The sequence below is a fragment of the Lotus japonicus genome, chromosome 1 (genome assembly GCF_012489685.1).
Source record: "Lotus japonicus ecotype B-129 chromosome 1, LjGifu_v1.2".
NCBI lineage: Eukaryota > Viridiplantae > Streptophyta > Magnoliopsida > Fabales > Fabaceae > Lotus > Lotus japonicus.
The window spans coordinates 82369065-82480028 of NC_080041.1; the positions used below are offsets into that span (position 1 = coordinate 82369065).

Sequence of the window (110964 nt, forward strand, 5' to 3'; positions counted from 1 at the left end):
TACCTACCAAAGATTGATGGATAGGGTTTTTGCTGGGCAGGTGGGAAGAAACATGGAGGTTTACGTTGATGACATGATTGTTAAATCAGTACGAGGTTTAGACCATCATCAAGATCTGGAGGAAGCATTTGGCGAAATAAGGAAGCACAGTATGCGCCTCAATCCGGAGAAATGCTCTTTTGGTGTTCAGGGGGGCAAGTTTTTGGGATTCATGATCACATCCAGAGGAATCGAGATAAACCCAGAAAAATGCAAGGCGATTCAACAGATGAAAAGCCCTTCCAATGTGAAAGAGGTCCAACGTTTGACGGGGCGAATAGCAGCTTTATCTCGGTTTCTTCCCAAGTCTGGTGACAGATCTTTTCCTTTTTTCAAGTGTCTTCGCAAGAATGTCGCATTCGAGTGGACGGCGGAGTGTGAGGAAGCTTTCGTTCGCCTCAAGGAACTCCTATCGTCACCGCCGATCTTGTCGAAACCAATACAGGGACACCCGCTGCATTTGTATTTTGCTGTGAGCGATAGTGCTCTGAGTTCTGTGATGTTGCAGGAGATAGATGGCGAGCATCGAATTGTTTATTTTGTTAGTCACACACTCCAGGGCGCGGAGGTCAGATATCAGAAAATTGAGAAGGCGGCGCTGGCGGTCCTCGTCACCGCCCGGCGGTTGAGACCTTATTTTCAGAGTTTTCCCGTGAAGGTGCGGACGGATTTGCCCTTGAGGCAAGTATTACAAAAATCGGATTTATCGGGTAGATTGGTCGCCTGGTCGGTTGAATTGTCAGAGTATGGTTTGCAATACGATAAGCGGGGCACGGTTGGTGCGCAGTCACTAGCTGACTTTGTGGTCGAGTTGACTCCAGATCGGTTTGAAAGAGTGGACACTCAGTGGACTCTCTTCGTGGATGGATCCTCCAATAGTAGTGGCAGCGGCACGGGAGTAACGTTAGAAGGGCCGGGGGAACTAGTGTTGGAGCAATCCCTGAAATTCGAGTTCAAAGCAACGAACAACCAAGCAGAATATGAAGCTCTCATCGCCGGATTGAAGTTGGCGCGGGAAGTGAAGATCAGGAGTTTGTTGATAAGAACGGACTCACAATTGGTGGAGAATCAAGTGAAGGGAACTTTCCAGGTCAAAGATCCTAATATGATCAAGTACCTTGAGCGGGTACGGTATTTGATGACACTCTTTCAAGAGGTCGTGGTGGAGTACGTTCCTCGGGCAGAAAATCAGCGGCGGACGCGCTAGCCAAACTGGCAAGCACGCGGAAGCCCGGCAATAACAAAAGTGTGATTCAGGAAACGCTGGCGTACCCAAGCATCGAAGGCGAGCTCATGGCCCGCGTGAACAGAGGGAGAACATGGATGGATCCCATAATATCTATCTTGGCGGGGGACCCGGCAGAAGTGGAGCAATGCACGAAGGAGCAGCAGCGGGAGGCGAGTCACTATACTCTCATTGACGGACACTTGTATCGCCGTGGTTTCTCGACGCCATTGTTGAAATGTGTATCGCCAGAGAAGTACGAAGCGATAATGTCTGAAGTACATGAAGGAGTGTGCGCGAGCCACATCGGGGGAAGGTCTTTGGCTTGCAAAGTGTTGAGGGCGGGTTTTTACTGGCCCACCCTCAGGAAAGATTGTATGGACTTCGTGAAGCAGTGCAAGGAGTGTCAAGTGTTCGCGGATTTGTCTAAGGCACCGCCAAAAGAGTTGGTAACGATGAGCGCCCCGTGGCCTTTCGCCATGTGGGGTGTGGACTTAGTTGGACCTTTCCCGACCGCCAGGGCACAAATGAAGTTTATATTGGTGGCGGTGGACTACTTCACTAAGTGGATTGAGGCTGAACCCTTGGCCAAGATTACTTCTGCAAAGATAGTCAATTTCTACTGGAAGCGTATTGTTTGCAGGTTCGGGATCCCAAGGGCGATCGTATCTGACAATGGGACCCAGTTTTCAAGCAGTCAAACAAGGGAGTTCTGCAAGGAAATGGGCATACAGATGAGGTTCGCCTCTGTTGAGCATCCGCAGACGAACGGGCAGGTGGAATCTGCAAACAGGGAAATCCTACGAGGACTAAGACGACGGCTCGCGGAGGCTAAGGGAGCTTGGTTGGATGAACTTCCGGCGGTGCTGTGGTCGTACAACACCACCGAGCAATCTACTACAAGGGAAACCCCCTTTAGAATGACCTACGGGGTATATGCCATGTTGCCGGTGGAGATTGACAACTTTACATGGCGGACTCGACCAGGTTTTGAAGAGGAAAATCAGGCCAACATGGCGGTGGAGCTGGACCTTTTGTCGGAAACGCGCGACGAGGCGCACATTCGGGAAACAGCGATGAAGCAGCGCGTGGCGGCAAAGTTCAACAGCAGGGTTCGCGTCCGAGATATGCAGGTTGGCGACCTGGTCCTCAAGTGGCGATCGGGAGCCCCGGGGAACAAGCTTACTCCCAACTGGGAAGGGCCCTACCGCATTATTAAAGTTCTTGGTAATGGGGCCTATCACTTAGAAGAGCTTGATGGGAGGCGGTTACCTCGATCGTTCAATGGTTTGAGCTTGCGCTACTTTTATAGTTGATCGCAGGCGAGAAAGTGAACAAGGCGGAATCGCCGGAGCCAGATATCTTTAAGATTTTCCGAAGTGTTCTCAAATTCTCCAATGTACTGCAACGACAAATCAATAAAATAAAACGAAAATTCACGAAATTTGTGTCCAAAAAATTCCAGGGATTCCCTGACGATCGGAATTGCCGATCGACATAAAGAATTACGGCGATCACTAAGTGGGACAAGCTTGATCCCCAAAGGGGCTTGCTGGAACCCTGAAGGTTGTGGCGATTCCACAAATGGCCTTTGACGCCTGGGAATCACCCTCCGGAAAGTCTGACGTGATCGCCGGTCCCGTAAACGATGTGCTGGGTAAGTCTCGCCAGAATACGACGAGCGCCGTTAACTAGGCAAAAGTCTTGGGACCCCCAAATGGCCATTGGGATCCAAGCATTGTAAGCCCCGAGCGGGCAAAGCCCCGAGCGAAGTCCTCGAGAATGGAGGCCGTTTCTTCCTATTAGGGAAAAAACGTCTAAAGTCTTGGTGGTGGAATACCAAGCAACAAGTCCTAGTTAAAATTAAGGCACGAAATCGTTAGGCGTAATTCAATCATATGACGCGTGAAAAATAGCGCAAGATATAAGGTCGGCGAATGAATAGAAGGGAAGGCGAGTAGTGTGCGGCGAAAGCATTCCAATATGACTTACAAAATATCCGACGGCGATATAAAAAGCTATGGCGAAGGGTTGCTTAAACATAGACGAATGGCGGAAAAGTACACTACAAGGTGACAGTAAAAGATAAAAGTAATGTTAAAAATTACATTATTCATTGTTTTCTTTCTCCTGTTCTTCTTCTTCCTCTTCTTCTTCAGTCGCTGTCCAGAGGTTTTGGTCAATCAGGGGAGGATCGTCGGGACCAACCAGTCCTGCGGCGGTTATCTCTTTCATTACTCCCATGGCGCTAAAGTCAAAGTTCGGGTACAAATGTTGGGCCTGATCTTTGGCGAGGTAGAAACCGCGCTCGCGGTTGTCAAGGGCGATGTCAGCGGCTTGTTCCCTCGCCTCAATGGCTTTGGCCTTCTCCGTCGCCAGCTCGTCCTCTAGACTTTTGATCTTTGCTAGTTGGGAAGCAATCTCAGCATCTTTCGTGGCGAGGGCCTCGGCATGAGTTTCGGTCGCTTTCTTGATCTCCTCGGACGTAGCCTGCATCACCGCCTCCATGTCAGATTTCGCCAAGGCCACGGACTCCGCAGACTTTTTCTCTTGCTCCGCCAACGCCTTTTTCACTAACTCCAGCTCAGCGCACAGTATGGCAAGCTCTGACTCCTTAGCAATCAGCGCCTCGCCTCGGGCGATCAAGTCCTTCTCAGCTTGCTCTTTTTCCTTCTTGCAAGCTTGAAGGCTTGCATCAAGCTCATCTGCTTCTTCCTTCATCAGCGCCAGCTGATCCTCCAGCTCGCCGATTTTAATTCCCGCCGTGCCAATCATCTTGTCGGCATAGACTTTGTCTTTTCCTGCCTGCGTCGCCAGTTTGTCGAAACGCTTTTCCCAAGCAGCGGCGGCTTCTTGATGCTTAGCACTTTCGGCCTTCAACCGCTCAGCTTCAACGTTGGCGGCATTGAACTTCTCAAACGTGTGAGCAAAGATGCACCCAACGCGTAGGAGGCAAGCAAGAGTCTCCTCCTTGGTGACATTCAGGCCCCGACTCAAAACTTCTTTTTCTATAACGTCACGGTTGAGACCAGCAAGTAAGAATTCTGAGGGTTCAATGGCGTTGGGGAGCATATTATAATAGCTTGAAGAACCGACCTCAGGAGCAGGGGCTTGTTCAATTTGAGCTGCTTCAGAGGTAGTGGCAGCGCCAGGACAGGATTTTTCCCCTTGATGAGGCGGGGAAGGCATGGAGCCCGCATCATGTGTTGAGGGCGGGCTAGGAGGCGCATCTTGGCGAGGGGGAGACTTTGGGGTTTCATTTTCTTTTTCCTTATCTCCAATAGGAGTGTCGGAAGACGCAGCAGCTTTTGTGGCGTTAACGCCGGCGGAGGCGGCTGTGGCGCCAATAGAGGACTCAGCGGCAACAGCAGCGATCGCACCGGCGGAGGCAGGAGAAGAAGCTGGTACGGCGGTTGGCTCGGTAGCTGCGGCGACAGAGGCTTCAGCGACATTTTTGCCTTTAGGCGCAGCAGCAGTGGTGGGCTGAGCGCCAGGGTTGGATGTGCCGGCGTCGGAGGAGGCTTTGGTCAATCTTCTCCTCTTGGGAGCTTTGGTGCTCTCGGCTTGGTTCTCAGCACCGCCCCGTTTTTTCGCGTCGCCCTCAGTGTTGAATTTTGGGGAAAAGCGAGCCATTCTCCTCTCGCGGGCCTTCAGGAGCTCGGCGTTCGTGAAATTCATATCTTCTGTAACAATAAAAAAAAAAACGATCAGTGATAACATAGGAGTCGAGAAAGGAAATGTCAATAATAAAAGTGAGCTATGGGCAACCTAAGTATTTGGGAGTTCTTGAGAGGTCAGCGCCCTCAAGGACTGTGGTGCAGTCAAAGATGGGAAGTGGGGCAAGAAGATTAAGAAAGGCTTTATCGTTGGCGGACAAGGAATCCTCTGAAGGATCGGTGATCCCGTTGGGCTTCTCTGTCCAGTAAAGAGGAAAGAGGGCGGTCCCGTCTCTGAGGGTGAATGCCTCTGGGTAGGCGGGATGAACCGCCACACGGAAGTACTTTCGTGCGAAGGAGGACTTCGCGTTACTTTTGTGGGGATGCAAACACTTCCGGCCGGCTCGGGCCTTCAAGGAAATCCATCCTTTGTTTTTGATGGACTTGGGGTCGACGTCGTAAAGGTAGAAGAAACTGGTGGGGGATGGGGCGATGCCGACAGCGGCGCTTAGGATTTCAAAACATCGAATGAAGGCCCATGCGTTAGGATGGAGTTGACAGGGAGCCGCGTTGATGTCGCGGAGGACGGTTTGGACAAAGGGCGAGAAAGGAAGCCTGATTCCAAGCTCGCTAAACATGTATTCGTACGCAAAGAAAAAATGGGATCTCTTTACGTCGCCGTCTGGCTTGTGAAGCCAGGGGCGATCCCCGGGACTGCAAACCCAGATCCTGAGTTTGGCGTTAAACTCATCGTCATTGGACAAGCCACCCAGGGAGTTCACGAATTGCACAATGGGATCGCTATCTTGGAAGATGGAAGGTTGATCTATAGCCTCGTGTTTGGGGGCTACTTGGACTGGAAGGGGCAGAGTGGCGTAGGTTTTTAGTCGGTGAGCTGGGATCTCCGGAACCTCTAAACGGAGGCCGCCGGCAGCGGTGGAGTCAGGGTCGCTTTCGGAGGAGGAAGAAGAGTGATTAGGGGAGGTAGGGTTTGAAGCCATTTTTAGAAGATAGTGAAGTGAAAGAAAAGAAAAGATCAGTATGTGTGCGATGTAAAGATAAGGACAGTGGGACTCACCGGAGTAGGATGTGAAGAGTGGGTAGCGGAAAGGGTGATAAGCGACGGCTCCGGAGCGGAAGTGGGCAGAAGGAGTTTGGTAAGCGATTAGGGAAGTGAAGAGGGGTCTCGGAAAGGGATGACAGTGGGGAAGAAGGGTTTTTATAGGAGAAGGGGAGAAGCTGGAAGGGTGACGCGTGTTGGACGCGTGTGGAAGGTTGGAAGTCATGATGGTTTTGGGGAGGTGGGTCGCGTGCAAAGGGGAGTTACTGCGCACGATGGGACGGTTATGAAAGGTGAAGTGACGGTTCCGGAGAAAGAGGGAAATTGATGTAACCAACACATCACGTGGGGCAGCCACGTGAGGCAGATAGAAATTTGAAAGGGTTTTAAAATAAGGGAAAGCGCGAAAAGCCTCGCCACTATAAGGATCAAACGCCATCGCCTGACGATTGACACCAACAACGAAGTTCAGTCGCTCGCCGGGATCACCGCCAGTCAATGATTGAATGATCGGCACATGACCCATGCCTGCCACCTTTCCCGCCGGCGAGCGATCATACACCTGCTCCAACTTATCACCAATACAAAGTAGTCGTTCTCGCCGCTTGCGGACTTGTGGACTTGCCAGCTTGGTTTGCTCGTCCAGTCAGTGGACTGGGTAACTGAAAATGCTAGTTTCCTTTTGCTCACGCCATGTTGGCGATATAGTTAACTTCTCTTTTCTCAAGCCATGTTGGCAGTGTAGATTCCGGTGTACAATAAGACATGTAACAGCATTTAAAAGACACCCTTAGCTCTCGTACCTCGAGCTCGGTGTCTTGTGGACTAGTGGACTGGGCGAGCCCCTAGAGGGGCAACGCCCAGCATGTATCCCGCCCTGAGGCGGGGCCCTGGCCTTCAGATGGGCCTTGATCTCGGAGGCCCAATTGGCCCAATAGGTAGTACCCAAGCTCTATAAATAGGAGGTAGTTATCAATTGTAAGGGACTTTTGGCTCATTTGATGAAATAACACTTGAAATTCAGCACTCTCTCCTACTCTCATTCTCTCTTGGCACAATCCCTCTACCTCTAGGTACTATGCCTCTCTTCAATGTTCATTCCCAGAACACAATTCATCCAAAAAATATATTATATTTTTTTTATCTCACGTGGCCTGATAATATCATTAAGAGTTGATGTTTATAATAAAATAAACAATCTTTGAAAGATAGAATACCAGAAACATGAAAATCACGTTGGGTCATAATAACCTTATAATTGGATGTTTATAATAAAATAAACAAGAAGAAAAAAATTGATACAGATTGGTGGGAAACATTAATAATTATATAAATAGAAAATTGAAAAGGAGCTACCAAATAAAACGTAAAAATTTTTTGAAACCAAACAAAACGTCATATTGTTAAATTAGATTTGTTAAATTATTATATTAGATTAAATTAGAGCATATAATGTACCTAAAATTTATTTCCATAACAAATCTTGAAACCGATTTTTTAAAGGTAATTTTAAATCTAAGAAACTTTTTCATAAAATATTAAAATTACCCTAATTATATAATATTTATGTAGATTAAATAAAAAACTAAAAATTCAATAAAAATATCATAAAAATTAATTAATAAAAACTAACAAATCACAATAAAAACTTATAAAATCCTTAATTAAATAAAAATCTGAAAATTCAATAAAAATAACATAAAATTTAATTTAATTAATACTCTAAAAATGAACTTTTTCTACACCTAAAATTTATTTCCATAACACATCTTGAAACCGATTTTTCAAAGGTAATTTTAAATCTGAGAAACTTTTTCATAAAATATTAAAATTTTAAAAGATTTGTCTTAATTATCTAAGATTTACGTAGATTAAATAAAAAACTAAAAATTCAATAAAAATACTATAAAAAATAATTAATAAAAACTACCAAATCACAATAAAAAATCATAAAATCCTTAATTAAATAAAAATCCAAAAATTCAATAAAAATAACATAAAATTTAATTTAATTAATACTCTAAAAATAAACTTTTTCTACACCTAAAATTTATTTCCATAACACATCTTGAAACTGATTTTTCAAAGGTAATTTTAAATCTATGAAATTTTTTCATAAAATATTAAAATTTTAAAAGATTTGTCTTAATTATCTAAGATTTACCTAGATTACTCATTACTAATACTGCATCAGCCATCTCCTCCCCTATATGTCTCTACTGTGAACCGGTTGTCATGGAGGAAAAATGAGGAAAATTACTCAAGTATGCAACTTGCTTCATGTGGTGTTGATAATTGTATAAGTTGATAATTGTGTAAGTGTTTGACATAAATGTTGTTGAGTAATTAGATTATTTTCCTCATCCTCTTTTGATATATTTGTTAGAATGATTTTCATCATCCAAGTCTATTTTGTTCTCTAAATCTGATTCTTATATGCTCTTTTGTTTTCTCTTTTGTAGGTCTCAAGTCGCCCAAGGTTCTCCATGCTTCTATGATGAATTATGGTTATACTATTTGAACGTGATAGCACAAATTATGGTTCTTTTTTTTTGTTAATTTTATGTTTCTATTAAATGTTGAGTCAATAATTTATGTATTGAAATTTTCATTTGATCAATATTTCAAGCCCTAATAGAGCTTATACTATTTGAATGTCCGATTCAACAACTAAGCTAAATCGTACCCATGACGAGTAGTATTTGATGGATTTTTGAAGAGGGTTGACTTTTGAAGCTGGAGATATTGTTTTAATCATGTGAGTCTCTTTTCTGTGAATCTACTTTATTTAATTTTATGTGAAATTTAAATTTTTATTTGATTTATGTACTCTATGTTTCTCACTTGAGTTGCATGTTATTGAGATTTTTGGATTTGATGAGGGATAAGAAAACTTCCTCATCTATAAGTGATTTTGTAGTTTATTTTCTTATTAGGTTTGAATTACTTCAGTGAATTTTTCATCATGTATATTTTTTTTGAGTTGGACCCCAATTAATTGGATTCATCTTACATCTTGAGATCAGGTATTTTTAGTCATGTCCATGATACTATTGTTGCAACTGCCCTAATCTGTACTTCCCATGAACTATTCTCGCAACAATATTCTATTCTGAGAGCTTCAATTACAGTTTGTGAGTATGTAGGCAAGGTAAGTCTTTATACTTATGATTTAAAGCAAATGTTTTGATTCTTTATTTGTATGTAAAGATACCAATTTTCCATGCCAACCTGAAAATATTTGAGGATGAATTATCATTGTTAGTAATGATGTAATATCAGTTTCAGATTATGCACTACATGTTACCCCGGTTCCCTACAAATGTTACTTGGTGGATCTGTCGCAACTTGACTTTCTTCACATTTCTGATTGAATGGTGATTTGTCTCTCTCCTGATTGCAGAGCATTGATTTCTTATCTCTTTTCTATAGAAAAAAAAATGGACATTCGTTGTGACATTGTGTGACAAGTGTTCGTTATGATGGTGTTACATTTGGTCACCCAGTTTTTTTGAATCTGCTAATGAACTTTGCTAATGATGGTGATAGCCACACACTTGAGCCTTGAAGTATCGATTTTTGAGTTGAATGAAGATTTTCATGTGGCTGATGCATCTCCAAACAAAGTAAGTCCCCCTATGCTCTAACTGCTGCTAAGAGAATATTTGAATCTGTCCCAAGAAGCACAGTTGGAAGTTGCAGTCCAAAAGTTTTGAAGTTTGTGAAAATTTTCATTTATATTGTTAGCGATCTATCAAAAAAAAATTAACTTCAACTATCATTGATAGTAATCTACCACATTAACTTGGTTGACATAGCTTTAATCGATCTAAAAACCAACTAACCACAAGTAGGATCTCATTATGATAGGTACCTTTAAATTTTCATGGCAATTATGAAAGTTTTTCCTTAGGCAGAATTAGCTGTCCTCGAAAACATACCAATTCAACTGGAAATATCAAAATAGTGCATCATTTCAAAAAACTTTTTAACTTATTTCTATATCAGCATGTTAGAATCTCCATGCTTACCATTATTGGTTCTGTTGTATACAGGTTGTTGTGAATGAGATACATGGCAAAGAAATGTTATGAGGTTTCCTTCACACAAGATGCTCTCAAAAATTTTTAAAATTGTAGGAACAATACTAGCAATGTATACATGCTTCCATTAGATTCCTTTGTACCAATAATCCAATAGTCGGTGCTTCCATTTTGAATTTTGTTTGAGAATGAATTTAGTTAATTTTAAATATATGCTTATATTAGGTGCTTACTAGACAGAGATTGCCAATATAAGATGAAGCATAAATTTAGAAGGTTATAAGAACCAACATAGTTTCTAGAAAGATAAATATTTCTTAATAATTTTTTAAATGGAATTTAAATTCATAAATCAATATAAACTCTATAGTCCACATTCATTTTTGTTCAAATTACTCGGTAAAAAAAATACCCATGGGGAGTTATAGTTTTATTCAATTGCATGAATCATTTGTCGTAGTTAGTTGTTGTGGAAAAAAATTATTGGATGTATTCGATCTGAGTGTGAATATTTGATTCAAGCTTTGATTGAGATTTAAGGTTTTGTTTTATAACAACTTTTGAGAAATGGTTTATTTGAGGCCATGCCCTGTGAAAAGTGATATTTCAGTTTTTTCAAATATCAAACTCTAGGTTTGCTTTTGGGTGATATTTAAGCTCAACTAACCACCTTATTTCAAACTCTAGGAGGTATGGCTCAATCTTTGAAGCATTGGGGAAAATTGGTCAGGCCAATAAGAATTTGGTGGATTCTTCACCAAAGAGGAAACTTTGCCATTTTTCAACATTGACCAATGAAGTTGCTTTTATTTTAAAGGGTCTTGAAGGTCCCCTCCTTGAGCCACCAAGAGAGGCTCTTGACAATTCAAACAAGAACTTGAAGATCAAATACATATGTACTATAAATTTATGACCTAAATTTATTAGTGCTAACATATTAGAGTTACGAGATGTTACGGGGAGGAACATTTTACATGAAAAATGAAAATTTGTACGAGTTAAAAAAAATATAATTTCATTTTCCTATAACTTAAGTGTAATTTTAATAATTTAAACAATAATTATATATTTATGTATAGTTACATATCTAAACCACAAAAACAACACCCTATATGTCAAGTATACATCTTCGCAAACAAAATTCTGTTATACCTCACATATGCAAAACTTAAAGATTTTGGCATATTAACTCCTGTGTTTTTCAAAATTTTTATATTAGTTAATTCAATGTAGCTTACAAAACACTAGAATTGAGTGTCTAAATTTATGCTCTTTAAATATCTGCATCTTTATTATGATTGTTCTTACATTCTTAGTATCTTAAAATTATTATAGTTTAAAATATTGATCGATGTATCAAACACAATAGACAAATTTCCCGTGCAACGCGCGGGTAAAAAACACTAGTATCTTAAAATAATAGAAATGTGTGTTTTTAGTTAAAAATAGTGATTGGAAACAAACGCAGTATTTTTCTAAATAATATGTTTTTTTAATTTTTTTCAAATAATGATTTTTTTTTAAATTCAAATAAGGGTAAATTTTTCATCATTTTCTACGGAATCAAAGTGTACTTTTCCAAGAGCCTTATATTTTGTTCAATTTAAAAAATATGAAAAACATAAGACATAGCTCACATATCATGTGTGCTAGTGTTTTCTACTCGTGCGTTGCATGACGATTTAATTTATTGTATAGATACATCAGTAGAAATATATTTTTACCTGATTTAGACTCTCATAATCAGTAGAACAGATGTGGAACAAAAATTATGTTTCAAACATGTAGATTAATAGACCACAATAAAAATATTAAATTGATGAGGATGTATAGACCTTGTAGTGTCAACATTTGAATAGTAAAACTAACCAAGTTTTTAAGGAATGCATTACAAAGAAATTCAAATAAAATAAACATAACAATAACAACAACATGAACGCTTATTAGAACTTGTAGTCCATGATTAATGATAAAAACTTCAAAATCGAGCTTGTAGTCTAGCTATCTATATATATATGTAAAGCACACTCGTGTTTTTGCATGCAATTAATGTATTAAACCATAAATGCTCACATAACTTTATATCAAATACATTAAAAAATACAAAATTTAATAAACTAAAAACTGAAAAAATTTGTATTATAAAAACCTATTCAACTACTTATATTAATAACAACATTCATAGAGTTAAAATTGACTTGAGCTTTGCATTTGACAAATTTAAAAAATTAAAATAAAAAACAAAATAATATTTATTAATAAATAATTTAGATAAAATACGTTTAAAATAAAAAAAAATTCTATCAAAATATATCTATCTATATTGTACTTGGTGCTCTTATTTCCCAAAGTAATTATTTATATATATATATATATTTGATTTTTCCAAAAAAAAAAATATCTATCTATCTATATATATTAGTAAAGCTCACTTGAGTTAAGTATTAAGTACAAATACACATGAGAACCTACATACATTAGTAAAAAAAACTGGTGTTTTAATGAGATAGCTTAGTGAGTGAATGGACGGGTAGTGGAAACTTGTGCACTAATGATTTCAGTTTTAAACTTAATAAATATCAAATGTATAAGCAAAAGAGTAACATCCATGCCAAAAGTGTAACAAACCACAAAGTTATATCTGCAAATGGTTTTAGCACAGTACCTTAAATTAAAATCAAATTTAATGTTAATTTTAAACTAATATCAATTTAGTCCAAGAAAAAAAAACTATTAACAATAAAGCATACTTCCGCCAAAATTAATCTTGATATGCAATGGTCTTAGTTTGCTGTCCAATTTTCTGCAGGTATATGTGTCTATTTTTCATAAACTCACAAACTCTTAGAATTCCTTAACATAGTAACTCCGAAGAAAAACTAACATTAAATTAAAAATAGTGGCATGATGGCAAAACCAGTGTCAAAAACTGAATAAAATTGTTAATGTCAGGAGACTATTCAACTATCTACATTAAATAAATAAATAATGAAATGTATTATATTGAACCATGCATCTATTATATCTCTATATAAAAGAACCAGTGAAATCACTCACAAACTCAAATTATTCATATTTCTTAGACTTCAGCTGCTGGTGAGAAAAAAATGACAATTGTCTCTAACTACTTCAACAAGTATGTCATTTTTAATTATTTTAGTTAATTTCAAAATTGCTTTTTTAAATTACTCATTCTTATTTCTTTATTGCAGGAGAAAGATCATCAACAACAACAAGAAACACACATTACTTAGTGATATATCCCCGTTGCACATGATTGGAAAATAAAACTGTGAGTTTCACATATATGGTAATTTACCAAACAATTCTTCTCATTAATCATACAAATATATCATCATTTATATATTTATATGACACAAATCAGTAACAAAGTGTGAGCCACATAAATTTATATACTGCACTAGAAAGATAAGTGTAAAATGTAGTACTCACTATATTCTTGATAAGAAATAGGAATCTTTCACTCCTCAATATTGTCATATTATGGGAAAAAAATAGCAACTTAATCATTCAAAGGGAACAAATGACGTCCATCCTGCAGTTAGATGGAATCTATTTTTATGTTCGTGAAAGTGATTTTAAAAGAACTTCTATGCCACCAGCAATGGTAAACAACCACATCAATCTTGATAAAAAAAAATTAGCATAACTGATAACATCACTGCAATGACTAAATCAATATTAGAAAAAAAAATAGTAGACTACCACGTTCATTTCAATACTAATCTAATTAAGTAATTAAATTTCTTTTATATAAAAAAACTACTCTCATTTCAATCTCAATAGAAATCTACCTATTTTTTCTTCCGATGAAGCAAAAAAAAAAAAAATCTACCCGTTTGATCATTTTCCCCTTATTAGAGAAAGAAAGTGTGAGAATATCATAACTCAATTATATTTAATTATACATATATTCTAAATCTTCTTCTAAATAATAGCTTTCTTACCTTTCTGCAAATTTAAAATATTACAATTAAAAAATACAAATTAAAAACGAACCCGTGCAACGCACGAGTTTAATTTCTAGTGTAAACATATTTGAGCAACAGGACCTACAAAGGAAAAAATATATATAAGAGTAATAATTAGTAACCAATACAAAGATAAATTTGATATAATTTGAAAATGATAAGCAAACCTTATAGCAACGCCAATAACCCTTCGAATTAGATGATCAATAAACTGCTTGACATCTATTTATACTGTCAACAATTAAAAGAAAAATATATCAGTTTTCCTATTGAAAACATTTAAATAAAAAATATTTGTAAGAAATATCAGCACTTACATTTCAAATATTATCGAAGACTTATTGATACACAACGTTGCGAGTAGTGTTAGAAACAACTCCTTCGTCATCTCTGATGAACATCTTCAGCCCTTTTCTAGATTTAACTCTTGAAAGTGCAACATATAATTGTCCGTGAGTAAAGACATGTCTTGGCTAATACAGTCCAACATAAGATAAAGATTGGCTTTGGCTTTTATTTATAGTCATTGCAAGAGGATGTATCTTATGAGAAAGGTGATGTTATGTGAGAATATGAGAATAAATCACAACCGTTAGATCTAATCATGAACGATTCAGATTAAAACATGAAGTCATGTGACTTTGTTTAAAAAGAAAAGTCACATGACATTTTTAAGTGGTCATGTGACCACTAAGTTATTTTAATCTTAACTATCCATGATTAGATCTAACAGTCACGATTTATTCTCATGTAAGAACTTCTTTCTCACAAGATACATCCCCGTCATTGCAAAACATAAAGTAACAGCGGAATTGTCTGCGCTTGAATTTGAATGGAATGTCAGAATCAGATGGAGTTAAGCTCATCCTAGGAATAAAGATCATTTCCCCCATCTTGCAAAACATTTTTTCTCTCGCGTTTTTACCACGTGCAAAATCATCCTTAAAATTTGTTTGAACATTCCCTGATATGCATAAAAAAATACTTTTTCAGTGATTAAGAAAAATGTTTTACAATCTGACTTAATATTTTGCACCAATTAAAATTATTTAGTACTCACTTTAAATTTGGAAGTCAAATCCTGATTTTAATTTTTTATAATTTTTAAAAAAGGAAATGCTTTAACTAAAATTGAATGTAAACTCCTTAATAAATTGGATGTTTTTATAAATTATATTGATTTTTTAAAAAAGTAAAAAAAAACCAATTAATTATATTGAATGGCGGATTCACAACTGATTGATTTATGGTTGATTGAAGATAATCGCGTAATTGATTTAAAAACATAATTAACGCTTAGTGAATGTTACGACTTTTTCTTCCATAAATCTGGAACAACTACACTCACCATTATTTATGAAGTTCGAAAATTTTCAATTAATTTAAGCCATAATTTATATTATTGTTCAATAATATAGATTTGAATGTAGTTCACCATGCTTGTAGTTCATCCATGGGTAGTCTTTAATCTTATGCATGGTGAAGGAAGATTTTTGAAGAACAGAGAAAGTAAGAAATATGTCAGAGGAAAAGAAATTTAGACTGTATGAGGGGAAAAAATGATAAATAAATAAGTTTAAATACAACTTATAATGTACGAAATTTATGTTGTTCCAACTTATTTTGAATACAAAATAAAAATCTTCACAATTATTATTTAGATTTTATTCGAATATTAAACATATTTTTACCATTAAAACGTGGATTTCCTCCCAAAAATAGGATTGGAAAAAAATGAGATAAAGATTGATTTAAGCCCATAAGAGTATGTTTTTTAGAATTTTTTTTCTCGAAATCTTATGGGCTTAAATCAATCCTTTCTATTTAAAAATTCTATTGAATAAAGATTGATTTAAGCCCATAAGATTTCCTCTCCTTCTATAATTTTTTTTTCTCGAAAACCTAATTAATTATGCAGATCTTGCATAATTTATATTTAAATAAATAAAAAATGAAATATTAATTAGGTTGATTGATTTAAGACCATAATAGATGAAACCATTTGATTACTTAACCTTGCAATTATTTTTAAACTGCTTGAATTTTCCTTAGTTGTAATTCTTTAAAACAATACTTTTTTTTTCGATAAATACGAATTAGGTTTTAAAATTTGAGTCAAAACCTAATTAATTATGCATATCTTGCATAATTTATCTTTAAATAAATAAAAGAAAACGACAGATTAAATATGGTTGGTTGATTTAAACCCATAATATATAGGTGGAACCATTTGATTACTTAAACTTGTAATTTTTTTAAAAACTATTTGAATATTCCATATCTAATATTCATTAAAAAATATTTTTTCCATAAATAAGAATTAGGTTTTAAATTTCGAGTCAAAACCTAATTAACTGTTTAGATCTTGCATAATTTAACTTTAAATAAAGAAAAAAGGAATATTAATTATGATTGATTGATTTAAGCCCATAATAGATGAAACCATTTGATTACTTAAAATTGGAAAATTTTTAAAAACTATTTGAATATTCATGATCTGATATTCATTAAGAAAATACTTTTTTTTACATAAATACGAATTAGGTTTTAAATTTTGAGTCAAAACAGAATTAATTGTTTAGATTGATTTCGAAATCTTGTTTTTTTCCTTCATTAAAAAAAACCAAATTCTTGTTTGCACTTTTAATTAGCTGACACAATAAAATTTATAAATACCTTTAAAATGCTTTATCTTGGCACATTGTCCAACAACGACAACATTTGTTGCATCACCAGATGCAAGATGATCAACGACTTCAGCAACATATTTTCCAAAAAAAGCACATTCAACCCGAACCGTGGTAGCCAAATTTGGAAAATATAAATTTAATTACACATAAAACTAGGGAAATTTTTTGAATAAGTAAAGAACATTAAGTTTACCCATCTTGGTCAAGTTCAATAGTTATCATTTTCAGCTTTGCACCATCTTTCTCAAACTCTTGTTCACCACTTGCTCCAGTTAGAATTACAATGACATCTGCTCAAAAAACAACACACATTTAAGGAAAATTAAGAACTATATTTTAAAAATCCAAAGGCTGCAAAAGAGAATATACGTATAAGGAAAGACGTATTAGGGTCCTTAAAGATTATCTCACAAAGTGGCACGAAATAAAGGCTTAAGTTGATAGCCTTATTAGGAACCAATCGTACAAAAGTATGTATATCAAAGTTGATCTTGAATGGATGAGAGGTTGGGCAGAAATCACGACCGTTTTCACCAACACCAAAGAATGAAATCTGATATACGCGTCCTTCACTTAGCAAAGACATGAATCGCTAAATAAGAGTCTTCCGAATTGAAGCGTGAATCTTACAACCCTGAAATTAAATAAGTTGAGAAGATCAGAGATTGTCCAACAATAAAAACACGAAATTCAAAGTTGGTGATTAGGAAAAAAATTGTCATACCTTGTCATCCATGAGAACCATGTCCATCGAAAAGCGCAGCTTCGAACCATATAAGCTCGGACTTATCCATAAATGATTCACTTTTGCAACAATAATCCAGTTCACCTTGGAGGCATCGATTGTTGCGAGATCGTCGATTTTGCCAGCCATCAGAACATAGGTTATTTCAAAGTTATTAGAGGCTGGGTAATGGAATGAATGATGGAGGTGAAGAATAATATAAGAGATTTTATATAGATGAATCACAATTAAGGTTAATGACTTTTGCAGGTGGAAAAAGGAAGGACATTAACGCTGCAAAAAGAAAATTCAAAATTTGAATTTACAGGTTGTCAAAAATTAATATATTTGAATTTGAATATGATTGGAGCGAAAAAACGGTTTGAATAACATAAAAAAAATATATCCGTATAACAAAAGTGCATAAGAATGCTAATGAATTAATGCAATATACGTATAAGAAAATGGAATATTAAAATCCGTATAATAAAAGCCAAAATCCATTTTTAGCATTAAATGATAGTTTAAAAAAAATACAAAAAAGAATAATATTTTGAATGATTATTCGATAAGTAATTTGTGATGGGTGAAGACTTTTGATTCAACATTAATGAACGGTTTAAAAAATCATTAAACAACAATTGATGAGTTATTTCAAGATTATTCGAATGCTTGACAATGATGGGACACAAAACTAAAATCAAGGAGAAATTAATCTGACCATAAATTAGTTAAAATGAATTAGAGCTTGACACTTGTCAGCTAAAGACGGGGGTGGGTGAGAGCGAACCTGGAAGTGCCAACTCATCTTAGTGGGTCTCACAGAGTTCTTCTTTTCTAAAGTATATAGATAGACGTTCTCTTCCTTTCTCAAATGTCTACAAACGTATAAAAGAGTATTGACATGTTTTTTTTTTTTTTGTCAATGTTGACATGCGTTCTGAATAGTGTATTGGGTACAAGTGCAACCCAAATAAATTGAAAGCATTGTATTGGTTTTAAATGATTATATGGGCCGGATTTCTCAAGACTAATATTCTACTATTATTGGGGCTATTAAAGTTTTATAATTGTCGAATGGGCCTAATATGGCATCATCACATGTCCTACATCTCTAACATCTTATGTCCTAAGAAATGACCAAATTTTTTAATTTCATACGTGACATATCCCTTCTACCTTTGAAGTTTGAACAACCTCTCCATCACCATACCTTTTCTATTTCTCACCATCCTTCAGTCTCTCTTTATCCTCTTCTTTTCTGTGTTTCAGCATTTCACACTTAATAAATGTGAAACTTTTCATTTTATGACTGTTGTTGTTTGTATTTCACACTTTTCGCAATTAAACATGTTATATTGCTCTAATCCGTATTGTGTTTTGATGTTATACTACTCTAATCCCCACGAACTGCTCACCAATGGAGATATCACTGTGACTTAGATGCAACTGGGTGGGAGATCTCATACATGGAGTGTATTACTCAATATCAAAAAGATTTAGAAGACCAAAATCGCACTAAAAAACCACAAATTGTAGATCTGACTAAAGATTAATGCTTAATTTAGTTAATTGTCCATGTATTGAAAATTAATGCTTATTTAGTTAATTATTTATGTACTGAGGATTAATGCTTATTTGGTTAATTGTACATGTATTGAGAATTATTGACTAATTGGTTAATGTTTGTTTGTTTTGTATCTGTGTGACAACAGTGGTAGAATTCACACTCTTTAGCGTGAAAATGAAGTCTGTTTAACACTCTTAAATGTGAAAATTTAGTCTATTTCATACTCTTGAGTGCAAAATAGACAAAAGAATAAAACGACTTTAAAACTAAAAATTATAATTCACAATAGCTGGTGGACTCGCTCTTGAGTGTGAAAATGAAGTCCGTTTCACACTCTTAAGTGCGAAATTACCAAAAGATTAAAATAAAGGTTGGGTGCGGATCACAAAGGAAGGACAAAGAGAGGAGAAGGTTGGGTGTAGAGGAAGAATATGGGAAGATTGGGTGCAGATGAGTTTGGGAGTCAAGAGAAATGATTTGTGATGAGTTCGTGGTGCAATGAGAGAGTGCATGTGTGAATGTGAGTGTTGGGATGTGGTTAGGTTTTTTTTCTTAAACAGGGGTATTAAGAAATTACGGAAAAATATGGATCAATTGGTGGTGGCATTAAAACTAATCCCAAAACATAAGACATTGCATCCTTAGCCAACAACTCTTGTTGAAGTAGTTAAATCATTTGAGATTGACAAAATTTGTAACATATTGAATCTATTTGGTTGCCCATTTTTCTGCTTTTACTTTAAAAGAAAACAGAAAATACATGTTGGTTGATATTTAAAAAAAAAAAATTAAAATATGTCCAAAACAAAATATAAGTGCCGAAAGTGAAAATGAGATGTCACTATCCTCACCACTGCAATGACCACCACTGTCACTAAGCTACCACCACCTACCCTACCACTGCCACCAACTAGTGAGATGAAAAGTGATGATGATGAAGGTTGGTAGTATTGGTGGAGGTGGTGGTGGTGATGGTGGTAACAGCGACAGTAGTGGTGGGGTGAAGACGGCGGTGGCAATGTCAACGCAGGTGAAGGAGGTGGAGGTGGAGGTGGCAGCGACAAGGAGGCAGTGAATATGGTGGCTGCGGCGACAAAGACGGTGAGGTGGTGGTAGCGGCGAAAGAGTCGACGAGGTAGTGATAGTACGATGGGAGTGATTGCGATGATAACGACGATCGAAGTGGCGGCGGCGACAACAAAACTATTTTTAGAAAATAAAAATAAAAATAAAAATAGAAAATGTTGTTTAAAAACAAACAGACCCTTACTTTTCTATAGCTAAAGAAAAGTGATTTATTAGTTCAACAAAGATATTATCATTCTAATATTTCTCATGATCATATTTTTTTTAAGTTTAATTTATCCAAGTTTTATTAAGATTTGCTTGAAAGTGAAAAGCAGTTTAGTCAATACATGTATATTTTGAGAGAAAAATTGTGAAAAATTAAATGTTGATATAGAATAAGATACCTGATTCGTGTACCATAAAACAATATTAACACATAATTTTTTTTTCTCTATCTCAATTAGTATCGCGTTACATCATATGTCATATTTATTTATTTTCTCTCTTCTCTTCATATATTTTGGTGTGTATCCTGGAATAAGCTCCGCCATGAACATGGCGAGTTCAAGCGGTTTGCGCTTCCGTCCATGATGGTGGAAGGCGGTGACTGGCTTTGCACACGGTGGAGAGCTCCGCCTCTGAACTCAATCAGAATAAACTCCGACGATAGCTTCCGCAAGGAGGAGAAAATTATGGGTGGTGGGGGGCTTCTCCGTGATCACACCGGTGCTTGGCATGGGGGATTCATTTGGCGCGGTCTCGGTGGCGACGCATTTACGGCGGAGGCGACGACGTTGAGGGAAGGTCTCTTGCTCACTTGGAATAAAGGCTATCGAAATGTGGTGTGAGGTAGACTACTCCAGCCTAGTGTATGTGTTGAAGAGTCCTAGTGCTTGGCGTTTCCATGGGCAGGCCTTGCTGCTCCAAGGTATTCGGGACCTCATTGATTGGGATTGGATTGCCAGACTGACTTGGGTGCACCGAGATGGTAATGTGGCAGCTGATTGGTTAGTAAAGAAAGCGTCCTCAACAACTAGTGGAGCAACCGCCGCCGGAGTTAGAAGTTTTACTACTGCAAGACTCTTTAGCTCTGTCTTAGTTTTTGTCTCTTGTTTTGTTAGTTTTCCGAAGCAACAAAAATAAAAGTTTACCAATTTGTTGATAAGATAAATATAGAACATGAAAGAAATTGAAAAATCTTTTCTTTAAAGTATGTTGCTGATTGAAAAGAAAATCAATATTTTATTATGAATCATTGAAAAACCCCAGGCTACAACAAGAATATATTTAGTTCGATGCAGGACAATCAAGGCAGAAGTTAATCTTACAGTTCCAGTAGCTGGGAACATGAAGAATTGAAGTTGAATTGCAGGCAAGGAATACAGAACACACTAATGAGTTGTGAAGAGGGTGAGGTGATTCGTTTTCAAAAAGCTTGAGCTTATAATAACAATAACTATATAATGTATGCCAACGATGTGGTACATTTATTTACCAATTCTAGTGAGCTCTAACAAAGAAGATACTCAATTCTGGTCCTTGAGCACCATCTGGATTAATCATATACAAAGCTTCTGAATCCTTTGAACCAATCACCCTCTCAAACCTTGCTCTCATATAGGTCATTTCCCCATCTGAATTACTTTCCTTATTATCACTAGGAAGCACCCCTGCTCCCATTGAAACCCCTCTCAAATGTTGCATAACATGAAGCTCATCATCACTCATCTGCTTCCTCCTTATAGAATACCCAACTTTCCTCCCATTGCAATACACTGCCCACACAAACTCCTCCATCACCTTCTTCTTATTGCTCTTCGTCTCGCTCTCGAGTGCGATCCTCACTATATCAGAGGCCATTTCCTTGTTCAGAGCGCTTGTCAGCATTGGAAGCTCTATGAGGAAAATTGGCATTTGCCGAGTATCTTCTTGTATAGCTAAACTCACTCTCCCTTTGCGGAAGCCGAAGATTGTTCCTGTCGTGGCGCTGTCTTTGAGCATTGGCTTGCGTGGTCTTCCTAACAAAGCAACCATTTTGCAGCCTGAGGTTAGCATGGGAAAAAGCTTGAACATTTTTAAGAGTCCTCCTGTGGAGAATTTGCTTCGTTTTCCCCCTGTTGTTGTTGCTGCTGCTGTTGTTGTGTGGCGGAGTAGTGATGCTATTGCAGGGTTTTCCATTGGGTAGCAGGGACTAGAATGCACAGATGGCATTATTATGGCATGTTAATGTGTTTGTGAAACACAATTTCTATGAAAACAGAGGGGTATGTAATGGTTGTAGATGGGTGAAGCTAGGCTATAAAGGATGGTTACTAAGATGTAAAAGAGGTTTAGGATTTAGGTAGGTGGTTGGTCACTTGATAGGGGCAGAGTAGTCTTGGATTAATCTTTATAGGAGTGTTTGTTGGGTAGTCGGGCGAACAAAAAATCTACATATATGGGCCATCACGGAAGATCACCGAAAAATTTATGGAAAATCTTTATAAAAGTGTCTCTTTGAGTGTCTAAAGAGCCCAAAACAAAAGAATTTACATCAATGAGTTTACACAAAAGACTTTTAAGAGATTTCTACACAACATTTCTGCTCAATAACTATAAACTAAAAGTCATATATGTTATATTTTATTATCTCAGGTATTATTAATTAATGTGAAACTTCAACTCACACTTAACAAGTGTGTTAGTTAGAGATTCTTTCAAGTTGCTTTGCTTGAGTGAAGGAAAAACTGAGATTAAAGCATGATGTGACAAAGTTTGTGAGGGGATTGAATGTGATAAGATAAGTGCCGAATGGACCACATGTTGTGGGGTTATGTTATGGGTGAAGAAGAAAAAAATTTCAGAAAAAAAAGTAAGAGCAAAGGATTGTGGTAATGTTGCAATGGCATGTGCCTCTCTGATCATTACTTAGAGTTTCAACTTCAATTGCTTTATGCTTTTTCCAAACCCCATCACTAATTATTGAGATGAACCGCATCCTTCCCCTAAAATTTCTACATGAAAAAACTTTGCTTTTAATTTGCTTGTGAGTGACTCTCTCTTTCTCTTTATTTAGTTGCTCCTCCTTTTTAATGTGTCAGACCATAAGTCATATTCAGCAAAGCTGTGTTAGGCACTAGAAATTATCAAGAGGCTGGCCCTCTTGTACGAACAAGCTATAGCTTTTTTCCATTTTACTTTCATTATCTCAATCTACATAGCTTTTTGAAGCTTCTCATTAAATTGTACAAAAACAGCTAAGGTTTATGAAATTATGATGATAATTCATTGCAAAGTGAATAATCTTTTCGTTATAACTTAAACTCACTATGTACCTTCAAGAAAAATCAGTTGAAAAGGATAAAACATTATTGATAACTAGTATAAGAAGAGTTAAAATGGCGCATGCTCAGTAATAGTGTCCAAAGATAAACAAATTTGGGGTTAGTGTCCCATATTGTGGGGACCTTAATGGAAAAAGAAGAAAAAACGTCTGCATCAGGAGGGTACCATGAAAGGTTGACAAGTATGCATTGGAAATAAAGTTCCTTTTACACGTAGTGCTGTATAGTAGTTTGTGAGTGATTTAGGCACTCCTAATATTTTCTGCCTGTCATGTGCTTCGGTTTGTTTGATTGATTGCATCATTATGATCTAGTTTTTCTAATAAAGTAGATGCAAAAGGGAGCTATAATTGCAGCTTAATTGAGTTCACACATCCTAATCAAGTGGTGGTTACTGTGCAAATTAAGTTCTGGTTTGTGTCCTGGTTTGTTTGAGTGGATATGAATCTCAAATCTGGCCAAGAAATGAAGTAACTGTAATTGTCTCTAGTTATTGGAGCCAGCCATGCCAGCGCTAAAGGTTAGTCATTTTTTTGGTTTAGTGGACCTGAAACATAACAAAGTACAAACACAATAGCGACCGCTTACTCGGCATAACGGTAAGATTGTTCTCACATTCGAGTTGTGCAGTTAAATTGTGTATATTAGATTCATGAACTAGTCCCTTTCTGAATTTCACGCATGGTAGAAGTTTCATAACAATAAAAAAATTGCCCATCACCATTTTTAATCTTCATAGAGTCAAATTTGTTCAAGTCATATCGGATTAACTCTTCCAGTAAAAATGTTTCTAATTTACAGGACTTAAACCCAGCATTTTATTTAAAGAAAATCACGAATGGTTTGGAGCAAACAATTCAAGGTTTATTGCAATTTTCTTTCCAAGTGAAAAATCAAGTTAGGCTAAAATTTGACATTATAATGGCAGCAGTTTGGAATCATTGAATTAGCCCAAAATAAATTATTCTCAAATCAGAGTCACATTGTAATTATTGGGGTGGTGATGGGATTGATGACAGTGAACTACTTTTTTTTAGTTTGATTATGAGACAGATTGAATTGGTTCTTGTTCATTGGAGAAGATAGACAATTAGACATAATACAAACATTTTCCCGGAAAATACTCGTTCTGGAGATAGCGAGAAGCCTTAGTGGATAATACTGAATGTCCGATTTGACAATCACAGCTTGCCACCAAAACAATGACAAACATGGGTGATGTCTAATATGGAGCACCTTAAAAAGGGTTATATGCTATGTTAATGAGCAGTTGAGGATATTTTTTTTTTTTGAAATCAAGCAGTTGAGGATATTATTGTAACTTTAAATGAATTAAAAGTTTTGAAATTTGTAAATAAGTCCCTCGATTTAAAGTAATGGCAAGTTCTCTAACGTGGGCAATGGATTTTTGGGTTCTACCGCAACCTTGGCACCTCCAATGTCTTTTGGGCATAGCTTTGGGCTATCTTTACTGTTTTGGCTATAGCTTGGAGTCGAGGCCTCCGTAGGCTTGTCGTCGAGAGTGATTCTAGTGTTGCGGTCCACCTAGTTAATCTTGGTTGTGACCCTTACCACCCTTATAGGGGGCTTGTCAATCAGATTCGTGCCTGGAAGGAGAAGGAGTGGGAGTTCCATTGCGTCCATGTGCGCCATGAAGCCAACCAAGTTGCTGATGCCTTAGCTAATATGGCTCATGTGTTACCCCTTGGAAATCATGTGCTGGAAAGTCCTCCTCCTAGTGTTTCCTCCTTGCTCCTGGCTGATGCTGTAGGGATCTCTTTCCCTAGAACTACTAGGGTGTATTTTTCTTGCTTTCGGGCTCTAAGCCCTCCTTGTAACAAAAAAAAACACTACTAATGATTATGATGTTTACTTTTTATCATGTAAAGTGAGTTCATTCACTTTAAAAGAGTCAATCTTGTTTCTCTCAACCCTTAACCACATTTCGCTGACAGACTTTGATAGCTAAAGAGCCTGCATTGAATAAACTAGTAGGCAAGTTTAAATAGATTTTGCCACATACATCCTAGTTGCCCTGTTGAACAAAAAATAGTTTTAGAATATACCAAACACGCATTAAATTTATCAATATTTGAATAAAAAATATCCCTGATTACTCTACCTTAAGCTTTTAGAAGGGGAAGACTCAAGTATTTACTAATATTACTTGCCCTGCTAATACCTTAAATGACAAAAAAACTCATACTACCTACAATATATGATCAACATTCCTGGAACAAAACATCTTTATATTCTCTAAGTTAACTTTCATCCCAGACACATTGCATAAATCCTTCAAGGTGTCTGAAACCAACCTCAACTGGTTCTTCTTGAAAAAATAAAAGTACTTCGTCAATAAATAAGAGATGAGACATGTCAATATCTTCCTTCATAATTCAAATTGGAGACTAATCAGTCTCAAATTCTTATGACATACTTTTATTCACTTCAGGAATAAGAACAATAAACATCTTTAATAACGCATAATCTGCTCGACCATTCCGAAAATCTATTGACACAATAAGATGAAGGTTCATGCCCTCAGTATTGCTTATAGAAGAACAATAAGCATAACTTTGGAATAATAACTCTAATTTAATATATAATGTTGAATTAATCCTATTAAATTCATTTTAGAATATTAATAAAAAATAAATAAATTTGTAACCATAACTCTCGTCTTGCCAATATCATATCAATATCAATATGAATTCTTTTTAAAACAAATTGGCTAATGCTATTTTTTATGTTTTTTTTTTTGTCAATGTTCATACTTATTTAAATAAACAGACCCATTTGGTGTCGGTCTTAGATATTTGGGCTGTACTGATCGAAGAGACAACTTGAAATAAGGCCTATTACGATATTACCTTGGGAAATGGAAGGTCATAAAATAGGCAAAATAAAATTGGGTCAAGAAAATAGTAAATTTCTTTCACTTAGTTTGGTCCAAAATCCTAGCCCGTTAAGATAACCATTGCATTGCAGGCTTGACTTAGGCTGTTGTTTGATGAAAACCAAAAACACCCGAAGAGGAAATTTGTCTAAGATTATTTATTTATTTATTTATCTGTCATCTATATTTTTTCCCTCACCCTCTCTATTTCTTCTATCTAAGGGTGTTCATGAGTGGAGTTGGTTTGAATTTTAGAGTAAAATAAATTTTGAACAGACTAAATCTAATTGGTTTGGTTTAGCTTTTTTTCAAAAAAAAAATCAGCAAATCCGAATCAAATTGAACCGATTAGAATCGAGTTAGTTTAGTTGGATAATCGGGATTGTAAATAAAATATACATCATTATTTTAAATATGTTATCACCATGTAATGTTAAAAAAATTATGTAATGAGACGAGAAAATAATTTTGCTCACACTCTTGCTAGCAATTAGTTTTTGTTCAAACATGTGGTGGGATAATTTTTCACTGGCTCTTGGCTCTTGATTATACTCTTTTTTTTTTTGTTAAAGATGTATGGAATAAAGCTTAATTAAAGGTAGCTAAATGACTCTTACAACATGTAATACTAAATCTCTAAGACTCCTATAATAATGCATATGTACATAAGGAAATAAAAATTAGACGTACACACTCAAACTGACATAACCAACTAAAAAAATATGATGCAAAATCCTAAAAGCCATATAATAACCCCCTAAAACTCAAAAAAAAAACCGTAGAGCTAATTGATTTTGGGCAAAGAGAACAAAACTGTAACATATTAATTATTATAATAGGTAATGATTAAATAATAAAAAAGGTGGACACAGGAGCTTGGAAACATGTGGCTTTGTCTTGTGGTGGCCCCCAAATTTCTTACTTGTTCTTTGCTGACGACCTGCTCCTTTTTGGTGAAGCTTCCGTGGACCAGATTGGAGTGATTAGAACTTGTTTGGAGCGGTTCTGTGGTGCCTCTGACCAAAAGGTCCGTTTGGAAAAGTCTCGCATGTTGGTTTCATGTAATATCCATCATAGCATGACCTTAAGATTGAGTGATGAAGCACATATTTCCCTTTCTTTTGATTTGGGGAAGTACTTGGGTGTGCCTCTCATTCATCGTCGCTTTAATAAGGACACATATGATTTCCTTCTTCCGAATTCCCAACAACGCCTTACATCTTGGAAGGTTGCATCTTTAAGCCTTGTTGGTCGGGTTACCTTGACTCAGTCGGTGGTGGCATATCTTCCTACTTATTGCATGCGACGATGCTCCTTCCAAAGTATGTTTGCAATCGGTTGGAGAAAGATCAGAGGCGTCTTCTTTGGGTAGCGGATGCAGGAGAAAGAAGTTACAACCATGTTTCTTGGGACCGAGTCTGCTCTCCGACGTCGTTGGGAGGTATTAGCTTGAAGCGCGTCCATGAATTCAATCAGACACTTTTCATGAAGCTCAGTTGCGCCATAAGTGCGGGTGTGGGGGAGACATTATGATTGTTGTTGCTCGTCGTGCTTCTGAATCATCGATATGGAATGGGGTTCGGACCACTTGGGAGGCTTTTTCTCGTGGCATTCGTTGGCAGATTGGGGATGGAAGGTCAGTGCACTTTTGGACATATCGATGGCTTGCTTCTTGCTCGTCCTTGGAGGAGGTGGTTGTTCAACCTATTCCGTAAGCGCTGATCAGTAGCATGGTGGCTGATTTTTTTTTTTCGGAGAGATTTATCAGTAGCTTCTGGCTTGTCCTTGGAGAAGGTGGTTGCTCGGCTATCTGCAGCTCCAGACGTTCCGGTTTGGGGGAGGACAATGAGTGGCTCTTGTTGGTAAATCTGCAAGTGTACGAATCCACCCGGTTTTAAATATCGAACCACAGGGATTGTGAGTGAATAAATTCAGCTTAAGCCTTGAGTTTGAAGTTTTTTTTATTGAGATAAACATATGTCGAAGTAGTATTAAGGAAAAATGAAAATAAAAAGAAAATTCAGAAAAGAAAATGTTTTGGGTTCTTGCTCAACTAGTCAATTCAAGCACATCATTCTATGCACATGTTCTCATGAATCTCTCCTTGATGTTATAGCCTAAGCAACTACCTATCGATGCCTCGCATAGCTAATTCTTTCAAATCAAATGATAAGCTCAATTCCTTGTGTACAAACATTTTTTTGAAGCATAAAGATTACAAAGTTCAGGCCAACAAACTTCAACCCTTCCTTTATTCCTAGTAGCCAAGATAGAAGGGGTAATCCCAAATTGGTTCCCTAATCTATAACAAACTTCCGTTCTGACTATAGAAAATCATAAAGCAAGCATGCAAACAAGCTTAGATTGAAATTCAGAAAATGGGATTCAAGGAAAGAAGAAGAACATGTGGGAAAGAACTTAAGATTATAACTTAAAAATGAATAGTATTACAAGAAAACCAAAGCAATAGAAGAGATTAGCCAAGCATGGTGGCTACGAACCTGGATTACAAGCTTGGAAGCCCTCTCACACTCTCCTAAAAGCTCATCTCCCTCTGAACTTATGTAAAAATGGAATGAATTTGAAACAAAACAACTAAACACCTATTTATAGGCAAAATGGGCGAGTTTTTGCTGTGTCGGGAGCTCTGGCGCCAATTGAGCACGCTCATGCGCCAATTCACTTCCAGCAAACATAAACTTTGACAATCAGGAGCGCCTGAGCGCTCTTGTTCGCTCAAAAACCCTTTAAACTTCATTTTAACTCCACTTTAATGCCTCCTTCAAGTCTCCAAGCCTCTAGACCTTCCATCTTCAGCTGTTACAACCGGAAACTTGATGAAAAAGCTAGAGGAAAACATATAGAAACTCAAAGGTTATTTTGCACAAAGGCTCCAAAACAAGTGGAAATTACCTAAGACTCCTAAACTCAAAGAAAATGCAACTAAAACCCTAAAAAACTATGAAATTACTAAACCAATGAAAATGCACAAATAAAAGTAAAAATGCATGAGAATGCATGAAACACTACATGAGACTCAACAAAAAGACTCAAAAGAAGCATGGAAAAACCCTAAAAACTAGGACACAAACCCGATCATCAGGCTCGTTTACCATTAATTTAGCGTTTGATTTACTGACAGAGGGCACTTTTTCAGCGACCTCAGATCTTATGTGGCGGTTGATTTGGCGGTGGAAAGGAGCACCTCGTGTGCGTTTGTTCATCTGGAAGGTTCTCAATGGTGGCCTGATGGTGAACGAGAAGCGGTTTAATAATCATCTAGCATAGGATGATTTATGTTCCCTTTGTGGTACCATGAGAGAGACGCCCATGCATGCCTTGCGTGATTGTTCGTATGTGCAGAATGTGTAGACCTTACTATTACCCGTTGGAATGAGTGGCTTCTCTGGAATATGCGAGGGGGACCAGCTTCGCGTGACAAGAATCCGTGGACCCAGCGGTTTGCGATTAACATATGGTGCATCTGGCGCATGAGAAATGACATGATCTTCAACCAAGCACAGTGGGATATTGATCATATACATTGGTGGGTCAATACTAGTCTCCATGATATTTCTATCACGAATCAGGATGACGGTATAGGTCCGCGAAAGTTGTAGCAGTCTCAAATGGTTGTTTCCTGCGGTTGGATGGGCAAAATATAATGTTGATGGCTCAGTTTAGGGTACCGGTGAGGTGGCGTGTGGTGGTGTGTTGCGGGACAGTTCAAGCCACTGGTTACAGGGATTTTGAAGAAGGTTGGGTAGCTCAAATCGACTATTGGCCGAGCTTTGGGACATTTGTATTGCATTGGAAGTAGTTGGGAAGAAGCCTTGCTCTAATGTAGTAATTGAGAGCGATTTCATTGAGGCTATTGCGGTTCTTACGTCTTCTGATACCTTGATCAACCCATATTTGGAGATGGTTGGAGCTATACGACATGCGATCTCACCTCAAGTTGAGGTTTGTTTCCAACATGTCCTTAGGGAAGCTCTTTATTTAGCGGATAATTTAGCAAAATCTGGACATGTTTTTGGGTTTGGTTGTTACAGTTTCCTTTAACGGAGTGTCGTCACCTTTTGTATCAGGATGCCCATGAGCCTTAGCTGCCCTTCACGCTCCTATTATTTAGCGTTGTTTCGCTTCTAGGGCCATGCCCCTCCATGTTAAAAAAAAGATATAGTTAGTAATTGAAATATTCAAAACAACCGTTGCATTAAAATAATGTTACAAATGATTGATTATCAGTTTTTTATTTTTAAAATGAATTCCTCACTTTGAAAGGTTAAATATTAAAAATGAATATTTAGTAGATATTTTTTTTTGGTACATTGAAAAGATAAATTACATTATTTGAGGATTAATTTCTAGATAGTTTCTATCATGTGGTTGAAAAGTTATTTTTTATGATAGAAATAAAATAATGTGTGTGTATCATAAATTATTATCTGTCTTTTATTTTTAAAAATGAATATACACTTTAAAAGGTTAAATCCTAAAGAGGAATATTTTGTACATATATAATACATGTAATATATATTTTACAAATAATTTGATTTAGAAAAAAACAGTTTTTCCAAGAAATGAAGTTGGTTAACACCTATACATGATTTGATAGCAATCTTCCAAACATGAAATATAAACAAATTGCTTACGAAAAAAAACTATAAACAAATTGAACTTCTCATAATAGGGGTGAGTTTTGGGTTAAATCACTCATTGTCTAGTTGTTCTAGTTATATTGTGACATGTGTCACTTTATTATCCACATCAGTTTTCATTTGTTATTTTCGAAATATATATTTTATTAATTAATTTAATTCTAGAACAACCCCTGCTAATTTAGTTAATAGCTTAGTACTCCTCTATTTTTAAAACAATTACAATAAACCCTCAGTCCTGTTTCACGTTATTCCCTTCAATTTCAAAAGGAAAAAAAACGCTCCCCCTTCGCCGGTGGCAACCTCGACCTAGATCAACATGGTGCGGTGGTGGAAGCTTCTTCAACCAGCATGGCAAAAGTCGTTTGCCTCTTCTCCAATTCTTTCTGCAAAACGCTCTCCCCTTTTGGTTCGTTTTTCTTCAATTCAGTTGTTTACACAGTTTACATGTTCAATTTTTCTATACTGAGTGGTTGATTGTGTTCATGAAATTTTAAGACTATTATCTAGGTCTGGTTTCTTTTCTTCAAATGTGGTGTTGCATTTCTTCATTTCTACCAACTTGTTTTTATCATCCCCTTAGGCTGTTCAATGAAATGCCTCATTGAAGTGTCTTTGTTCAATTTGCCTAATTCACAATTTAATTGAAAATTATATTATCTCAGAGCCTAGATTAATCACATTTTCTTATCCATAGTTATTTTATGGCATGATATAATATGTACCTGACAAATAATCACATTCTTTGATATGTGATCATGTCCAATTTGTACATTATTCCCCCAACATGCTTTGTGTTTTTTCTGTCATCACATGTGAAATATCATTAGCTGGGCATCTGCGCTTATATAAAATAGTGTCCCATACATATAGGAGAGAAACCATTAATTTGACTGCTTTCTATTCCCATCAACTCATGTGATCATGTCTCTCAAATAATGATTTTCTTTTATGTATTAGAAATAATGTATGAGTAAAAAGTTAATTGCTCTATAGGCTTTCAATTTTGGTCCAATGAAATTACTCCAAAACTCAAAGTCGATATTTTTTGAAACAGATTTTGAATAATGATAAATAAGGCCTTTAGCAACAACTAATCTCAAAGGCACTAAGCAAGATCAAGACTTTTTGAATCAAAAAACAAAGTCCGGGTAAAAATGGATTTTTGAGCTCAGATTTCAGATCTACGGCGACTCGGTGAAAATCCGAGCGCAAAGATCATGAATATATTGTGTTGTGTTAGTATAGTAGGTATTTTCAGCTAGTCAAAATTCAAAAGAGATGAAAGTAATTCTCCAAAAAGGTGGTGAGCTGGAGTTGAATAAAAATGGAGCAAAGTTATATTATCTAAGAAAAATTGTAACAGTAGTTTCAGTTTGTAAAAATTTATAAAATATGAAAGTAATACTCCAAAAACATGGTGAGCAGGAGTTGAACTCGGTACCTCCAAGGGAATGCAAAACCAGCATAACCACTAAGACACGGCCAAGAATATTTAATTTGTACAACATTGTTACTATATATCCACTTTATACAAAATTATTTACGTATTATTGATTTATAAGATTTTTCAAAAATTTTGAGGGAGCCATGGCTCCTCCCTGTCATCACCTAGTTCCGCCTCTAACTAATGCAACCGTCACTATAAAATTAACCTACTGCTTGGTACCCTAATAAAAATAGAACATAACAGACACTTTTCTAGGTTTAGAATTTACCTACGAAACCTGGAAAGATGTATCTAGCTTAAGGACTATTCCTCACCTCGAGCACCAGATTCTTATCTCATCATTTTCAGGCAGCTTATGCTCGCAAATGACAGGAGGAGGAGGAGGAGGAGGAGGAGGCATTTCAGCAGCCTGTGAAAAGTGAATTATTGAATCAGTTTTACAAAAAATAAAATAAAAGGAAGGGATAAAGAGAGGAGACCTATTATAATCTCCAAGCACATGTCCAATTCCCTCCACAGCTGTTCGATTGTTACCTCACCCTCCTTCACCTTCACCTCGTCTCCCACAACCCTTTCCATCAGCTCCAATTTTTCATTTGAGTATTGTTCAGCCATGATAATACATAGACTGAGACAAACACCTAACTTACTAAAACGATCAAAATTATTAATGCTACAACTACATAGTATTCCCAGAATTAGTAATGGTCCTATGGTCCTGCTTATTATTGTTACAACTACCTAATATTCCCAGAACTAGTAATGGTCCTCTATGGTCCTAAAATTAATAATTGGACATGTGCTTGGTAAGTTTCTCCGTGCATCACTCCTGCATCGCACGAGTTCAATCCTTGGAAAATACAATTGTAGAAGCTTAATGGTTTGTTTGGTTTGAAGGAAGGGAAAGTACAAGGTTGAAGCTTAATGATTGCAGCTGATGGGTGAGTTCCTCCTCTCTCAATCAGATGAAGATGAACAAAATTAGTGTTGATGGGTGAGTCCCCTCCTCTCTCAATCGAATGAAGATGAGTCCATGGGTTCAAGATGTGGGGAAGAGTAAGAGGTTGGAGATGAATCTGCTGCAATCCTCAACGTAATACACAATGATGGTAAAAACTCATGTTAACCACAACTAACTTTTGAAGAATTGCTAAAAAGTCCTTCCCAACAATATTTTCCAAAATATTCTTGAATTTATGTAAAAATACTGAAAATCAATGAAAAAAAGAAAATCAATTAAAATAGTGGCCACATGTCCACCTGCTATTGGACCACCCTCTTGGAGGCACCACACCCATATTTTCCCACTGGCACCACAAAATTCACCTTTCAACTCTCTAATGTGGGAGTCATTTCAACAGATAAAAAATTAAAAATAGAGAGCAGTGAGTGTTTATACCTGGGCATAACCCCTCAAGCTGTGATTTTATGTGTCAATAACTTTGAGGCCACAGATGGAGTTGATGTTGGGTGAGTCACCTTGCTGGCCCCTGAAGGTCGGTGTATCTCGCAGCAGCACCGAGCCATCACACCCTTGCACAAAGTAGTCATGGAAGTGAAGGCGGAGCAAGGACGCTCCCAGGCATGGCTCTTCTAGGACAAAAACCCTTACTGCCGCCGAGATGATATGGAGAGCCGATGGGCAGCTCATACTATAGAAATCGGGGCAGAGCATAGGCCATGATGCTGAAGGTGAGTCGGTGATGGCGGGTGGATAATCTGACCTAACTATTGGTGTTGGTGGAGAGGTTGAGTTTGCTACTATTGCAGCAGTACATATCAAACACAGAGTGAGAGGAATGGTAATCATGGTGCACATATTGAAAAGAGAGGTTTAGAGAACAAGAGAAGGATCGGGGCACAAGGGGAAGAAGAATCAGAAATTATGAATGGAGTGAATCAGTGAAGAATATGCATGTCTATTTAGTGAGTTTAATTTGTATGTACGCAATACATGGTGCATCAGAGATAAATTCATTTTAATAAATTGTAGAATAGTTTCTCTTTGCACCATACATGCATCGCACGGGTTCAATCCTTGGGAAAAAAACATTGTGAATTTGTACCACATTGTGAGAGATGTAGATGTTGTTTTTTCCGTAACCAGTATTGTCGATGGTAGAAGTTATCTTTCTAGTGGGTGGGAAGTTATCTTTCTAGTAGTCTAGCGGACAGGAATGATAACCATTGCGTAAGCGAATGAAACGTGGCATGAAAGCTCCTAAATTCACTCTCATAACAGAATCACTATGGTATTAACACGTGGCAAAATGGTTCTTGGAGTGATTTTGCTTTATATAATATAGATAGATTTTAATATAAACAGACACAAATGTAACTTCTTTATAACAACTTGGGGCTTCGATCAAATATCAAACTTTGGATCCTACTAATTGCACAATTTGGGGCTTCATTATGACAATTTATTTATTTATTTCATTGGATCCTACTACACTTATTCACTCAAATTAATTATGCTGCACACATGTCTAATCTGACCTTGTGTCCCCGTCAGTGGACCAAGATCCCCATCATCACCATTGCAGCAGCAAAATCGGTCAAGAACGCACAGGGGTCAGCTGCATACTCCAAAACTTTGGCGCTTTTGCGGCCACCAGCAAAAAGCTCCTGGTCAGAATGGAACAAGTTCTTCTTGAGCACCAGGTTTTGGTAGTACGCTTTGTCGAAGGCATATGGAGTGGTGGTCTCTATGTGCGACAGGTTGTCGTCACCACCCACCCTCGAACATCTGGCATGCAATGAGTGTGCATACGAGGGGTCAATGTTGCCATCGCTATAGAGTCTTCCCCGAAAAACCTTGCTTCTCGCAAGGCCGATGGTGTGAGCTCCTGATAGAGCCACCATCTCATCCACAGTGAAGTTCTTCTTTTGGAAAGAAGCAATGAAGCTGGTGAAGTTCAGAGTCGGAATAGGTAAGTCTGTCCGCGCAGCACTCATACTGGCCGTGGTGGAGTCTCTTCTTCCCAACCGTACCGTCCAGGATAACCCTCCGAGAGCCACCACAAAGCCCCTTGCCGCGGTAGCAAGGATGTCGGCACTGTAGGGCCAAAGAAAGACCAACAGAGAAGATGGTTTTAAAATTGGGGGATAAAACTCCACATTGGGCTAAATTGTAGATAAATTCGTTTTAATAAATTGTAGAATAGTTTCTTCGTGCATCACACATGCGCCATACGTGCATCGCACGGGTTCAATCCTTGGAAAATATAACTGTGGAAGCTTAATGATTTGTTTGGTTTGAAGGAAGGGAAAAGAGAAGGTTGAAGGGGGAAAGAAAACCTGGAAATCGAGATGTTTTCCCTCCTTTGGTTGCTTCATAAACGCGTACTCCAAAACTCTGGCGTTTGTGCGACCACTAGCAAAAAACTCTCGGTTAGAGTGGATCAACCCCTTGTTGAGCACTAAAATTTGGTAGTAGGCGTTGTCGAAGGCATAAGAAATGGTGGTGTCTATGTGAGGCAAGTTATGGTCACTACTCACCCTCGAACATCTACCTTGCAAGGGGTCGATGTTTCCGTCGCTGTAGATGCTTCCCCGGAAAAGCTTGCATTTTGCAAGGCCTATGGTCTGAGCTCCTGATAAAGCCACAATCTCATCAAGAGTGAAATTCTTTACCTCGAAAGTTGAAATGAGGCCAGTGAGATTCATGAAGGGAGACGACAAGTCAGTGCGACCACCGGAAAAGCTGGTCGTGGTTTAATCTCTCCTCCCCAACCGCACCGTCCAAGAAAGCACACCGAGAGCCACCACGGAGACCCTTGCCGAAGTGGCAAGGATATCCACGCAAGAGACGATAACATAAAGAAAATGTTAGTTTGAGTGTGAGTGGGCCGGCGAGCCCAAAAAGATTACTGTGAGAGTGTGGGATTGGGAATAATGGAGATTATGGGCCAAGGTCCATCTGGTCGATTTGACCCTCAACAAAAACAGCAACAGTTATAAACCATTGTGCTGCTCTCAACCTCCCTGATGTGGTAGTTATTTCATAAAATAAAAAACTAAAATAGAGAGCAGTGAATGTTAAATAGTAATTAATACCTGAGCATAACTCCTCTCTTTGTGATTTATGCTTTCAATCACGTCAAGTCCACGTATGGAGTTGAGGTTGGGTGGGGCACTTTGCTCGCCCTTGAAGGTGGATGTGTCTCTCAACAGCACCGACGCATCGTACCCTTGCACGAAGCAATCGTGCTAGCGAAAGCGGAGCAAGGATGCCATACGTGGCTCTTCTAGAACAACAAGCCTTTTTGCTTCCTGGATGATTTTAAGAGCTCATGGACATGTCGAACGTAGAACTCAGGGCTGAGTGGAGAAGAAGGCCATGATGCTGGAGGATGTAACGCCCCAATTTCTAAATCGGGGATCACATTAGAAACCCAAAAAATATGGGGACTAACTCGGGTTTTGTTTTTCCAAACGTTGATATTTCGAAAGCAAAAGCCCATCATCACCCAAGCAATGGCCCGAGAAGTTCCCAGGTAAGCTAGCCGAGCACAATGCCTCATTAAAGCCCTTCTTGCCTTAGACATAACAACCCAAACTTTTACTCGAACTCAAATGGTAAGCAGAACCATAAGACCATTACTAATTCTGGGAATTATGGGAATACTAGGTAGTTATAGCATTAATAAGCAGGACCATAGGACCATTACTAATTCGGGGAATACTATGTAGTTGTAGCATTAATAATTTTGACCTTTTTAGTAAGTTAGGTGTTTGTCTCAGTATATATGGCTGAACAATATTCAAATGAAAAATTGGAGCTGATGGAAAGGGTTGAGGGAGATGAGGTGAAGGTGAATGAGGGTGAGGTAACAATCGAACAACTGTGGAAGGAATTGGACATGTGCTTGGAGATTATAGTAGGTTTCCTCTCTTTATCCCTTCCTTTTATTTTATTTTTTGTAAAATTGATTCAATAATTCACTTTTCATAGGCTGCTAAAATGCCTCCTCCTCCTCCTGTCATTTGCGAGCATAAGCTGTTTGAAAATGATGAGATAAGAATCTGGTGCTCGAGGTGCGAAACAGTCCTTACCGAAGCTAGATACATCTTTCCAGGTTTCGTAGGTAATTCTATACCTAGAAAAGTGTCTATTATGTTCTATTTTTAATAGGGTGCCAAGCAGTGGGTTAATTTTATAGTGAAGGTTGCATTGGTCAGAGGCGGAACTAGGTGATGATAGGGAGGAGCCATGGCTCCCTCAATTTCTTTTAAAAATCTTATAAATCAATAATACGTAAATAATCTTGTATAAAGTGCATACGTTATATAGTAACAATGTTGTACAGATTAAGTATTCTTGGCCATGTCTTAGTGGTTATGCTGGTTTTGCATTTCCTTGGAGGCAGGGGCGGAGCTAGTGGGGTGGCGCACCGGTGCCGCCGCGCCCCTCATCTTTTCGATTTTCATTAGGGTACTATGTATATTTTTCTTATGGCACCAGTCAAGAAATTAATATATTATCAAGTAATTTAAGTCAGTTAGCACATTGTGGCACAGCGGTGTGCACCCAAGAAACATCTTTGCAGAGTTGCAGGTTCCGGTTTCGAAACTTGCCTACTACAGTACTACATATACTTTTCATTTTTGGACAAAAAATGCTATAAAAATGAAAAATTTCCTCAGTTTAGGATTCGAACCCGGTACAACTAGAACATCTTCATATTTACATACCACTAAGCCAATCGGAAGTATTTACTATATTCGACGATTTAATTTATTTATAACATAAAACCAATCATAAAAAAAAGATACACATTTTATTCTCCCTTTCGGTTGGTTAGTATTTTTTTTGTTACAGTAGAAAAGTAAGTTAGTATCTATTATAGTCAAATTAATTATATATTTCTTCTTCTTATAAAAAATATCAATTATATTAATTAATTTACACATGTAGAGTTGTTTGGATTATTATTCAATAAAATTATGTTTGATATAATGAAATTTGATGAAATGAAGGATAAAAGATTGAATATATGTCTAGAAATTATACAAAAAAGTTATTTCAAAAAGTGAATATTGTTTAGATAAAAAAATTAATTTTTTATTTAATCTTTTTGGCCACCCCGATACCAAAATTCTGGCTACGCCCCTGCTTGGAGGTACCAAGTTCAACTCCTGCTCACCACATTTTTGGAGTCACAATATAACTGAAACAACTAGACAATGACTCAATGAGTGATTTAACCCCGCATAATATCATCACATAATCATACACTCATTTCAGTCATTTGGCCCCATATCCATATGCAAGCTAATTGCTTCCTCAATAGGCACATGTTATTGTCTGTCCATGTAACTCAAATGTTTGTATGTACTATATACTACAAATCATAATTAAATAATTTTGAAAAAAAAAAATAATTATCTGTTAAATGAAAATGCTGTGCATAAAAAAATCCTGCCAATAGTACCAACTTTTATAAACAAAAAATAAAAGTTATATTATAATATCAAGTTTTCAACAAATGAAGACAAGTTACTTCACCATGTAAAAAGATTAAAAAAGAAAAAGAAAAAAAGAATTGTATTTGATGTTGGAAGTTGAATCTATCATCTATCTTGTGATTGATCCTAGTCCAGCCAATCTTCCCAAAATCCCCTGTTTGTATGGCAAGAATGTTCTCTTCTTCAAATCCTCTGTTTCTGCTCTTTTTCTAGCATAGTGCAATTCATGTGCAGAAACAGGTTCCTTTCTTCTCAACCTCGGAGTTTCAGATCCTCTGAAACTCGTTGAAGTAGAAGAAGAAGCTTTCACTTCTTCACCTTTCTTGTAGAAGAGATGGAACTTCCTCAGTGGGTCTGTGCTTGAACCTCTCCCTTCAGAGGCGCTTCGGAACAACAAGAAATCTCTCAACCTCCATTTTCTGCCGGAAGAACCTTTGGAAGTGGAAGAAAGTGAAGAAGAAGAAGCTGCGGTGGCCGGAGCAGAATTCAAATCGGACTTTTCCTCCTTGGTTCTCTGCCTCTGTTGATGTTCTTCCTCCCATGTGTAGTGAGATACTCTGTATGGAGAGAGCGACCTGGTCACTCTGCGACCGGATTTTGAAGCAGAGGAAGAAGTTTCTGAACCCGCCGGAGTTCGATCCCTCCCTCTTCTCTCTCCTCCTCCACCGTCGCTCTCCGCCACCTCTTTCTTCCTCCTCGGTGAAAAGGCTTCTATAACCGCCTTCTTCCCTTTGGCAATCGGAGAAGATCTCCTCGGAGAGAGAAGCGGTGTTCTAGAAGATTCATGCAGAGGCTTGATTTTGCCACCGTGGAAAAGCTCCTCAGCTGAACGTGACGGTGTCTCCGACCCCCCACCAACAGAAAACGCAAACCCATCATCGCCACCGTCACAATCACCATCAAGATTGGATCCTGTAAAGTAATCAAACTGGCTGTAGAAGCTTGATGGGCTTGTAGGGGCACTGAGGTAGAAATCTTCACCAAAACGCTTGGGTGAAGAAGGGGCACTGAGATATGGCATGAAATTGAAATGGTCCCTGGTGGGGCTTCCACTGGGACTAGCTGCTGATGCTACCATCACCTCCATGTTCCTCTGTAAAATTGGATATGAATGAGTGATTCAATTTCAAGAGGTATTTGAAGTGTGGTTGGTGTGGATTATATATAGAGGTAAGGGTAAAGACAAGGAATTGAATAGAAATGTAAGAAAGAAAGAGCAAGGAAGGTGGGTGGAGATTAGAGAAGAGAGAATGAGATGATGAGAAAAGAGGAGTGGAGATTGTTTTGTTGACCAATGACACAATACAAGACAAGACACAACCACTATGGGCCCTTCCCCTCAAGCCGCCTTTTAATACCAAAATTTTGATATTGTAGGCCACTTTTTGATTGAGGATTTTTCACATTTGGAATTGGATGTACTGCTGTTCATGGATAGACAGTCAATAAAGTCTTTTTTTAACTTTAAGTAAAAAAAAATATTGGAAAAGAAAAATATCTTTGACCAAAGAAAAGGAAAAATATCTGAAGTATAAATGAAAAACAATAGCTTTCTATTTTTTATATTTATTAAAATCAGGGCTACAATATTATCAAATCATTAATTGAAAATAAAATAAAATATTTCACTGCACATTCTGTTCATGTACTCAAGTAAATAATTAATTAATTAAATAAGATTTTACTTTTGTCTTTTTGGTCATATATATTAATAGGTGAGTGATTTTGTAAATATTTATAAATAGGAATAAATACAATTTCTAACATTATTCTACATTATGTAAATGAGGGAATTCATTTTTCTTGATGAATAATGCTTAAGAGTACAAACAATTTCAGAAAGGAAAAATATCGAACTATTAAATGAATTTTTTTGTTTTTAAAAGCTTTCTATTTTTATATTATTAATAATTTAATATAGCTTAGCAAATTATTCATTAAAAGAGTGAGATTTTCACTGCAGATTATTCATGTATTCAAAAAGAAATTAATTAAAAAAGATTTTGCTTTTGTCTTTTTTGTTCATATATTAATAGATGGGATTTTATAAATATTTAAAACTAGAATAAATATAAATTTGCCATTATATACTTTATCATGTGAATAAGGAAATTCGTTTTTCCTTGATGAAACAATATTTAAGGAATAAAATATGAATTTATTTATTGAAAATATAACATTTACATGTTTGAATGGATATTTTCTATTTTGTATTTTTACCTTTAGATATTGGTTTATATTTATCTTGAAAATAATACACATAGCTTCTAGGCTTTGGCTAAGTTCACGTAGCAACGTGTGGATTGAAAATTTGAAATGGACGGCTTATCCCATGAAAGTATGAAACAATAACAAATTTGTCAGCATCTTCTAGATGAGTTTGATGTTAATTTGTTTAATGTATGTATACACGTGTGTGTATGTGAAAAATGGCATTTATCACCCTATCTGCGTGTCTTACTTACCTAATAAATTTTAACTCTTCAATTAAATCATGGAACCATAGTAGATACACATCAATTTCGGTGGCGGTACCGCGAGTCCGCGAGGGTGTGTGTGATTGGATTCTAGAAGAGAATGACCCTTTCTTGCAAATATTAAATATCAATATGTAATTCAAAAACATGCAAAGAAGTCCAAGTTTGCATTTGTTTAAGGAGAATATCGAATCTGGACGTCGATGAAATTGTTCTGAAAGTCTTAATCATAAATTAATTAGTGTTAACATTGTTTTTTAGTTTGAACAAATGAGGTAGCATTAGACATTAGTGGTGTTCACGATACCTCGTTCATCGGTCCAGAGCATGCATATCATTGACTTCATGATACCAGCTTAGTTTTAATTCGTTCATGAATCAATTAAATTATGATTAGTAATGTTTAGAATTATTTTTCAGAAAACTATTAGCAACTGATTAAGATTTCAAATCAAGTTTAGAATAAATTAAGAAAGTGAGATCAAGTGGGAATATATATGAATGAAACCTACAAATTAATCAGACACCCATTGCGGCAGCAAAGTCGCGAGGGAGACTTTGTTTTATCATCATTTTCAATTTTTTCATGATCATAAAGTAAAGCTGTCTATATTTTTGAAAGTGTTACGCCCCATGCAAATCCCATGCTTCACTTTTTGGTGCAAAGAAAGTCAAGGGAAAAGAAAAAAGGCTTTTCTTTTTTACTGGTTGGTACAACAATATTATTAAGTGTATTATATTATAAACGTTTTATTGAGTGAATCAGAGTATTAAAAATTAATGGATCAATGATCAATAACTGAGTCATTGTTTCAACCAGAAATATGTTAAATTATTATTCAAATTAAATAATATGTTAATCTCTAATATGCACCACTACTACTTTTAGAGTGGTGCAACTTTACACCACTTATTTTGACTTGTTTATTGTTATAAAGATTAACACATCTATTTTTTTAAAAAAATATTATTAAATTTTTTTATATGTTACAATAAATTAAATTAAGTAGTGTAAAATTGTGTCACTCTAAAAATTGTGCACATTAGGGTCACCCAAAATTTATATCGAATATTTTTGTGTTAAGAAAAAAAAAAAAACCTAAGGTGCATTTGATCAAAATCACGCTATGACTGCATAAATTTTACTTATTTTGATATATTTTAATTATATATAACTAAATAATATTCTTAATTATTATTTTTTGAAAGAATAATATTCTTAACTATAAAATGGTACAGTCTTGATTATCATTTTTTCAAGGCTTAATTGCAATTTTGGTCCCCACATTTACCAGATCCACGATTTTGGTCCCCTACTAAATTTAATTACATGGATGGTCCCCCACGTTAACTCATGTGTGCAACGTTGGTCCTCCGTCCAATTTCCGTTAAAAATTGAACGGTGACTGGAAAAAAAACCCAGAAATTAACCATGTTCATCTCCTCCTCTCATGAACTTCATCATCTTCTTCATGACGTCTGAAAAAATCTCAGAAATCATCAATCCTCAAACAAAGTCAATCCCAAAATCAATCTCTTCAACGCTCACCCAAAATCAATCTTTTCACACAAACAATCCTAGGACCAAACATATGCAAGCACAAGTACAATTGGATTAAGAATGAAAAGCCAGAAGACAAACAAACGAGCGAGGATGCGACCTTAGTTTTGAATTCAATTAGGACTTGGGACTACAGCAATAATAACATTTCACTCAGAACATAGGAATTTCAATGTTACAGTTAACAAAAAATGAACCACAAAGAATGGACATGCCCAAGGGAGAAAATAAAAAACTGATAGAAAAGAATTACAAAAATTAAAAGATGCATTTAGTTTCAATGTTCAGGAAAATCTGACAAGTGACTATTGCGTTGAGTTCTCTGATTCTCTCTCCACTCTTCATCTCCTCCAGATGCCCACCATCTCCACCACCACCCCCACCACTCTCTACTCAAACCCCTTTCCTTTTCTTCTTCCACCGCACCTCCCACTACAAACACAACACAACTTCTTCCTCCTCCTTCATCTTCTTCTTTCCCACTTCCCCAATTTCTGAAACCCTAAATCTTCAACATGAACGAAATCTGAAATCAAATCAATCCTTATCAGATCGGTTGAGGCAAAACAGCGATGTGTTTGGTTGGTTGAGATTTGGCTTTGAAGTGGGAGACTGAGAGAGAACGAGGGAGAGCAAGAGAGAGCGGCAACCTACTTTCAGCCGTTGAGAGCGAGAGAGAATCTATGAGTGTCGCCGCTCCTCGCCGTGACAACCTCTTCCTAATCGCACAACCGCTCCTTGCTGTCACAGCCTTAGCCACGCGACCAATCGCGCCGCCACTGCTTGTCTTTGTTCACTCTCTCTCGATCTCACACTGTGTGTCTCTTACACAATCTCTATTTCATTCTTCTCTCTCGATCTCACATTCTGTGTTTCTCTTTTCTCTCTATCTCTCTTGGAAAAGGTGCTCTTTTATGGTAGTTTCGTGTGAAAGATTGATTTTGGGTGAGCGTTGAAGAGATTGATTTTGTGATTGACTTTGTTTGAGAATTGATGATTTCTGGGATTTTTTCAGAATTCATGAAGAAGATGATGAAGTTCATGAGAGGAGGAGATGAACATGGTTAATTTCTGGGTTTTTTCCCAGTCACCGTTCAATTTTTAACGGAAATTGGACAGAGGACCAACGTTGCACACATGAGTTAACGTGGGGGACCATCCATGTAATTAAATTTAGTGGGGGACTAAAATCATGAATCTAGTAAATGTGGGGGACTATAGTTGCAATTAAGCCTTTTTTCAATTTAGTGGATCAAATTAACTTTGTTAATGAAAAAGAGAAAATGATATACGTTTACATTTATAAACTGTTTTTTTTTTGGACACATTTATAAACTCACTTTTCAGCTTCTCTCTTTGCAAATGAGCTAACTCTCTTGCCCTAGCTGATCCCTCTCCACTTGTTTAAGTGAGACAAAGTGGACTTACATGTTTGGGTCTTTCTCCACATACACTACGCCAGAAATTGCATTTTACAGCGCTTATTTTTTCAATTTTACAACGCTTATGAAGCGCTGTAGAACGTACCGCTGTAGTACTGTCAAGCGCTTTTTTAGAAAGCGTTGTAGAACAATTTTTCAATTTTACAACGCCTATATAGGAAGGCAGCCTAAAACCCCAACAAAACTCCCCCTCACAACTCTGTGGAGAGGTCGCCAAACCGGCGATCTTACAGCAAGTTTCAAACTTGTCTCGATAATGTCTTTGTCATCATATCAGCACCATTATCATATGTATGAATCTTAGCCAATTCAAACAACCCAACATTCAAAGCATCACATATCCAATGATACCTCACATCAATGTGTTTGGACCTAGAATGAAAAGTTGGATTCTTACCAAGATGAATAGCACTTTGACAATCACAAAATAACAGGTATTTGTCCTGCACAAAACCAAGCTTCTGCAAGAATTTCTTCAACCAAATCAATTCCTTGCATGCTTTTGTAATGGCGATGAACTCTGCCGTAGTAGTGGACAATGCAACACACCTCTGCAATCTGGATTGCCATGCCACAGCTCCCCCTGCAAACTTAATCAAGTAGCCCGAAGTGGACTTTCTGGAATCAATGTCTCCAGCCATATCAGAATCAGTATCGCCCACAAGGGTAGACTTATCACCTCCAAAACAAAGTCTCAAACTACTAGTACCATAAAGATACCTCAAAATCCATTTCACAGTATTCCAATGCTCTCTACCTGGATTAGACAGAAATTTACTGACTGTACCAACAACATGCGCTATATCTGGTCTTGTGCACACCATTGCATACATCAAACTACCCACAACAGATGCATAAGGAACCCGTTGCATATCTGATTTTTCAGCTTCATTTGAAGAACTTTGTTTAGCACTCAATTTAAAATGAAGAGCAAGAGGAGTGCGTACCGCCCTAGCCCTTTGCATATGGAACCTCTGTAGCACCCTTTTAACATAGTGTTCCTGTGACAACCAAAGTTTCTTCTCTTTTCTATCACGCATGATTCTTATACCAAGAATTTACTTAGCAGCTCCCATGTCTTTCATGGCAAATGACTCGCCCAATTGCTTCTTTAACCTGTCAATCATGGAAATATTTTTCCCAACAATAAGCATGTCATCAACATACAATAACAGGATAATGAAATCATCATCAACAAACTTTTTAATAAAGACACAGTGATCAGAAGTAGTCTTCTTGTAGCCTTACTCACACATAACAGACTCAAACTTTTTGTACCACTGACCCGGAGCCTGCTTCAAGCCATATCCGCTCTTCCTCAACTTACAAACATAGTCTTCCTTGCCTTCAACAAGAAAATCCTCAGGTTGCTTCATGTGAATCTCTTCCTCCAAATAACCATGAAGGAAAGCAGTTTTTACATCCATTTGCTCTACCTCCAAATCAAGAGTAGCAGTCAAACTCAACACGGTTCTAATGGATGACATCTTCACCACAGGAGAAAAAATCTCATTGAAATCAATTGTCTCTGTCTGAAACCTCTCACCACCAATCTCGCTTTATACCTCGGAGATGTAGAATTACTCTCTTGCTTTACCCTGTAAATTCACCTGTTTTCCAAAGTCTTCTTGCCTCTTGGAAATTTCACCAAATCAAAAGTGTGATTATCATGCAAAGACTTCATTTCATCTTGCATAGCATCCAACCTCTTCTTCTTTTCATCACTCTCAATGGCCTCTTGAAAACACTCAGGTTCACCATGATCTGTCAAGGTAACATAGTCAACAGAAGAATACATGGTATGTGGTTTCCTCTGCCTATTAGACCTCCAAAGTTGAACTTGAGGTGGTTCAGGAACATCACCAAAATTCTCATCTTGTGACATCTCATGTTCCTCTTCAACATCATCAACAGGAACATCTAAATCATCTCCAAGCTGCTGATCACCAACATCATCATGTTGCTCATCATTCTGAACATTATTCTCAGCAGTACCCAAATCATGAACAAGTGTCCGAATTGGATCAACATCAGACATGCTATTATCTCCATCGGGTGTAGTCTTCTCCATCTTATCAATGTCTTCAATGGTTTGGTCTCCCATGAACTTCACATCATGACTTATAACTGCCTTCTTCTCAACAAGATCATACAGCTTGTAGCCAAATTCATCTTGACCATAACCGATAAAGATACACTGCCTTGTCTTTGCATCCAACTTGGATCTTTCATCCTTTGGAACATGTATGCTTTGGAACCAAAGACACGCAAATGATCATACCTGACACTCTTGCCAAACCAGATTTTGTCTGGCACATCTGCACTCAAAGCAACTGCAGGACTGAGATTAATAACATGCACTGCCGTGTATAATGCTTCACCCTTGAAATGCTTAGGCAACTTTGCTTCAGAAAGCATACACCTAACTCCCTCAATCAAAGTCATGTTCATCCTCTCCGCTAAACCATTCAGCTAAGGAGTTTTAGGAGGAGTCTTTTCATGTCGGATACCCTGCTGCTTGCGATAAATATCAAATGGTCCACAATACTCACCACCATTGTCAGTACGAATGCATTTCAGCTTCTTGCCTGACTGTCTCTCAACCATAACATGGAAAACTTTGATTTTTTCCAGAACTTAGACGTTTGTCTTCAAAGTATAGACCCAAAGCTTCCTGGAACAATCATCAATAAAAGTAACAAAGTAAAGTGCACCACTAAATGACTTTACCTTCAAAGGTCCACAAACATCATAATGCACCAATTCAAGCAACTCAGACTTCCTTGAGGGAGGATGCTTCTTGAAGGATACTCTTGTCTGCTTACCAGCCATGCAATGAGAACATTTCTCCAACTCTGCACTCTTAAAACCTGGAAACACATCATTTTTAGCTAAACAATTCAGCCCTTTTTCACTAATATGACTAAGCGTGCGGTGCCACAAAGAAGCCTCCATATCCATGACGTTCACACTGTCTCTAGCAACCAATGCTTTAGGTACAATTTATTAATTTTCTCCCCTCTGCCATAACCAAGTTACCTCTGGTGAGTTTCCATTTTCCAGAACCAAAGTGATTATCATAACCATCCTTATCAAGCATATGCACATATATCAAATTAAAGCGAACATCTGGAGCATGATTGACTCCTCTAAGCAACAAATGCACTCCCATGTCGGTCTGCAAACACACATCACCAATACCAACTACCTTAGACATACCATCATTGCCCATCTTCAACACTCCAAAATCACCAGAAGTGTAAGATGTGAAGAAATCCTTCCTTGGTGTAACATGTTGTGTAGCACCACTATCAATTATCTACATGCTCTCATCTGATACAAGATTGACTAAATCATGGGCACGGAAAATAATTAGATCATCACAAGTAGCAGTAGTAACACGGTCGTCATCATCATCATGATCCTTCTCTCTCTGCTTGCCCTTGTTGTCTTTGCTCTCCCGTTTCCATATAAAACAGTTCTGCCCCATTTTGTGACAACAATTGCACTCCACATTCTTGTATATGGACTTGGACTTACTTCTGTTGTTCTCTACTCGCACTTCTGCTTTTCTCTCTATTCCCTTCCGGTTCCTTTTTCTGGCTTCTCCCCCTGTTCTGAGTAACAAGTACCTCGGAATGAGATGAAGTACCGTGTACTTCCTTCTCATTTCCTCATTAAGAATGATGCCTTTTACATTTTCAAAAGAGACAATACCATCTGGGTATGAATTAGTAATTGAAACCCGAAAAGTTTCCCAAGAATCTGGTAGAGTATTCAGTAGCCATAGTCCCAACACTTCATCATCAAACTTGATGCTCATACCTGACAATTGATCTCGGAGCCCCTGAAAATCATTCAAGTTGTCTGAAATAGAAGTCCCCTCCTTGTACCTCAAATTCATCAAAGAATTCAACAAATACAATTTATTATTCCCTGATTTAGAAGCATACAAAAATTCAATCTTCTGCCAGAAGGATCTTGCATGTTCCTCACTAGCAATGTGATTGTAAACATTATCTTCTACAAACTGCCGAATGAAACCACAAACTTGCTGATGTTAAAAACTTCATTCCTCATCAGACATGTCTTCTGGCTTCTTAGTATAAAACACAGGACGATGTAACTTCTCCACAAATAACATATCCTTCATCTTGCCCTTCAACAAGTGATAATTAGTTCCATTCAAACAGATCATCCTATTTGTATTGGCCTCCATCATTCAAGCAAGTCAAACAACCCCTTAACCAAAGAGCTTTGATGCCACTCTGATGGGAAATTCAATACAAATAACAACACCAACTCTATTCAGCTAACTTAAAAGAATAAATCCTTAAACCATAGAACCAAGTGGAACTCCATAGAACCAAGTGAATTACTCAGAAATCAAGTTAACCGTAGAACACGGTGGATTGCACAGCGGATAATCAATTTCCCCAACTTGTTGAATACATGAGGAGCAATAACAAATAATGCAACAACTAAAAATCACAATCAAAGAGACACCAAAATTTTTAACGTGGAAAATCCTTCTCAATGTGAGAAGTAAGCAACCACGGGACCAAACTAGTAATCAAGCTCCGCTATGATCAAATAAGGTTACAAGAGAGTCTCAAATAGTAGCACAAATCGTGCTCAACAATCAGCCAAAATAATAAGGCAACAAGCATGAAATTGAGAACAAAGTAGAACAGAAAACCTGCAAAACACTGCTACTGTCCGAGCCAGATATCTCCCTCTACAGACAACTTCTCACTGATCCAATTATCCATATTGAAGACCCAGGAGTCACAAACCTGCTGTCCAAATTTCGGGGCGATCCGACAGTGAACGAAGGCGCTACAGAAGATCTACAGAGACTGCTCTGAGTATGTGTGAAAATAGTTTCTCTTCTTTCTCTTTCACTTTTCAGCTTCTCTCTCTTTTGCAAATGAGCTAACTCTCTTGCCCTAGCTGACCTCTCTCCACTTGTATAAGTGAGATAAAGTGAGCTACATATTTGGGCCTTTCTCCACATAGGAAGGGAGCCCAAAACCCCAACAACACCTTCATACTCGTTCGACCGTTTGCCGACACACACACACACACACAGAGAGAGAGAGAGAGAGAGTTTAAAGAAATAGTTTTTAGTTTTAATATATTGTACGAATTTATGTAAAATGAAAAATAATGGAATGTGAGGCAGGCCTCTCCGAGCCTATTTAATACTAAGTGAGTTGTGTGGGTCAGAATTGAAAAAACTTATAGTTAAAGCGGACATAAAAGTGTAGGTTGATATCGCTTGAAGTGATAAGCTAATTTGACACCTCTATTAAATATGCAAGTAATATTTTTCATAACCCTTTTTTTATTGAATAAAAACATGACAATAAAATTCATATAAGCTATTGAAACCTGCATTATTTTCACTTAATAAAAAATTGTTGACTTTTTTTTAAAAGAAAGCAATAAAAAATATATTATTGATAATGCTCCTCAGTTTTTATTCCTGGTCAAGCTCCTCTCCCTAATTACTTTTTTATCTATCATCACCCTACTTACTAATTTCTTTGGTCAAAATTTACTATATTTTTGGGTCAAAATTTACTATTACTTGATGCAAAATTGAAAAATGTTGTAGGACAACAATATGCTTTGACATAATTTCTATTGGATCCAAAATATTTGTTGGCCCACATTCAAGAACCCATATGACAAAATTGGCAGTACCGCACTCGCTTCAGCCTTTCTTGTTTCTTGGGCAATAGCCGAACTGTGATTTGGGTAACAGCCGAACTGTGAATCATGAGCCATAGCTAAGTGTGGGTTATGACTTATGAGTACATGATGAAAGCACCAATTAATAGAGTGCAATTCTCTATTAAAGAAGAATCTTAAAATCTATTCCAAGAGACTAAGCTAAAAATAAAGAAGAAAGTCATTTGATCAATTTCTGGTAGTCTTTCATAAACAAAAATTACAATTTATAGTTTTATACTGACTTTTTTTTTTTTGGTCTCATAGTTTTATACTGACTAAATGATGCAACCCTAAAAGGAATGAGGGTCATACATGTGGCACAATCATATTTCATAGAACTCTCAATTAGATGGACACCTAAGAAAACTTGATAACAGGCTGGAACAATAACTATAATCAATAAAGCTACTAAAACAAAAGAACATAATATATGTGGCCCAACATTCAGAGCCCAATAGAAATAAAGCAATATATGCTTTGGAGTTGGACGAAATTGGCCTGCTACCAGAGAAATAAAGAAAAAAATGTGCAGGTGACGTATTGTTTAGATACATGGAAATCAAAATTGAAGAAAAAAAACAGACATCTATATTCTTTGGATGTATGATATATGTGTGAGTATGACCTAAGTTGTATACATAATGTAGCCTCAAACCAATGAAACCATATAGAGGAAAAAGAAAAAAAGAACAGAAGAATACTTATGTACATACCAAGTATCTGAAGCTAAATTCATATGGCATAATTCGTACAAATTGTGAGAGAGGCTCGCTTTTTTCTTTTCTGAAGGAACTCAATGGCTTCTTTCCCTAATTCACTTGGTAATTGGAGGCATATCAAGTCCATCAATGATTCCAAGTCTTTTGGCCACTTCCAGTTCGTTCTCAACTCTCACCTGAATTTGGCAAATTAGCAATTGTTCATGAATCATCAACTAGACAATGCAAATCATGAAATTTTTATTGAACTGATTGTGTGCATTAAAAAATGATACTTTACAATCAACCTTGGAAATGAATTTGTAATCATCAGAACTTGCCGGATTAGTATCCTCTCATATGAAAACTTCACATGACAATGTAAAAACTCTGAATATTTATGAAGAAGATAGACACAAAATTTCACATGTCATCAACTTACGGAAGGAGAGGACCAAGTACCACAAGATGCCATAAGGATCACAAAACTCGGTTCCTCCAATGCAGTTTTCAGATTTTAGATCCTTCAAGGGTTGTATGTCATTGGCACTTGGCAGTACTCATTCTCAAGAGGATACTTGATAAACACTCCATAATATTTTCAGAGATTACATTTGGGCTTTTGTCTCCTGTTGGTGTTTCGATTCGCCTTAGTTCTTGCTGCAAAGGGGGGAACATCTCATTCATTGACTTCAAAAATTTCTTCCCTTTCTGATCTATCACTTGTATTGCACAACTAGAAACTGTTTTTACACTTGACACACCTGCTTTTTTGGAAGATTCCAATGTTTCTTCAGTGGTTTATTGTCCATGGGGAGCTTCTTAATTGGAACTTCTGTTGTTTGGCCTTTATACATGGATTGCTTGCTCCTCTTTGTAGAAATAGTATAAGGTTGATTCTCTTTTTGTTCTTTAGCCTCTGGAAGATAAACAACATGCACATGCTATCAGGGAGTACACTCTTATCATAAAAAGGGTAGTTTGGTGCATTAAAGCCCCGCTACGCGTTGGGCTGGGAAAGTGTTTGACCATATAGTCTATTGTACACAACCTACCTGAGTTACGTAAGTTGTATCCTCCTATTACATTTTTTTTTTCTGACATATTAAATAGAGCAAAAATTAATTTTTTTTTCACACTTTCAAGATACCAAATGCATCAACTTTTCATTTAATACTTGCTCCATTTAGTATGCAGGAGGATTTTTAGGAGTATACATCATTGCTCTACATTTACATAGAAGCAACTTTTTACCGTTACGCCAAGGCTCCCCTTCTAATACACTCTTATCATATAATGAAAATCTGCATGCTTCATGTCTAGTTTCTCACCAGGAAGTGTTGTTGAACGTGAAGGCCTAGTTGTAGATGTTGCAGCACCACCCAATATTTGGGAAATGGACTTCAATTTACTCAGTTTTGGACTATCTTTGGAGTTTGCAATTTTCGCAGATGCTGAATGCTGGAGTTTCATCTTAGAGGCTGAAATGTAGACAGGTTCATGGTACAAGTTCTGCTTGAACTGTAGGACCTGCTCTTCAAGCCTAACAATTTCTTCTTCCAGCACTGCCACTTCAGCTACAAGTCCTAGTGTCTACAATTTTTAAGATAAAAATCAATAAGAAAATAGTCAAAAGTTTCTGGAATATTGATAACCTCCTCCATAAGACCCTTGAAATTAAAATTTTGTTCAAATGATTTCCCTTGCCTTTCTAAGCATATTACAATCAATAAATGTTTATGGCGATAGACCCTTAATCATAAGCTGATTTGAGAAATTTATCGAAAATAAACTCAAAATAGGTTATAGGTAAATAAAACCCGTTACTCATAAATAATGGAAATGAGCTCAAAACACCTTATATCTCAGAATCGGGTTAAACATAACTCTACTTCTGAACATTGTAGGTAGGTCATAAACTATTTATATATACTCTCTCAAACACTTACATAAACATTTATGCTATAAGCTTAAATAAGCTCTTCCAAACGTGACATAAACAATGAAATATGAAGAGATATATACTAACATGAGGAGGGAGATAGGGAGGAAGACGAGGCAGAGATCCCAAAGGCCTATTGAAAGCTCTCTCTAATGCCCTGTGAATGTTCTCCTCATCCCTAAGCTTCTTCTTCAACCTTTCAACCTGAAAGTTGGAAACTTCATTTCAATTTCCACTTAGAATTAATCAAGAAACTGAAACCCAGAAAAGAAAACAAAGGCCATTACATCTTGTTGCAAAGCAATTTTTCTGTCTTTGCTAGATGTCCTTCCACCTTTAGCTGCAATATTCCTTGTGCCTTCTCGCAAGCTTGCCCGCATCTCTACCTTTTCATTCAAGGCTAAAGAGATTAGAATCAAGTCAACAAGATATTCTAAGCCACAATCTAATAGTTTGAAATTCACCATCAAAATCAAAAGTTTGAATGGTTGAGATTTAGAGTACCCAAGCCAATTAACTATGAATAATTAGTATGGACAAAAAGAAAAAGTTGCTTCTTCAAATCGTTATCTTATTTAAAGAAATGCCGACTTTTGAATTTCGAGAATTTCAGGGAGATCTTTGGTCATTGAAACTGAAGCCATAGTTTGTGATGAGAATTGAGTACTGTTATGCTATCATAATCATAAATTAAGCAATTTAATAATAATCTTTAACTTCGTTTACTGTACCAACCGTTTTTCAAAAATGTACTAAATGACATAAATAAATGTAATGAACCCTTTAACTTCATTGCAAGTTTAATTACCTTTTCATGTGTCATTGGAGGTTTCCTAGGCTGGTTCCTTGTCCTGACGCTTGTGTTCATCTTTTCTACTCCTTCTAAACCAGCTGCAACTGCATCATCCACCGCTGAAAACCCAGTTGTAAGTTTTTGTAATAACTTGGAAGAAAATTAAAAAAATTCAGTGAAACCATGTTCAATGATGCAGGAAGGAACTCGAAACTTGACAAGAAATGAAGCATCATGATATAGAAAAGATGTCATACACTCAAGTTAAAGGTCTTAGAAATCCATAAGCAGAAGCCTTAAAAGGGAAAAAAAATATTTATATGCTCAACACAAGAACACAATGAGAGTGGGGGGTGAGTCCAGTTTGAAAAGAGTATTTAAAGAAAAGAATGACCAACATCACAAACTCTCTCTGTTCAATCCATAAAGTAAAACTTCATCTTGCTTAAATTGAAAAAACAAATGCTATTTGTTCCGGGAATGGACATTCAAGAGAGGTATAGTACCCAGAGGTAGAGGGATTGTGCTAAGAGAGAATCAGAATGAGAGAGAGTGTGCTGAATTTCGAGTGTTATTTCATCCATTGAGCCAAAAGTCCCCTACACTTGATAACTACCTCCTATTTATAGAGCTTGGGTACTACCTATTGGGCCAATTGGGCCTCCGAGGTCAAGGCCCATCTGAAGGCCAGGGCCCCGCCTCAGGGCGGGATACATGCTGGGCGTTGCCCCTCTAGGGGCTCGCCCAGTCCACTAGTCCACAAGACACCGAGCTCGAGGTACGAGAGCTAAGGGTGTCTTTTAAATGCTTTTACATATGTCTTACAGTACACCAGAATCTGCACTGCCAACATGGCTTGAGGAAAGAGAAGTAAACTATATCGCCAACATGGCGTGAGCAAAAGGAAACTTGCATTTTCAGTTACCCAGTCCACTGACTTGACGAGCAACCCGAGCTGGCAAGTCCACTAGTCCACAAGCGGCGAGAACGATTACTTCGTATTGGCGATAAGTTGGAGCAGGTGTATGATCGTTCGCCGGCGGAAAAGGTGGCAGGCATGGGTCATGTGCTGATCATTCAATCACCGACTGGCGGTAACCCCGGCGAGCGACTGAACTTTGTTGTTGGTGTCACCTGCCAGGCGATGGTGTTTGATCTTTATAATGGCGAGGCTTTTCGCGCTTTCCCACAAACAATAACACTATTAATAGAATGTGGCCCCGTTAATATATAGTAAGATCAAACTATTTAATAGATTTGATGATGGGTGCTAGCCCTCCCTTATAACAAAAAAAAAATGATTTGATAATGAAAAATATTGTAAGAAAATAATATAGTTTGTTGTAGCCCACAATTTTTCTTTAAAAAACAGAGTAGGGAAAAGGGAAGTATGGCTAGTTTTGGCAACATGAATGTCTCCAACCTGGAACGTAACGCAACAAGCACACCAATGATAGAGAAAGGGGGGCTTTAATTTACTATCGTATCCAATCTACAAGTATTTTTATGTAGAGTACTCTTTCATGGCCTGAAAGATTACGGCAGCAAATTTAATGGCTTAAAATACAATTATAGCACCAAACACATAAATTAACTGACATGAAGTTATTCTAGCTTAAGCAGAAAAAGTTCTTCCGCTTTTGAAGGCTATACCTGACTTGAACATGATTGCCTTAATGAAAATATGTGATGTGAACCAAAAACTTCTCATACTTTAATGATTTTGCATAAAGATTGTACCATTTTCATACATCACTCTTCATGAATACACTCCTATAAGAAGAATTAACAGAGGTTGAAGGTTGGAAATTGGAATCAAACAGGTTTGACGTAATGATTAACTTACTTCGTCTCATAACTATGAGGTTGGAGATTTGATCATTGCTTAGAAAGTGAATATTGTGATCAGTTGTTTACCACTTAATACGAACACGGGCAACTAAAGAGTTAATCATTACTGTCGGCAATGCATTCCCTAATTAAAAAATAGAATCAATTAGCAAAAAAAAAAAAAATCAAAACGGCATAGGCGCTATGTCATCATGAACCAACGTGCGCTTTCCGTTTGAATTCCTTTAAATTTTACTTTGGTGATTAATTCCGATGCAACGCAACGCTCCTTCCCCGTTGTTGTTTACCCTTTTTACTACTTTTTTGTCCTAATATTATTCACTTGTTCGGTTCCTAAATTAAAATAAAAGTTAACTTTTTGATGGGGGTTGGTTGTTTTTGCCAGTGAATTATGCAGTGATGCGTTAAATAATGTGGAGGAAAAATGTTACTTACACACCTCAAAAAGAGGTGGAAGAGGTGGAATGAAGAGAGAGATAGGAAGAAAAGAAAAAGTAAAAAGAGAAAGTATGAGATGTGATAGATGATAAGAGGAGAGAGGTAAAAATAAAAATAGGTGGAAATGAAATGTTTAAAAGATGGGGTGTGTATATATCATTGTTCGTTAAATAAATGAGATTAAGGGGCTTTTGTTAACCAAAAGCTGCCAAAGTTCACAATTCACATGCTTTGCTACCTAAACTACAAGACCAAAATTATACATCTTCAAGGCTAGGAGAACTAGAAGTGAAATTAAATAATTTAGTTTTTGACCCCACATCCTGGACATTTTACTAATTAAGTCTGGCTCTTGGCAACTCTTTGTGTATGTGTTTTTGTGAATATCCTTTTGGATAGGTATTATTCTTTCCATTTATTCCTTAAACAAAATGAGAAGTGTTGAGTATTTTTATACGTATGAATGTATTTGAAGGATATTATTTTATTTATCATTGTGAGTTCTATATATATATAGCAATTACATAACAGAAAAATAACAAACCTACTCATAAACTGATCTGATCCCTAAAATCAAGTAACTAATATTATCTTAATCTTATTCTAATTTGAAAATAAATCTAAACAATATCTTAAAACAAAATTTAAATCCTAACTAATTATCTCCTCTTAATTTCAGCTATTATAGGCATATTCTCAACAAATCTCCTCTTGACTTTAATAGAGGGAAACTCTTGATTTTGTCTTCAATCTGCTGTAGAAGATGAATCATGAGTTGTTATCCTCTTTATATTTTTGACTTCATGAAATATTTTCATACAATTTTCCTTTGAACAATCTTGAGGCATATTCTCTACCAAAACAACATATAACTTATGATCTCTGATTTCATTAAAATAGAGTGCATTGAGTCGCTTAACATTTCTCCCATCATCACTAACTACAAGTAGTGAAGACTCCTTCAGTGCAGCAACAATAAATGAATAATCTTGAGTGAGGTTCTTCATTCTTCTAAAAGAAGCAATTATTCATATAGGAACAAAACCTTCTTTGTTTTTCTTGACGAAACTTAGCAAGTATTCATCAGTGGGCAAATTTTCATCACTGAAATAATATTCCACCTGCTTAATGATCTTGTGTTTGAGTTCCTCATCATGATGGTAATGCTTGTGATCATTGTCTGAAACCATGACATGAATTTCTGGTTTTGCAATATCATCCGAGCCAACATCAGAATTTGAACCACTAACATGTTTGAGGGTAGAAGCCTTGGTGGTGGAATCGTCGGCTTCCATTGACAAGAGAGGAAGATCATTCGCTGCCAAATTTAGAGCAAAACATTTGGCTTTCATCTTCACCTTGAACATGTCCCTATCTTTTGCATCTTTTATCACACACATGTTATTTTCAAATATGATTTTGAAACCTTTCTCTACAAGTTGTGCAACACTGAGCAAATTTTGATCAATATCAGGGAAATATAAAACATTTGAGATATATTTCAAACCTGACAAGCTTTCAATCACAACAGTTCATTTTCCCTTGACTGGAATGAAATCACCATTCCCAATTTTTACTTTGGAAACAATGGATTTGTCAAGCTCTTTGAATAACTTCTTGTCATTGGTCATGTGGTTTGTACAACCACTATCTATCAACCATGAATTGCTTGAGATATTGCTTGCAGCAAAGCACGTTGTGACGAGAAGTAGTTCATCATCTTCTTGTTCCTCCATGGTCACCTTAGCCTCCTCTGGTTCAGAGTTGCAAACTCGTTCTACATGTCTCATATTGCCACACTTTCTGCACTTAATGTCTGGCCTCCAAAAACATCTTGTTTGAGGATGGTTAGTCTTTTTGCAATGAGGACAAGAAGGAAAATTCTCACCTTGCTGCTTTTTCTCACTTCTTGAATTTTGTGCTTTCATATGATACATACCTTGTACCTCCACCTCATCTTGTCTCATGGTTCTCCTCTGCTCCTGTGCTTGTAAAGCATTAATTAATTCTCCCAAGGTAATGGTTGACAGGTCTTTTGACTCCTCTGATATCTTTGACTCATATTTTTCAGGAATAGTGACAAGAATTTTCTGCACTATTCTTTCATCAGAAAAGTCTCTATCAAGAAGTCTCACTTTATTTGCTATGCTTAACAATCTGTCAGCATAGCCTTGATGGTTTGCCAAGGTTGAGAACTTGCATGCCTTTAGTTCTTTCAGAACCTTGATATTCTGCTTTGAGATATTCCCAAATTTCTTTGGCGGATTTCAGATTCGTTATTCGTGTGAATATGATCTTGGACACGGAAGAAAATATACAATTTTTTTGCCTTAGCCTTTTTTGTCTTCTTCTATGCCACTTGTTGGGTATTTTTATCCGTATGAATGTATTTGAAGGAGATTATTTTATTTATCATTGTGAGCTCTATATATATAGAGCAATTACATAACAGAAAAATAACAAACCTACTCATAAACTGATCTGATTCCTAAAATCAAGTAACTAATATTATCTTAATCTTATTCTAATTTGAAAATAAATCTAAACAATATCTTAAAACAAAATTTAAATACTAACTAATTATCTCCTCTTAATTTCACCTATTATAGGCATATTCTCAAGAAAGAATATTAAACCAGATAATAAAAGCAGGCTGAAGAGAGGAAGAATATATGTACTAGACTACTAGTACAACATTGTCAATTTGTCACAACTCACAAGTCGTTGCCATTTAAATATGAAATGATTATTTGACGTATACACAACTACTAAACAAAAAATTATATGAATCGAGTTAGTTCATTTTAAGGAGGGAAAAAAGACATCTTAACTGCTAACTTTGTATAAGAAAATTACTAGTAATAAAAAATTAAGTTATCCTCTACTATTTAACAAGACCTAATTACCCGTATTTTATTTGCAACATTTCACTATCATTCCCAGGGAATTTATCATTATTGCATTGACGTCCCAAAGATTTCTCATTATTACACCCTAACACCTTTTGTTGTTCTAAATGATATATGAAAGATGGAAAGTCAATGCATTTTACAAAATAAAGGGGAGATTAGTGCAATAATATCAAACTTGTGTGTGTAATTTCCCCAAAAATAATTTTCTGATCATGCATATACATACCAAATTATAGATATATAACATGGGATGTATCTTAGGAGAATGATCAGTTTATATGAGAACATATGAATAAATCACGTCCGTTAGATCTAATAATCAACGGTTAAAATTAAAACATTAAGTCATGTGACTCTTTAAAAAAGGCACATGCCATTTTTAAGTGATCATGTGATGTGACAATCACATGACCATTACTTTCTTTTAATCTTGCCCGTTGATGGTTAGATCCCACGATCGTAATTTATGCATATGTTCTCATATAAATAATGATCATTTTTATTAGATACATCCCTATATTAACATATAATTATCGATGATAAAATTATTAGTTAAAATACCAATACTTTATTTTGTAGACTAAATTGCTAATTTACAAGAGCTAAATTTAATTTTCCAAGTGTAAAAACAAAACAACTAAGTTCTACTTAAACAGTTTAAAATTAATGCAGTTTTATGGTGGATCATGTTAAAAATTGATTCATCAAGAATCATATTTTTACAACTAATATTTAGTACATGGTATTTGCGAATTATTAAAAAAAACTGACATATCATTTACAATATGCTAGTTTTTTAGTACAATTTGTAGAGAAACCCTATTAATGTATAAACAATGTTTTGTTCTTCTTGATCCACAATAGAAAAAACCTTAAAATTAACATTACTGTTCTCTGGCATAGAAGAATTCAGAAATGTAGTGGTAAAGAGATGACATAAACAGACGAAATCACAGACGAAACGGCAAATAGATGATGATGGGTAAGTAGAAGAAATGAACAGATGAAGCTACTTAAAAAGCTTGTGTTGAATTTATAACATGATGGAAGAGGATCCACGCCCTCATATTGTCCCCACTCACAACCAAGTGATTGTGACTCCAAATCACCAGCTGATGACGCTGAACATAACATATATACCACTACTTTATTGTTACTTAACAACAATAATGCAGTCATGCAGATAATTAATCTTTGCAGAAGGAGTATATATCATATATCCTTCTATCAACACCTTGAAAGCAACCTTGTCTTGTTGATAGTGAAATTTTAACTTTTCAGTAGTCATATACAACTTTCCAATCGATTTTTTTGGGTACAGAATCGACTAGATTCAAAGAAAGCCAACTGCATATATTGGCCAAAATATTGTCGAACCTTTGAGTAATATACTTGTCAATATTTTTAACAAATATCATATAGTATTTTATGTGGTTTTTTAATAATATTAAACAAAGAACGTTTTACTAAAAAATATTACAAAATATACAACATAGCCCAAGAAGTCCATCAATGTTAAACACTGCTTTGGAGCCAATCAATTTGGTTCGATGATCTCCAACTGATGTGCCTGACCCTAACCCAAAAAGGAAAAAAAAGGGGAAAAAAATGGATGGGAGCGCTGTCAACTACATTCTTTTTCTTCAAGTAGCCTTTGGATAAAAGGATATCATTTGCTAAATGCTAAGGCTGATTTTCCTTGCTCTACAAGCTTCCATACAACATATGGAAATCCTAACTGAATGTAATTGTTTATAATCCCATCGACATCCTCCACAAAGTTTGGGTCCAAATTGAGTGCTCAATTGGTAATAGATGACAAATGGATGGATTCTAATTGAATGACTTGTGTTACAAAGTCAGTGTATAGTAATTAAACTCTAGAAGAAAAATTGGAATTGGAATAGGAATTGCAATACAATATTTCCATGGGGAACTATTTACCACTATATCATGATAGCCTCTACATTATTCCTAAAACTACTACTGAACAGAAAAATAAAATTCATCCATAATGTCAAATCATTATATTTAATCAAATGCTCTCCATCAGAAACAGCTGGAAACATGTCCAGGTTGCTATGAAAAGGAGAGAACTACCTCAATAATTCATCATACGATCCTAATGCTTCAAGAACGCTTTCAACCCAGCTGTCACAAGGAGGAAAATAGTCAAGAACGGATGTCATTAACAGCATTTCAAAACAATTTACATAGAAACAGGTAGTGAATACTTAATTAAGAGAAATATCACAAGAAAAACCCCAGAAAGTATTTCTGAAAGCGCATTTGTCATTACCCTTCAAGGCCTGGTTGTGTAGGGTAGTAAACATTTCTAAATCCTAATCCTCTTGCTTTTGCAGCAGTAGTCTCACCAATGCATGCAACATAATTGCTCCACTCTGAATCTGAAATAAGATTCTTCCAGGCTCTGTTTCGGCAGATTACATGAACTAGGTAAATTTCTCAAGAGAAAAAAAAAACACACGAACTGGGTAGATACAAAATAGTATCAAACTTTCTAAGAAAATGTCCTGTCCTACCTATTCCTACAGTATGAAAAAGAAAATAAAGCAAGTTTTTCAGTATTCTTACAGTACCACAGTCACTAGGATGCTTGACTAACATGGGACAAAAATAGCATCCCAGTTAGTCGGTAAGAAACAGTTAATTGGACCAAGAAAGTTCAATGCATAGCTCCCACTTATATACAGATTTAAAATGGATATACAATTATTTAAAAAAAAGGGGGAAAATGGAGAGCAAGAAGGAAAAAGAAACTCACCGAATTGCAGATGGCGAAGCTACTGTAACAACAGGGGCAGAAAGAGCTTCCTTTAGAACCATAAGGTCAACATGTTGAACTGGCACCTGAGAATGAGGAGCAGCATGAATCACTCAGAGATAGGTACATAAATAGCTTAAGCTAGTTGTTTTCCAAGTGCAAGAAATAGTAAGTTATGACCGAAGCCAAGCAAACCATTTATTTGTACACAAATGTCACCAAGACCAAAGCCAATAAGCAATTGCAAATACAGGTAGTATAAAAATTCCGAATATTCTGAAGTTGTAAACACCCACATAAGATAAATAGGTACAAGGCAAAGATTATATGAAAAGTATACAATATCCAGTTTTTCACCTTTTTCTCCAAACTGCATAATGTGACACATGGACAAAATTCATTATAGCAGGAAAATCATTCTCTAAAACACAACTTCCAAGCAGACCATGACACAGATCGCAGGTAATCCATCATTAATAAATATTAAGCTTCAAATAATCTAACCCAACTAACCATATGAAATGCCAACAGAATATCCAGTGCTATCAGGATCAAAAAAGTATTGGACCACGTATATTTGCAAGGGAAAGGGGTAATAAGGCTAAAATATTTTACCGTCGAATATGTATTCATCCGTGTAACTTCAAATCCACGGTTTGAAAGCCCGTCCTCTGGTTATATAAATATCACAGACTATTAGCACTTTATTGCCTATGCAGTTACTAATTTATATAAAAATAACTTTAAAACAGTGAATGCTTTTATTTTTAAGCTACAAGTATAATTCATGTACCAATCTCATTGCTAGCCTTCGCAGAAGCAGGATATAGAACAGTGGATTTATTTCCAATCTTAGGAAGCTCTGTGGCCAAAACCTTTCCGGTTGCTGAAAAATCAAATCCCATAATAAGTCACTTTCAAAATTTGAAGCTTTAAATAACAGCTTTAGAAAAGCAAGCTTCAATTCAATCTTTTCACTATTATACTAATTAACAATAGATCACGTACTGATTAAATGCTAAAGCATGGTTAGACTCACAATTAACTTTCTCCAAAGTAAAATGCATGAATTTATGCCACTGGTACACAGAAGTAACAGAATAATCAAAGTAAAGCAAGGTCCTGCTCTCCCCTATCTAGATGCATATCTTGGAACTTTTGATGTTATGCCGTATTTTTCCTTCAGTAACCCAAAATATTAGCAAGATTCAGGATATTACATTATACTACTATTTCTTTATTCAGTCATCCATCATGGTAAAGAAGCGAAACTGGGGCATAAAATTTAGGAGCCACTTAGATTCAGCCTACACCTAACTACACACATGGATACCTTTCGATGGTGCAAAGGCAATATCAAGTGATTGGTTTGAAGACTGCAAAATTTCCTTGAAAATGCTTGCAGTTCCAGACCCAACAACACCTATTCGGACATGTGGCATCCCAGCAGCTCTAAGGACATTAAATAAGACTAAGATAATCACTTGTTAGAAAATAAAGTGTTCAACAAAAATATATAAAATTGTACACAAAAAGAAACAGTACAGTAAAGAACAGAACAATAGAAATGCGTTTTTTGTCTTATTTTATACCACTGCATCTAACCAGGAATAAAATGCATCCAAATTAGACCAAAACAATTAAAAACTCCAAATCTTAAAGTTAACATTCGAGTCTTTGATAACTAATGCATGATTTACTTTGTAGATCAGACAATAGGATAACATGTTGCATAATAAAAGAAAGTATTCTGCCCATATGACTATAGGGTACCATAACTAAAGGCGAGTAATACAAATTAACAAAATCGAATTATGTGTTTGTTTTGTGGGTTTTCCACTTCTCAGCATCATTCAATTGGGTTGCATAACACGGGTTTGGGTGATTTTGACAGAAATACGCACATGCTAATAAAAAATTCTTAAGTAAAAAAAGAACAAAGATATCAAGTCACTGAAGAAAATCACAGATAAAGTCAGCAGCAAAACATCAACAATGCTGTACAAACTTTTGGAAAACCTCATCATGCTCTGTCACTAGCCAGCAAATTCTGAGTACACGTTTAGTTTGCACTCCACAATAACCCAAAATTCATATTGGAGGGTAAAATGATGTTTGGAAAAATTTCAAAATCATTTGAAAGCAATTAAGGTTTACTTCACTTCAAATTTATATTTTCAAAAATATTTCATCTAAGTTACATTCTACCCAGGAGAAATTTTACACAAATGACTCAAACAAGCCTTAAATCCATACCTCCATGCCTCTAGAAAGACTGAGCCCGCCTCAGGGGAAGTTATGACAATCCAATCAAATGTATTATCTGCAAGTATCAAGGATCATGAGAATAAAGGAATCAGTAAAAAGATGATAAGGCACTCATAAGCATGATATTGACTGCATGATTCATGCTACGGAGTGTATAAGAAAAGATACCTAGGATATAACATATGCAAATGACTTTTCAATCATACATTTATAAATGCCAAACTTCTCCATGCTACATATTACATTCATGTAAAATAACGCAACCCAGTTTTCTTTCAAATTATACTGTGAATTCACCAGCTGAATTTGAACCAAGACAACAAACAAAAATAACCACATCTCAACATTAGGCCAAATTTTACCCAGCCTACTTATATACAAATTATTCAAATTTGTCTGGCTAAATCAAACGATTCTGGTATCAAATAAGTGATATGCATATCTGGAATCAAGGTGTCAATAAATAGGAGCCAGAAAGATTGAATAGAAAAAGAAAATCCTTCATAGAGAAGTTTGACAATTCTACTACTGATATTAGCTGGGAGTCAGACAATCTAAGCATCACCTTACATTCCAACAACACCTATAAAATTGAATGAAGACATAGCTGTAAGCATTTGAAGGTATAAGCTAATAAACATTCATTTTCAAGGAGACCATTTGTAAAGGGAAATAGCTCATCAATTTTACATAAGAAATGTCACAGCTGCATCTTTCTTTAAGCAGACATAAAATTTATTCTAAAAACTGGTCCAATAAAAAGATAATTGATTCATATATAATCTTCACTGGATAAAAAAACGCATGATTTCAAATTTATCAAATATTCAAATGTTCAATAGATGGGCGTTTTCCTAAAGCTTACCACTTAAAGCACAAGGAAGCCTGTCTAAATCAGGTCCCCGGGTGTGCTCAATGAGCGGAAGCTCCAAACAATTGATTTCATGTTTGGCCTGCACTAAACATTAGAATTACCACAATAGTTTCAGTATGTGATCAATCAAACCTAATGTCAACTAGAAAACTTTGAATGGGCTAGTTTACAACTGTAGTTACCAATTGAATCCCCTTCTTCACTTTATTGACATGGCCGGAGCCTAAAATCTAGCTAATCATGTTAGTGCATGTTTTCCAGAAAAAAGCTCTCTTAGATTTGTTAGATTTTGATTATTAGCTTTATTAAACACAAAATCCTTGCATCATTTACTTAGAGTACCCTCTCACTCAGCAGACAAAAGACAAGTACAGTCAGGGGTGAAAACGGAGTACCATCTAACAGTATTTACACCATAGAGTTAGATCTAAAACCACATGCTTAAGCAAACCCAGACTCCTCCTCTCAGACCAACCCCTATTTGTTTAAACCATCTACATTTGAAAACTAATTGTGATCTGCACATGTGATAGCAAATAAATGTTGCTACGTAAAGTATACTTTGATTATAAAAATTATGAACATGTACGGAAATTTAGCAATCTAAATCATTATCTGGACAATCTTACACTTGTTTAATAGAACGTGATTGAAAGATTAAACAAAGGCACAAAATGATAATAAAAAGCTGCAGAAATTTTGGTGAGGAAAAAAGGAAAATCAATGAAAATGTCACATATCAACGTTCATTCCAGCCTTTAATCAAACATCTACAAGACAGAATGGAGTTCCGTTCTTAGAAACACGTAAAATACTGTAATAATTGAAAGCAAAAACGAGTAAGACATTGACATCTACAGGAAAAGCTTAGCCAGAGAAAGCAGTGAGAATCAGAAAGCTCAGTAACGGTGAATTTGAGTTTGAAACTTCAAAATCAAGCAAAATGCAGTAATGTTAACGAAGTGGAGAAGCTCAATTCAAGATGTAGAGGTGAGGTGAGTTTTACCAGAGCAGCGATGAGCTTGGCGTTCTTGCCGCGTTCTCTGGTGACGACGACTTTGGGAGCGGAGTTCGAAGTGGAGGCAAACGTGAGAGTGGCGGTGGAATCGGTTCCGGTGCGTTGAGAAGCGAGAAAGATTCGGCGGTGTTGATGAAGACACGAAGAAGGTGCGTGATAAAGCGAAGAGATAGAAGAAGACTGTGCCATGGAAACGTGTTGCGAGAACAAACTTGGCCCAGGCCAGCTGTTATCAGATCAATTAGAATAGAATGCATCTGGCCTTTGCTTTTAAAAAAAAAAAAGGTATAAGGAGAAAATAAATCATACCACTACCAACAGAAACAATTATTAAATAAACATTGGAAAGGTGAGATAACTAATTTTAGTAAGCTTAGGAGAATTAAATTCGTTCAAAAAATAAATGTGGTTACTGGTTAGGAGAGGCGGGTAGTGTCTTCCAGCTTCTCGTCCCCACATCTCTCTTAAATTCCCGCATCTATCCGTATTTTTCGTTGTGGGGTGAACTTTTACCTCATCCTCATTCTCCATCTTCCTACGGGTACTACGAGGATCTCTAACATGTTATTAAAATTTAAATTAAGTATATAAAACGCACAAGTTTATACAATAAATTTAAAGACTACAAGTAATAATGCAACTACATCAAATTCAATATAAATATATGATGAAAATTTGAATAAAATACAACTTCAAGTGGAAATTTTCAGCCCTACTTTCAATTGGGTGGGATTTTCTAAACTAACAAACCAATTCAAAATCTAGCATTTTAGGGTAGCGTTTGGTGACAGAATGGGATAGGACAGAACAGAACGGAACGAGACAGAACAGGACAATAATGGTTTATGTGTTGTATTTGGTAACTTCAAGTCAATATAACATAACCATAATTTTAATTACATATATAACCCTGCATGTTTAATATTTGATTGAGGAAAAAAAAATTGAACTCAATTGAACATTTTGCATAAAAACCGTTTGTTCCTCTTACTTCATGAAATAATTACTTATTTCTTTAAAATAATCACTTATATATTGTTTTTAAGTTGTTTCAGTAGGCTATTGAAAAAAGCAGAAACCTAATTATCAATTTAAGCTATTTTAAGTGTGTTTGTTTAGATTAAAAAATATTGATTTTTAACTATAAATTTTTTAAGAGATTTTGAGAAAAGCATAAGTTCATTCGTGTTCGACTACTCTAATTAAAATCACTTTTTTTCTTATTTCCCCTCATCTATCATCATTGATTTTCATTATAAGCTAAAGTAGCTGTTTCAAATAATTTGTTTTCAGCTTCAGCTGAAACAAACACAAAAAGTGATTTTTTGATTAAAAAGTGATTTTTTCCAAATAAGTTGAATTAAACGCACTCTAATTGGCTCGTTTATCATTTCCTACAAAATTTGATTTTACTTTTGAAAAAATAATTGATTTTATTTTAATTAAGTTGATTCGTGTTTGACTACTCTAATTAAAATCACTTTTTTATCTCCTCTCATCTATCATCATAGGTTTTCATGATAAGCTAAAGTAACTGTTTCAAATAATATGTTTTCAACTTCAGCTGAAACAAACACAAAATGTGATATTTGATTAAAAAAGTGATTTTTTTAATTTTAAAAGTGATTTTTTGATTAAAAAGTGATTTTTCCAAAATAAGTTGAATCAAACGCACTCTAATTGACTCGTTTATCATTGCTTACAAAAAGTGATTTTACTTTTGAAAAAAATAATTAATTTTATTTCAAGTGATTTTTTTTAAAAAGTAGATTTTCATTTAACTTTGTCTACAAATATAATAAGTGCTTTCAATTTTATAAGTGATTTTAAACTGTTTAGATACATGAAATTTCAAATATAAATTAGGGGTATTTTTGAACTTGCAAAAGTTTTAAGAGAGTATTCCGTTACGTTCCCTTCCGTTTCACCATTTTCCAGGGAACCCAAGTGTCCCGTTCCTGGAGCCTTTTGTCCCATTCTGTTCCATCTTAAAAACACAACAAACACAGAACGGAACTCATATTTCTTGTTCTGTTCCCTTCTCATCTGTCTACCAAACACTACCTAAGGTTACATGTTTGATTCTCGCTGCAGTTGTGAGGATTATATTAATAAATGATCTATAAATACATTTATAAAAGAGCTATTCTCGCGGACTTTGTGATAATGATTAGACTCCAACTCTTAAGAGTTCATTAATTAATGTAAAACTTCACTAAAGCACCTAAAGTTAAATTATATTAAAAAGATAAAATGATAATTATTAATTAAATGATTGGTAAAAATTGGAGATAATATGTGAAATATATAATATTAAATAAGAGTTGTATAAAAAATTGAGACAAGTGGTCAAAATAACAACTAATATAATATGTGAAAAACTAAAATAGAATGGAAGGAGTAATGATGAGTTTAATACTTACAAAAAAAAAAGCAAAAATCAGGGGCAGCCTCTGTTCTGTAGAGAGTAATGATGAGGAATGGTGGAGATTTGCGTCCTAGTCTCCCAACAACACTACCATCGTGTCCCCGCTCCATCAAGTCAATTTTTATGTTTATGAATATTATTATTCAATTTAGGTTGTTGAATTACTTTTGACAATACAATTTTTCAGTTTTTTATTTTATTATTTAATATATTAATTACAAAGAAATTTGTTATTGCTTCCTTTATTTTAATGCAAAGGTAGGAAGATTTTACTGCTTAATATATTTAATTAAAATTTTAATGATAATTAAATTAAAAAATAAATTACTATGGCTAATATATTTTTTAAAATATTTTTGTATCTAATTAAATATTTTATTAAATGATTATATTAACGCGCAGTTTTTGTTTATTAGGGTGTCTTGTTTCATTTTTTTTCGGCTCTTTTTTAAAGAACTAAAGTGTTATATTTCATAAGTCTTTTGTCATGTTCTATTCTACCTTATACAACAAACATGTAAATTTAGTTGGTAGTTGAATAAATAATTGATCTAAAAAATTTATTGATCAATTTTTAGTTTAGTTTAATTAATGTATATAATACAAATAATTGTTTTTAGTTTTTTGGTGTATTTATAAAAAAAAAATCAATTGAGTTATACATTTTTGTAGGTAGTTGAATAGCTAATGACTTAGAAAAATTTATTCATTTTTAATATTTTAATTTAATTTATTTACTACAAAGGAAAATGTTAATACAAAGGTTAAATAAAAGTAACTTTTACATTTTAGTAGGTAGTGTAAAAAATAATAATAAGTTTTATTTATTATTTTTTTAAAATTCCTCAACTTATGATGGATAATTATTATAAAATTATTTTTAATTTTAATATATAACAAATTATAAAGTCTTAAAATTAAAATGAAGTATAAAAATTACTATTAACTATCTAATATTTTTTTTAGGAAGCAGAAATAAATTTAATATTTTTGTTAATGTAAAGTTAGTCGATTTCAGTTAAATTTCCCTCATGTAGTAATTAATAATTAAAATTAAAATAATATTAATATTTAATTTAAAATATGAGATATTGAAAAGTTTAACATAATTAATAATTACTAATAAGTGGATGTATATTGGAAGTTGAATAGAAATTTCTTTAACTTTTTTTCTTTAATGCATTTAATACTTTTAGCTCAAGTGAGCTTTACATATATATATAGATGTGAAGCTTGTTGGCTATACAGATAGTGATTGGGCAGGAGATGTTGACACAAGGAAAAGCACATCAGGGTACGCATTTCATCTTGGTACTGGTGCAGTTTCATGGATTGCTATTAACTCTAAGCATAATGAGAAAATAGATTGAGTTTGAGAGAAAACTGAATTGTATTGATTCATAATTCTGAACGAATGAAGGTTACAAAGACCTAATCAATTATACACTAGCAGAAAATGAAACTATAACTTTCTATTTCTAAACGTACTAACAGCTACCTGCTAATTAACTCTTCGATTCTAACTTGCTGACTGCCTGATTAACTTACTGCACACTAAGGCTTCCATTCTCTAATACCCCTCCCCTTCAAGCCGGAGGAGGGTGTAAATGTCCAACATCCCCATAACCATGGACGGATGTAGGTAGGTGATTATGGGGACAAGTGCACTCACTTGATTAAAAAAAAATCATTAAAAAATAATTTGAGTGGTAAAAGTATATGATTTTTTATTGCTCATTTGGTAAAAAATGTCATCACTTGTGTTTCACAATGCTAAACTTGAGTAATAAAATTATGTAGTTTTTGATTGCTCATTTGGTAAAAAATGCCCTCACTTGTGTTCCTTTTGATAAAAAATGTCATAACTTTTAATAGTATATGTAACGACCCGACTTTCAAGGGTCACAGTTAATAATCTGCTAAAATAAATATGCAATGTTTTCCAAAGGATTCATAAACACGAGTATATTTTTTTTCTTTTCAAAGTATTTCCAAAACATGTCATGCTTACTTCCAACTATAAATACATTTACATCGAACCTTGAACAAGGCAAGTACCTGAGGTTAAAAAAGAAAGCACACAACCTACAAAACCTAACAAGAATCAGATTCAACAAAGAATCTATTATGCAAAGACACCGCAAATTCGACATACTCCCTACGATTTCAACATCAGAGAAACACATGAAAGCAACGTATCGGAACCTACCTGAAACCTCAAACATAAATCCATAAAATCTCTATGCAAGCTTTTAACCGATATTGGCAAGCTCTCTAACTTAAGGCTCTAGTCTTACACACGACTATACTGTTCGATTCTTCCACTATTCTTTAAGTCCTCATCTCTGGCTCGCACAAAGGTCAAGCTTCATCAAAAGTTCTTCATCTCCTAATAGCGTTAAGCGCCCAAACAACAAGTAGCAAACAGAAAGGGTTAACTCCATACAACTACTTCACATAAAATAGAAAAACATGTTATTCGAATCTAATACATGCCATGGTAAGTAAGCTACCAATTTAATTCAAGATAGATGTCAACATATATTCAACAACATGAAATCAAATCATATATCAGCAAGATCAACGATATGGATTTAACTCAGATATCAATAACTTAACAATATAGATTACTCAGATATCAACAACTTAACAACATAGATTAAACTCAGATATCAATAAACCCAACAATATGGGTAAATCAATAACGTCTCGTAATACGAGACAATGATAAAACCACATCTCCTCATCGCCACTCATAACGTCACCCAAGACAGGACAATCACGTAGGACAAAACCACCTCATTGCCACTTAGCGCCTCAAAGGACGGGACATAACCACCTCATTGTCACTTTAGAACATCTCAAAAGATGGGACGATCCTGTGGGACACAACCACATCATCGCCACTTTATAACACCTCGAAAGACGGGACAATCACGTGGGACACAACCACCTCATTGTCACTTCGGGTAATTCAAAAAATTTCAATAGGCAAGCTAACAATACAATTCAGATAGATATCAACACATAGAATTAAATCAGATATCAACAAAATCGACAACATGAAATTAAATCAGATATCAACAATTCAATAATATATATTTAAATCAGATATCAATATAATCCAATGTTAGTGCCCTATAATGTGACTATATGCTGCTACCAAAATGGATCGATCAATAACGCCTCACAAGACGGGACAATCACGTGGGACACAACCATCTCATTCTTACTTAGCGCCTCAAAGGACGAGACAATCGCGATGGAAACAACCACCTCATTGCCACTTTAAAACATCTAGAAAGATGGGACGATCTCGTGGGACACAACCACCTCATCGCTACTTTATAACGCCTCGAAAGACAGGACAATCACGTGGGACACAACCACCTCATTGCCACTTAGGAACATCTCGAAAGATGGGATGATCACGTGGGACACAACCACCTCATCGTCACTTTATGCCAGTCAAAACATCTCATCAACCTCAGTAGTCACTCAATCAACAATTTCAAATCTAATAATCAAGCCAGAGTAACCACATGTTATTCATATTATCAACAAACATAAATCAATTCAATTATGCAACTAACTTATCAAGTAAATTATTAAGAAATGAACAATGACCTAAGCCCCAGAAAACAAAGGCGTAAGCCTCAAGGTTTAACAATGGTCGAAGCCTCAGAAAATATTTGGCAAAAGTCTCAGAAGCAATCAACATAAGCAAGTGTACAACATAACAAAACATGCTAACATTTCATTCCAAAACCATCAAGCTAAACACCTTCATCTCAAAGCAAGTAGTGCAAATAAAGCAGGCAGGTCTCAAAGACACTTCTATACTGAGTTATCCTAACCTTTTATTTCTCCATCCAAACTCGACATCGCAATTCGATCCAAAATCAAGTTCTCAAACTCGGAAGTTCTCTGGAGCGTCCTCCTCCGTCGTGAAATCTCACCGCTCGCTCCAAAAACTCTTTCCTCAAGTCAACTCGTTCCAAACCTTAAGGAAAGTAACCTTGCTTAGTCACTACGAAACAATATAAACTATTAACACTAATCAAAACCCGAAAAGAAGCTTTCAAAACTTCAGAGTTTGACATTTTGGCATGAATGGACAGCAGGACATTTGTTCACTAAAACGCGCATAACTCGAGCTACAAAACTCGGAATGACACGAAACCAAAGCCAAAATTTCGACAACTGAAAGAGCTACGCTATAGCTCAGGTCATAAAAACCCAAAAATTATTTTTGGACACAGTACCATTTCAACAAGTTTCGGCCACTACCAAAAATAGGGTTTCTCGAACTTTTTCTTCGATCTAGTTTAATTCCTAGGTATCCTTAGGCGATATATAGGGTAGGGAAACACTCGGAACAATCACGAGAGCTAAAACTAGAATATGCGGCTTTTTGGTCCAATGAAATTGCCCGAAAACTCAAAGTCGATATTTTTCGCAACAGATTTTGAATAGCGATAAACAAGGCCTTTATCAACAACTAATCTCAAAGGCACTAAGCAAGATTAAGGCTTTAAGCTTCAAAAAGCAACAATTGAGTATAAATGAGTTTTTGGCTCAGATTTCATATTGACGACGCCTCGTTGAAAATCCGAGCGTACAGATCATGAACATAGCGTGTTGGGTTAGTATAGAAGATATTTGGAAAGAAAAATCGAAGTTATCAGACATGGTAAAAGACACCAGAAAGAAGAAAAGGATGCAAGTGTTATGATCCTTACCTCTGTGCCTATTCAACGCAACTAAAATCACGATGATCCGGAAAGAATCGGACCTGCTCTGCTCCTCTCCCTCTCTTTTAAAGCTCGCGGCCTCTCTCTCTCTCTCTTAAAGTGAGGGGAATAATGTTTTCCTCTCCTTTTATAAGGGGGAAAAGGAAAATTTCGCGGGTTCGGTCGTTTTGCTACTTTCATCTACTGATTTTAGGTAAATATTCGGCGACAGAATGCCGAAACTTATTTCGAGGCTCACTTAATATAAGAAAAGGATTTAAACGCAGTAAGCATCAAATACGCCGAAAAACTACTTTTCGAAGTTGACATCGGATGAAAAAACTTACTTCTGGAAAAAAATCGCAAACATCGAAAGAAAAGAGGCTTCGCGGATGGAAACTTCGTTAGAAGTTCCGAATAGAAAAAATCGTTATTCAGGGTCTTAATTAAAGTCCCCAAGAAGTTAAAGTCTAACTTCAACGAACTTCCGGGAAGCAAAACCTATCGTGCGTACAGTCTAGAGTTCCATATCGAAACACTGGTCATGGAAAAAATACCCTGAAGTTCTTATTTTTTCTTCAATTGTAAAATTCTCTTAAACAGTGCTCTAGGAGCGGATATAGTCTCTTTCGGACACTCTCGACCTTAGTCGGGTGCGAATATGACTCGTGCTATTACTTAAGCTGACTACAATATCATTCATAGTCATAAACTGAACTTAATTATCATATAAATAATTTTCATGACTCACAAAGGGTTCGAGTCAGAAAAATAACATAAAAATAATAGAATATAAATACTTAATTAATTAATATAACGAAAATGAATAAGTAATCTAGTTATTTATTTCATGGTCTTACAATACATGTTTTTTTTTTTTTTTACAAATTTAAATGTATATATTACCCTCACAACATCAAATTTTTGGATCCATTAAGCCATCTTGAAAAGGAGAATCCTAAAGGAACAAGAGGAGGAAGTGACTTGGTTACGATGTTAGTACGTGTTGAAAAAATCTGTTGAGAAGATGGTGCAACACTTGAACAAAAAGATGTTGATGATGGAAGCACTTAAAGATTTTAAGCATGTATACACATTAACATTTAGGTTCACTTCGCTCCACTGATTAATGTATAGGGAGATACCAGGAATCAAGCCATGTACATGCAAGTAGCATAGGGAATTAGCTATCCACTAGATCAACTCAACATATTGATATAATCTCGAAATTTAATTATTATAACCAGTAATATAATACAATGCATTTTCCAAGTTTATATATTTTGAAAATATTTCTTATAGTAAGTTGATCATGAGAATAAGAAGACGCATGAGACACAGTCGGAGATATTCACGAACAACATGACAATCAATGTCCTGATGCTTCGCATGCTCATGGAAGATTGGATTAGCCGCAATATGAAGTGCACTTTTGCTATCACCGTAATTAAATGACAGCCTAACGAACACATTGGACATGAAGATCTCGTAACAGAAAAGACAACCATTGAAGCTCACAATTTGTAGAAGCCAAGGCACAATACTCTCTTTCAAAAGAGGACCTAACCAGTCAGGGACGAATCCATTCACTTAATAATGGGGGCTGGCACCACGAGAATTTTATGTTAATGTATATATGTTAATGTATATGTGTGTTATATTTTCCCACAACTTCTGGATCCTTCCTTCACCACGAGATTCCTCTCTTAGATGTGCTACCTCAAGGCTAAGGAAATACTTGAGAAGACCCAAGTCTTTGATTCCAAAAGCCTTATGTAGCTTGGACTTTATGAAAGAAAATTCTGTTAACTCAATTTTGGACCTTATTAATTGATTTTGATATGCTTAATTTGTGATTTAGTTTGAGAATAAATAGAATAACTGCAAATCAGAACGATTTGTTAAAGCTCAACAAATTTGTGAGAAGAAAAAACCATTGCAAAAACTTCCAAAAACATGGCCACAAATACATGTACCCAAAATACAATTGTAAAACACATTATAATAAAACGATAACTAATTCTTGACATATAAATTCAAACCATAGCCTGTACGTACTTGCTTTTATTAGAAGATCATTGAATTTAATTTATTTGGTAGAGAGAGGACATTGCTGCTCCGTTTAGAAGAACTTTTTGGAGATTATCTTTTGACATAAACACTTATGTAAGTGTTTAGAATAATTTAAGTAAACAACTTATTGTATATGTATAAACTATTGTAAACTTACTTTCATAAGTTGTTCATATTAACTTTTGAATGAGAACTTATATACTTATGTATATTTATAAACTATTTTTGATTTATTTTCTCAAATTAACATGTGAATAAGTACTTATGCGATAATCCCTTATTACCTTAAGTGCTTAATTAAGTTGTTTACTTAAACTCTTCCAAATCTTCTAGTCAATAAATTTTAAACCATGGCCCTTTTCCTTACATTAATAGATTCCAAAACAAACACTAACTAAAAAACGAAAGCTATAAATGAAATTTACAATATTTTATTGAATAAGATAAAACATGTCCTGCATAGAGTTTAAGGACGAAATTCTAGAATTCACGAAAAACGAGATAATGTTTCACTATACAAAAGCCTTTGCAGTGAAGTCTTTTTAGTATAGGGGGATTTCAATTCTCGGAACCTCCTTTCTTGTGAAAGCATTTTTGCAAACCTGCAAGGATTATGGCCAACATTTTAATGCCAAAAATATGGGGAAAAAAGATATATAAACTGAATAGTAATAGGCATAATCATTGAATGATGTATTAATTGTAATAAACATGTAGTGGCTTTTGATCTTATACCTTCTGAGAGCATCTTCATTGGTCTCCCAATTTTCAATCGGTACAACCAGATCACCAGTCTCTAAATTAACCTGAGTTACTGGTTTCTTCAACAACCTTTCCCCAATTTGGCTCAAATTTTCCAAATTCTCCTTTGTTGCAACATCAACTGAAGAGTCTGTGCCCAACAATGTATCATCCTGCATATATAGTGATTGAATTTCACAAAAGTAAATTTCATATTAGCACAATCTTTCATAAAATTGTTTCTGAAGGATAACTAATTAAAGAGAAAATCTGAGTTTAATTACCTCATTTACCTGTATCCGGAGGTAATTATCGTGTGATTTAAGTGCTTGAGTGGTTGTAGAAAGATGGAAATCAACCATATCCGCAGATGATTGAGTAAACAAATCAATCAATGGAGTAGAACCACTTTTGGTTAACCAATCTAACAGACCCCACTTGGCTGTCATTTTTGCATTGAACTTCTTTTCATTCTTGGCTGTCCCGGTTCCTAGTGAGATAATGAGGAAGCGACCATATTCCATGGGCTTGATGGAAAAGAAGTCTGGATTTTGATTCATGATCTGCTTGGTTACTTCATTCAAGGCTACTAGAGTCTGTGACATTAAATCATGATCAAAAATAGATTAGTCCATGTTTATTTATGACAATGATGAGTAAGTTTCTATAACCATAATTAACAATTTACGCATACATACCGGATTATTTGCACAAACACCACCATCAACAAGGTTGAATTCTTGTAAGTTCCCTTCAGAGTCTTGGTTCCTGAATGAGTATGCGGGAAGATAAGTAGGTGCAGCAGAGGTGCCGATGCATACATCAGAAAGTTGAGCATCAAAACAAGGAGAATTTTTGATCTTATAAGAAGAGAAAATGGTCGGTTGCATTGTTTTGATGTCAAAAGTGGGGATCACAACATTGGTGAGTGTCTCATGCACACGAGTTTCGCCAAGCTTCTCCCGCACCACCTTATGAAGGTACTTCCCATTGTATTTTGGTCCTCTTATTGACTTGAGCAAATTTCTTATAGATACAAAGGGCCCCCTGTGTTGGGGGAAGATCTTGGGGCAATGTTCCAAGTAAAATGGTTTGATGTCCTTGGCCGCGAAAAGTGGACGTTGTTTATCATTTGGAGCACTTAACATGGCGGTTACAAGACCGCCCGTGCTTGTTCCTGCAATCACATCGAAGTAATCTGCAAGCCTTGCAGACTCACCATCCAACTCCTGCACATATAAATCCTTGTTAATACTATATACTAATGTATTATGTTTAATTTATATATGTTTGTGCATTCCACGAGCTAAAGTACTAATATATATATATATACCTGAAGTTGTGCTTCAAGGAATTCGAGAATAGTTGCAGGAATAATGCCCCTAATACCACCCCCATCGATGCTGAGAACAGTTACCAAGTTTCCATAGGTGGGAGGTTGAATCTGTAGAAGGGATGATTTTGATCTCTCCATTTATGTATATACACTGGTCACACAGAGTGAAAAACAGATTATTTGAAGATGAGAAGAAGAAAGCTTTGGAAGAAGCTCTAAATTTGCTCTGGTACCTAATTGAAAACTGAGAAGAAGTTCATACAATTGCATGATATCATAGAATGAAAAATGATTTCATTACTCAGAATTGTATTTATTACACAAGTTTATATACAATGATTAAAGGTGTAACAAATTAACTAATGCTAGTCTAACAAATTAACTAATGCTAGTCTAACAAATTAACTGATGCAGCTAACTAATAACAGCTCTAATATAACTGCGGAAGGAATTGATGATAAAAAAGCTGAAAGCTTATGAAGTGGTTTGCACATTGTGGGATCGTTTGAACTTACGATTATAAGACGTTGTGGAAAGCTAGATTCAAGTTTAATTTGAAGTAAGGTGGATTCAATATTTTAGTTTGTTGTTAAATTGGTTTCCTTAAAGTTCTATTTATAGAAATTTTTAGATTAGTCTCTAGTTTAAACACCCACCATTGTTTTCAATTATGATATTGAACGGATAAACGTAATTATTTTTTTGAAATTAGATAAACGTAAAATTAAAATTTTCTTGAATTGAAAACTACTTTGTTATTCCATAGACTTTGGAAATCCTTCCTCACGTGTAACATGTTTTCTTTTATGGACGTTGTTACCTATTTGGAAAAGATAAGATCGCATGTTCTCACAATAATCCGAGATTTGACATGTGTTTTCATCTATTGGTTCATCTATTGGATCTAGCAGCTCGCTTACCACTAAATTAACACCTTGTTGGTTAAAGAATACAGTAACATTTTTAATATACTTTATTTTTTTTATACAGTTGCATTAGCTCAACTTTGAAACATCCGCTTAAGTTATTAATAACAACATCCACCGGTCGCATATATAAGCAAAAAAAAAAACATTTTAGATTTAATGAATGTATCTAGTCATAACCTTAAAAACATTAATGACTAAATATATTCATTAAATGAATGAACCTAAAATGTCTTTTTTGCTTATATATGTGACCGGAGGGAGCCAAAATTAATGTATTTTAAGGTTATGCACAAAGTTTAAGAGTTCATTAATTGATGTTATAATTTGACTGAAACACTCTTATTTAATATGAGTTATATGAAAGAGAGAATAAACATCATTGGTCAGCGCTAATTGGTGAGAATTGTGATTGATAGAAATAAGAGGTGGTATTTAGGTGATACAATATTGAATGAGGGCATGAATGAAAGAGAATGGGATATAATGTTTTGGATATGTAAAACAATAATGGTTTTGAAACAAAAAAAAAAAAAGTTAAAACTACAATAATTTTGGAACGGGAGAGTATTTAAACTACACATTTGATGATTTTTGTTTTGTTTTTATTTCTTACTCCACTTCTTATCACATCTCATTTATTACTTTTCTACTATTTTTTCTTACTTTGGGTGTTTATAACTCTCTATTCATTCAGAGTGTCGAGGGATTAGTCTCATAGCTGCCGGTTGTGAGATACCTTGGAAAAAAAACCTCTATATTCAATGTCTACAAATATTTTCCATATTATAATTCACAAGAACTTTACCTCTTTGTTTACGGCACCCGAATGTATTTAAAAGAATAATAAATAACCGTGAAAAAGTCACCTCATCCCATGGCTTGGTCAATTCATGAAAACAGGGGTCTTCGTAGAAATGGAGGCTGATCTGATCATGAGCTACCGTCCTGACTAATTCCCTTTAAAAATATATTAGTAAGTATAGTATTTTTTTACATCGGAAATGTATATTAGAGAGTATAGTAATTAAGAATTATGCTAAAATCATGGAAAAAATTAATTAAAAATTTGGGGTAATTATTTGTATATATATGATATTAAAAAAGGTAAAATATTGTGGGGCCAATTGCGAGTAGCTAAATTTAGACAACATGCAATAATTAATTAAAGATATGTGTGTGAAAAAAAAAAAGTAAATTTAAGTTTTTACTTCTGTTGACAAGTAGTAGTAAAAACTAATGAGTTTAATGGATATGCACTGACAGTGTAAAATAGTTTTACACAGACATCCAATTGAATTCCGCCAAATCAGAAAATATGTTATTCTTTTAATTAAAATTAAGGTCAGATGTAATTATCTCTCTTATGTGGCATGCTTTGATTGGATAACTGTGTAAAACTATTTTACACTGTCAATGCATATCCATTAAATTCAAAACTAATTTTATGATTGATAATTTTTTGTCTCTATCTACTTACACGGTAAACAAAGCCCAATTAACTTCAAAGTACTGTTCAAAAAAAAATGAAAGTAATAAGTTACATGTTTTATTTTGGTAAATGTAATAAGTTACATGTGCTCCGCATTTTTAAAGAGTTGTAGATTTTTTAGATAAGTACTAGTATAGCAGCCCGTGCCATGCACGGGTAGCTTTTTTTGAAATTTTGTAAAATTATTATATTTAAAATAATTGTGGTAAAATTATATTTGAACTAATTATGATATATTTCTAATCTTTAAATTTTCGTGTGCATGAAACTTAGATTATCATTTATCTTTTATAAGATATGTATAAAAATATTTCAAGTTTACATATGTTTGGGAATAAATTTTATGAAAATATGAAATTTTACTTTACAACATTGGGCCCAAAAATAATTAAATGTAACACACATATATTTCTAAAACAAAAGGTTTTTTAATGAAACAATTAAAGGTTTATTTTTTGGTCGAATACAATTAAAGGTATGTACAAAGGTTCTCATGAGTTAGTAAGCACACACAGCCCTAGAAAAACCCAAAACCAATCCAAGCCCTAAACAACCAACCAACCCAAAGAATAAAAAGAAAAACTCAATTAACCTTTATTAGTTTTTTTTGAACGTAACATTTATTACCTAAATCCTGAAGAATCATCTCTTCATTATTTATTATATTATCATACTTTTATTTACATTCGCCCCACAAATTATTGAAAAAGTTTGAAAAATTATTAAAATTATATTATTCATATTTTAAACATGAAAATATTTTCATGTAAAATATTTTCCACCTAAAAACTTTATACCCTAAAATTTAAACACAAATAAATGTAAAAAATATATATCTTCTAATCATTGTACCATATATTATAATATTATGCTTTTATATATTTTCATTCCTAAAAGTTTTCAAAAAAGTACTCATATTATATTCTCAAATATTTTTTCCTAGTTTAAATATGAAAATATTTTCATGCAAATGTCACTCACCGTAGTCGCCTTTTTCCCATACTACACATCTTTACTATCATACATTTATTCCTTTTTATATATATTTCCTATTAAAATTTATGAAAAAGACTACTTAAAATGTTTAAAAACTATATTAGTTTAAACATGAACGTTTTTCAAGTAAAATGTTCCTCCCGTAGAATCTTTCAAAACATATTACTCCTTGTGTAAGTATTTTTCCTATATATATAGAATCCTCAAAATAGTAAAAAAGAAAAAAATACTAAAGTGTTCTTACAAATTACCCGCAAAAGCATTTTACCTTGTAATTTAAATGGTAATAAATAATATATATATATATATAATTCTTTTGGTATAACAAAAATTTAAATTATACCCTTCAGATCAATCCCTAAACCTTCTCATCCCCAACACATATGTCTATCATCTCTTCCACTTGAGCTATCATCTGAGGACAAATAATATATGCTAAAATATGTTTTCTATCCCTAAAAATTTGGGATCTTTGGCTTAAGCCCCTCAAAAATATATTTTTAGAAAAACACCCCTATTTAGAAAATAATACTGAACTTTTGGTCCCTTTCGTTACCTTCAATCCATTGAGTGCTGAATCACTAAACGGAAGCTGACGTGACATTATTTTAGAGGGACCTAAAATTAAAAACAACGAATTGTGATCTTAGAGGACCTAAAACCAATTTTTCATAGTTTTAGGTTTCTTTAAAATCATATGCTTTGGTTTTGGCCCCTCTAAAATCATGGTTCTTTTGGTTTAGATCCATCTAATCTCTAAAGGATGGAAGGTGAAGGCAGGAGGGGCTGAAACCTTAATATTATTTTTTATTTATGGGTTTTTTTCAAAAAAAATAATAATTAGAGGGACCTAAACCAAAGAACCCTAATTTAAAGGATAAAAACATATTTATGCCAATAATATATTTTAATCCTCATACCAAAACATATTAAACTTTATATATATATATATACTTTCAAAATTATTTAAATAATTTGACTAAATTACCGAAATTATATTTTAAAAAATTTATTCATTATTTTTAAAATTACGAAATAGTAATTAAAATTATGAAAAATGTTCTTCCGATGTGGGAGATTTTAATACACATTACTCACCGTCAAAGTATTTTTTCTATAAAAGTATTTTTATAGTAAAATATCACTCATAATGGTAGCTTTTTCCCTGAACAAAATATTTTAACTGTCATGTTTTAATTTCTTTTTATATATTTAATCTTAAAATGATTATTTCTAAAATTATGAAAAAACGTTCAACATGATTTTTTTCATGAAAAATGTTCTTTATGGGTGCTTTTAATATTACACCACGTGAAAATATTTTTTCTATCAAATTATCATGCTTATATATAAAAAAAAATACCCATGGATAATTTTTTGGTATATTAGAAAGATACATTACACCCTCAGGAATTGATCTCTGGACTTCCCTCACTCAACTCATATGTTCCTAAGTTCTTATTGCTTGAGTTATCATTCTGAGTCAACTCACAAGTAAATTATAAGAACATTCTAGTAATTGTTTGAATATTTTGAGGATTATATATAAATATAATATCAAAAAAAAATTATGTATTTATTTCTAAAATTATTTAAACAATTTTGACTTAATTACCAAATTTATATTAGAAATTACCTAGTAATTTAAATATAAGTGAATGTATTTTTTAGTACATCTGAAATATAAATTGCACCCTCCAATGATTTATCCTGGACCTCTCCCACCCAACTCATATGTTTCCTAACTCTTACCACTTGAGCTATTATTCGAAGACATATAAGTGAATGTATAAATATGCATATATATATTTTACTAATTTTTTGGATTGTTATTATCCTTCTCGTTGTAGTACTGTATAGATATGAAGAGGGCCTTAAAAAACAAATGGTAAAATTATCGAATTTTTTTTAAGAAAATTAAGTTATGAGATTTCAACGAAATTTTTGTTATCCAAAACCTATAACTGTCCCTTGAATGTTTTCAAAAAAATTGGTTGCTCATGAAAATATATCTCACTTGATCTAACAGTCTAGAAAATATTCAAATTTCTAACATAATCGAGACATGTATTAGTGGAGCCTTTATTTTTTTAATTTTAAATCTCGATTTTCCTTCTAATGTGTTTTTATTTTTTTGACGGTCCTTCAAATGTGTTAATCATCCAGCATTAGTTCATATATCATTCAGGGACCTATACCTAGTATTTTAGTTGTGCATAAAACCTACCTTTTTATAAATTTTTATTATTAAATCATCTATTAAAGATTAAGTCTTCACAATAAAAAAATATTATATTAATTGATACTACTGAAAAAATAATTTAAGGACTTCAGCTGTCTTTTACATCCAATAATAACTGCAAGCCAGAAGCTCCTTCAAGGCCAGGGATGACCATAAAGCCATAAAACCAATGGATTGTGCAATGGTGTTTAATGACGCATCTTCCTATGACAATTGTATTCTCAAACATCAGAGTCTGTCTACTTAACCACGAAAATTGTCATACATCATATCATATGGCATGTTGCCGTCTTCCAAAGCTCTTCATACCTTGCCCTGTTTACTGAAACCATGTTGCAAATGACATTCCCTTGTTTAAATCTCAACATTTTTTCTCTTCTATAGGTTGGTAACCTCTGCTATTCAATGTGTTATATGACTTCCAGCCACATCTGAAATTGCAAGAACAAAATATCAGAATCTTGAAAAAATACAAAAGATGATTAAGTGAGCCCCTTCCTGCCACTGTTAGGACAAATAAAAACATAATTTTCAGGTTTCTTTCACTTGACTGCACAAAATTTCACTGCAACCAAAAAGCATAACTGTCAAAGGAAACTAACTGATCCAAGCACAAAAAACATAATTTTGCAATCAATAAATCCAACTTAGATAAACTCAGCAGTGCTCCATCGTTACCATTAGTAAACACTGCCAATAATTTACCTAAATAAAACACTCATTAAATAAGTTCAATAGTGCTCCATCCTTATCATCAGGAAAGGAAGCCATCAATAAATCAAATCATTTTCCATTAATAAAGTTCAATGGTTCTTTGAAGATCTTTATTTAAAATAAAATGGACCTGCTTGAAATGTTGATTGTTTATCAGTATCACCCAATTCCATTATAAACAATACATACTTTCATTTGCCACTCACATTAAAACTTGATTAGACAAAAAACAGTGAACAATAAAGGAAACCCCTAACTCCTGCACTTGGACTTTTCCATGGTCCCTGATAGCAACAGAAGAAAATAAATTTACTTCAGCAAACCATGGCACATAAATTCTTATGTTAAAATTCAAATAGCAAAATACATTTGCTTTCAGCTTCGTGCTTATGTTCCAAATTAATGTTCCTAAATTATTGTCTTACTGAATCAAGAACTATAATTATTCAATCCTCTTGCTTCTCTATATAACTTCCACTAACCATTCTGCATTATCCCTAATACCCATAATCTTGCTGAATAAAGAACCAAAATCATTCAAAGAAAATCCATTCAGTTAAGTGAATCCTAATGTTATTTTTCAATTCGCTGACCCAAAGAATGTATCACTTCCTACTAACCCAAAGAATGTATCACTTCCTCCTCTTTAGCTAATGTCACCTGAAATAAGTTCAAACTAAAATGGGTTGCAGAGAAAAGGAACACCAGCGAACAAAATATATTTAAAACACGGATAAAATAACAGAGAACCACTTTTCACATCTCCACCACCCATCAACCCATCAATAACATTATCTAGCTAAATCCTTTATTTCAATTCAAAAGATGCTAGAATCAGATAAGATGAGGAAAAGAAAGAGGAACACATACTTTCAGAAGCAAGTAAAAACGGATACATCCTATCAGCATAGTGTAGCGTCCCAAAGTCCCCTCTCACACAGTTATTGCCTCGAATCGTTGCGGCCTTACCCTTTATCGTTAAGCCTCACCCTGTGAAAAAAATTCATGATTAAAAGGTGTCGATAAGAATGGTGAAGACAGCCTCGCAATTATATAGTAGAGAAGCACATAGTAGAATTATTACTCCGATACGGTCATTGTTTTCTACCTTATATGCTAGGATTAGTTGGAGGGGGAAGTGATCAGTTGCAAAACAACTCCATCAACTCATCTCTATTTATAGTACGCCAAGGAAAGTTACAAAATTGCATGCAAAGTACAGAAGATGATACTCTTAGATCAGAAAGCAAAGAGAAGAAAAATAGAGCAAGATTCACAAACCCACCCAGATCCTCCTTACTATGAACTGATGTCCTCTGCAGGCTCCATGTCCAATCACCGTTGCCAAATCCAGAGAAGTCCCCTTCCGCCACCTTCATCTCCCCATCCAACTTTGTCTTCAAGAAATCCTGCCAGCCATCCCTCCAAAAATAAGAATTAATCAACAAAAAATAGATGAAAACAAATGTTCGAGAAGACAGGAAAAAAAACTGAATTAAGAGAAAAAAAAATAGATAACAGGGATGATGAAGAAAATATTCTTTGATGAACAAATTTGACGTACTTGTAATTGCTCCTTTTAATGAGCTATAGAAGGAAAGATTTTAAACAGATGATTAGAATTAGATTGAATGAAGTTGAGAGCTAAATATCAAGCCCTTCAAAGCTTCACTATTTATAGGAATCAAGTAAAAATAACGTGCTTGAAACTGGTTGAACAATACATAAAGACAGAGTAGGATTCATAGGAGATATCATGGCAAACACATGGCTAGGGCACGCATGGTGAAGAAAAAGTCTGTATCACCTTCTTGAAATTCACGAATAAGTAACCAAAAACACACGTTTGCACTGCAGCTGAATGATGACAAATTTTGATTGGCTGCCATGGACGGTTGGAGATAAATTAGGCAATAATAACCTAAACCTAGTTTTAAAAAGCTATTATTATTTTATTTTTAAATACAGCCTGGATATATTGCAACACATGCTGTTTTTTATTTTCAAATATAGCCTGGATGAAGACCGATTTTTTTTTAAGTCAATTTCCACAAATCTTTCCAAAAAAAAAATTCCACACTAAAACATACTTTTTGAATTGATTTATAATCTTTAATACTTTTTTAATACTAAAAAATATTTTCCATCAAAACAAAATACTAAAAAAATATAATCTTGTCAATAAATTAAATCTTTAATGCAATATATTTATTCTTTAAAAAATTAATGACTTCTAAATTGTCAATCAAATTAACGTTAAATGCAATAAATTTTATATATGCAATGAATTGTCAACCAGTTTAAAAATTTTTTGATAAGAGATATTCTGATTCTTTTAGAAAAATGTTGAACCAATTAAATTTGAAACAAAGCACACTGATAGGTTGTTTGGGCGGTTAGAGGGAAAGTGGGCCATAATAATCTAGATATAGGTATAGAAAAGTAGTTTATTTATTTAATTATTTATGAAATACAGCTGTAATCCAATTGAAAACAGATTCAATACATATTACATCTCAATCCTTGTTTCACCACGTGTTGAATTCTAGGACTTGCCTAAAATAGTAATTCGAATTTCATTTAGAATTTTTTTTAACAATTCTGCTAACGTGGCGCAAGATCGGGGTGGGTTTCTCCAATGACACGTGGCAAACTTTCCTTCTAATGGTTTCTCCTTTTATTTATATTGAGATTGAGATTTTGACGGAGTATATGTTAGTCCTATATTTTGTATTGAGAAAACTTTTCGTGATAGAAAGAAGTTGCTATAAAATAATATAGCAGATTTAGACAGCTTTCGAAATTTTAAATATAAGAGACATCTGCATAAGCTTGGATGGTAAGAAATCTTAATTATATTTTATTTTTATTTTCATTTACTATTAATATTTTAACTTCATATACATATAACAAATGTGTAAAAATTAAAAATAATTAAAAATATATTTTCATTTTTCAACCAAAACTTGCATTTGTTTTGTTAAGATTTTTTTTTTATACTAAAAAATACAAATGTTATTAAAAAATAATAGATAAATAAGAAAATATATATTAAAAGGAAATACACGTGTCAATGTCCAAGTAGAAGAGGTATACAAAATGCTAACATGCCTATAGAAAAAGTCTCATTAATATGTCGCAAGTAGCAAATAAACTATATGGGTTGGTTCGAGTGGAAAATGCTCAGATCTTTTAAGCATGTAGTTCCTTTGATAAAATAAAAGTATGTGGTCATGAGTTCAATATTTAGATCTATATGTATGAAAGAATACGGTTGGAAGGAATTTCCGGTTCGGGGTGATTATTGATTAGTCTCTCACCTAACGGGTGAGAAAATACTCTGGAAAACTGAAGAAACAAAAATCAAATAAACTACTCTATCTAAGAGCATTAAAAACTATATTTTATGTTAAATTTGAAAAAAGTCAGGTTATGTTTGTTTTGATGATAGAATCTATAAAACATGATTTTTGACGTTTTGTAGTATATTCTATGTTTTGAAAGGTTTATATTAGAAATATCTTTTAATTGGAAGCCAGTGCTAACATGAAGAATCATATGCTAAGTAAACATGCGATAAAAGCGGTGATATATCCAGAAATTTGAAATTATCAGGCAAAATATATACACATATATATGTAATATTATTAAAATATAATTTTTTTGTAGGAGCAATTAATTAATAATATATATGTTTACATAGGACTTATAAGACAGCACTCAAGTGCTAAGTCTTATTAGTGTGCTATATCATCAAAATGTGTAATTAGCACATAATATCTGTTAGTACATACTAAATGTTTTGATAAACAAAGTTTTAACTATCTTTCAAAGATATTTTCATAAACATAACTCAACCCTAATTCTTTCTTGTATTACTTTCATTACTCAATTGGAATCGGAGCTCAACTCAACCTCTGAGGTTGCGCTTCTAACAACGTTTGAGAAAAAGATCCAGGGGAAAGCTTGTGGAAGCGCCTATCTCAATGAAGGCCGTTCGATCTCAAGGCCACATGCCTTCAATTGAGAGGACTACAGTTGCTAGGTCAAGATGAAGGTGTTCATAAAAGTCCAATTATTTTGATATGTGGGAGATCATTGTTGATGGTGACAATGTTCCTATGGATAAGGGTGTAGTTGTTCCCAGAGAATCCTGGATTTTTTAGCATAGAACATGCTTAACTCAAATGTAAAGTTCTACATGACTTTTGCCCTTAGAAAAGCTGAGTAATGATAAGGTGCATGGATTTGATATTACAAAGGATATTTGGGATACCCATGCTACTACTCACGGAGAAACCAACAAGGAGAATGGTGCCAGAGCCAACATTATCACTCACCAATATGGTACGTTCAAGATGAACTCTCGCGAGACTATTGATCAGATGATGTTTAAAAGATTCCACATACCACCAATAGTCTTAAATCACTTGGGAAGACCATCTCTTATGCTAACCGAGTGAGAAAGATCTTGAGGATCTTTCCTAAGAAGTGGAAACCTAATGTGACTGCCATGAAGGAAGCTATGAACTTTCAACCTTGAGGCTGACTGAGCTTCTAGGTTTTTTCGAAAGTTCATGGCTGAATCTGTTTGATGAAGAAACTAAATTCAAGAGTGACAAGAACATCGCTCTCAAGGCTAGAGAGGAAGCCGCTAAGACGAAGAAGTCTTCTATTGTAGGCGCAGAAGATGAAAGCAGGGTTCAAGAAAGTTCTTGAGTAGAAAAAAGTTCAAGAAGCCCTTCATGTTAATCTGATTAACTGACGTGACAAAATTTTAGAAGTACAAGGATATATAGAAACGATTAATTTAACAGAATGCCAAGCAATTCACTGTACGGCTGTACCCACTGACAGAGTTTGGACATTCTCTAGCTGTTGAAATTTACGTGGGGGCAAAGTACTTCATCAAATACAAAACTAAAAACCAGAGTAAGGACTTAAGGGGTCGTCACATCAACCAATTTTGGCAAAAAAAACCCTTCTAAGCATGCAACTAATATATTGATATAGAAGAAATGAGAAGGAGCCAAGCCAAGAACCTTAAGCTAATAAAGCTACGATGTGAAGTGCCAAAAACAATTCACATCCTCATAATCAATTCTAAAAATCAGAAGTTGCTCGCAGAAGCTTTTCTCTAGAATTAATTATGGCTTCAGAATCAATTATAGAAAGATTTTCAAACATGTACTAAAATGCAATAATAGACGTAGTCATACTTAAGATAATTATTCCAGAAAACAAGTTCAAATTTTTCATTACTCCTACGAGTCTAAAACGAATGATTAATTGAATTCCTATCATGCTACCTCAGGTTGCCAAAATTCAACTCCACTCCACAATTAGGAGGGATTCTTCAGAATTCAACAGATCAAGCAAGTTACAAGGGAGAGAAGTTAATTTGCTCATACAAACTTGATGCTGTTGGAAGTACTACTCCACTGCACTGCACTTCATTCAGCTTACTTGCTGTTGGTGACCTCCATAAACAGGGTAAGCCCCATAAGCAGCAGCAAATGTGCTGGGATCATGAGGCGATGGCGGAAAAGCATATCCATAACCATCATAAACAGGTCCCCCATAATACGCCCCATTCCAAGGACTGCCGAAATCCCCTCTAAACTGCTGACCAAAGATATAATACCAATTTAGATAGAATCATTGCAATAATGAATGACAGACAGCATGAAGACAATTAGAAGCTCTAGCAGTTACTAGAAAATTTGTCTTAAAAGAATATGAATATATTAAATGAATTTGGCTTTTTAACTATAACAGTCACTTCATTTTAACGTCACAATTAAAAAATGAGTGATTATATGCGTTACAATAAAAATTGATAAATCCAAATTAAACCAAAATATCAGAACATTAAACCAAACTTCAGTTCATTGATTTTAGCAGCCCGGAACTAAACAGAACCATTTTCTTCATATTAGGTGTGAGTTATTGCAAGAAAGCACACTTCTGAAATATAGTTGCCAATTTGATCATTTATACCAATACAAATGAGAATTTCCCAATAAGTAAATAAACAGAGTTATGTTATGCTTATGATAACCAGTTCTAACTTCTAGAATATCGATTCTCTCTATTGATTTAAGATTTTTGCTCTTTGTATTAATTTCACGCATTGTAGCACAAAAATTGCCATCTTTCTGTATTTGTATCTAATAATGCAATGCACTCTTTCTGTTTTTTTATAGTATGTATATCTGTGTCATATATGGCATCTGTGCTTTCTATGTTATTGGTCATTAAAAGACACTTGTTCCTGTAGATTCATAGACCTGATAACATGGCAACAAGAATGCATGTTTCTCTATATGTGAAAGGAAGAGAGATTACCGGCTTATTTGCCGGATTGCGGCCCCAAGAAAGACGAACTGTTTGCTTTCCAATCGTTGTGCCATTTAGCTTCTGCAACGCCTCTTCAGCATTATTTCTGGTAAGGTGGATCAGAATGATTAGTATACACATTGAGATTAATAACAACGTTATCTCTGTATATGCAAAGATTTGAGAGGGACTGAACTTACCTGTTTGCAAATTGTACAAAACCACATCCTTTTCCAACAGGTATCTTAACAGAGACTATCTCACCATACTGTGAGAATGGCTGCCTAAGATCTTCAGCATTAACATTAGGGTCAAGTCCACCAACAAATATCTATAATCAATAATCCATAGAAGAATAGTGACAATTCAATTTTTTTTTCAACAAAAAGAATACAACGTGCTAAAAAGATGAAAAGCTTACAGTTGTGTTATTAGATTCAGCTTCAGATTGGCTGGATGTGCCATTTGACTGGCCTCCTATACAAGAAAATAGACTAAATCAATACCAAACTTGTAGAGATACTTCAGATTTTCCCAGCAGGATGCAGTGGAAAAACAAATGTAAAGGTTAAACTTGAGAGACATTACAAAAAGCAACCTTGAGGTGTTGAAAACCGCAAAAGGTAAAATAGAATGAATAGATGGATTCAGGGAGTTCTATGAAATAGATACTTGCCTACTCAGGAGCAAATAACATCATGCTATAGCCCAATTAGTAAAATTGAAAGACATAATAATTGTCATTGCATTTTGCAAGCAATTTATCTATCTAAAAAGACGTGGTGGCAATGACGAACTGAAGAATATGCAAGAAGCCACAAAATTATGCAACCTGTTTATATTAGCAACAAAACTGCAGTTTCCAAAAGTTAATTAGTAACAACATGAAATATTTCATTGAATTCGATGTTTCATGTCTTCTTCTTGAAGAGTAAAATTTCAGATATCAGAAGCCAGCATGTGATTCACCTCACCTTGTTGATAGCCAGATGATTTCCTAGGAGTTGCAGCCCCAATTCGCATAGGCCTACTCGAACAGTAAACACCATTCATTTCATTCATGGCCTGAGACCTCTCATTATCATCTCCAAACCTGACGAAACCATAACCCTTTGAACGTCCAGTATTGGCATCAAAAACAACTTTTGCAGCCTTAACAGAAGGGTATTTATTAGCAAAAGTTTCATGCAACATGGTATCTGTAACATCTCCAGCTAAATCTCCTACAAAAATAGAGAGATCAGGAACATTATCTGAACGCTTGTCTCCTGTGCTAAATGTTGCCCAGTTCAGGCGGAAAGGTTGCTCCGTGTTAGGCATCAACATCCCAGCATAAGTTTGTAAGACTTTCTCAGCTGTGCTATGTGAATAGAATTCCACAAATCCATAACCCTCTGACAGACCAGTAGACTTATTGCGAATAACCTTAATAGAGTTAATCTGCAAAAAATGCGTGATGGTAAGATACCATAGTTGATCCATCTTAAACAATAAGAAAACCTCAAGTACCATTTTCTATCATACCATTGCCAAACTAATCTTTCAAAATTCAGATTATATTTTCCATCAAACTAGAATGATAAAGAATTAGCACCAAAGTCACATTTTTTCAGTGGTTAAAACTAGCTTGTTAACAAGGGCATAATCCTCCAGTCTCTTCATCCTAAACTATTCAAACTTCAAATGACACAAGCAAAATCTTACCACACAAAATAGTTCAAACTTGTGCAAACTGCACACAAACACCACTACCCAATACTTGTCTAATACAACATATTATTTTGAACACAAGTTCATGTAACATAAAACTATTTTATGTGGGGGCTTGAGAATTTAGTGTCTGTTTGGTTTTCCATTTGAAAGTGCTTTCATCCAACGGAGGTCCAAAGCCTCTTTCACATTTGGGGCATCGGAATGAGTGATTTTGAATTCCAATGCCCCAAATAGACTTCCAAACTGAAAACCAGACACAACATTAATTGTCTGCTTCATTGGGAACTTCACCTAACAAAATTTGAAAGAAATTACAGAACATTGATAACAAAATGTCAAAGTTGACATCCAAAATTGAAAAATACCCTCTTCATTCTCCAATCTTTAATTCCCAACAAATTAAACATCAATTGATTCACAAATAATTTGTCTTTAATTACACAATTAATTATCAAAGGAAACAAAAAAACAGAACAAAAAACCATCTTTGTTCCTACATTGTTGAGGTTTAAAAGAACTCTTTTTCAGTTACAGTTACACTAAAAGCAATCAAGATAAAACAAAAATCACATTATACGTAATATGCATGTAAACTGTAAAGTGTTATGACAACAGATGCAATAAGTATAGTGATGGAACATGTGAAAACCTCGCCGATGGAAGCAAAACAGCGGTGGAGATAATTCTCATCCATCCAGTGATGCAAATCACCGACCCAGATCGTCTTGTTATCGGCGGCGCTGGATCCCTGGTGCGAGTGAGACGGCACGTGCATCGGCACCTGCTGCTGGTATTGATGGTAAGGCATGTAGGCCTGCGGCGGCGGCGCGTAATGCTGTGGCGGCAACATGTGGTGCGGCATTACCATCGCGGCGGCAGGGTATTGCATCGGCACCCACTGCTGCTGCTGCGGTGGCGGCGCCAGTGCCACTGGCTGAGGCGGTTGCCGCTGCTGCTCCGTTTGTTGGGAATCAGAACCGTTGGATGATTGCATCTTCTTCTTGTTATTATGATTATAGTGCCTCTGTTTCTCTGTTATGGAAAATGAAAATGGAGAATAATTGAAGTTGTGAGAGAAAAAGAGAGAGGTTTTGAATCTGGATTTTGAGAGAGAGTGAAAGAGAGGTATAAGAGGATGATGATGTTGTGTTATTGTTATCGGGTTTGGCTTCGTGGAAGCGGTTGCGGTGGTGACCGTTGGATCACGTCATGGGCTTTGATGTAGACCGTTGGATGTGTTATGACATTGTTGTTATGTTTTGGTTCTTCTCTGCTCTAACTCTAACTAAGATCCGCCGCCACCTCTTTCTTTCTTTCTTTCAGTTCCTTCCCTCATCATACCTTAAACTCATTCTTTTTTACTTTCCTTATTCGTATAAGTCATCTAAAATGCTTACATAGGTGCCCTCTAGAATAACTTAAGTGGTAAGAGTTTGGTGATATATGAGTTTGAGAGGAGAAAATTCAATGATCAAATTCCTAAGGGTCCGTTTGGGGACAGGAAAATGAAGGACATGATCTGTTGTTTGTTACGTCAGCAGAATAGCATAACAATATCATATCTCTTATCTTATCCTGTCTATCATGCGTAAAAATTATCCTGAGGGAAAGCTAGGATATAACTTATCCTGTCAGGATATTGATATGATAAGATAACAGTTATATATATTCTCTTTTGGTATTGGAACCTCAAATTAATTTATTTCAATATATAATGATATTAATTAATAAATAAATAAATATTTTTTTAATTAAAGTATAAAGAAATAAATAATTGTTCATCTATATATATATGTAAAGCACACTTGAGTTTTTGCATTAAATACATAAGCAAAACTCAAGTGTGTATTAAAAGCAACCAAAAAAATAAAAAACTTTGTAATAAATATATTAAACAATAATAAAACTAAAATTAAAAAAATATATATTGTAAAAAACTATTCAACTACTACCATTAAATAAAAACATTCATAAACTTAAAATTTCCTTGAGTTTTGTATTTCACAAATATTAAAAATTAAATTAAATAAGAAAATAATATTTATTAGCAAATAATTTACATAAAATAATTTTAAAATTCAAAATATTCTATCTATATATATATATAAAGGAGACTTGAGTTTTTTACATTAAATACATCAAGTAATTCCTACCTCTACATTAAAATGCACTAAAAATAAAGAATTTCATTTGCAATAAATATGTTAAATAATAAAATTAAAACTGAATAAATTGTAATGTCAAAAACTATTCAACTACCAACATTAAATAATATATTTATAAACTTATTTATCTTCATTTTTATAATTATTTATATATTATATATTAATTACAAAATTTCCTATACATTTAAGTAAAAGCTAAATATAATGTGATAAAAAATTTAAACATATGTAGATAAAATATTAATTATTGACCTCAACTTGAGAAAAAAAATTAAATTTATATAAAATAAATATATGAAATATCAGAAATAGTCAATGATTGAATACTCTTCGTAAAGATATACTTATAATTTTTTTAATAGTTACATGTGTTGTTTAATATAGATTGTTATAATGTTGTTTTGTGTTATTTTATAAAATAATTTTACATACATAAAAAATTAATATATTATAATTATTTAAGTCTTTTAGAATATCTTTTTATATACATTAAAAAGTGTATAGAGTATACACAAGATGATATTTAGAATAAAATTTTATTAAATAATATTTTTATATGGAAACATTATTTATAATTAAAATTAATTAATTTTACTAATAAAAAATTAGCAAATAGTTTTAAAATTAAAAAATGCCGCAATAATTTATAAAAATATTTTTAAAATTAACATTATTAAGTATGACGTGGATGTCAAAAAAGTATGACGTGTGTGTATTTTTTTCAGAAATTTATTCAATTATAAATTTTATCTATTTTTTTTTCTTTTATTTGTTTGGAGGTGCAGGTTATACAGAGGGTGTAATTTTCATTTGCTTTTGGGTGTTTGTATGGGGTTTTTTGGCCATGTACTATGATGTTTTGACTCCTTTGAGATTTGGGTACTCTTTTTCCTTATTAGGATTTTTTCCCAATGAGTTTTTTCCTACTAAGGTTTTAATGAGACCCTCTCTCAAAGTCATTATGTGGTCATTGGGTGGGGGTTTTGTATGCGACACGGACATGTGATTCGTTGCTGACCTGTTTTTGGAGGCTTTTTAATAATATGTTATTCAGTTTTCAAAAAAAAAAACTTAAAGAAGTATAACAGAGAAAAATAATTAAGGCTAAAATTAAAAATTAATTATTTTACTAAATAATATTTTAGAATATTAAAATTATAATTTATTGTAATTATAAAAGTTAAAGTTAATTAATTGTTGATAAAAAGTATAAGAAAACGTTGATATAATTTTACTGGTGATATTAAAACTTATTAATTGATTTAAAATATTTGAAATGCACTTTATAATTTATTTTATGTTTTAATAAATTCATTTTTAAATTTTTAAAATTATTATAATGCTAACTATTAAATTTGAATAGTATTAATTATTTAAAGAAAACTCTAATACTCATAATGAAATGTTTTAAAACAATTATTTTTATTTTATTATAATTTATATGTAAAAAATGTTTATTTTTTTAAACTATAATAAATTTTATATTATGTTGATAAAATTGTAAAAACACCCGTGCAACGCACGGGTTTTATATCTAGTTAATAGTAAAATAGACTATTTACTTAGAAACATTAATTTATCAATAGTAATTGACTAATTGTCTATTATCATCAATTATTAAAATCATTTATCTACATTTTGGTCTTATCATATCTTGTCCTTATCAGACTCTCTATCATATCCTGCTCTTATCATATCTTGACCACCGGCCCTAAAGGTTATAATTTATTTTTTCAATGTACTAAAAAAAAGTGTGTTTATGTTTTAAAATAAGCTCATATATGCTATTTCAAATCAAACTATTATTCCCAATTAGTTTTTTCTATTGTAGGGTTAAAAATGTTTTTAGTCCTTGTAAAATAAGGGTAAATTGAAATAGTCCCTCTCCAAAATTCACAAATTTTAATCATTGACGTTAATGAAATATGTGATTTTAGTCCTCGTCGTTAGAGTTGGGTTGTTAAATAATGATTTGTCTCACTTAATACTCACATCATCATTTTAGTTGGCAAGATACATCACCTCATTAATATGATGTGGTGTCGCCTCATCTTTCTTCCTCCTTTATTATTCATCGTCATTCCAATTCTTCTTCTTCCCTTCTTTTTTTCCCGCTTCTTCTTCCTCTATGTTTCTTCTTCAATTCGTTGATTCACCCTAAAATATCTTATCTTCTGTCCAGTTCAATCTTCCACTCCACCCCATCAACATCCTCCCTCCATGGTTGCGTTGTGACCCTCCAAGGCTCCAACATCCCTTTCCAGTTCACATCCTTCGAATCCTTTTCTCTCTACAACAATTTCACTAAAAACAGGTACAATTGTCTATTCCGCTGAAGATATTAGTGCCTCATACCCTAATCTCGAAAGCAATAAAATAAGCCTCACACGATGTCCCTCACTGGCTTCGATATGTGTTTGAGATAGGTGAATTAGGGCCAAGAAGGGTTGTATGATGATATCATCCTTTTAATTTATGTTATCTCAAAATTATCCATCAAAATCTTAATCTAATAACCTTAAACTTAATTGTAGGGTTTATGAAGTCGTCATGGACAATTAATTATCAATCTATATGTCCACCAACTCTTACGACCTATTTTTCAGGGGACAAAATTAATGGAAGTTATATTTTCATTTGTTGTTTTCAATAGTTGTAATCTTTATTTAAAAAATAAGTTGTATTTATTGTTTATTAGCAAAGTTTAATAGTTGTAATCCTTATTACTCACTGTAAAAGCATAGATATGTCAAAAAGTGCACTACTTTGGTGAATGAGACTAAATTACACTATATGTGTAAAGAACTCGAAATTATGTTTGAACTTATAATATTTGGCAAGATATCTTCAGGGCCGTGTAGAGAGATTTTGGGGCCTAAGGTGAAAATGTTGAAGTGATGAAAAAAAAATCTATTTTTTAGAGAAGAAACAACGAGTGAAGAGCAAACTTATATAATAGCATAATACTATACTATATATATAAGTCATTAAAAACCTAAATGTTATGAGTCACACAATTTAATTTTTTTAGTTTTGGAAATGTATAAACAACAACTATTTTATTTATTAATTATTTAAAAAATGTAAATTTGCCAATACAAAACAATACTAATAATAACTACCAAAGTTGCACATCCCACGTTGCACTTTTAAGTTCTCACATTACATTGCCCATGTTACGATTAATGTTACACAACTTTTCTTTGTTTTATTACTCTCTAAAGTCTCAATTATATATCTTATATAGTATATACATTCTAAATATTTTTGGGGGCCTTATATATTCTAGGGGCCTTAGAGAATTGCCTACTTTGACTAACCCCTACACGGCCCTGGATATCTTCTCTAATCTTGTAGTTTGTTTAAAAATCTTTCTTGTAAAGGAAAAATTAATTCTGAAATGTGCTAATGTGAGTTTTTTTTTTTGATCTGAACATATTACTGATACCTCATTATCTGCTTCCCATCAAAATTTGAATAATCAATCCAAAATTTTAGACACACATCTCACTTTGGGTATCTGCATCATTGAGTGTTGACCCCAACGTTTTCTTAAACCTAGAAAACGTGAGAAAGAGAAGGAAATTACATCTATGGATATTTTTTTTGGTAAATTGTTGAATATGTTTGATTTTGTTATATATTTTAGGGATAAATATTTTGTGTGCTTGCTGTGGTACCTTAATTTAAATGAGAGTACGATACCTTAAATGATGTAAAACCTTTTTATCTCCAATTTTTTTAACTTCTAAAAGCCTCTAGCACCATCATTCATGAGCATTTTTGTAGATTATCTCATTATCTTGTCGTTTGCCAGACACCAATTTCCATATCTCACCCTTATTGTGGTCAATAACTCTCTTGTTCTAACATCGCATACATTTCCACTTCCACCTCTAGATTCTAACTTAAAAAGAGCTGCAACAACCGGCATGACGTCTAAGATTCCAACAAAAGTTAAAAGGTCTAAGCTTCTCTCTTTCTCTGCCCTTCAATTTCACAATTTCATCTAGTCGGGGTACCGTACCCAAAAAAATTCAGGGTACCACATAATTGGCCTAAATATTTTATATTAATTAATTTGCTTAACATTCTAAATCCTAATATAAACTCAACCAAAATCCAAATACTTGTAATATCTTATGCTGAGTCATAAAATCTTTCATATGTACATAGTACAATATAGAAGGAGCATTAGATGTTGGCCTAATCTTGTAAGAAAATCTGCTAGATTGATTAGTACTGTATCTAGAGAAAACTCTGGTATGGCGTCCCTGTCAGTGCTTTCAGGACTTCATCCCAGTTTTCAATTTGCTCTGATAATGGGGCAGTATGTATCTTTACTTGATGGCTCTCTAGATCTCTGTATGGAACCCTTAGAAATTCCTGAACATCCTTGAGTTTCTGGAAGATGAAAATTGAAATATCAACAGAAATTCAACATAGAAACCCGCACATACACCCAGTAAAAACGGAACACACATGTTCCTTAACTAGCTAGCCTTACATTGCGGTTGTTGACAAGATCCTCGTAGTAGAGTACAATGTGACGAGTGTTCTTAAAGTATGCAATGGCCTTGTTAGCTGTTTCTTCTGTTAGCTTCAGCTCTGGTATCAATAATGTGATATTGATCCCTGGCCTGTAGTTGGCAAGAATTTTAGCCTGCAGAAGCAGAACTAGTTCAATTTTTAAAACATGGGGAATAATGGTAAGAAAGATGTACATATTTGGATACACGGCATGATGAAGCCAAAATCATGGTGGGCAGAAGCAAATATTAAGGGAAGTTACTTTTGTCCATCATGATTTCGGTTCACCGTGATTTTCTGTTGTATATCTGAACATACACTAAGGGGAAAAAAGGACCTCCGCCGAAGAATGCACGTGAGACTTATGAGTCCCATTCAGTAGTTTGGTATCTTTGTCATAGGAATTAGCTAGCACAGACACCATTCTCCGGAGCAAATTCCTTCTGAACAGGAATATAGCAGAAATTCTTCTCCGTTCGAAGTACTCCACTATCTCCTTATGATGCTCCATCAAACCCTGTATAAATGATGAGAAAAGAAGCTGAAATTTGATGAATTGAAGCAAGTGGTTAACTTTGAAACTAGTATAAATGAACTCAGCCGACAGCCAAGCTAACAAGCATGGAATTAAAACTCGGATCAAAGTTCTCTCATATCATATCACATTATCACATGAGATTTTGTGTATCTAGGGATCTTTATAAGTATTCAGAGGGTTGTGTCACGGGTATTTAACACGTATAAAAAGAGATAAACACAAATTATTTACAAAAGTGATGATAGGTAGATTCTCGTGAAATTTGAAATTCAATAAACATTCGGGGTTACAAAAAAAGTGGTAAAAATGCATTTTTGACTATCTCTCAGGATCTCGGGTCCCGCAATGCGAATGTTTAAAGAATGTCCGCACTATTTTGGATTCTAGAAGATCATTTTGGTATTAACAATGACAAATATGAGGTACTCTAACTTGCTTGAGTAATTTAATTTCAGAATGGTGCCTAGCTACCTGATTAAGCATCCACTTGAAGCCAACAGCTGCAGAGCACTCATTCTTGGAAGCACTGGTGAACCAATCAAGATTATACACTTTATCCATTGTCTTCAAAATAGAAGAAACGTTCTCCCTTCTTTTCCCTACCGAAAATATTTCTCCATTGGAGCTTACATTAATATGACTGTTCAAAAGTGTCTCAAACCAACCGCTCCCAGATCTTTGCATTGACACAATGCAAAAAAATCGAACAGGATTGCAAGCACACTCCTCTCTGCACATTCATCAATCATTCTATATCCACATTAAATAATCAAACCCAATCATATTACTTACATTGTATTGTGTAATTATATTGTGTATACATATGTATGTGCATTTTAATTACCTGCTATATGTTCTGGGTTGTGGATAATGCAAGTATGGCACTTCCCATTCTTCCACACTTGAAGGATGATTACAGGGCTGGTTAAAGACATTGTTAGTGAAGCCTAACAACTTGATGTTTGTGCCTAAACCTTTTTGCTCTAAATAAATTGAGCAAATGTATATTCCACAAACCATGGCGATTACTAAAACTGCCAACCTCAATGTTAATGGAAATTTCTTGGAAGATTTTATGTCCAGAGGGTCCTGTAATAGAAGAGTTACCCATGTCAGGACCAAAGGAATGTTAATAAGCAGGTATCAAATTACAATGGGTAACGTTGAGAATCAATTAACAATGAGAAGAGATCACAGAGCTTACTTTGGTTTCCATCTAAGATCTCCATAAAGAAAACAAAATAGATCCAAAGAATGTTGAGGTGCATTTGGGTTCATAAATTCTGTTTTAGCACTTGAGAGATATGTGGCCAGAGAAAGGGTCAGAGGCTTTGGCGAGCTAATCACGCTTAACAAAAACCTTGATCTCTTGACTTTTTTTTTAATATGAAAAAAATGATGTTTACATGTCTTGAAGGTGTATCTACCCGTGTAAGAAAAGAGAGATATTTAGGAAATGAATTACCATAAGCTCTTTAATTTAATTAACTAAACTAATTTTTATTTAGATTAATCATACACATTGATTAAAAGAATAAAATTGTGTACGAGGGAGCGGTAGAGACCCTCAATGTAGAGCATCCGAATTTGGGAAAATTATATATGTAATGATTTAAATGATGCGAATCCAATATAGGGTTGTCTAACTTAACTTAGCTTAGGAGGCTATGTAACTCATCTCAGGTTAATGAGCTAAAAGAGCTATTGGAAGTAAAGACTGTTGAAAGCTATGACAGGTATTTGGGGTTTCCCACTATTATAGGCAAGTCAAAAACTCAGGTGTTCAGGTTTGTGAAGGATCGAGTGTGGAAAAAGCTTAGAGGTTGGAAAGAAATGACTTTGTCTCGTGCAGGTAGGGAGGTTTTATTCAAAGTTGTGGCGCAGACGATCCCTTCTTATGTTATGTCTTGCTTTATCCTACTGGATGACCTTTGTGATGAAATTGAGAGCATGATTGCTCGATCCTTTTGGGGAGGGGATGCTTCCCGTCGTGGATTACATTGGGTAAGTTGGAGTAAGCGGTGCCAGCCCAAACTGGAAGGGGGTCTCGGTTTCAGGAACTTTAAGCATTTTAATTTAGCTCTAGTAGCAAAGAGTTGGTGGCGCATTCTCAGTTCTCCTGGCGTATTTTAATTTACCTTTTTATTTTTTTAAAGTCATTCACTTTTTTTAAAGATGTTCTTCACTGTTCTTCATTAAAAATCATAAAACGCGACACTTAAGTGTTCCAGGGCCGGCCCAACACAACACGGTGCCTAAAACAAATTTTAAAGTATGGTCTTTTTACCTAAGGAAATATTTATTTATTAAAATATTTGGGGCCTTTTTTTACATAGTAAAAAAAATGAAGGCCTTTTTTACTTAGTAAAAATTAATTTTTTTTAGAGGCCTAAAACCCTTGTTTGGGTGGCTTGGCCCTTGGGCCGGCCTGAAGTGTTCAATACAAAGAGCCAAAAAAGGATTTGAATTCAATCTCTAGATTGCACATGAACTCATTTGTGAGCGTTACATTTTGCACATCCAAAATTGTTAATAACTAGTGTTATTTACCCGTGCGTTGCACGGCGATTAAATTTATTATATAAAGATAAAACAGTAGTAATGTGTTTTTAACTTAGTTTAGTCTCTTTTGAGTAATTATCAAAGATATGAGATAAAACATATGTCACAAACATGTAGATGAATTGACCACAGTAAAAATATTTATTCGATGAGGTTTGTAGATACCTCAAAGTGTCATTACTTGAATAGTAATAAAAAATACATTTTTAAGTAATGCATTACATGACAATTGAAATAAGATAAACATAACAATGACAACATGAACCCTATAGCCTTTGTAGTCCATGATTAATGTTAAAGACATCATAACGGAGCTTGTTGTCAATTTGTGCTATAGAACCTAGAAAGGAAGAAAAAATTATTAGTGTAATAATCAGTAACTAATACAAATATAAACTGTGTATAATTTGAAAGTGGTAAACTAACCATATAGAAACGTCATTATACCTTCAAATTAGATGATCAATAACTTGCTTGATATCCTTTTTTGCTGTATAACAATAAATATAATACCCATATCAGTTTTTATATTTCTACCATTTAAATTGAAATTACTTATAAGATAAATAAAAACTTACATGTCAAATAACGGTTTTCTGAAATTGGCATCCCTGATTCAGTTCTTTACACTGTAATGATAATTTTATTTTCTGAAGTCAAATAACGGTTTTTAATGTAACGATCAGTGGACATGATATCTTATTCCTTTTTCAAGATGTAAAGATTTTATTTATTTCAAAATTACATGAACCCTTTCAAATTAGAGTGGGTTCTTATTGCAGGCACTGGATACGGGCAAAATCTAATTTTTAAAATAAACACATTTGAACCCATTTACATTCCTCTGCAAGATCTTTTAGTTGCTCAATGGTTTTCCCATCATTCTGCTTTAAAAAATCATCTTCAGGGGTAGTTTTTCTTGCAGAATCTTGCAGCGGACTGATGACATGCACTGCACTATCATGTGATTCCAAAAACCTAACAGATAGACGATTAATTTATTTTATCTAAATAGAAAAAAGGGGAGTAAATTAAAACCCTTCAGAGCTTAACCGACCTAGTTCGGAGGGGGGCAGCTTCTTCTATGAGAGGATTAAAAATCACCTTGGTAGCTCCGTAAACATTTTGGAGACTTGTCTTAACTGTAGCATCCAAATTATGAATGTTTGCATTTACAAATTTGTCATGTACTTTAATTATTTGACACCAGATGAAACCTTAAAATACCTTTAAAGGGCTTGACTTTGACACAACTCACAACAACAACGGCATTGGTTGCATCAGCAGATCCAAGGTAACCAACGACCTCATCGACATACTTTCCAAAAAAGGCGCATTCAACCCGAGCCCTACCAAAACAAATGAGAAATTATAAATTTTTAAAAACTTAATAATTAAACACGCGGAAACTTTGAATAAGGAATGATATTGGGTGTACCCATCTTGATCAAGTTCAATCGTAATTCTTTTTTGCTTCCCACCATCTTTTTCGAATTCTTGTTCAGCACTTGCACCAGTGAGAATTCCAATCACATATGTACAATCATAGAAACATTAATCCAAATAACATATCAGTAATTTTGAAAAACAAAAGGAAAAAAAAAAGAGGCTTAAGATTGTCCCAATTTAGGCTTGTTTATTTGTTTAATCATAAATTACACCAAACCGTATATTTTTAAACGTAAAATATATCTAGGCCAAACTGTGATTAAACAAATTTAATATAAATAATACGAAATTGGTGTTTAATGAAGCAAATCTTGGTTTTTTTTAGACTAACGTGGAAGCAAATCTCACATTTAAATCTAAAATAATTGTACGGGTTCTAGTCAATGGTCTTGCATTTAAATCTAAATTAATCTCACATACCTATCAGAAAAGACGTATCAAGATCCTTGAACATTATATCAGATATTGGTACAAAATTGTACGGGCTCAAGTCAATGGTCTTGTTGGGAACCAAGCGCACAGATGTATGAATATCAAAGTTAATTTTGAAAGGATGCGAGGTCGGTCGGAAATCACGACCGCTTTCTCCAACGCCGAAGAACGAAATCTGATATACACGACCCTCACTTAGTAAAGATTGGAATCAGTATATCAGAGTCTTCCGAACGGAAGCATGTATTTTACAACCCTGAAATTCAATTAAAGGATAACGTAAGAATTTATAATTTAAACAAAAATGACGTAAAAAAAGATAGTTTATGTGAAAAGTGATTTACCTTCTCATCCATGAGTATCATGTCCATGGAAAATGGAAGCTTGGATCCATATAGGCTTGGACTAAGCCACAACCGGTTCACCTTTGCGATAATACACCAGTTCTCTTTAGAGGCATCGATGGTTGAGAGATCGTCGATTGCCATTAGAACAAAGAAATCTTCAAAGGTAATGGTTGGTGGGAATAAAAGATGAATTTGAAGAATGAACATGAGGTTATTTATATTGGAAATTGAGAATTCGGGTTACTCCATTCTAAAAATGGAAGAAAAAAAAATAATGGCAGTCCACCTCCATATTTGCTGCGGCCTGAATCAACACACGGAGAAATTCAAAATCAGTTGTTTTTAAATCATATTGGTCAATCTCACTATTATTTGTTATGATTCATAATAGCATGGTCCTTTAATGGAATTTAATTTTGATGAGCTAGTTAAGGTAAATACCAGTTTTGTTTTCAATTCAAATACCGTGGATGCATTTAATGATTTACTCAATATTCCTTCAATTTCTACTACTATATATCACTTTTACACCGGTGGTATGTGTTTGTAAAGACCAACATAAAATCAGCGTTTTCAAAATATAAATCATTGGCCATGATTCCCACGTTGATTGGTTCAAAATTTAATGACTGCAAAACTTATTTTAGGAAATTTAATGGTCCGAATGGAATTGACCATATACACTTTCATGATTGCAAAAATTACTATATGAAATTAGATGGGCCGAATTGAATTGTGAGGTCAAGCATTTATTACCAAATCAATAGTAACGTAAAAATGGGGAGTAGCAAAACAATTTCAGTTTTTGAAGTTAAAATAATATGGGCCCATGTAATTGACGGAAATAGTTCAAATCAACGCCATTTAATTATTATTTTGATTAAGTTTTGGTCAATGCATTTACAGAATTTGCATTCAATTTGATTTAAAACGCACAGGTGAAAATTATTACGTTTTTATTGTTTTTGCATCAGAAGCTTGGAAACAAATTAAGAGTCATTGAACAATTAAATGAAAAACCCCATTCTTTGATTAATGGGCTAAAAACTGAAATATGTAATTGGGCTTTTACAATTCAGGTCCAAAATAATTAGGAGGTGACACTTGTCACGTAAAGAGGGGGGTGGTGGAGAGTGGGTCTTGGTCATGGAGGTGGGGCTCATAGCCTTCCTCTTTTCTAAAGTATATAGATATAGATACGCCTTATTTGTTTTGGTTATTTTTTAATTCCAAAGTACCCTTAAAATAAAATAAAAAGACACACCCTTTTGTACACCCTTTAAACTAAACAAAAAAGTTTAAACGCTAGATTACTATATTACACATCCTATGTGTTCAATTTTTCCTAACTTTCTCCCAACCTTGTCATTCTTTGTGGCGATTTTTAATGCTCTTTCCACCACAACTGGAGTTCTATTCACAACCAAACATGTCAAAAATCGTTTGATTATCATATAATAATATTATTTTTCATTATCACAATTTATTGTCGTAAATGAATGTTTCATAGTTTTTCTAAAGTTCGAAAAGAAAATAATTTTTTGTGTGATCGGAAGTGTATTTATTACTATTATTTCAGAACATAACAAATTTACTTTTACAAAGTTGCATTCGAATCTTAAATTTTCAGAAGCTAATTTTACTTTTTTTTACCTGGAAGTTAACTTTTGGTTAGTTACCTATGCTTTATATTTTCTAAAAATTGAAATTATAAATGTCAGTTTTGCCCTTATTTTACAAAAGGGGTGTATATGGAGACAATGAGTCTCGGACCCATAAGGTATGCGTAAAAAACATCTACCATGAGTAAGATAAAAATCCACTAAATGAGATGTAACACCCTCTAATCCCCTTGTTTATTTTAAACTTACATCAGAGTGATTATACGCATATTCAAAGAGAGCATTACAAAAATATTCAAAGACTACATATCTCCTCAATAACATATGTCACGTTCTCAAACTTTAGATCAAATATTTCATAAAATAATCATACTTCATCTTTTATGCATTGCACAACGGAAATAAATAGAATCATCAAAAAATCATCTTCCAAACATACTTCAATAAAAAAAATTCAGTATAAGAAGTATAGGCATTATGGCCATCCAAAAACGTCAACTCCATGTAACTCAAGTTTACAAAAGAAAGAACCAAAAAGAGTTGTCAATTACTCTCATCAAAATAATTTATCAAACCACGTTCCCCAATGTTACATACAAAGAAATTGACCCTCATACTACTAGATAACTATCTAAATAACAGTATATAGCTCTCTGTCTACTTCTCATGAGATGCTCCACTAGCACCTGTACCTGTACGATGTCGCATAGAACATCATTCCAACAGAAGGGTGAGAACTTTATCATATAATTAAGCATAATAACAGGTAATGAAAGAACAATACAGAAGTTTACATTATAAAAACTTTCTCTTCACAATAATACTTTCCTTACTCATTATTTCCAAAGACAGTTCTACTTAGCAACTTTGTTCCACAATAAAATATCTTTAACAAAGTAAACGTCATCCAAACTTTTACTAACAACATCATTCACAGATATTCACCAACAACAACTATCACAGTTCTTATATTTCTTCCATCACATAGGACCACTCAAAAACGTGAGACTCAATGTGTGACTCTAATGCACATGCATGTGGTACCAATTGTTAACCTTAGCGGTATCACCGCGTTCACACAGAACAGTTAACCACCAAATAAAGTCTATCAGACTTCCAGAACTACCCCGGTTTAGGGACATTCTCTAGCTCCGCAGTAACTAGCAGACATACCTCTGTCACCGGGTTCTGGAACACTCTCTAGCACCGCAGTAACTAGCAGACATGTTTATTGACTGTATGAAGTGTATTTGTGCAAACATCTCAACTCTATACATGCATTATATAGCATATTTCTTCATCACTTTCCATAATGAAAATCTCATCATATTTGCTCAAACAACACTTCAACCTGTTATCAAATAATCACATTTGCAAAACAACAATACAACAATTCTCACTTCATCAACAACCAATTCCAATAATTCATCTTATTGAATTCAAAATATTCATTTTCACCAATTCAAATAAATCACCATAATCCATATATCCAAAATTCAAAAGAGTACCCAAATTAAATAACAGATACAGTAATAATTTTCTGAAAAATAAGTACAGTAATCCGTTTTCTGAAAAACAGCAGGCACATCGGTCACTAAAAACGATCTCCAGGACTCATTACTAAACTAAAAATTACGTTCTTTACACGCATAGAAAGCTGATTAAAAACCCTACAATTTCTTAGTTTACCAAATTTTCATTGGAACGCTAGAACTGGGTGATATCAGACCACGAAGTTCGCTGTCCAGCACAGAAACTGACAGAAACAGCAGGTACATCGGTCACTAAAAACGATCTCTAGAACTCATTACTAAACCAAAAATTACGTTCTTTACACGCCTGGAAAGCCGATTAAAAACCCTACAATTTCTTAGTTTACCAAATTTTTATTTGAACGCTAGAACTGGGTGATATCGGACCAAGAAGTTCCCTGTCCAGCACAGAAAACTGACAGAAACACTTCTACCTCAAAATCAAATTTCGAAAATTTCGAATTCAGGGTTCCTAGGCATGGCTCTACATCAACCTATCATCATACTACAATTATAGGATAAAGCTCACACCCTTACCGTGATTGATGATGAACCCTAGTTCTCTTCCTTTCCTCTTCCTTCTTCTTTCACGCGTCCTCTTCTTTCTTTTCTTTAGCTGCTTCCCCATCCTTATTAAACCATATAAACCTAATTCCTCAAGGGCTAAACTAAAAATCTTAAAATCTCTCCTAGTCCTTGTCTCTATTTTTAATCCTAACTTTCACCCCCTAACTCTCTTCCATTTCATAAAACACACCCAGCATCACAAAAAAATATTTTAATTCATTAAAGTATTATTATATCACCTATTAAACCACCATACAATATAATCTTAGTTAAAATAAAATACCAACATTATTTTAATTAAAAATGGGGTGTTACAAGTATAGCGATGGACATGAGTAATTACCCGCAAAAAGTAGTGGATACGAGTTCGGGTATGGGTACTATTGTACATAACCCTCCCATACCCACAGACACATATTATTATTATTATTATTATTATTATTATTAATATTATTATTATTATTATTATTATAAAACTTAGGTCAAGTTCCTTACCTCCATTCCATCAAGTTTATGTGTAATTCTTTAAATTTTGACAATAAATTCTTAATAAATGACATTTATTTTTAGAAATAGTTGCACATGTGTCATCACATGATTGGTAAACTTGATGAAATGGATTTAAGGAACTTAATCTAAGTTTCTCCCTTATTATTAAGCTATAACTTATGCTATAGCTTTCTAACTTACTTTTAAAAAAAATAGGTAAGTAATTAGGTTATTAATTATTGTTGCTAATTTGATCCCACATATTTTTAAAATAAGTAAGTTAATAATCTACAACAACTTTAGGACTATATTAAAAATATAAAATTATGAATTTAAAGTTATAACTTTCTCGTATATTCCTTTAATCCTTCTAAAAAGATCATACTTAATAGAATAGTTATACTTGTTATGTATTTGGATGACCTTTTATATTTTTAATAATGGTTTTTATTTAGTAAAATTAGTTTGTACGAACATATAGGTACCCAGAAGGATACAAAGACGAGGGGACGAATATTCAAGTTACTAGCCACGCCAATGTAAGGTCGGGTACGAGTAATTTGTGAAAACACAGATATGTGAATTGGTATTATAATACCCTACCAAATCCTACTCATTGTCATTCTTAGGGATGTATGAGGGTTCAGTAACGAAAAACTTCTCTATTACCAAGCACTATTGTTTATGTGGCCCATGGTAGATGGGGCCCTACTTTTTGGTCAATTAGATGGGCCCATTAACTGTGACTCTGCGTGAAATCATGATGGACTGAGCCCAAAAAGTATGCAGAGACCAAATCCCCCACTTGGCCCATATCAAGAAATCTGCTTTGAGTGCTTGGACAGTTTTTCGGTTTTTCCCCCCTTTTCTTTCAAACCTCCTCCTCAATTTTAGGACACTGATCAGGAATACACCCTCCGATCACAATTATAAGCAAAAGTTAGTTTTGTAGGTTCATTCAATAAATAATGTATGTGACCATTTTAATGACCACATACATCATTTATTGAATGAATCTAAAATACTAACTTTTGCTTATAATAGTGATCGGAGGGTGTAGGTCAAAAGTCCCAGTTCTATTTTAATGGAACATGAACCGCAAGGTTATTCACATCACCCCATTTACCAAAAAATACTCTGTTAATTAGCTTTATCATTAATTTTATGTTAATGCTTTACCTTTTCCATTGTTGAATAAAAGTGATCGAACCTCCCTATTTAGTGGAATTCTTCAGGAGTCATGTAGCACATGATGATATCGGACACCATCTTTTACTAACTCGGTTTCACCAAACAAATTGGGAAATTTGTTAAATTTATTACTCCAATTATTCTTTTAAACACGTTGAGTAAAGTTCTTGTGCGCATTAAAATATGCCTTGCCAGCTCAAGACAAAATGACATCTTAAAGTAAAATAAGTAACGCATGCATCACGAGGTAGCAGAAGATAAAATCAACTGTATTTCCAATGAAGAAAAAAAAAAGATAAAATCAACTTAATATACTTTTATTTCACATTTACCTTTTATTTTAACGAGAGGAAAACTCACATTTACCCTTTAGATATATTTTTTTCGTAAGAGAAAATATCTGATATTTATCATATTCGAGGTGAATAAAATTGTCTGATTAAAGGTAAGACGGTTAGGCCCCAAAAACTTAGTACGTATATTGGAATTTTTTTTCAAATATTGTAAAAAAAATAAATATTTACCAAAATATTGTATTTTGATAAATATTTACCAATTTATGGTAGTTTTGGCCATGTAAGATGCTTAGGTGGTCACTTTTTGCAAAAACTCCTCATATGGGGAGTTTTCTTTATGACAAAGACGTCTAGAAGTAAGAGTTTTCACAGTCAATAATTACATCATCATTATGTCGCATAAAGATTCCTCAAGTGAGGAGTCATGCTGTCACGTCAGACTCTTGGAACGAAGCACCACTATTTTGAGAAAAACTCCTCATTTGAGGAGTTCTCCTATCAAATCAGTCTTCTCATACGAGGAGTCTCTTTTCCAAATACGTGAAACGAGGTCAACTACCATCTGAATTAAATTTGACGAATTGATCAAACAAAGGTGATCAACCGAAGAGAGAATGTGCCAAGCATATTCAAACTACCACGGTTCACGACCCAAAACATACTCTTAGGCAACCTTAAACACTCTATAAAGCAGCCACAAAATTCACTACATTCCTCCCATTTATATGTGAAATGATCCAATCATATTCAATGTGTTATTTTTAATAAAACATATAAAATTAAATAGATGAAAAAAAATACAATCAAAAAGTGACAACTAATATTATTATCTTGAATTTTTAAAACAACAAATAAATTAGAATAAGTTTTTAAAACGGTTTCAGATAAATGGCTACGAGTATATTATTACCATGGAAGTTTTTCCGATAGAAACTATCTATGTATTTGATACCCTAAAGTATCAATAGTAATGATTTTGGCTTAATAGCACTTTTAGTCCCTCACATTTGTCATATGTGCGAAAATCGTCCCTTAAGTTAAAAAATAGCACAACTAATCCCCCACTTTATCAAACGACAGCACTTTCAGTCCCACATCACTACTCCGTTTAATTCCGTCCAAATTTTAATAGTTTTTAGAAAGAAAAATAAAATGAAAACTCAGAAAAGTGTGAATATTCATCTTCTTCAAACATAGTCTTCATCATCTTCATCCTATGCTTCTTTTCTCACCATCTCTTAACACTAAAAAACCCAAGAAAAGCTCTCTGCTACTTTCCTCACAACATCACACCAACACTTCCAAGCTTCTTCTTCCACACCTACCTTCCCAGAACCAAAGCTCCGTCGCTGCCTCATATGTCCTCCACCATCACCAATACACACTCCATCACCTCTGACCACCACGAGAGTCAGCGAAAAGGTTTCAGTCCGCTGGTGAAAGAGGGAAGATGAGATCGAGAACAGGGAGGATGAGGGAAAATCAGCCCTTTTCCTCTGGACTTGACAAAGTGCTCGATTTGAAGCCGGAGAAAAAGAAATCGAGAACAGGGAGGATGAGATTGAGGAAGAAGCAAGTTGAGGAGAGAGCAGATCTGAAATTTCACCAAATTAGGCATTGGAAAATTAGGGATTTTGTTTGAGATAAATTTCTCAAGCGTTAGGGATGCAAAGTGTGGGTGAGAGTCAGATATGAAATTTCTGTAGTTTCATTCAAAAATCAACTCGGTTTGCATCTCCACTTCAGTTCCCTCTTTCACGCCTTGATCTTGTGCGGCAATGGCAGCCATCTGAGCAATTGTAAGTGGTCGATTTGAAGCACCTCCTAAATCCTCATTGTTCTCAG

The 110964-nt window shown here is 34.7% G+C and overlaps 8 protein-coding genes, 1 long non-coding RNA gene and 2 pseudogenes across 20 annotated transcripts; all 11 read right to left on the reverse strand.

Annotated features, from left to right (window-relative positions):
• Positions 1-21289: 21289 nt before the first annotated feature.
• Positions 21290-22445, reverse strand: LOC130721268 (protein MIZU-KUSSEI 1). Its single transcript, XM_057572037.1, has one exon. The coding sequence runs from the start codon at positions 22276-22278 to the stop codon at positions 21568-21570; it is 711 nt and encodes a 236-aa protein (XP_057428020.1). The 5' UTR covers positions 22279-22445; the 3' UTR covers positions 21290-21567.
• A 12407-nt stretch (positions 22446-34852) lies between these two features.
• LOC130748438 (cationic peroxidase 1-like) lies at positions 34853-36636 on the reverse strand (annotated as a pseudogene).
• Positions 36637-38838: 2202 nt separating this feature from the next.
• On the reverse strand, positions 38839-40127 carry LOC130721290 (uncharacterized). Its single transcript, XM_057572058.1, has one exon. It carries the CDS (start codon positions 39953-39955, stop codon positions 38978-38980), a length of 978 nt encoding a protein of 325 aa, XP_057428041.1. The 5' UTR covers positions 39956-40127; the 3' UTR covers positions 38839-38977.
• An 8779-nt stretch (positions 40128-48906) lies between these two features.
• Positions 48907-53969, reverse strand: LOC130721307 (uncharacterized). 11 transcript variants are annotated; one of them, XM_057572100.1, is made up of 9 exons: positions 53778-53961; positions 53536-53639; positions 53015-53113; positions 52815-52931; positions 52117-52378; positions 51550-51704; positions 51228-51445; positions 50801-50982; positions 48907-50123 (listed from the first exon to the last, which is right to left on the reverse strand). In XM_057572100.1, the coding sequence occupies exons 2-7, from the start codon at positions 53593-53595 to the stop codon at positions 51326-51328; spliced, it is 813 nt and encodes a 270-aa protein (XP_057428083.1). In that variant the 5' UTR covers positions 53596-53639; positions 53778-53961; the 3' UTR covers positions 48907-50123; positions 50801-50982; positions 51228-51325. The 11 variants fall into 11 exon arrangements, with proteins under 11 accessions (XP_057428083.1, XP_057428098.1, XP_057428090.1 ...); XM_057572115.1 differs by lacking the exon at positions 48907-50123 and having other exon boundaries at positions 50669-50982; positions 51248-51445; positions 53778-53969; XM_057572107.1 differs by lacking the exon at positions 48907-50123 and having other exon boundaries at positions 50669-50982; positions 51094-51445; positions 53778-53967.
• Positions 53970-56555: 2586 nt separating this feature from the next.
• Positions 56556-57599, reverse strand: LOC130748472 (la-related protein 6A-like; annotated as a pseudogene).
• A 2934-nt stretch (positions 57600-60533) lies between these two features.
• On the reverse strand, positions 60534-65928 carry LOC130721374 (uroporphyrinogen-III synthase, chloroplastic). Its single transcript, XM_057572167.1, has 9 exons — positions 65655-65928; positions 64640-64727; positions 63763-63829; positions 62840-62958; positions 62300-62392; positions 62122-62177; positions 61507-61592; positions 61021-61152; positions 60534-60872 (listed from the first exon to the last, which is right to left on the reverse strand). Exons 1-9 carry the CDS (start codon positions 65853-65855, stop codon positions 60818-60820), a joined length of 897 nt encoding a protein of 298 aa, XP_057428150.1. The 5' UTR covers positions 65856-65928; the 3' UTR covers positions 60534-60817.
• A 9459-nt stretch (positions 65929-75387) lies between these two features.
• LOC130748481 (patatin-like protein 2) lies at positions 75388-77115 on the reverse strand. The gene is made up of 5 exons (XM_057601712.1): positions 76975-77115; positions 76340-76870; positions 75935-76237; positions 75636-75814; positions 75388-75502 (listed from the first exon to the last, which is right to left on the reverse strand). The coding sequence occupies exons 1-5, from the start codon at positions 77113-77115 to the stop codon at positions 75388-75390; spliced, it is 1269 nt and encodes a 422-aa protein (XP_057457695.1).
• Positions 77116-88543: 11428 nt separating this feature from the next.
• Positions 88544-92721, reverse strand: LOC130721390 (polyadenylate-binding protein RBP47C-like). 2 transcript variants are annotated; one of them, XM_057572188.1, is made up of 6 exons: positions 92049-92721; positions 90661-91126; positions 90108-90163; positions 89887-90017; positions 89696-89792; positions 88544-88972 (listed from the first exon to the last, which is right to left on the reverse strand). In XM_057572188.1, the coding sequence occupies exons 1-6, from the start codon at positions 92391-92393 to the stop codon at positions 88805-88807; spliced, it is 1263 nt and encodes a 420-aa protein (XP_057428171.1). In that variant the 5' UTR covers positions 92394-92721; the 3' UTR covers positions 88544-88804. The 2 variants fall into 2 exon arrangements, with proteins under 2 accessions (XP_057428171.1, XP_057428180.1); XM_057572197.1 differs by having other exon boundaries at positions 88544-88969; positions 92049-92719.
• A 4973-nt stretch (positions 92722-97694) lies between these two features.
• LOC130732125 (uncharacterized) lies at positions 97695-99956 on the reverse strand. Its single transcript, XM_057584237.1, has 6 exons — positions 99837-99956; positions 99477-99721; positions 99104-99362; positions 98432-98611; positions 98072-98227; positions 97695-97968 (listed from the first exon to the last, which is right to left on the reverse strand). Exons 1-6 carry the CDS (start codon positions 99846-99848, stop codon positions 97813-97815), a joined length of 1008 nt encoding a protein of 335 aa, XP_057440220.1. The 5' UTR covers positions 99849-99956; the 3' UTR covers positions 97695-97812.
• Positions 99957-101643: 1687 nt separating this feature from the next.
• Positions 101644-103563, reverse strand: LOC130748490 (uncharacterized). Its single transcript, XM_057601720.1, has 7 exons — positions 103420-103563; positions 103064-103250; positions 102633-102690; positions 102422-102543; positions 102252-102336; positions 102033-102172; positions 101644-101684 (listed from the first exon to the last, which is right to left on the reverse strand). The coding sequence occupies exons 1-7, from the start codon at positions 103561-103563 to the stop codon at positions 101644-101646; spliced, it is 777 nt and encodes a 258-aa protein (XP_057457703.1).
• Positions 103564-105497: 1934 nt separating this feature from the next.
• On the reverse strand, positions 105498-107212 carry LOC130732126 (uncharacterized). Its single transcript, XR_009016949.1, has 2 exons — positions 107114-107212; positions 105498-105736 (listed from the first exon to the last, which is right to left on the reverse strand). It is a non-coding gene; the product is annotated as an uncharacterized LOC130732126 (long non-coding RNA).
• Between the last annotated feature and the right edge of the window lie 3752 nt (positions 107213-110964).

Excerpts from the sequence above, each read along its gene's own strand:
- LOC130748490 (XM_057601720.1), bottom strand. The coding sequence starts at position 103,563 with ATGGCAATCGACGATCTCTCAACCATCGATGCCTCTAAAGAGAACTGG. Across the intron at positions 103,251-103,419 it reads TGATACTCATGGATGAGAAG|ATTTCGTTCTTCGGCGTTGG; the intron begins GTAAATCACTTT and ends CGTGTATATCAG. Across the intron at positions 102,691-103,063 it reads TGATACGTCTTTTCTGATAG|AATTCGAAAAAGATGGTGGG; the intron begins GTATGTGAGATT and ends GTGCTGAACAAG.
- LOC130748481 (XM_057601712.1), bottom strand. The coding sequence starts at position 77,115 with ATGGAGAGATCAAAATCATCCCTTCTACAGATTCAACCTCCCACCTAT. Across the intron at positions 76,871-76,974 it reads TCCTTGAAGCACAACTTCAG|GAGTTGGATGGTGAGTCTGC; the intron begins GTATATATATAT and ends TTATATGTGCAG. Across the intron at positions 75,815-75,934 it reads ATAATTACCTCCGGATACAG|GATGATACATTGTTGGGCAC; the intron begins GTAAATGAGGTA and ends CTATATATGCAG.
- LOC130721374 (XM_057572167.1), bottom strand. The coding sequence starts at position 65,855 with ATGGCACAGTCTTCTTCTATCTCTTCGCTTTATCACGCACCTTCTTCG. Across the intron at positions 62,959-63,762 it reads GTCTTTCTAGAGGCATGGAG|AGCTGCTGGGATGCCACATG; the intron begins GTATGGATTTAA and ends TAATGTCCTTAG. Across the intron at positions 61,153-61,506 it reads GCTTCGCCATCTGCAATTCG|AGCCTGGAAGAATCTTATTT; the intron begins GTGAGTTTCTTT and ends CTGCCGAAACAG.
- LOC130721390 (XM_057572188.1), bottom strand. The coding sequence starts at position 92,393 with ATGCAATCATCCAACGGTTCTGATTCCCAACAAACGGAGCAGCAGCGG. Across the intron at positions 91,127-92,048 it reads GTTTTGCTTCCATCGGCGAG|ATTAACTCTATTAAGGTTAT; the intron begins GTTTTCACATGT and ends CATTTTTTGCAG. Across the intron at positions 88,973-89,695 it reads GCAATCCGGCAAATAAGCCG|CAGTTTAGAGGGGATTTCGG; the intron begins GTAATCTCTCTT and ends ATCTTTGGTCAG.
- LOC130732125 (XM_057584237.1), bottom strand. Across the intron at positions 98,612-99,103 it reads TCAAGTGGATGCTTAATCAG|GGTTTGATGGAGCATCATAA; the intron begins GTAGCTAGGCAC and ends TCATTTATACAG. Across the intron at positions 98,228-98,431 it reads ACGTGCATTCTTCGGCGGAG|GCTAAAATTCTTGCCAACTA; the intron begins GTCCTTTTTTCC and ends CTGCTTCTGCAG.
- LOC130721307 (XM_057572100.1), bottom strand. The coding sequence starts at position 53,595 with ATGAACACAAGCGTCAGGACAAGGAACCAGCCTAGGAAACCTCCAATG. Across the intron at positions 52,379-52,814 it reads CTCCCTATCTCCCTCCTCAT|ACACTAGGACTTGTAGCTGA; the intron begins GTTAGTATATAT and ends TAAAAATTGTAG. Across the intron at positions 51,705-52,116 it reads ACGTTCAACAACACTTCCTG|AGGCTAAAGAACAAAAAGAG; the intron begins GTGAGAAACTAG and ends TTTATCTTCCAG.
- LOC130721290 (XM_057572058.1), bottom strand. The coding sequence starts at position 39,955 with ATGGAGGTGATGGTAGCATCAGCAGCTAGTCCCAGTGGAAGCCCCACC.
- LOC130721268 (XM_057572037.1), bottom strand. The coding sequence starts at position 22,278 with ATGCCATCTGTGCATTCTAGTCCCTGCTACCCAATGGAAAACCCTGCA.